The sequence below is a fragment of the Oncorhynchus kisutch genome, linkage group LG5, assembly GCF_002021735.2.
Source record: "Oncorhynchus kisutch isolate 150728-3 linkage group LG5, Okis_V2, whole genome shotgun sequence".
Lineage (NCBI taxonomy): Eukaryota > Metazoa > Chordata > Actinopteri > Salmoniformes > Salmonidae > Oncorhynchus > Oncorhynchus kisutch.
This window is the reverse complement of record NC_034178.2, coordinates 52,941,436-53,053,913: the sequence shown is the minus strand read 5'-3', so window position 1 is coordinate 53,053,913 and position 112,478 is coordinate 52,941,436. Positions and strand designations below refer to the sequence as shown.

General features: G+C 43.3%; 3 protein-coding genes across 5 annotated transcripts; 2 read left to right on the top strand and 1 right to left on the bottom strand.

Moving 5' to 3' along the window:
• Window positions 1-2,105: 2,105 nt before the first annotated feature.
• Window positions 2,106-29,621, bottom strand: LOC109891594 (trichohyalin). The gene is made up of 11 exons (XM_031823904.1): window positions 29,417-29,621; window positions 25,123-25,155; window positions 22,150-24,375; window positions 20,827-21,903; window positions 7,566-7,681; window positions 5,183-5,417; window positions 4,929-5,085; window positions 4,506-4,639; window positions 3,715-3,908; window positions 3,388-3,477; window positions 2,106-2,944 (listed from the first exon to the last, which is right to left on the bottom strand). The coding sequence occupies exons 2-10, from the start codon at window positions 25,153-25,155 to the stop codon at window positions 3,402-3,404; spliced, it is 4,248 nt and encodes a 1,415-aa protein (XP_031679764.1). The 5' UTR covers window positions 29,417-29,621; the 3' UTR covers window positions 2,106-2,944; window positions 3,388-3,401.
• An 834-nt stretch (window positions 29,622-30,455) lies between these two features.
• On the top strand, window positions 30,456-34,068 carry LOC109890252 (protein unc-119 homolog B-like). 2 transcript variants are annotated; one of them, XM_020482237.2, is made up of 5 exons: window positions 30,456-30,814; window positions 31,990-32,103; window positions 32,283-32,382; window positions 32,468-32,640; window positions 33,234-34,068. In XM_020482237.2, the coding sequence occupies exons 1-5, from the start codon at window positions 30,580-30,582 to the stop codon at window positions 33,347-33,349; spliced, it is 738 nt and encodes a 245-aa protein (XP_020337826.1). In that variant the 5' UTR covers window positions 30,456-30,579; the 3' UTR covers window positions 33,350-34,068. The 2 variants fall into 2 exon arrangements, with proteins under 2 accessions (XP_020337826.1, XP_020337828.1); XM_020482239.2 differs by lacking the exon at window positions 31,990-32,103.
• Window positions 34,069-44,715: 10,647 nt separating this feature from the next.
• LOC109891240 (RNA-binding protein Musashi homolog 1) lies at window positions 44,716-87,346 on the top strand. 2 transcript variants are annotated; one of them, XM_020483626.2, is made up of 14 exons: window positions 44,717-44,842; window positions 45,319-45,359; window positions 46,190-46,271; window positions 46,407-46,491; window positions 63,148-63,189; window positions 63,638-63,730; window positions 70,611-70,659; window positions 82,150-82,232; window positions 82,376-82,493; window positions 82,937-83,017; window positions 83,616-83,672; window positions 84,002-84,058; window positions 84,233-84,387; window positions 84,797-87,346. In XM_020483626.2, the coding sequence occupies exons 1-14, from the start codon at window positions 44,781-44,783 to the stop codon at window positions 84,833-84,835; spliced, it is 1,044 nt and encodes a 347-aa protein (XP_020339215.1). In that variant the 5' UTR covers window positions 44,717-44,780; the 3' UTR covers window positions 84,836-87,346. The 2 variants fall into 2 exon arrangements, with proteins under 2 accessions (XP_031681240.1, XP_020339215.1); XM_031825380.1 differs by lacking the exon at window positions 83,616-83,672 and having other exon boundaries at window positions 44,716-44,842.
• The last annotated feature ends 25,132 nt before the right edge of the window (window positions 87,347-112,478 follow it).

Below are 112,478 nucleotides of genomic sequence, written 5' to 3'. Positions count from 1 at the left end.
ACTCTCTAGCCTCTGTCTTGTTAAGCATGTTCAGGTGTGTTGGCTGCACCTGATCCCACCTGTGTTGGCCACACCTGATCTTAATGAGTGCTTGTTTCCATTGAAATGGGTTGTGTTTTGAATAGACTAAAATGAACAGCTTTGTTTCAGTTTTTTTTAAACACACCCCATTTCAATGGAACCAAGCACTCATTAAGATCAATAACCTTTACATTCCATTCAAAACATTTACAACATTTAGAGAACATTCTCAAAACGTAATTGAATTACCTTCAAATAACCTATCATTTCTGTTCTCAGAACGTTCATAAAACCTCCCAGGAAAACTTTCAGGAAACCATAGTAAAATGTTCTCAGAACCTCCCTGCACCCTAAAAATGTACGTTCCCAGAACAGAAAACCTTTTTACTTCCGTTTTCAGAATGTTTAAAAACTTTTAGTTTTACCAGTCAAGAAACGGTTGGTTTCATTCCCAGAACCAATGGGAAACCAAAAACGTACATTCCCTCAACTTCCATGGAACCAAATGTGCTAGCTGGGTCTTTGAGGTTGGTGAGAGCATGGTTGTCCTATGGTTATTTTGCATACAACCTTCCCACAACTTTCTGGGAATGATGCAGGATAGTTGCTTAGATGTGAAAAAATTCAGCACATTTAAGGAACTTGACAAAAAAAAATTATTATAAAATTACTATTTTATGACTTTAAGAGAATGTATCCTATAGATTTTATTTGTTTAAGGAACGTTCTCCAACTGGTTTGACATTTGGGAATGTTGTCAAATATTTAAGAAACAATGTTCTTCTGTGGGAATTTCAGTACTTCAGCATAACATTTCCTACAGGTTTCTATTTAAAGCCATGTTTTCAAATTGTTCCTAGAATGTTAAGAAAACTTTCCATAAAAATCACAAGGAAACTTTCATAGAATTGTTTTAAGAATGTTATTTAAAAACATACATTCTGTTCTCAGCTTTAACAAAGCTCTCTTTATCCTCTATATTTTTAGGTGTGTTCAGGTATGTTGGCCACGCCCACTAATTGGCCACACCTGATCTTAATGAGTGCTTGTTTCCTTTGAAATGGGGTCTGTTTGAATAGACTAAAATGAACAGCTTTGTATGTGTAAAAAACAGGTCATGCTAGCTCCATCCTGGTGGCGCAGTGGACTAACAGAAGATTATAGGTTTGAATCTCATTGATGGCTTGTTACAATAAAAAATTAAAAATGTTTTTGCTTGATTAATGCCTAATAAAATACATTTTCATGAGTCCCATCTCTGCTTGGAGTAAATAAAAGTAAGCTGAACTGTTATTTTCAAAGCATGGGAATATTATTAATAATGTTATTTTACATTCTGGCCATTTTTTTTAGCAGTCCCACAGAAAAATGCAATAAAGTGCCTATACAAAGCCCTCCCTCTGTCACTCAGAAACTTCTTCCAGTGTCTGCCTGCCAGCGTGTTTTGCTACCTCCCACTGAAGCATGTAGCCTACTAAAAGACAATTTATTCTTGATCCAAAAATGTGGTCGGAGGCTCCGTGTGACGCAATGCAGAGCTTCCGGAGACATGCAGAGGCCAAATCGAGCTCTGTACCACATCACTGTGCACCTCCCAAATGGTATAACAATGCGGAGGGCTCTGCATTAACATGATTGGTTGACGGTAGGTGGGGGCGTGAGGTCCTATATAAACACAAACTCACTGCTTTCTTCACAACAGCTCTGCACTGTTCTGCGAAGCGCAAGAGGTATGAATGCCCTGACTTCTGCAGAGGCCGTATTTAAGAGAACTACCTGAAGTTCAAAGATATTCAAAGTTCCTCCATAGAAGCCGCTACTCCGTAGGTATAATTCTGTGGGCTTAATCCAGATAATGTATGTCATAACAAGATGCCCAGCGGTTCAAGACAAGCCTCCTCCACCCTCTTGTTATCTCCCCACCTGCAACATTTCAGTCGCATCTCTCTGCCCTACACTCTTTCCATCACACATGTAAACAACTATAGCTTGCCTGCTCCATAGCAAGCTGCTCTGTATGCACAGATTGGTGAAGTCATTTAATGTCGAGCTAAATGTAAAAAAAAAAAGACAATTTCATACAGTAGGTTTAAAAAAGAACTTTTGGGGGTTTGAACCGGTTCAGAACTTTATTTTGCTGGTCAGAACAGTGGAACGGAACCAAAACAATTATGGTTCTATTAAGAACGAAACTATTGGAAAATAATATTCTTAAGTCTTGAGACATTCAGTAAAGGTTTTAAGGAAGTTATTCAAAAACCTCCAGACAGAGATGCTCCTTTTCCTGTTTGGATAGAGTAGAGATCATTTCAATTTATCTAGCAGATGCTTTTATCAAGAGCAGCTCATCCGAGCAGCGAGTGAGTGCATAACATAAGAGCAGAGAAACAGATGGGTTAGTTCAAAACAAGAGATTAATCGAGAAAGAAAGAGAGTTCATGGCTAGGTGGCAAAACATGTACAATTCAAGTAGTTTGTGAACATCGTGGTATTGTGGATATTTGTGTGCATGACCTAAACACACATGGTAATTATGTCAAGTGAATCTGGAATGCAAGTATGGATGGATGGAGAGATACAGTCTAGAAAATACAGTGGCCTGGGATAAGAGGCAAATGTTGCAAATTAACAGAAAAGGGCATTTTGAGTCCACTCCTCGAATCATCTGTGTGTGTTTGTGTGTGTGTGTGTGTGTGTTGCAAATAAAGTATCTACATGCTCATAGTTCCTTTGTCAAATAGGAAAGTGGAAAAAGATGGTCACAACGCAGGGAAGTATCCAATGCTTCTCCATTGTCTTGCATAGTTAATTCATTAAAAAAGTGTGTTTTTGAAAAGGTACATGATTAGAGTCCAGCCCACAGCTGTGTTTGTCAGCAACAACTGCAGCAGCAGTTGAATGATCTCCTTGTCAATGGTATCTCCTAGAGGTAAACAGAAATACAATATTGTTTACATGACACAGATAGGGGGCATATTTTAATGTGATATTTCAAAGTGTGTCTGACATTGTCAATCTGCAAACTTAAAGATGTAGTCTGCGATCTTAAGCACAACAAATGTGTAACATATTTTACGAATTGGATTCTTAACATATCATACATATTGCAAAGGCTTTTTTAGCAGGACAACATATCATACAACATAGATGATGTAGTACACAACTGGGTGACATGGTACACCAAAGTGAGCAGCACTTTCAAAACTACTGACTGAAATTACACAAAAGTTCTGGAGCATCACTTTAACAAATGTTAAGCTTTCTTTAGAGTTAACTATCACTTTAAGGTGTGGATAGAAGGGGAATGTGATCAGATATGGACTTTGATTTCTAATATTTGGTGTAAAATTGGATCCATCCCCTCACCCTGCTCTGCTCAGTTAGGCCTCACTGTTGTATTGACTCGAGCGCTTCTTAGACTTGAGTTCCCGCAGCCATGAAGGAGACTTGTCCCCCCTGAGGGTCACACAAACAAAGATCAAACGGTTTGCCTTGCAGATAACTATTGTAGCTAATTGCGAACTAATGTCGCCAGCTAGCTATGTCATCTACATTGCTTGTTGTTATATCATATTGTTCTTTTTTTCTTATTCACATTTTATTGCTTAATGTTGAATAACATTTTAAAACTACAAAATCACTTGGTGGTTTTATGCTAGTAAGATAAGAGCAGCACGTTGGGAGTAAACTTACCCTGCACCTTTGTTCCCTACAGGGGGAAGCACTCGTGACATCCCGGGGAGGAAGGAGGAACGTCTTGGAGAGCGGGAGAGCTGAGAGGGGGAAGGGGAAAGTCTGTCTGTCTGATGGTCTGTGTCTACTCCTTCACCTCCACCGGCTCCACCACCTCCTCCTCCACCACCACCTCCTCGCTTCTTCAGTTGGGCCTAGGAGAGACAGTGATACATTTAAGATATGAACAAGTCATATACAGGCATTTGTGATAGTACAGGAAAACACTTACTAAGGAAAATCACATTGGTTCTGCACTGTGAAAAATCTTTCTAAATTAATTCTGTCCTGATTCCTGCTGTAAGAAATAACTTGTAAAAATCCCACTCATTTTGTTTATCACCCAAAATGCACTTTTTATGGAAATGTGTCGTTTTTCCACATGCAGTGCAGATGTCCAGCAGTGCAGGTATGATTGAATTTCAGTCTTAGGTTACGTCCCAAATTGCACCCTATTCCCTATATCCCTCAAATTCTAATCTTTACCTCGAAGCCAGTTCCATTGTTTTTTTAATTCTTCCCTTCTAATCAGGGACTGATTTAGACATGGGACACCAGGTGGGTGCAATTCATTATAAGGTAGAACAGAAAACCAGCAGTATTTCAGACCTCCAGTGTAGGATTTGAATATCCCTTCCCTATATAGTGCACTACTTTTTATACCAAAGCCCTGTGGGCCCTACACAGGGAAAAGGGTGGCATTTGGGAAGCACACAGTGTTTCAGGTTGTAAGGGGTGCTGAGAGCATGTACCTTGAGGGCAGACGGGTCCATTCCAGAGAAGAGGGCTATTCTCTGGGGCTGGGAAGGTTGTGAACAAACCTCCCTCCCTCTGGGCTGCTCCTCACCAGACGCACAATCCCCCCGTATCAGAGAGTCTAGCTTATCTGCAAAAGGGGTTGGCCTTGTGTGAATGACCTTACATGAGGGATGGTTGTAATAATCCTTAACCCCTACCTTCTAGCCACTTGTGTGTATCTGAAAAGATGAGATTGGTGTAAGAAATATATATTGGGACTTCCACCTAGGCTATTAGAGAGCCTATTAGAGAGCAATTATTACAAAAAAAAATGTATTACCATTATTACCATTTTTCCTAGAACTATACGATCCCTTCAGGTCTACAGTGCATGGGGAAGGTCAGTTATACTGGTTGATTTGGAATTGTCTACTAACCTGAGGAGTCATAGAACCTCCAGTCGTGGACCGGGTCTTCCTCAAGCATTATTGTGGTAGAGCTCTGACGGAAAGCTCGAGTGGGGCGGGTTCGTCGACTCTTCCTCAGCTCTGCCCTCGCACGCAGAACACTGGTGTCCAATAGAGGGGCGGAGATCTGTATGCACACACAAAGGAACAAGCAAAATCAAGTATTGTATTGCCTGTAAATGCTTGCAAGCATAATGGAAAGTACCAGATAAGCCTTGACTTACATCAGGAAAGGGTAATGGGTCCTCTGTTTCTTCTAGTGGAGACGTACTGTCAGGCTCATCTGGTGTGATGACAGGCGAGATCTGGTCCTCTGTCTCTTCTAGTGGATATGTACTGTCAGGCTCATCTGGTGTGATGACAGGCGAGATCTGGTCCTCTGTTTCCTCTAGTGGAGACGTACTGTTAGGCTCAACTGGCGTGATGACAGGTGAGATCTGGTCCTCTGTTGTCTGCCGACTGAGGATGTGGGAAATTCAAAAGAGATCACAACATCATTCAACTCCAAAAACTCAACGGACACAGGTTGGTGGGCAAAATATCTGAACATACAAATACAAATAAAAAGGTGACATACATAGACAAGTAAAAGTGATTTCAAAGTATTTGGGTACTTGGGAACGGGTACTGCATTCATTAATGTGGGTATACCAAACCATGTGGAGATGTGCCTGTTTATATACTTGTCATGACATGGCCCTCTTTGGGTACAGCGAGCACCATCCCTCTCTCTCTCTCTCTCTCTCTCTCTCTCTCTCTCTCTCTCTCTCAGCACCTCTCTCTTCCCCCTACACCCAGGCTCTGTTATCGCAGGTCATAAATTCCTAGAGGAGTCTCTCTCCTCATGGTCATGCAGTATAGAGAGAGTGAGTTTCACAGGAGAACAAAGGAACCTCTTCCACATCACAGAACTTGAGAACTAAACAATGTCCATGTTTTGGAAAATGTGTACATGGTCGGGGGAGAATCCAGCTACGACCTGTCCATTTAATTTAATGTTTAATGTTTGTGAATCTCATGAATCTCATTACCATAACTCTGTTTATACAAGAGTCTCAGTTGTGAGGCTTGCATCTAACAATTTAAAATTATGAAATTATGTAATGTGATTTTAAACTGTTTAATGAAGGATACTCCAATTACCTTTGGAGCTTAACTAAGGCCCGCCCCATGAGCACAGACATTGATCTGGAGTCATGGGACAGCAACTCTCCTACGGTTCTGGATATAACCCCCACCTTGGGAATTTCCCAGCAGACCAGTACCTCGATCACAGAGGGAGCTAAGGCTTGAGTAGAATGAGTGAGCGTTCATGTGCAAAGGATTAGCATTTCAATTAATATAATTATCAAGTGTGTAGTGACTCATTTGCGTAATTCCCACGTTTCTCAGTCTACACCTACTTCCCTTTTGTCCACCAAGCCGTAATATCGGTTTAGCCCACTAGGGCACATCCCCTATCATTTCCTTGTAAACATATCTACTTTGTTGTTTGTTAATGCATTTCTGTGATTATTTAGTTAGTTAATAAATACATGATTGAGACAATTGATGTATGGATGATTCATAGTGAAGACTGGGTTCGTGCAGATTACCAACAATTTATGACGTTTGGAATGAGACTAATGTGAGGTAAAGAATAATTAATTAATTAGAAGACTAATTGATCAGATATTAAAATACCTGAAAAGTCCTATTAGGAAAATGATAACTTTGTAATCTGAATATTTTCCTTGGTGCCCCGACTTCCTAGTTATTACTTCCTAGAATTGATTTGATAAAATAACAGTCTTCATTTTAATGATGCCAAAGACACGACATATTGAACAAAAATATAAACGCAACATGTAAAGTGTCGGTCCCAGGCTTTATGAGTTGAAATAAAAGATCCCATATTTTGTGCACACATTTGTTTACATCCCTGTTAGTGAGCATTTCTCCTTTGCCAAAATAATCCATCCACTTGACAGGTGTGGGATATCAAGAAGTTGATTAAACAGCATGATAATTTCACAGATGCACCTTGTGCTGGGGACAATAAAGGGCCACTCTAAAATGTGCAGTTTTGTCACATAACACAATGCCACAGACATCTCAAGATTTGAAGGAGCGTCTGAGACCAGCCTCCCAGACAGCTGATGAAACAGAGGAGTATTTCTGTCTGTAATAAAGCCCTTTTGTGGAGAAAAACTCAGTCTGATTGGCTGCGCTTCTGCCCAGTCATGTGAAATCCATAGATTAGGGCCTAATTAAACTCAGTAAAACCGAGTTTTGTTGGAACCTCTTCCATGTTGTTATATATTTTTGTTCGGTATATACTACCCTGTGATGTGTTTAATCAACCAGCAGAGGTCAGTAGAAGCCAAACTACTTTCCCCTGTCCTATCCTGTCTCTTCACATCACAGCAGACAAAGAACAGGAGGCTAGGTAAGGAAACTACTTAAGATGATTAAGATACACCCGTATCCTATCTTTTCACATCAGAGCAGGTAAAGGAGAGATGAGACCAGGAGAGGGAGCTACTTAAGACTATTGAGCTGCACCCTACTATACTTATCAGTAGTATAGGACTCATGTATGGTTCCCCTGTTTTGCAGTGCACCCACCAGTCATCCTCAGACAGTCTCGTGTCACAGCCCCCGTACTGCTTGTCTGGCTCTCCACCAATCAGAGACTCTGTGTCACGTCCCTCTCCTGCCCCCACATAACACGTCAACTGAACCTGATGGGGGGGAGAGAGAGAGAGAGAAAACAGAGAGGGACCATTATCAAAAACGTAGGTAAGTTTCATGGAGAGGGAAACTTTGCATGGAGTAGAACAAATACCTATACTCAGCTGACACTTTTGCCCAGAGGGCAGATATAATGCGAATGTAAGGAGCATTCAATGAATGCTGACCTATGTATGATACCTGTATGATGTACACTGAGTGTACAAAACTCTTTCAATGACATAGACTGACAGACAATTGAGACATGGATTGTGTATGTGTGCCATTCCGAGGGTGAATGGGCAAGACAAAATATTTAAGTGCCTTTGAACAGGGTATGGTAGTAGGTGCAATGCGCACCGGTTTGAGTGTGTCAAGAACTGCAACACTGCTGGGTTTTTCATTCTCAACAGTTTCCCGTGTGTATCAAGAATGGTCCACCACCCAAAGGACATCCAGCCAACTTGACACAACTGTGGGAAGCATTGGAGTCAACATGGGCCAGAATCCCTGTGGAACGCTTTCAACACCTTGTGGAGTCCATGCCCCAACGAATTGAGGCTTTTCTGAGAGTAAAGGGGGGTGCAACTCAATATTAGGAAGGTATTCGGAATGTTTTGTGCACTCAGTGTATGTATGATGTTATCTGATTGATGATCTTAGCTACGGTATCTGTATGATGTCAACTCTCATCAACTATCTCACAGTACAGACATAGCAATTTATTGCCCTGGCCACATCTACAGTGCGGCACATGCCTCCTTGCAGCATGCCTAAGGCACGTTCACTCAGATGAGCAAGGACCCTGGGCATCTTTCTTTTGGTGTTTCTCAGAGTCAGTAGAAAGGCCTCTTTAGTGTCCTAAGTTTTCATAACTGTGACCTTAATTGCCTACCGTCTGTAAGCTGTTAGTGTCTTAACGACCATTCCACAGGTGCATGTTCATTAAATGTTTATGGTTCATTGAACAAGTATGGGAAACAGTGTTTAAACCCTTTACAATAAAGATCTGTGAAGTTATTTGGATTTTTACGAATTATCTTTGAAAGACAGGGTCCTGAAAAAGGGATGTTTTATTTAATTATCAAAAGCAAAAGTATAAGTATAAATAATTTCAAATTTCTTATATTAAGAAAACGAGATGGCACCATTTTCTTGTTTTAAAAATGTGCATAAAGCCAGGGGCACACTCCAACACTTTTTACTCCAAACTCCAATGTAATGGAGTAAAAAGTATAATATTTTCTTCAGGAAAGTTGTGAAGTAGAAGTAAAATTTTCTAAAATATAAATAGTTAAGTAATGTACAGATACCCCCCAAAAATACTTTTACTTAAGTACTTTACACCACTGACGGTGATAGGGAGAACACAATAAGCCAAGAGCGGTAACTACAACAACAAAAGGAAGAGGTTGAACAACGAGCCAAGCATGCATCTTTTAATGAGCTGGTCACAAGAGGGTACACTGTCCTCCACAAACACCACGCGCACAGACACACACAGACACACACACACACACACACATACACACACACACTGAAACAGTCAAACACAAACACCACACGAGCACGCACACGCACACACACACACACTGACACAGTCATACACAAACACCACACGAGCATGCATGCACACACACACACACACACTCAGTCAAACACAAACACCACATTAGCACGCACGCACACACTACACCCACATACACACAGTCAAACACCACACGAGCAAGCACATACACACACACACACACACACACACACACACACACACACTGGCACAGTCAAACTCAAGCGCACACACACACACACTGACACAGTCAAACACAAACACCACATGAGCACACACACACACACACTGACACAGTCATACACAAACACCACACGAGCACGCATGCACACACACACACACACAGTCAAACACAAGCGCACACACACACACACACACACACACACACACACACACACACACACACACACACACACACACACACACACTGACACAGTCAAACACAAACACCACATGAGCACACACACACACACTGACACAGTCATACACAAACACCACACGAGCACGCATGCACAAACACACACACACACACACACACACACAGGCAAACACCACACGAGCACGGACACACACACACATACACACACAAACACAGTCAAACACCTCACAAGCATGCACGCACACGCACGCACACACACACACACACACACACACACACACACTGACACAGTCAAACACAAACACCATATGAGCACACACACACACACATACACACACACACACTGACACAGTTAAACACAAACACACGCACACACACACACACTGACAGTCAAACACAAACACCACATGAGCACGCACTCATGCACCCCACACACACACACACACACACACACACACACACACACAAACCCATTCTTTGAACCTCACCTCATACTAGTGTTTGTCAAGGCACACATGCCAACCTACCGTCATTTTTTATGTTACCCGGCAACAAAAACAACCTCTGTGTAAATACAGTGGGAGAAGAACGGCTTTTGATTTACTGAACATCTTCCTTCATAACTACTTTACTGCTTTTTGCTGATTGATTGGGTGGGGTGAGTCAGGCTACACACACAGAGAGAGAAAGAGTGAGTGAGATATTATCTCTGTGTGACTTCATTTGCACAATGCTTCATATCGTGCTGCATCACTCAGGTCTGGCTGGCCTTGTCACTGTGTGGCTGAATGAGCCTCTCTCAGGGGATTTGCCTACAGTACAGTAGGCTATGGCCTCATAGAGGAAGTACAGTGATAGACAGGAGGACTGGGTGTGTTTCGGCTCCATCTCAAATGGCAACCTATTAACTATATAGTGCACTACTTTTGACTAAGGTCCATTGGGACAGAGCCGTATGGCCTTCACAACCCTGTTTGATACACTACATGTCCAAAAGTAGGTGGACACCTGCTTGTCGAACATCTCGTTCCAAAATCATGGGCTTTAATATCGGGCACTGATGTTGGGCGATTAGGCCTGGCTCGCATTCGGCGTTCCAATTCATCCCAAAGGTGTTCGATGGAGTTGAGGTCAGGGCTCTGTGCAGGCCAGTCAAGTTCTTCCACACTGATATCAACAAACCATTTCTGTATGGACCTTGCTTTGTGCATGGGGGCCTTGTCATGCTGAAACAAGAAAGGTCCTTCCCCAAACTGTTGCCACAAAGTTGGAAGCATAAAATCCTCTAGAATGTCATTGTATGCTGTAACATTAAGATGTACCTTTGCTGGAACTAAGGGGCCTAGCCCTAACCATGAAAAACAGCCCCAGACCATTAATTCCTCCTCCACCATACTTTACATTTGACACTATGTATTCGGGCAGGTAGCGTTCTCCTGGCATCCGTCAAACCTAGATTTGTCCGTCGGACTGCAAGATGGTAAAGCATAATTCGTCACTCCAGAAGATTTCCAGAGGCAGTTTGGACCTCGCTTGTGAGTGTTGCAACCGAGGACAGACTATTATAACATGCTACGTGTTTCAGCACTCGGCGGTCCCATTCTGTGAGTTTGTGTGGCCTACCACTTCGCGGCTGAGCCGTTGTTGCTCTTAGATGTTTCCACAATAACAGCACTTACAGTTGACCGGGGCAGCTCTAGCAGGGCAGACATTTTACAAACTGAAAGGTGGCATCTTATGACATCTTATGACACTGAGCTCTTCACTGAGCTCTTCAGTACGGGCCATTCTACTGACAATGTTTGTCTATAGAGATTGCATAACTGTGTGCTCAATTTGATATACCTGTCACCAAATGGTGTGTCTGAAATAGCCGAATCCACTCACTTGAAGGGGTGTCCACATACTTTTGGTCATGTAGTGTATGTATAGCAGCAGGGTTAAATTGCCAGAGTTACATTGGCAGCTGTATATCAGTCCAAAGGGCAGATAGCCATTGTTTACATAAAAAGCTTACAATGTCAAATAAGGTAGGCGGTAATAAGTAAGAGCAACTTTCTAATATTGAGTTGTACCTCCCCCTTTTGCCCTCAGAACAGCCTCAATTCATTGGGACATGGACACTACAAGGTGTCAAAAGCGTTCCACAGGGATGCTGGCCCATGTTGACTCCAATGCGTCCCACAGTTGTGGCACGTAAATGTTTTGTCTTGCTCATTCACCCTCTGAATGAAACACACAATCCATGTCTCAATTGTCTCAAGGCTTTAAAAACCTTCTTTAACCTGTCTCCTCCCCTTCATCTACACTGATTGAAGTGGATTTAACAAGTGACATCAGCAAGGGATCCTAAGGGGGAGGGTTACAAGTCAAGACAGAGCAGGTAGTACTCTGCAGTCACACCTCATTTTAACATCTGTGCTTCACAGTAAAGTTATAGGGGGGCTCAAAGCCATCCAGACTGAAAAAGGACCCAATGCTAGCTTGCACGTCCTCTAAACAATGCAGCGATAAATGACACATACACATAGACACACACTCACCCACACCAAAATATCCATGCGCGTGTTCAGACATTACATGTGCAGGCCTCAGGCCTGATAGAAATATACACAAGGAGACATACTCGCTTCCGAGACAGAACAGGGTTTTAAAAAACATACTCACATCATTTCGAGGAACTCACACACACTAGTGGTTATGGACGGCATATTGTTGCACCCTGAAGCAGTCTACCTTTCTGCAGGTCTACAGCATAAACCACACCATCAGCTCTATTACAGAGATGTAAGCAATGCAATACAGCTGTGTGGTTCTGCTAAATGTGTTCTGCAGTGAGAGGAATAGAAAGACTATACATGGACACAAAAACATGGGCCTTGAGAGGTGTGTGAGGTTAGCATGAGCAGAAATTCATAGCAAGGAGCATACACACACACATGCATGCCCACAGACACACACACACACACACACACACAAACACACACACACACACAAACACACATACACGCACGCTACAGTGTTTCCATGGATCTTATCTCTTTCCCTCAGGCCTCCTGTCACTTTCCCCAGACTCTCATTCACACCACTGACAGAGGGAAATGCACACTGATAAGCACGGCACACACGCACACCATAGGCCTACACAAGCCTCTGAGGGTCGAGAAGAAGGATAGGAATAAGCAGAAAGAGGTAGAAACGTGTTGAGAGATGGAAGGGGAGAAAGAAGTGGTAGTGGCCCTACAGACTATTTAGGGAATTAAGCTGTTTGGCTAAGTAGAACTTTTAGGTCTATGTTCATTCTAAAAACAGTCTGGTTCAAGAGCAGATAATGACGTTGTTCAGATGAGTTCTCTTACAGCGCTGGTGTCTGCTGCCCGTCTACTTAGCTTGATCCGCTGGCGACTCCGGACCGAGAACAACCTCAGGGATCGCCGGCTCTGGGAGGCAAAGCTACGCATTGGAGACACGGCCCTGTGGAACCTCCCGTCCCCACCTTCTCCCTCCTCCTCCTCTACCTTCTCCTTCTCTTGATCTTCTTTCACCACCTCATCCTCTTCATCATTATTTTTCCAGACTAAGTTCAGTGCCTCCTGTAGGGAACGACGCACGCTGTCCACCCAGCTAGAGACCTGGACCTGGGCGGAGGACAGTTTACCGCCCAGGTTCTGCATGTCTATTGGCTACCACCGTGATAATGCTGAGTGGTCACAGGGGTGACCGGGTTAATATGGAAACCAGCGGAATGTGCTAACCAAGGGTCAAGACTTTTTTGGGTTGGATTCAGGTTTGGGGTGTGGGGGTTGAGAAGTCCTCCTTCCCTGGCTGTGTTTTATTTACTTTCTGGTTTCAGAGGACAAAGATCAAAGATGGCAGTGATAGAACATGTCCTCCTCACGGAAGGTCCACAGTAACCAGTCCAGTTTGAGTTAATCAAAGTCCAATTTAGGTTCAAGGTGTACTTCTGTATACACAGTAACCAGTCCAGTTTGAGTTAATCAAAGTCCAATTTAGGTTCAAAGCATGCTTCTGTGTACACCTCACTCCCACTTACTGAAACAACTCTTCCTGTTTAGCCCTGCCAATCATGTGAACCGGCCGACCATGTGCTCTGAATACAACAAAACGTTCCTCTGACACCGCAGGGCTCACCACAATGGATGGGACTAGGCAAACCTGAGCAGTGACAACTAGACAACTATACTCTGTCAAACACTAAGAAACCGTCTGAAAGTGAAAACACACTGTAAGATATCAATCTATGACTCCTGTTGCAGCTGATAGACTATTTTCCTTATTGTATTGTTCACGTTCAATGTCAAACCCAGCCAGCCAGATGGACTACCTAGCCTATATCTACTCTTCATCTATGTACAACCACTTAAGCTCTTGCATGTTCTTTATATATTAAGTCTCTTTCTCTCTCTCTTTCTCTCTTGCTCTGACACATTCCCTCGTTCACAAACCAAACCTGTCTGTCTCTCCCGCAGTTAAAGACCCCGGAACTCCCAGGTTCTCTCAGACCCTTCCTCCCCTTTCTTTAAAAAAAATGGGAAAACCAGATGGGAATCTTGACTTCTCCTTGCATCCATTCATGCACAACCAGGTGAGTTGAGCTTAATTCTCTGCTTTTATCTCCACAGAGTTGGGTGAACGTTCTCAGAGAACAACAATCAAAGCTGGGCTCTGTGTTAGGAAGGAAGGAAGGTGGAAAATCCCACGGGAAGGTGAGGCTGGACCAAGGTGCTGCTCTGCTGTTGCCTCCGTCTCTCCCTTTCTCTGTGCTGTAGGTAAGGGCAGGTGCCAGAGTCAAAATCTACATTTTTCAGGCTTGGAGAGAGAGAGAGAGAGAGAGAGAGAGAGAGAGAGAGAGAGAGAGAGAGAGAGAGAGAACGAGTGAGACAGAGAGAGAGAGAGAGACTGAGTGAGTGACAGAGGAACAGGGAGAGAGACAGACTGAGAGAGAGAAACAGGGAGAGAGAGATAGAGGTATGTGGAGAGAGTGTGTGAGGTTGAAGGAGCGAGAGAGAGAAAGGAAAGAGAGACCGTGTTTGTGTGTGTGAGAAAGAAAACGGGGGAAGAGGAAAATAGAAGAGGAACTTTCCTGGCAGTCGATGAGCCCTACCTCTAGCCGTAGTGCTTTCACTGTGTGTCTGTGTGTCCATGTGTGTGTGTGTGTGTGTGAGAGAGAGAGAGAGAGAGAGAGAGAGAGAGAGAGAGAGAGAGAGCAAGATCTAGCTTGTCGTACCATGTATGGTATTTATGAATTGCTATCATGAGAGAAGTGGGGTTGTTGAACAGTGTTGATGGATGGAGGGTGAGGGCAGGATTCTAATATCTTATTAAGTTATGCATGCAACTTTCCACTACTACATACTGTCCGTCAATCTGTCAGTCAATCTGTCTGTCAGTCAGTCAATCAGTCAGTCAGTCAGTCTGAACAGCCCTCATGGTTGGCTGATCAGCTTGTGTTTGGAGAGCAAACACACTGACACTGCTCTCTCAGACCAGAAATAGCCTTTCTCCCTCTAGCTCTTACTGGAGAAACCTGATTCACCTTAAAAAAATCATAAAGATAATATGAAATGGGAAAGACTGTTTTAGCTTAACAGATGTGTTGTTTAGTTTTATATTGATGAATTACATCATATACATATTGAGCATTGATTGGGGGATTATCTAATCAAATAAAATGTATTGGTCATATACACATGGTTAGCAGATGTTATTGTAATATAGCGAAATGCTTGTAACTAGTAACACAATTTCTGTCCTCCTTTGACAATGCTCATTATTAACTTTTCAAATCTGCATGAAACCAGTGAAATGAGTGAGGGATTGCCACGATGGGAAGTAAATATAATTGGACTCACTGAAAGGTAACTTCAGGTTTTGTACAAGTAAATATAGTTTGGTTATTTAGCACCATCTACTGGACTAAATGGTAACTCACTCATTCAAATGAAAGTGAATTGAGGAAGTAAGCTAAATATAAGGAAAACATAAACTTGGATAGATGGAACCTATATCAGCATGGGCAGGGCCATCGAGGACTTTCACCATGTTGAAGTAGTCACCTGGGTGGGACTTCTGATGGGTTCATGAAAAGATGACATAATCCCATCCAAGTCAGCAGGATGGATCAGACAACGAATTATACTCCTGAGAAAAAAATCCATAATTGCACGTGGGAGTAAATCAACAAGCTTGGCTTTATACCTATTCAGACAGCAGCTGGATCTGGTCTACTTAGTTCATTTGCCACACACCAACCAGAAAAAAAGGAGCCTATGAAATGTCTTGCTTTCTCTATCTTCTCTGAGTGTACCTTCATGTAAACATGATATAGTACTATAGAATGAGTAAGTAAGGCAGAAAAAAAAGCCACACACCAACAGGAAATGTGAATTCCCGTTGAAGGGAGATTACTTAGAATTTGACTTATTGGAAAGTCCTGTCAGCCTACAGAAATGTAACATTGAAACTGAACAGCATGTTTGCTACACATAAATGCTGTTGTTGTGTCAAACCAAAGAAACAGGAGCTGTCTCCATATAATGCATGTTAAAACTCAACCGCCAACATATAACTGCAAATGGTTTGGGAGCTGTATGAGAGGGAAGAAATAATACATTCACTTAGATTATAAATACCTACATTTATTCAAAGATGGAGCCCAGTAATGAGACTATTAATGGCATGAAATAAAGCCCCTCCCCACATTTTGTTTTGTATTTGTACTTTTCTGTGTGTGGGTTTGGGTGTCTTTTCCTATTGCTCTATTTCTTTATAATAATGATTATCTCTGTCTGGAACTGTTTTATGATTTCTGTTATGTTAATATACCACCTAATATACTTTCACTTATGTTGCCATGTACCATGAACTGTACCCATCTGCATGTAGTAGTATAAGTAGTATGTGTCTATATTCATCTGCTTTTATGAAATTGAAAATAAAAAATGAGTAAAAAAACGAAATAATTGCGTAGGTCTAAATTGTCTTCATCTGCATCTGTCACTAAACCCCTAATTCAAATACAGATGTTGCAGTGTTTGCATGGTCAAAATACTACAGCGTGTTGTTGGCTGCTACCTCTTAGTCCTGCCAATGTGCGTGGAATAGCTTGGCTTTTTTAGTGGTGATTTCATGCTCTTCTCAGCGAGTAGAACCAGATTGATATTCTACAGTAAAGCTACACTATTTGTGGTGTACACAGTGTGGCTCTAAAGAGATATCTTCCTATTTAGCCACGCTAACTGCCCTGACTTCTCTAGTTCTCTTTCACAATGAACACAAGTGTGACAGCTTTTAATTTACAATATAGCTATTAGTTCTTCTATGAGCAGAAGAGATCACTAACCCATAGAAGCCTCAGGCATTTCTATTTTAACACTTCTTCATCAATTTTCAACAAGAGCACCTCCTCCCAGCTGCCCACTGCACTGAGGCTAGGTAACACGGTCACCACTGATAAATCCATGATTATCGAAAACTTCAATAAGCATTTCTCAACGGCTGGCCATGCCTTCCGCCTGGCTACTTCAACCTCGGCCAACAGCTCCGCCCCCCCCGCAGCTCCTCGCCCAAGCCTCTCCAGGTTCTCCTTTACCCAAATCCAGATAGCAGATGTTCTGAAAGAGCTGCAAAACCTGGACCCGTACAAATCAGCTGGGCTTGACAATCTGGACCCTCTATTTCTGAAACTATCTGCCACCATTGTCGCAACCCCTATTACCAGCCTGTTCAACCTCTCTTTCATATCGTCTGAGATCCCCAAGGATTGGAAAGCTGCCGCAGTCATCCCCCTCTTCAAAGGGGGAGACACCCTGGACCCAAACTGTTACAGACCTATATCCATCCTGCCCTGCCTATCTACGGTCTTCGAAAGCCAAGTCAACAAACAGGTCACTGACCATCTCAAATCCCACCGTACCTTCTCCGCTGTGCAATCTGGTTTCCGAGCCGGTCATGGGTGCACCTCAGCCACACTCAAGGTACTCAACGATATCATAACCGCCATCGATAAAAGACAGTACTGTGCAGCCGTCTTCATCGACCTTGCCAAGGCTTTCGACTCTGTCAATCACCATATTCTTATCGGCAGACTCAGGAGTCTCGGTTTTTCGGATGACTGCCTTGCCTGGTTCACCAATTACTTTGCAGACAGAGTTCAGTGTGTCAAATCGGAGGGCATGCTGTCCGGTCCTCTGGCAGTCTCTATGGGGGTGCCACAGGGTTCAATTCTCGGGCCGACTCTTTTCTCTGTGTATATCAATGATGTTGCTCTTGCTGCGGGCGATTCCCTGATCCACCTCTACGCAGACGACACCATTCTATATACTTTCGGCCCGTCTTTGGACACTGTGCTATCTAACCTCCAAACAAGCTTCAATGCCATACAACACTCCTTCCGTGGCCTCCAACTGCTCTTAAACGCTAGTAAAACCAAATGCATGCTTTTCAACCGGTCGCTGCCTGCACCCGCATGCCCGACTAGCATCACCACCCTGGATGGTTCCGACCTAGAATATGTGAACGTCTATAAGTACCTAGGTGTCTGGCTAGACTGCAAACTCTCCTTCCAGACTCATATCAAACATCTCCAATCGAAAATCAAATCAAGAGTCGGCTTTCTATTCCGCAACAAAGCCTCCTTCACTCACGCCGCCAAGCTTACCCTAGTAAAACTGACTATCCTACCGATCCTCGACTTCGGCGTTGTCATCTACAAAATGGCTTCCAACACTCTACTCAGCAAACTGGATGCAGTCTATCACAGTGCCATCCGTTTTGTCACTAAAGCACCTTATACCACCCACCACTGCGACTTGTATGCTCTAGTCGGCTGGCCCTTGCTACATATTCGTCGCCAGACCCACTGGCTCCAGGTCATCTACAAGTCCATGCTAGGTAAAGCTCCGCCTTATCTCAGCTCACTGGTCACGATGGCAGCACCCATCCGTAGCACGCGCTCCAGCAGGTGTATCTCACTGATCATCCCTAAAGCCAACACCTCATTTGGCCGCCTTTCGTTCCAGTACTCTGCTGCCTGTGACTGGAACGAATTGCAAAAATCGCTGAAGTTGGAGACTTTTATCTCCCTCACCAACTTCAAACATCAGCTATCTGAGCAGCTAACCGATCGCTGCAGCTGTACATAGTCTATTGGTAAATAGCCCACCCTTTTTCACCTACCTCATCCCCATACTGTTTTTATTTATTTACTTTTCTGCTCTTTTGCACACCAATATCTCTACCTGTACATGACCATCTGATCATTCATCACTCCAGTGTTAATCTGCAAAATTGTAATTATTTGCCTACCTCCTCATGCCTTTTGCACACATTGTATATAGACTCCCACTTAGTTTTCTACTGTGTTATTGACTTGTTAATTGTTTACTCCATGTGTAACTCTTTGTTGTCTGCTCACACTGCTATGCTTTATCTTGGCCAGGTCGCAGTTGCAAATGAGAACTTGTTCTCAACTAGCCTACCTGGTTAAATAAAGGTGTTCTCAACTAGCCTACCTGGTTAAATAAAGGTGTTCTCAACTAGCCTACCTGGTTAAATAAAGGTGAAATAAAATAAAATAAAAAATAAAATAAAAAATGTATCGGTACATAATATCTTCTCTCTCTGTCTTCCTCCTTTATACATCACCCTTAGTCTTGCCTATCCTTCCTGTATCTCCCAATGTCCTTTTTCATATCTATGTCAAACAGCTAAAAGAGGAGATATGGCTATTCTAATTCCCTCCCTGTTTACAACCCTGTTATTTTTATATATACATTTTATTTATTGTTTTTAGATCACAACAAAAGACCTGAAACTAAAATACTCATTAATTTAAACAGACCAACAATCCAAATGTCATAAGACAATATAATTGGTACTATGGGCCAATCATTGTGTATACAACCCCTTTCTAGTAGAGAAATACATTGAGTGAAGGTAAAATGAAAGGAAGACAAAGACTGCAATAGTGATGGAAGGGAAGTAAATGTCTCGATCTCGGTTACTTTCTATTTCTCGCTCACACAAGCAAGCAGGCACGCCCACACACAAAGTATATGTGGGGATATTTGGGACTACTTAGCTATATTGCCGAAGGGAATTTCCTCGTTAAAGAAACACTTTTGTATTTACTTATACTCAAGTTCTAAATTCTGTCAAATATCCCAAAGTGTTTTGTAATACTGTCGCTGTACTGAATGGGGGCAGCAGAGAGCCACAATAAGTTATTGCTCAATGACAACTTCTCATTCAGTAGAAAACCACAAGAAGTGAATGAAATATCACCAAGACCAAGTAGGCATTGTCATTATCTGTTAGTGTATGTACCCGGATGTATTTGTATCGTATGTGTATTTTTGTGTGCTTGTGCAAGTCCATGTGTGTGTGTGTGTGTGTGTGTGTGTGTGTGTGTGTGTGTGTGTGTGTGTGTGTGTGTGTGTGTGTGTGTGTGTGTGTGTGTGTGTGTGTGTGTGTGTGTGTGTGTGTGTGTGTGTGTGTGTGTGTGAGGGTGTGTGTGTGTGTGTGTGTGTGTGTGTGTGTGTAAGAGAGATAGAGAGTCTGTGTATAACTACACACCCCTTGAACCAACACCTATTTGTAGCTATGGTTATCTAGGTAGCAGGCAGGGTAGGTAGTGAATAGGTTCTGGTTTCAGGGCATGTCAGTATCATTACACAATGACACACCTTGATCCAACTATTTACAGTTACACACACACACACACACACACACACATACACACACACACACACACGCACACACACATACACACACACACACACACACACACACACACACACACACACACACACACACACACACACACACACACACACACACACACACACACACACACACACACACACACTACCTTCTTTAGCAGTGACTTCATACTTGTTCCTTTAGCAGGTAGTACAACATTAAAGGGATACCTTGATATTTAGCCAATAGCCGTGTAACCTGCTTTGAGATTTTATATAAAAATGATAAGTATCTGTATGGCTACCCCCATAAATGCATTTATGTGGATTCTTATGGAAACACAATTTCCCCAGTATACCACCAGGGTTTAAGCCAATGGAAAGTCAGTCCACACCAGTGTTGGAGAGGAAAATGACCTAGGCCATTAAATACCCTTTTTGTGTTATAATTTTCATATTTACTCCCCAGTTGATATTCCCCTTGCTTACCTCCTCCATATCCATGCTGGTGCCCTCCTCATTATACTTCTCTTCCTCCTTCTTTTTCTTCTCCTTCTTATTCTCTGTTCCATCCTTTGGGGTGGGGACTCCCCCCTCTAGATCCCTCTCAGCTGGGTGAGGTTCGACTGGACTCTCTTGGGCTGGCTCCTGGGTGTCAACAACGGTTCTCTGAAGGTCGGATTCCGAGGAGCCCAGTGACTCAGGCTCCTCTGTTCCAGGGGAGGGTGACTTGACCTGGGCACGGTCAGCAAGGAACCTGGCCTGAGACCCCCACCGCCGGGGCTTGACGGAGAAATCATCATAGACCATCTTGATAAGAGGCTTCTCCTCTTTGACAGAGAAGTCGTCGTAGACCACCTCGATGTGAGGCTGCTTCTCTTCTTTTGGTATTGGTTCTATGATGGGGACGGTAGTTGAGGGAGGAGGCTCTGGCTTGGGAGGTTGGTCAGGTTTAAGAGTGATGAATTGGATTGGGGACACTGCTTCTTCTTTCTCCCGATCTTCTTCTCTCTTTATCTCATCTTCCTGCATCCTTTCCTCCGCTCTCTGTATTTCCATTTCTTGCTCTTTTTCTTTGAGTTTCTCCCTTTCCTTCTCTCTCAATCTCTCCTCTTTCATCCTAAGCTTCCCCCTCTCTCCTTCCTCTACCTGTCTCTCCTTTTCCCTTTCCACTTCTCGCTGTCTTTCTCCCTTCTCTTCTTTCCTCTTTCTCTCTTCCTCCTCTCTCAGTCTCTCCCTTTCCTTCTCAAGTTCTATCTGTCTTTCTCTCTCCTTCTCTTCTTTCCTCTTTCTCTCTCTCTCGTCCTCCTCTCGCTGTCTCTCCCTTTCCTTCTCAAGTTCTATCTGTCTTTTTCTCTCCTTCTCTTCTTTCCTCGTTCTCTCTCTCTCATCCTCCTCTCTCTGTCTCTCCCTTTCCTTCTCAAATTCTATCAGTCTTTCTCTCTCCTTCTCTTCTTTCCTCTTTCTCTCTCTCTCATCCTCCTCTCTCTGTCTCTCCCTTTCCTTCTCAAATTCTATCAGTCTTTCTCTCTCCTTCTCTTCTTTCCTCTTTCTCTCTCTCTCATCCTCCTCTCTCTGTCTCTCTCTTTCCTTCTCAAATTCTATCAGTCTTTCTCTCTCCTCTTCTTTCCTCTTTCTCTCTCTCTCTTCTTCATCTCTCTGTCTCTCCCTTTCCTTCTCAAATTCTATCAGTCTTTCTCTCTCCTCTTCTTTCCTCTTTCTCTCTCTCTCATCCTCCTCTCTCTGTCTCTCCCTATCCCTCTCCTCCTCTCTCTGTCTCTCCCTTTCCTTCTCAAATTCTATCAGTCTTTCTCTCTCCTCTTCTTTCCTCTTTCTCTCTCTCTCTTCTTCATCTCTCTGTCTCTCCCTTTCCTTCTCAAATTCTATCAGTCTTTCTCTCTCCTCTTCTTTCCTCTTTCTCTCTCTCTCATCCTCCTCTCTCTGTCTCTCCCTTTCCTTCTCAAATTCTATCAGTCTTTCTCTCTCCTCTTCTTTCCTCTTTCTCTCTCTCTCTTCCTCCTCTCTCTGTCTCTCCCTTTCCTTCTCAAATTCTATCAGTCTTTCTCTCTCCTCTTCTTTCCTCTTTCTCTCTCTCTCTTCTTCATCTCTCTGTCTCTCCCTTTCCTTCTCAAATTCTATCAGTCTTTCTCTCTCCTCTTCTTTCCTCTTTCTCTCTCTCTCATCCTCCTCTCTCTGTCTCTCCCTTTCCTTCTCAAATTCTATCAGTCTTTCTCTCTCCTCTTCTTTCCTCTTTCTCTCTCTCTCTTCCTCCTCTCTCAGTCTCTCCCTTTCCTTCTCAAGTTCTATCTGTCTTTCTCTCTCCTTTTCTTCTTTCCTCTTTCTCTCTCTCTCTTCTTTATCTCTCTGTCTCTCCCTATCCCTCTCCTCCTCTCTCTGTCTCTGTCTCTTCATTTCCCTCTCCATTTCTCTTTGTCTTTTTCTCTCCTCTTCTTCTTCCCTCTTTCTCTCTTCCTCCTCTCTCTGTCTCTCCCTTTCCCTCTCCACTACCTTTTGTCTTTCTCTCTCCCTCTCATCTTCTGCCTGTCTCTCTTCTAGTTCCAGCTGTTTTAATTGATCCACTTCTGCAGGTTTTTCCTCCTCTTTAACCTTAGCCTCCATCTCTTTCCATATTTGATCAACCACTAGGTCCTGTTTTTTCCCTCCATCTTCCTGTCCAAGATGTATCCCTACTGTTTTGTAGAGTGGTACCACATCCTCCTCCTTCTCTCCCTCCTCCTCTTCCTCCTCCTCGTCTTCATCCTCCTCCTCCTCATCTTCTATCCCAGAATGTCCAGCGTGAAGTAGGGTGGAAGCCTTGTCCTCTCGAGGAGCTAGCTGAACGCTTTTGCTCGTCGCCAACGACCCCCCAGTGACACTCAACACAGGGTGAACTCTGACAGGGAATGGTTGAGGGGCAACATCCACCCTCTGATTGGATGCCTGAACAGGAGGTGTGTCTGCTGCCCATTCTTTGATCCGCTGTTTCACACCACCAGAACTAACTGCTTGTTTCAATGGACGAGGTACTTCCTCCCTATTGGTCAGAGCCTCTGGTCTCGAAGAGGAGTCCAGCAGCAGACTGATCCTCCGTTGTATGCTGTTCCCTTTCTTTTCTCCTTCCTCCTTTACCCCTTCTCCATCCCTCTCTTCCTTCAGTGGCGTTGAGTGCTTGAGTCTGCACTCTGGTTCAGACGGTGACCCTGGTGAATCAGTGACCTTCTCTTCCTCTTTTGCCCCGAGGACTGACACTTTGGGGACTGCAGTCTCTCTCATGGTCACCTGTTCCCGTTCCTGGTTAGCTGGTGGCTGTGAGGGGAGTGAGAGGCCAGCAGACTCAAACCTGGAGGTGAGCTCCATGGACAGCCGCTTCCTGCCTCCTCCCAAGTGGGCTGCCTGATCCTTCCCAGCGTGGCGCCTGACGACCGCAGGGGTGGGCTCACTCACAGTGTTTTCAGACTGCGGTTGAAGAGGAGTTGAGGTGACTGATGGTGATGGTACAGGCTCAGTTCCAGTGGCGGAGTGGCCTGTATCAGAGGGGCCATGTTCGTCCAGTTCAGAAAGACTGACTTGATTTACATCTGAGGTTCCAGTTGGGTCAGATGTGGTACTAGCTGGTGGCTCAGATTCTGGGGTAGTAAGGGATGTGGAAAGAGCCGTTTGGTTTTGTTCAGTAGTGTGGGTCGATTCAGTTTGGGGTGTTATGGCTGAAGGAACTTCGAGAGCATTGGTCAGTTCAGGTATCGTGGTGCTCTCTGCATCGAGTTTCACAATGCTGCTTGAGTCAGACACAGGGGCACTAATAGGCTGACAAGGCTCTGGTTTGCTGGAGGTAGTGGACGTGGCCTGAGATGGCTGTGGAGTCATTGTGAGTGTCTTTGGGGCTATGATGGAGCGGAATGTGGTGTTCCTCTGCAGTGAAAAGGGTTTGGGAATCAGGCAGGGTTTGGGGCCTAGCTCAGGCTTGATACCTGCATCTCCTGCTTGGCCCACCTCACCAGAGGCCACGTCCACACGAGCTGCCATGCCCTCACTTCTTTCCTGAGAACAGAAAATAGTATGGAAAAGGGGACGAGAGGATAGGGGAGTGGAGCAAAGGAGAGTGGTGGAGAAAAGGGGAGAGTTTGGCAGGAGAGGTGAAGGGACAGAAGTGGAGGGAGAGGGGAGGAAGAGGAGGAAGTGAGAAGAGAGGGGAGAAGAAGAAAGGCTATGTGAGGCTAATTGTGCTACATGAAGCCAGGTACAAAACAAATCATTGGCTTTACTTCACATTAAGCTGTCACTCTGCTCTCTGTGAAAATAACTTTCACCATAACATATCACTTTCACATACTCTGATGATACTCAGGGTTGAAAGCCAGTCGGTTTGGTTTTCTCAGGCCAAGCTAAAAGAGGCTGGTTGGGCTAGATTTTTACAGAGGAAAAATACCTCTGAAAAAGTTCAATTGAAGTCGGAGGTTTACATACACTTAGGTTGGAGTCATTAAAACTTGTTTTCCCACCACTCCACAAAATTCTTGTTAACAAACTATAGTTTTGGCAAGTCGGTTAGGACATCTACTTTGTGCATGACACAAGCCATTTTTCCAACAATTGTTTACAGTCAGATTATTTCACTGTATCACAATTCCAGTGGGTCAGAAGTTTACATACACTAAGTTGACTGTGCCTTTAAACAGCTTGGAAAATTCCAGAAAATGATGTCATGGCTTTAGAAGCTTCTGATCGGCTAATTGACATCATTTGAGTTAATTGGAGGTGTACCTGTGGATGTATTTCAAGGCCTACCTTCAAACTCAGTGCCTCTTCGATTGACATCATCTGAAAATCAAAAGAAATCAGCCAAGACTTCAGAAAATAAATTGTAGACGTCCACAAGTCTGGTTCATCCTTGGGAGCAATTTCCAAATGCCTGAAGGTACCATGTTCATCTGTACAAACAATAGTACACATGTATAAACACCATGGGACCACGCAGCCGTCATACTGCTCAGGAAGGAGATGCGTTCTGTCTCCTAGAGATGAACGTACTTTGGAGCAAAAAGTGCAAATCAATCCCAGAACAACAGCAAAGGACCCTGTGAAGATGCTGGAGGAAACGGGTACAAAAGTATCTATATGCACAATAAAACGAGTCCGATATCGACATAACCTGAAAGGCCGCTCAGCAAGGAAGAAACCACTGCTCCAAAACCACCATAAAAAAGCCAGACTACGGTTTGCAACTGCACATGGGGACAAAGATTGTACTTTTTGGAGAAATGTCCTCTGGTCTAATGAAACAAAAATAGAAAGTTTTGGCCATAATGACTATCGTAATGTTTGGAGGAAAAAGGGGGATGCTTGCAACCTGAAGAACACCATCCCAACCGTGAAGCACGGGGGTGGCAACATCATGTTGTGGGGGTGCTTTGTTGCAGGATGGACTGGTGCACTTCACAAAATAGATGGCATCATGAGGAAGGAAAATTATGTGAATATATTGAAGCAACATCTCAAGACATCAGTCAGGTCAAGTTCAAGTTTGGTCACAAATGGGTCTTCCAAATGAACAATGACCCAAAGCATACTTCCAAAGTTGTGGCAAAATGGCTTAAGGACAACAAAGTCAAGGTATTGGAGTGGCCATCACAACGCCCTGACCTCAATCCCATAGAAAATTTGTTAGCAGAACTGAAAAAGCGTGTGTGAGCAAGGAGGCCTACAAACCTGACTCAGTTACACCAGCTCTGTCAGGAGGATTGGGCCAAAATTCACCCAACTTATTGTGGGAAGGTTGTGGAAGGTTTCCCGAAAAGTTTGACCCAAGTTAAACAATTTAAAGGCAATGCTACCAAATACTATTTGAGTGTATGTAAACTTCTGACCCACTGGGAATGTGATGACAGAAATAAAAGCTGAAATAAATAATTCTCTCTACTATTATTCTGACATTTCACATTCTTAAAATAAAGTGGTGATCCTAACTGACCTAAGACAGGGGATTTTTACTAGGATTAAATGTCAGAAATTGTGAAAAACTGAGTTTGAATGTATTTGGCTAAGGTGTATGTAAACTTCCGACTTCAACTGTACATCTTATACCATAAGCTACCTCTTACACCATAAACTACCTCTTACACCATAAGCTACCTCTTACACTATAACTGTACAGTATTATTGTTATATCAGTGAAATAAATGTCATTGGACTGACAGTTGTTATGCTAAATTCTACATTATGCATAACAATTCACTTATTTTAGCGAGGGATTTGCAACTAAATACAAATCGTTAGCACTATATTCACTTAACCCTGAGACCCTCAGTTGCAAAAATGCAATGCTTCCTCAATTGCATCCTGTACAGGTCCTAAACTAAATAATTATTTAAAGCACAGTGCATCTCCTTAGGCCCAGATGTATCTCTTAATCGTATTTGTGTGTGTCAGTGATTATTGTGGCATCATTAGCCTCTGAAACATTTGAAACCACAAGGCGCTTCAGAGGGTGAAATGTGCAGCCGAACACACCATTGGGTGCACACTGCCTGCTCTACAGGACACCTACAACACCAGGTGTCACAGGATGGCCAAGAAGATCATCAGGAACCCCAGCCACCCAAGCCATGCGCTGTTCTCCCTTCAGACGTGGGCAGTACAGGAGCATCATGGCAAAAAACTTGAAGACTGGCCAATAGTTTCTACCCTCAGACCATCAGGCTGCTGAATAGTCACCACTCGACAGATTTTCACTGAACCTTGCAATCACACCTGCAACCTTGTACATGTGACTATTAAACACTCTGAATCTGACACCTGTTCACTTGTCTGAGACCACACTGGTCCTCTACACAAACATATGTAGTAAGCCATCCATGCAACTACGTGACTTGAAATATTTTTTCCTGTCTTCTTTAAGAGGTAGTGATTATGAATATATTTTTTTATAATCGTGAAACACGCACTCTGAGCCAGTTGTAGAGGTAGTTTTGTAAGTGTTACAAAAAGGCAACATTGGGTTTATTAAAGAGATGGCAAACGCAGGCATAGGACCACATTTATAGATTGATAGACAAGTTAAAGAGATTGTATACCTTCCGAATTCTGCAAATATGGATAACCAAATACTTCAACATTAACTTTGATGTTCCTTCTAGACATTAAAATAACAAAAATGAAGATATATATTATATTATGTATTTCAAAATAGTTGAGGCTTTTAAAAATATATGTTTTTGATAGCAACATACTAAAATATGGATTGGTCAAGATGATAAATGTAGCTATTTCAGACAAAATAAGACAGAATTTTAGGTTTATATACCATGACACAATATTTTCTATCACCTGTCAATGATTTTGATCCATCAGAGGTCTATTAAAAGTATTAGAAGTATTTCTAGAGGGTAATGTTTTTTTCCCTCATTTGAATCTATGTTTGGGTCTCACAGAGTTAAAGATGATTCATCTTATACTTATGATCGCCTTTACAGGGACGATCTACAAAAAGTGCTGTTGTTTACCATCAAATACACAGTGACAGTTTGCCATGATATTCATGATTCAATCTCAAATCTAAACATATGTTATCTCTGATTGATACTAGTATAGCTGATAGTGTCAAATCTCTATGCTATTATGACTTTTTTATTGAGATGTTTAAGGAAGCTGTTCAAATTCTAACCATTCTTGGAATGACATTAAAGAGTCAAGCCAGGTTGTTTGGTTGATTTGTGAGTGAAGTCATCTGATTTGAATGGAACAAAACACAAATGTGTCCCAGTTGCATGTTGCACATCCTGTCTGGTTTTTCCTGTCAGCTCTCAATGTAGTATAAACCAGTCCAACCACACTCCACTGCTCCACATATGAAGCACTTTAAAACCATCTGAGGAGCCTCAAGGTCTGACTGGGAGGCATAGGTGTATGTTCCAAATCCCACTGGGCAAAAACTGGTTGAATAAACATTGTTTCCATGTCATTTAAATAAATACAAAATGTGGTGATTTTAAATCAATGTGGAAAACTGTTTGGTTTTGCAAAAAGTCATCAATGTAAGGGATTTTCGTAATTTATTCACCCAACTTGCCACCTAAATCCAATGACATGGTGAAATGTTTTGTTGATTTCAAACTGAATTCACGTAATTGCAAATCAAAACTAGATGTTGAACTGATGTCTTTGCCCAGTGGGATCGTACTCCAATTCCCTATAAAGTGCACTAGGCTACTTCTGACCAGAAAAGCACATTGTCCCCCTCTCTAGTCCCGTCATTATAGTACTGGCACTTAGGGCTCTCATCAAACTGGGTTTCCACTTTTAAGTACAGAACAGGTTTCGATTGAATAAGGCTCTGTCATATAGTTAAATACGATCTAATGGGAAATGTTTGCAACATAGTCACTTCTTGTTGTAAACAAATGGTGACGGTCACCACTTTCAATCAAAAACTATTAAGCCAATTCTGTTATTTGTATTATCAATGATCTATTCCACCCCATATAATATGCCACACAAAATACTGTGTTTGATACTTTTTGTATTTGCAATTCCAGAACACCTGTAACTGAGCTCCCACCAGTCTCAAATCGTTGTGTCTATGTTCGCAGTCAGTCCACCAAAGAAAATACGAAAATACACTCTACTTGCCAAGTCTATCCTTTGCAGACTGATATTTAAGACAGGTCTTTTTGTCTACAGAACACATCAAGTATTTCGCTGTTTGGTTGTAAGAAAAACAAGCGATAAACAAAACGTATTTGACTGTAACCTTTACTTGGTATTAATAAGTGACCAATAAATAAATGGAGCACACAATGAACTCTCTGTCATTGAACTCATGTAATCTTATATCTCCTTCGCCGCAGTAAAAAAGTTAAAATAACTAAAGTCCTGGAATGACCTCCTGCGCTATTATGATTCCTGGTAGTGAAATAGTTCAGTATACCTTTTCCTTGTTGCATATCCCTAGCCTATACCGACAAATTAAAAGCGTTTTATGATCATATAGCCTACTAACGATAACGTAGCTGTTACAGGAGTGGACATATTGCTTTAATCAACTGACAACTGGTGTTTTATAGGAATAGGCTTGAGACTTTACCTGGTATCTTTAGGATCTCCAGATTACAATATGTGTTGAACAGAGGCTGTTTCGTGAATTTGTCTCCGTCTCTCCCAAAGTCATTCAACACAGATCCCACACAAGAATACTATTGTTTCACAGCGAACGATAGTCCGCGACAGTCCCTAGAGCGGGTGTCCGGACAGATCTGTCCCTCCCACAGGTGCTGCGGCATGACTGACTGGACAAACAGGTTTGATATGGATTGAAGAGGCTAGAGAAATGGGTTATTTTTACAGTTCAAGAAGCTCAAAATTTCCCTGATTGTTGATGGTGATTTTGGTTTTGCCTAGTTTCTTGCGCCTCTGACCACAATTTGCTAGTAGGCTAGATAGCAGTAGTTAATAGTTAGCTAGTTAGTAGTTGCAGTTTTGAAAGTCGAATTAGTAGGTTCTATGCCTATAAAACATAGGCTTGTGTTGACTAATAGGCTACAGCCTTAGATTTCCAGCTGATATAAAACAGTAGGGGAGAGTGGGTCAATTGAGCAATGTTTTACATTCAGCATCACTTCATCATGGGAAATATTGTATTATTTCTAACACAGATATCTACATATATTTGTGGATGTTGTGTATCCATGGAAATAATCAGAATTCATGGCCATTTCCTAGAAACCAGGGTGGCTCAGTTTAGCCATTTAGCTCAACCTACCCCATACTCCCCTGCAGCATCCTAAAACTCATAAAGCCGGCTCTTCCAGAATGAATGCCTATGAAAAGCAAGACATCTTAGATTGTGTTTAAAATATTGAGGGACTGTTAATCAAGTGGGGTGTTAAAAAAAACATGTGGTTCGAATGCCTTTGCCCACCACATGCGTAAATCGAATTGTCAATTCCACATGTCCTTAGCCCAAAAGTCCGAGTGTGCGTTTAAAAGCAAGCAGGTGTAGCCTGTGCCATGTCTGGTCTGTGGTGCACATCCTGCCCCTAGCGGTATTTCTCTGAAAGTCCGTTTCACCTCGACTTTATCTCTGACCTGTTGCCATGGCAACTGTAAAGCGTGTGATTACAAAAACAAGTGCTTGACCCATCGTCAGCGAGAAGCGGAGGTTCTTCATTCGACATCTACGGCGCCATCTTATTGCTTTGAGCGAGGTAGACCGAGACAAATAGACAAGGTTCATCATCATTGGTAATTATGAGCGGAGCTAAAGCTCGCATCGACCCGCCTGTTGCTGCTGAGAATGTCTCGATCACCGGGCACAGTTCCGCGGCTGCTGCGCGGGAGCGCAAGCCAGGTGGAGGGGTTCTGAAGAGACTCAAGTCTCGGCAAAGCCAGGTGGATAGTAGGCCCGTCACAGAAGATGATCTTCGAACACAAGTTGGCCACATCACCCCTGAAGAGGTCCTACGATTGCCGGTTGCTACTCGGGGTAGGCTATATCTATTTTCTACATGATATTGGCAGTGGTTGGCTGTTTATACAAATGGGTAGCTAGCTACAGGTTCATTTACATACAGTGGAATTTACATAGCTACACTGGCGTTGAGTAAAACTGGCAATCTATGCCTGTCTATTTACCTGAATAGCCTAGTTGCTATGACAAATCAGAGATCCCTTGCTATATGGGGCTCCTGAGTGGCGCAAGTCACTACATCTCACTGCTAGAGGCATCACTACAGACTCTGATTCAATTCCAGGCTGAATCACAACTGGCCATGATTGGGTGGCACACAATTGTCCCAGCATTGTCTGGGTTCAGTGGGGTAGGCCATCATTGTAAATAAGCATTTGTGACTTGCCCAAGGTAAATATAAATCACATGTACAAAAGTATAAACACAACATGTTGGTTTCATGAGCAGAAATTTACCATGAGCACAAAAAGCTTATTTCTCTCAAATTCTGTGCAGAAATGTGTTTACATCCCTGTTAGTGAGCATTTATCCTTTGCCAAGATAATCAATTTTTTTCACACAGCACAATGCCACAGATGTTTCAAGTTTTGAGGGAGCATGCAATTGGCATGCTGACTGAAGGAATGTCCACCAGAGCTGTTGCCAGATATCGGAATGTTCATTTCTCTACCATAAGCCGCCTCCAATGTTGTTTTAGAGAATTTTACAGTACGTCCAACTGGCCTCACAACTGCAAACCACGTATAACCACACCAGCCCAGTACCTCCACATCCGGCATTTTCACCTGCGGGATCGTCTGAGGGGAGGGAGGGGGTGCTGAGGAGTATTTCTCTCTGTAATAAAGCCCTTTTGTTGGGAGAAAAACACATTCTGATTGACTTGGCCTGGCTCCCAAGTGGGTGGGCCTGGCTCCCAAGTGGGTGGGCCTGGCTCCCAAGTGGGTGGGCCTGGCTCCCAAGTGGGTGGGCCTGGCTCCCAAGTGGGTGGATATGGCTGCACTCCTGCCCAGTCATGTGAAATCCATAGATTAGGGCCTAATGATTTTATTTCAACTGTAACTCAGTAAAATTGTTGCATGTTGCTTTTATAGTTTTGTTCAGGAAAGAAAGAAAGATAGATTTTACTGCCCTTTAAAACAGTATATATTTTAAGACAGCCACTGACCACCTCTACTGTTTGTCCATGTCAGGGTACCTGTGTAAACCAGAGGACAACATCTTCGACATAGATTTTATCCGCTTTAAAATCAGAGACTTGGAGACAGGGACTGTGTTGTTTGAAATTGCCAAACCACCTCATACGGGTACAGTTCATATTCCCTCTCAGTGTGAGTGTGTGTCTCTCTGTGTGTGTGTGTGTGTGTGTGTGTGTGTCGGTGTATTACTATTGTAGTATGTCTGAGAAATACTCTGTATTTGTGATTGATCACCGTGCCATTGGTTAAAAAATATATCCTGTTTGTTGTTGTGTCTTTGACCTCAGAGGAAGATGAGGAGAATGGAGAGGGAGACATGAGTGCCGGGCGTTTTGTATGCTACCAGTTCACCACTGCATTCCTACGACTGAGGACTGTGGGAGCCACGTGCGTATACTCTCTCTCTCTCACACACACACACATACACACACACAGTACTTATTGTATGTTGACACCTTTCTCTGTGTGTCAGAGTGGAGTTTACGGTTGGTGCCCGCCCTCTGAACAGCTTCAGGATGATTGAAAGGCACTACTTCAGGGATCACCTCCTGAAGAGCTTTGACTTTGACTTCGGCTTCTGTATCCCCAACAGCCGCAACACCTGCGAACACATCTACGAGTTCCCTCAGCTGTCTGAGAGCTTGGGTGAGTGTCACATTCCATCCATCAATCAATGACCCCGTTTGAAGCACTTTGGTACTGATGTTTTAGTGAAAGGTGCTATATAAATACATTGTTTTGAGTAAATAAATCAAATGTGTACATTACATTTATGTGGAAATGCAATCATTTACTGCACATCACCTTTTGAATACATTTTCCAGACATATTGTATTTGGACCTTTATTTAACTAGGCAAGTCAGTTAAGAACAACAAAGCCATCCCACACACTAACCTGGCTAGATTAGCGTCTGTTGTCATGTGCTTACCTGGAAGTAATGCACCAGTCAAGAGATTGTTCTCCCAAATGAATGATTTTATTTATTTATTTAACTAGGTGTTTAGTCAATTAAGAACAAATTCTTATTTTCAATGAGGGCCTAGGAACAGTGGGTTAACTGCCTTGTTCAGGGGCAGAACGACAGATTTTTACCTTGTCAGCTCAGGGATTTGATCTGGCAACCTTTCGGTTACTAGTCCAATGCTCTAATCATTAGGCTACCTGCCACCCCTATGGATGGAAATAACATCAAAAACAGAACAATATGTTCCATGTTATGATTATGTTCCCTTCCAGTTCATCAGATGGTGGAGCATCCCTACGAGACGAAGTCGGACAGCTTCTACTTCGTAGACAACAGACTGGTCATGCACAACAAGGCAGACTACTCTTATAGCGGGGGCAGGCGTTGAGTGTGTTATGTGCGTGTGTGTATGTTTGTGTGTGTGCTGTGCCAAAGCGTTTACTCACACAAACAGACTCTCACCCAAGTGTTGAGTACTGTAAGTTAAACAAACTCTATTGTCATGGCATAGCTGTATGGAAAAGCATGGAAAAGTTTAAGAACAGCAGGACAGATCCACATTAGGGCCATATAAACTACTGGCAGTGGTATGGCAACATTCTGCCATATAGACTACTGGCAGTAGTATGGCAACATTCTGCCATATAGACTACTGGCAGTTGTATGGCAACATTCTGCCATATAGACTACTGGCAGTTGTATGGCAACATTCTGCCATATAGACTACTGGCAGTTGAATGGCAACATTCTGCCATATAGACTACTGGCAGTTGTATGGCAACATTCTGCCATATAGACTACTGGCAGTAGTATGGCAACATTCTGCCATATAGTGCTTTGTCTTTCTCCCACCAAAAATGAAATGTGTCTCAGCTAACCAAGTGATTTATGTTAGTGTGTAAAAGGACAGTTAATGTACTGTCATACTCATGAAGGACCAGACAATGCCCACATACATACAGACAGGCAGACTGACAGGCAGATAGGCAGACAGACGTAGAAACAATCTCCCTCGCTCTCTCCTTCCCTATCCCTCTCTCTCTATTTCTCTCTCTGTCGTTACCTGCTGTGCCCACCCGCCACTCTATTTCTCTCTCTGTCTTTACCTGCTGTGCCCACCCGCCACTCTATTTCTCTCTCTGTCGTTACCTGCTGTGCTCACCCGCCACTCTATTTCTCTCTCTGTCGTTACCTGCTGTGCCCACCCGCCACTCTATTTCTCTCTGTCGTTACCTGCTGTGCCCACCCGCCACTCTATTTCTCTCTCTGTCGTTACCTGCTGTGCCCACCCGCCACTCTATTTCTCTCTCTGTCGTTACCTGCTGTGCCCACCCGCCACTCTATTTCTCTCTCTGTCGTTACCTGCTGTGCCCACCCGCCACTCTATTTCTCTCTCTGTCGTTACCTGCTGTGCCCACCCGCCACTCTATTTCTCTCTCTGTCGTTACCTGCTGTGCCCACCCGCCACTCTATTTCTCTCTCTGTCGTTACCTGCTGTGCCCACCCGCCACTCTATTTCTCTCTCTGTCGTTACCTGCTGTGCCCACCCGCCACTCTATTTCTCTATCTGTCGTTACCTGCTGTGCCCACCCGCCACTCTATTTCTCTCTCTGTCGTTACCTGCTGTGCCCACCCGCCACTCTATTTCTCTCTCTGTCGTTACCTGCTGTGCCCACCCGCCACTCTATTTCTCTCTCTGTCGTTACCTGCTGTGCCCACCCGCCACTCTATTTCTCTCTCTGTCGTTACCTGCTGTGCCCACCCGCCACTCTATTTCTCTCTCTGTCGTTACCTGCTGTGCCCACCCGCCACTCTATTTCTCTCTCTGTCGTTACCTGCTGTGCCCACCCGCCACTCTATTTCTCTCTCTGTCGTTACCTGCTGTGCCCACCCGCCACTCTATTTCTCTCTCTGTCGTTACCTGCTGTGCCCACCCGCCACTCTATTTCTCTCTCTGTCGTTACCTGCTGTGCCCACCCGCCACTCTATTTCTCTCTCTGTCGTTACCTGCTGTGCCCACCCGCCACTCTATTTCTCTCTCTGTCGTTACCTGCTGTGCCCACCCGCCACTCTATTTCTCTCTCTGTCGTTACCTGCTGTGCCCACCCGCCACTCTATTTCTCTATCTGTCGTTACCTGCTGTGCCCACCCGCCACTCTATTTCTCTCTCTGTCGTTACCTGCTGTGCCCACCCGCCACTCTATTTCTCTCTCTGTCGTTACCTGCTGTGCCCACCCGCCACTCTATTTCTCTCTCTGTCGTTACCTGCTGTGCCCACCCGCCACTCTATTTCTCTCTCTGTCGTTACCTGCTGTGCCCACCCGCCACTCTATTTCTCTCTCTGTCGTTACCTGCTGTGCCCACCCGCCACTCTATTTCTCTCTCTGTCGTTACCTGCTGTGCCCACCCGCCACTCTATTTCTCTCTCTGTCGTTACCTGCTGTGCCCACCCGCCACTCTATTTCTCTCTCTGTCGTTACCTGCTGTGCCCACCCGCCACTCTATTTCTCTCTCTGTCGTTACCTGCTGTGCCCACCCGCCACTCTATTTCTCTCTCTGTCGTTACCTGCTGTGCCCACCCGCCACTCTATTTCTCTCTCTGTCGTTACCTGCTGTGCCCACCCGCCACTCTATTTCTCTCTCTGTCGTTACCTGCTGTGCCCACCCGCCACTCTATTTCTCTCTCTGTCGTTACCTGCTGTGCCCACCCGCCACTCTATTTCTCTCTCTGTCGTTACCTGCTGTGCCCACCCGCCACTCTATTTCTCTCTCTGTCGTTACCTGCTGTGCCCACCCGCCACTCTATTTCTCTCTCTGTCGTTACCTGCTGTGCCCACCCGCCACTCTATTTCTCTCTCTGTCGTTACCTGCTGTGCCCACCCGCCACTCTATTTCTCTCTCTGTCGTTACCTGCTGTGCCCACCCGCCACTCTATTTCTCTCTCTGTCGTTACCTGCTGTGCCCACCCGCCACTCTATTTCTCTCTCTGTCGTTACCTGCTGTGCCCACCCGCCACTCTATTTCTCTCTCTGTCGTTACCTGCTGTGCCCACCCGCCACTCTAGATGTATTAATAAGAGAGGAAGGGGGAAGACACACACAAACCCACTCACACACACACTCACTGTCAAACACACAAACCCACTCACACACACACTCACTGTCAAACACACATGCCAGCTCACTCACATACAGTGCCTAGTGAAAGTCTACACACCACTTGCTTGTCCCCGGCAGGGACTGGTGAGTTTGTCAGGATCAAAATAAATATGAAACAAGCAAATTCAAGGTAAAAAGTTAGAGGAAAACCTGCCTCAGTCTTCTGAATACCCTGGTGTCATGACTGTCTGATAGAGTTTATTTTACAGCGAGACAATTACACCAATGTTAATGCCAAAGACACACCAGAATGGCTTTCAAAGTGGTGTTGAGTGTTTCTGAATGGGCCAGTCTCAGTCCTGACTTAAATCTGATTGAAAATCAGAGACAATGTTTGAATATTGCTGTCCATCAATGATTCCCAACCAAATGTACTGAGCTTGAGCAATTTGGACAAAAACAATGGATATATGTTGCCCTAAGAGTTGTGCATAGTTGGTAGAATCTTATTCAAAATGATTTACAGCTGTAATTGCTGCCAAAGTTGCTTCCACCAAATATGAACTATGGGGTCTGAAGACATCTTCATTTTTAATTCAAAAAGTTCTATACTTTTTCTTTCACTTTGAAAATGTGGAGCTTGTTGTGTATATCAGTAGGAAATAAAAACTAGATGTAATCTCTTTTTGAAATATTTAATTTGAAGGCAGAAAATGTGACAACTGTGCAAGGGGTGTATAGATTTTCACTATTTTCACTAGGCAAGGACTTTCACTACACCCCCTCCCAGAGAGACCTACTGTAGCATGTCACCTGAATGTACTTGCATTCAAATTCAACTTTATTTATAGTGCATCTAAACATGCAGGTCCAATAACATACTTCACAAACAAGTTGATCAGAGGAAGGACTCTTACGTTTACAGTCAAATCGGATTCAGAACGAAATAATCTAAAGCAGTAACAGACAGGTATTGCAACTAAAACATTTCTGTACATAATTGATCCTTTATTTTTTGGTGTCCTTCAGTGATTTGACAGGCACTTATAAATAGAACGTAGTATTATATTTTTATTTATACAAACTGAAAAGACAGCCCTGGTCAGAAAATTGTCAACAATTATATATGCGGTCATATAGGATACAGTTCTTTACACAACTCTTGATTGTATTAATATGGCAGGTTCACACTTTTATTACCATGTTTTATCATGTTATAAAGTAAAAAGTTGTAGTGTTTTTGATTGTTTCCTCAAGAAACACCAAAACTGCATGAGGCATCAAAATGTGTGAAATATATGTGGATTTTAGGGAAATTGGTGATAGATCTTTGTTAGAGATAGCTAGAAATCAAATAGTGTATCCTTTTGTGTTTTGTAAACTACTGGTGTCCAGGGTTAAGTGAATACTGGTATAAAAAAAATGTATCCAAAATAAACATGTGAATTTTCAAATGCCTTTGATGAGGTGCAAAAGTATGTTTCAGCAATGTCATTCATTCATTCAACCTGTTGAGAAGTTACTTTAAAGGAGAGTGAGCGCCGCCCTTCCGGGTTTCCTAAGAAGGAAACAGTGTCAGGTGTTGGCCACGAGGGGGAGTTATGTGACAAAGAATCAAGTGAGAATAACCTGTCCTGTTTTGGTGAAGAAACTATTACAACAACAATAACTAAATCACAGATGATCAATCTGTTGAATGATTAATGATTCAAAACCACTGATTCTTGAAGAATATCATTTGAAATGTCTAATGAGCTTACTAATGAGTCTTATCCTCCATGGTGTAAAGTAACTAAGTAAAAATCATTTGAAGTACTTCTTAAAGGAAAATGCCACCCTTTTGGTATTTGTTTCATTAGTACCTTGTTTGATATCGTCCCAAATGTTTTGCATGTCAGCAAGCAAGTTTTCAAGATATATCACTTTCAAAGAGTTTTCCTTGTAGTTTTTTTTAGGGGTATCTGTACTTTATTATTTCTATTTTTGACAAATGTTACATTTACTCCACTACATTACTAAAGAAAATATGTGCTTTTTACTCCCATACAATTTCCTTGACCCAAAAGTACTCGTTACATTTCGAATGCTCAGGCAGTACAGCAATTATGGCCCAATTCACACACCTATCAATATAATGCATTGTCATTGCTACTGCCTCACTAAACACAAATACTGTTTTTGTAAATGATGTCTGAGTTTTGGAGTGTGTCCCTGGCTATTTGTAAATAAATAAAAAACAAGAAAATTGTGTCAACTGGTTTGCTTAATATAAGGAATTTGATGTATAGCATTTACTTCAACTTTTAACTTTTACTCAAGTATGACTGTTGAATACTTTCCCCACCACTGTACTTAAGTACATTTTAAACCAGATACTTTTAGATATTTACTCAAGTAGTATTTTACTGGGTGACACTTTTACTTGAGTCATTTCTATTAAGGAATTTTGACAAATGACAATTTAGTACTTTTTCCACCACTGCTTACCCTATCACAACCCTATGATAACCCTATGATAACCCAAAATGTAAGGTTGTAGAAATTGGATTTAGACGTAGTGTATTATTAGATCTGATAGACAGAAAGTTTTGTAGAATGACACTTTTTTTTAATACAAAATGGTGTAGTCTATTCAGTGATTTACAGTGAACACTTACTTACCCCCAGCTGTGTTAATCCTGTGAGAAAAACCTACCTCTTTCTCCCTCTCTATTTTCTTATCTATATATACAGCTCTACATCTCCCCCTTTCTCAGTTTCTCTCTCTTTCCACCTCTCTTCAACTCACCTCTCTTCAACTCATGTCCAAATCTCATTGTCTTTTTCTTCCCTCATTGCCTATTCCTCTCTCCACACTTCTCCGCCCCGCCTCCCTCCTCCTCTCTCTTGCTTGGGCTCTGTTTTTCCATTCTTGCTTCCTCTCTCACCTGGTAACCAGACCTCCGGGGAGAAGTGTTGAGTTTCCACTTTCCCAGAGAAGAAGACAATCTGAGCCTCACAAAAGCCCCACAATGGAGCCTCAGCAACACTGTACCTCCCTTTCTCCCTACCCTGCCTCTCTCTCATTTTCGTTCTCTCTCCTGTCACTCTGTTAAATGGTTTTAAGTTAACTATATTATGTGAAGTGTCAAACATTTGTTATGTCTGTTTGACGTTTACCTTCATGTTGCACTTCCGGTTTGGTCCACGAGAAGGCCCCTCCAGCCGACCTGCTCCTTTCAATACTGAAATGCGATACAGATATTACATTGAATTTTGCTGAATGACTGGCCAAAATCTAAACTGCTGAAGAGTTTCTGCAAATCTTCAGCGAGTTTCTGCTCCTGCTGATTTTGTCATCTTGATATTTCCTTACTGGTGAGGTCACACAAAAGGCTTTGCCTGGGCGCCACTTGGCCACATTACCATGGTGAAAGGTAAGAGGGTTAGATGTAAATATACAAGCTCATGCTACATGTTGGAATACACACCAATTACAGCATGAGTTACCTCTCTCCCATCTCTCTCCCACTCACACAGACACACAGACACATACATACAGTACATACACACAGAAAATCAATCAATCAAACAGCAAATCAGGACACTATCAAACTATAGGCTTCTGAATCAGATAGTTCAATCTGCCTCTTCCCAATGAATCAAGAACCATATAGGGGTCGTTGACTGGCTTCTGCCATTTCTTTCACCCCTCTCCCTTCTGGTTGGGATCAGTGCAGATGAAGGAGAGGAGAGGAGGTCACTGTTGATTATTGAAATGCACCCCCATGTCTGTGCTTTGGCAGGGGGGACCGGATGAGGGGACAGTCGTATCCTATAAATAGCAGGGAGGTATGGCGTTGATAGGCCCTGTGGATGGAAGTAGGGGGAGTGGAGAGGGGAAGGATTAAAAGACTACAGGGCCATATTCTGACTTCACTTGTGCATGTGTGTGTGTGTCTTTGGTAGAGGTGCTTTGTAAATGAGAGCTGTAGATTTTGCCGCTGGGCAAAGTCCTTCCCCCAAAGGTCCCTATGGGGGAGTTTCTGATCTGACGGACTATTAACGTTATTTGGTGGTTGATCTGTCACATTGGTCATGACCACAATATTTGAATTTAGATCTCACATTGACCATCTTCAATGGCCAAAGACATTATGGTAATGTTAAATATGTAATGATGGGCGTCTACACGGTTACTATGGTGTCTAGAAAACTGTCATTTTCTGCACTTATGCAATGGTTATGTCACCTTCTGACCTTAGTTCTTTTGTTATGTCTTTGTTTTGGTATGGTCAGGGCGTGAGTTGGGTGGGTTGTCTATGTTCGTTTTTCTATGATTTTGTGTTTCTGTGTTTGGCCTGGTGTGGTTCTCAATCGGAGGCAGCTGTCAGTCGTTGTCCCTGATTGAGAACCATACTTAGGCAGCCTGTTTTCACCCTTGAGTTGTGGGCGATTGTTTTCTGTTGAGTGTTGGTATCTGCACCAGACAGAACTGTTTCGTTCGTTCACTTTATTGTTTTTGTTCAGTGTTCATTTACTTTAATAAAAAGATGGACACTTACCACGCTGCGCATTGGTCCTCCGATCCTTCCTACTACTTCTCGTCAGAGGAGGAAGAAGACCGTTACAGGTTATCCAGCGTTAATTGCGCTGATGTATAATGTTTGTACAACCATGGTACTACTGCTTTAAAAGTGAATGCATGCCCAAGCCTGAAAGTTACCATGAACCACACAACCCTCAAAGCTAGAGATTTTCAACAAGAAAACACCATCTATCAATGTAACCTTCCTTTCCAAAGATACCAATTGTAACATTATAGCGCATGTGTAAAATACTCAAAGGGCAGCTAATAGTGCAAAAGGAGTTTGGTCAATGTCTAGAAATGACATGATCAGTGAATTGTGAGTTAGTTGGGAGAGACTATAATGCAATAAGACAACGATGGATAAAACGTTTCCCTAATGGTGCCGTGTTTCCCGTAGCCATTGTCTTTGTGGTAACTTTGTATTGACAAGCTGTCCGTAAGTGTTAGGCCTGTGCTAAATCGTAGCCTCTGTTGTGACTGTGTTGTGTGTATTTGTCACTCCCAGTTTCTTATTTTGAAACACCTAAAATAGTCACCCAGTTGTCTGAGTAAAATAATGTGTAAATAAACCCTTTTTTCCCTCACCCCTTTCCTTTCTCCCCCTTTGCTTTTCCTTGCTTCCATATACTATCAGTCATTTGATAGTATACGTATTGTGTTTATGAGATTAAAGATGTATCAAAATGAATTAAAACCAGCTAAACGTCTACCATTGTGTTGAAGATGTCTGAAGCATTCCTCTACATTTCACTCTTTCTCTCTTTCTCTCCTCCCTTTGTCTAATTCCCTCGCTAAACCCTTCCCTGGGGATGGAAGGATTGTCATACCAGGAGAACAGAGGTGGAGCTCTGTCCTAGCAGCACAGGTGTGTTTTTTTTTCTTCCACTCCTTCTCCTAAAGCCTTCCCTTCCTCCTCTTGCCACCTGCCAGTTGAACAAATACCTCAATTAAAGTGAATTACTTCTTTCCTCTTGGTGTCCTTTTGGTCTATTGGCTTCCTCCCCGACACCCAAGGCAAAGGCTTCCTGGCGTGCCATGAACCTACAACGCAGTGGCATTGGGCAAGTGATTTGTGAGGGAAATCTCTCACTCAGCAGTAATTTCCATTTCCCTTCCACTGTTCATTTACATGGCAGAGGTGCAAGATTCTACGAAGGCTTGCCCTGAATTTGCTACAATATGACAAAATGATCTCGGAGTCTGTGTTGGCCTGCACAGCATTTATGTATTGAGAACGTACACAAAGCCACAGAACTTATGAAACCTACAGCCTAGCCACTAACACTCCCAGTGATTTTTGGGATTGCAGCAGCAACCCCAAATTCCCTTCAGGGTCTCTCTGAGCAGGTCCTAGGACCTAAAGGGTCAAAGGTCATGATTGAACAATATGCTTCCCACGCTGGGTCTGTTGTGATCAAGGAAACAAATATACAGGAGAGTCAGAATAGACAAGCTATCACTGTGTTTGGAGTTGGTGGAGAGAGAGGGAGAGAGAGAGAGAGAGAGAGGGAGAGAGAGAGAGGGAGAGAGAGAGAGAGGGAGAGAGAGAGAGAGAGAGAGAGAGAGAGAGGGAGAGAGAGAGAGAGGGAGAGAGAGAGAGAGAGAGAGAGAGAGAAGCTGAAGCCATTTTGGTTTGGTGAGGTTAATTAACAAACCAGAGTATGAAGAAACCATAACCATATCTTTGTCCAAATTACTGAATCAAACATAACTAATCTGTTACAGGTCTCTAGAGGACAAAAATGCATGTCGTGTAGAGGTTGAAAAGTTGAATGACTGAAGCTGACATTAATAAATATAATATTGCTCAAATAACTGAGAAAAACTACAGTAATTTCGGAAAATGGGTTAATCAAGTGTCATAACACACAGGTGTGCATGCGTGCATCCCATCCCATTCTTGTTCATTCAAGTGTTGCTGAAGAGCTTCAAAGCAAGTGGACATAGGTTATGGATATGGCATACCTTACATACTTTAAGTCTTAATCTTTCTCTCTACTATTCTTATAAGCGTCTTCTGTTTCCCTTCTCTCTTTTTTAGCCCATTTTTACTCATTCCCATTTACTCATTCATATACAGTATACTAATATACTTTCCAAGTGTCTTCCTCTCCCCATCATATCATATCTAGCACCTAGTCCCATCACTTTCTTTTGCAAAAATGTTCCCTACCTTTCTCCTTTTGCTTGTTTTTCTATCACTTTCACAACTCATTCCTTCCCCTCCCCCTCTCACCCTCTCTCTCGCTCCCTCTATCTCTCTTTATTCAGCCCCATTGATCATGCATGCAGAAATGTATCACGCCCACTGCTCCAGTCAGTCAGTCAGTCAGGGCGCTAGCTAGGCTCTGTCCTACATACTGTTCTCTCGCCATGGTCCACCTCTCCCCCCGCCAGCCCCCACCGCGCCAGCCCCCAACACCAGCCCTCACAACCATTTGACACACATACGCCTGACAGCACGTCTCGTGAGGTTGCACATAAACAGCCACCACTCATTATTGTGTGTGTGTGTGTATTAAGTGCAGTTTGATGCATTGGAGGTATTGTAAACACACGTTTATGTGTGGAAAATGAGAGTCTGGTCTAGAGTTTTTAGTTGTTGGAGCCACCATTCTCTCTCTCTCTGTCCTTTCTCTTTCTTTCTCTCTTTCTCTCGTTCTCTCTCTCTGTCACTCATTCAGTGTTTCGACGCATTAGATGTTGCCCATTTCTCTGTAATGCACATATTCTGTAGGCTATAGCTCAACGTGCACCTTTCAAATCTGCACAGTAAATAGCAGTAAACAAACTGCAGTTTTGACAAGTACACTTTGACAGTTCAGCTAATATACACATAGCTTGTAGGGTAGTACATGCACCCCACTGTACCATAGGACAGGAGCAGTCCCACCAATGCATTTAAAGCCCTCAGGTGACTTTCTTGGCCCAGTGAAGAGGGTAGCCTACTTAGGGGAAAAGCTGTTAATCTGCCACTTAGTTGGTTAAGGCAGTCACATGGGTGGTCACATGGGCATGCAGTGTGGGGGCATAAGGACTTTTGTCCCAAATGTCACCCTATTCCCTACACAGTGCACAACTTTTTAACATAGCCATATGGGATCTGGTCAAATCTAGTACACTATGGAATAGAGGACCATTTGAGACATATCCAGGGTGACTTAAAACCTCAGCCATTTGTAAAGGGACAGAGAGCCATAGCAACCTGCTGCGACTAAGAACAGGCATGTACAGTACAGTTAAAACTGTTCAAAATGAGCAGAGGCGGGGTACTGTGTAGCTTACATACCAGGCCTCTGGCACCCCGTGAGCAGAGCAGTTCCTAGAGAGAATGCCTACTATAGGCTTTAGCTCAGCAGGTTAACAAAGTTTTGTGGTGTGCAAGAGACACAGGTTGATGGTTTGAACCCAGTCAGTCAGATTGGTGGCACAACCTGGATGGGTCTCTGCAAGGAGGAGGTCTAAGGGGGTGTACTGAGCTGGGCCAATAAAAGCTGTACAACGCTGTCCTGGTTATGCATCCATAAATTGCTGGAACGGTGAAATAAAATATCTGTGCCAGCAGTGTAAAAATAGTAAATCAACAGTATGGTTAGGGTTAACGTGATAGTGTAAAAATCATGTATCTGTGTCTGCAAGGCGTAGTGTAGTTGTCATGAATCCCTGGGGTGTACCCAATATTAAATCCAGAAAAGTGTCTTGACGCCACTCCATCCTCTCTGATGAATTAGAAGACGCCTTCCACATTTCACTACATCCCCCTACACTCAGATTTAGTCACAGAGTGTACTTTATACTTACTTAAAAGCTGGAGGCCTTATTTTACTAGGCATATACTGTGTACTAATAATTTATTCGCATAGAATAGACTTCCTCAAAACTTCCACTTTGCACATCATTATCCTTCCGCGGGGAAACGTTTCAAGAGAGCGCCAAACCAACAAGGCGGTGTGGTGAGGGGAGGGAATCGTGAGCACGGAAAAGCGAGAGAGAGGCGGAGCCTGCTTGTGTGTGTGTGTCAGCGTGCGTGTGCGGGCGCCACGCTCGCTCGTCCCTCCTCCTCTAGACAAACCACCCCCACACCCCTCCGCCACCCTGAGTCTGCTACTCACTGCCTTTCCTCACCTCATAGTCGAGAACAGAGGAACGGAATGGATACGGAAGGGAGCCAAAGCAGCCTGTCCTCGGTGGACAACTCCCCCCACGACCCTTGGTAAATCTCCGGCGCCGTCTCTCCAGCGTCTTGGCCTTGCTTGCTTCCCTATGTATGAGAGATAATAGTGGAGTTTGGTTTGTGTGGAGCCGACCGGAGCGCGGAGACAAAAGACAGGCAGGCATGCTTGTTCTGATGTGCTGTGCTCTCCAATGTGGTCCGCTCAACCGTGTATCAGTGCCGCTCAACCGGGCAGGACCCAATACCTATTCTCCTTTTTCTTTTGAGTGAGGAGATAACTATTGTAACAACTTTTTATTTCCATTTGGAGAGCACTTGATTACAGTATTTTCTCGTAAGCATTTTACTGGCCCGACTTGACCACTCGTGCCTTCACAACATGGCCGATTTTCCCCCTTTACTTTATTTTAGTTATTGTGTATATAAATCTATAAATTGCAGTATGGTTTTAGTGTCTGCGGTCTATTTTACGGTAATATGTTGTTCTTACTCTCGCCTTTATCTCTCCCATTCAGCAAAATGTTCATCGGGGGTCTCAGTTGGCAGACAACACAAGGTGAGCTGTCCCGCGAGCGACTTTTAAAGTCCCTGGATGCAAATAGAATGCTTTGATAGATTTAGGCTAGTGTTATTACCCGTTGTATATACTATGTGTAGAACAATTCTTAACGTTGTTGAGTGGGCTATGTGAAGCTCTCGGAAGTTTGTTAAACAAAACAGTTCATAGTTTATAGCCTATCCTGCCGAAATCAAAGCTTTCATTCAACGAGGATCAGTAGGCAGCGCAGGATTTGGACTGCAGACTGAAACAGCCGAGACGATATGGGATTAACATTGTACATTTGGACTAGTATTTTAATGTTTAAAAGTATTTTATGTTATTTGGGCCGTTGGTTACCATATGGAACACGGTTTTTTCTTTTGATATCTGATTGAAGCAGATACCTTTTGCAGCTTTGAGGGTGTTTTTGTTTGTGATATTGCGTTGTTTCGCTTATTACAGCATCATTGAGGCCATTCATTCAATAGAATACAGTGTTCTTCAAAAGCTCATTGTTTGTAAACTGTGTTGCCTATTGGTTGATTATAAAAGTATAGTCAAATCGGCTTATTTATATACCCTACGTTATATCAATTGTGAAGTAACTATGGTTGTATCAACATATTATAACATGGGCTATCAACCCAGACAGCCATGAGTTGAATAGTCTACCCTTATCCTACTTTCAATGAATGACGTTTCGACAGACAAACAACAACGTGGTCTTGCTCAGATGCGTAGTCTGTCGTCTTAAATACCCTATTATTGCCTACATTTAAATAATATTTCGTCTTTGGAACGCTGTTCGACCATCCTTTCATATATATATATTTTTTTTTTTACAGAGGGTTTGAATGAATACTTCTGTAAATTCGGCGAGGTGAAGGAGTGTATGGTGATGCGAGATCCAGTTACGAAGAGATCAAGGTAAGGAGGCGTGTGCACCTCACCGTCCTATCATAGGCGCGCGCTCATTGGTTTATTTTCTTTATCGCCTGGGTGATAGGTTGTGTTTTGTTGTGTCAGCCAGTTATAATTCAAAGGCATTGTTTTTTTCTTCAGGGGATTCGGGTTTGTCACATACATAGACCAAGCTGGTGTGGATAAAGTTTTGGCGCAAAACAGACATGAGCTGGATTCTAAAACAGTAAGTTTATGCTGGCATCCTTCTATTTATTTAATCTGATTTTAGAACAGTACATTTATTATTAGGCCTACATGCATCTATGTATTTTATATGGATGACATAATATATACCATACTGTTGTATACCATGTAATGAAAAGGTAGGCCCTGGTAGAAAAGTTTGGGAGATACTATGGGAGCCTCCTTCCTCCCCTTACAACCAAATGCTGGTTTAGGGCAGCCAACAAGAAAGGTTCTTTCTTGCTGTTCATCACCATGGTTACCTGGGGACTGAGACAGGGAGGAGGAGGCTTGAGCTCTCTCACACCAAAAAGAAAGTAGTGTTTTAGACAAAAAAAAATGTTAGGGCTGTGAAACATAAGTTGGGTTGTGACTCACGGTGAGTTCGTAAAACTCTTCAATTACGTTTAACCAAAATCAGAGAACTGTTTAGATTAAGTTAAGCCTACAAAAACTTGAAGCGGTCTATTGTTGTCAACTAGGTCTTGAGTTCAGTCCTTTTTATTCTTTTTTATTTCGTTAACTAGGCAAGTCAGTTAAGAACAAATTCTTATTTACAATGAAGGCCTACCCCGGCCAAACCCTAACCTGTACTACACTGGGCCAATATGTCAGCATTTCCCAAACTAGGGCCTGCTACCCCATGTGGGGTTACCTGATTTGAATATGGGGTTGCAGGAGAAACGCAGACCCCTAGTTCATAGAACCACATTTACTTCAGTAACCTCTGGTAACTGCTAGATTCCCATGTAATAAACAGCGGTTTCTGTTTCCTTCCAACAAATGTGTCTCTGTTTTTAATGGTTTAAGCTACAAAATATTATGACCCCATCACTGAAAGATAAGACTCTCAGAAACACGTACATGTCTTCTGTTTCACTCTACAATGTCCACAAGCCACCGCAGGACTCATTAGAGCAGAGTGGACAAGACCAGGAAATACATCAGACTGGGGGGAAATAACATCAATAATTATTATGTTCTTTTCATAGCCCCAATTAAGAAATGTAACATTGGCCGTTGATTACATCACCTTTTTACATGGTGGGGTCGCAATTTATTTTAAATATCAAAATGGGGTCGTTGGCCAAAACAGTTTGGGATCCCCTGGGCTATGTTGACTTCAGTGTTGTAGTACTCGAGACCGGTCTTGTCTTAGTCTTGTCTCGGTGTCCAATACATTTGTGCTCGGCCTTGACTCGGTTTCGGACAGTGAGGACTTGCAATTTCTTCCCGAGACCAGCGGAGTACAAAGCTCATCATTATCAGCTTTCATTCAGTCAGCGCATACTACTTTGCCAGGCCAAATATATACACTCCTTTCTTGAAACATTAATACTGTCAGTATTTGTATCTAGTATAGACATGTTTGCTCAGTGGCGGACCTATTGGACATTCAGTGTGTGGCAGGTTCATGATGCTGAAAGGACAGCAACGGTAATACCAGCGCACTCATATAGGAGAGTGTACTTTTTGTAAAACACAAAGGGCCAGTGGCATAGTGGAGGGTATACGCTGGTATACACCATATACCCACTTAAAAAAATGGACATTGCATAGACTCACTTCTTATTCCCCACTGATGCTTATCAAAGTAGTAGTGTAGGTATACTACTTTGATAAGTATAGTGTAGGTATATCAATGATGTAGTACAATAGATAAATCATGCACAAAGTAGCCTACACAATCACAAAGCACGTGAAATCTATTCACCTGCGTGCCGCACACAGCCTAGTTTTAGCAGAATATCATCTGCAGGCAACAAGAGCGTGTAGTGCTCAACTGGTTTTGGAATGGAGCAGCTCACAGAAGAATGACATCGGTAGGGTAGGAAAGACGTTTCAACTAGAGGTTGGCCGATTAATTAGGGCCGATTTCAAATTTTCATAACAATCGGAAATCGGTATTTTTGGTCGCCGATTTCCGACGATTAAATTTTTTTAAAATAACTTTTGTTATACCTCTTATTTAACTAGGCAAGTCAGTTAAGAACACATTCTGATTTTCAATGACGGCCTAGGAACTGTGGGTTAACGGCAGATTTTCACTTTGTCAGCTTAGGGGTTCCAATCTTGCAACCGCACAGTTAACTAGTCCAACGCTCTAAACATTGCACTCCACGAGTAGCCTGCCTGTTACGCGAATGCAGTAGAAGCCAAGGTAAGTTGCTAGCTAGCATTAAACTTATCTTATAAAAAAACAATCAATCATAATCACTAGTTATAACTACTAATCCAGTTTAGCAGGCAATATTAACCAGGTGAAATTGTGTCATTTCTCTTGCATTCATTGCACGCAGAGTCAGGGTATATGCAACAGTTTGGGCTGCCTGGCTCATTGCGAACTAATTTGCCAGGATTTTACGTAATTATGACATACATTGAAGGTTGTGCAATGTAACAAGAATATTTAGACTTAGGGATGCCACCCGTTAGATAAAATACCGAACGGTTCCGTATTTCACTGAAATAATAAACGTTTTGTTTTCGAAATGATAGTTTCCGGATTCAATCATATTAATGACCAAAGGCTCGTATTTCTGTGTGTTATTATGTTATAATTAAGTCTGATTTGATAGAACAGTCTGACTGAGCAGCAGCAGGCCCGTAATCATTCATTCAAACAGCACTTTCGTGCGTTTTGCCAGCAGCTCTTCGCAAGCACAGCGCTGTTTATGACTTCAAGCCTATCAGCCTAATGGCTGGTATAACCGATGTGAAATGGCTAGCTAGTTAGCTGGGTGTGCGCTAATACTGTTTCAAACGTCACTCGCTTTTAGATTTGGAGTAGTTATTCACCTTGCGCTGCAAGGGCCGCGGCTTTTGTGGATCGATGGGTAACGATGCTTCGAGTGTGGCTGTTGTCGATGTGTTCCTGGTCAGAGCCCAGGTAGGGGCGAGGAGGGGGACGGAAGCTATACTGTTACACTGGCAATAATATAGTGCCTATAAGAACATCCAATAGTCAAAGGTATATGAAATACAAATGATATAGAGAGAAATAGTCCTATAAATACTATATTAACTAAAACTTCTTACCTTGGAATATTGAAGTCTCATGTTAAAAGGAACCACCAACTTTCATATGTTCTCATGTTCTGAGCAAGGAACTTACACGTTAGCTTTTTTACATGGCACATATTACTTTCTTCTCCAACACTTTGTTTTTGCATTATTTAAACCAAATTGAACATGTTTCATAATTTATTTGTGGCAAATTGATTTTATTGATGTTTTATATTAAATTAAAATAAGTGTTAATTCAGTATTGTTGTAATTGTCATTATTACAACAAAAAAAAATAGTCAGATTAATCGGTATCGGCTTTTTTGGTCCTCCAATAATCGGTATCGGCGTTGAAAAATCATAGTCGGTCGACCTCTAGTTTCAACGTATGATATCTACCAGTAAATGCTCACTTAGGCAACAAAGGGTATGCAAACCAGGTATTGAAAAAGGTTGGTCCCGAAGTCTTGGTTAGTAGGCTATTTGTGATGCGCAATTCAGTCATCATGCCCTGTTTACACCAGGGGCGTAGGCATGGGTGGACACAGGCCCACCCACTGGGGAGCCTGTCCCACCCAATAAGATTGAGCAACAACAGAAAAAGAACACATTATTATTACAAAAATACTCCTCAATACCCCCCCACCCCCCAAAAAATATATATCTGTATGTTTCCCAGACGTCGAAAAGGGTCTCCCGATGTGGTTTAAGCAAGTAAAAATGTGATTTGTTGATTCCACTGTCACTTCAAAATGTTGCCCTAATACAGTTGAATGGCAGATGCCTTCTATCTAGCTTCTGATGGCCTAGCCAATGGCTGACTTAGCTAGCTAGATTTATCTCCCCAGACACTCCGGTCTTGGTCTTCAATCGCTCTGGCTTTAGGTGGTCTCGAACACAACACTGGTTTACTTGAATGGAAATGTCAGGTCTATTCATTCTAATTCTATGGAAATCACTGTAGTGTTTGAAGCCGACTGGTGATGCCACGCACAGTAACATAACCATTGACGAAGCTTGTGTCTAAACACTTTGTTGTTGATGGCCAACACAAAGATTGATTGCTGCTAATATCAACATTTGAATGACTTTACAAGGTGTGAGTATGTGTCTGTGTGACTTTGTGTTGCATACAGCTTTGTCAGCAATGGATGTGTGGGTGTTTCTCCATCCTCCACCCCTCGATACATACTCTCACATGTGCACACACTACTATTACCACAAACACACACTGCCTGGCCCTGGAGGGTGAAAGAGAGAGGGAGGATAGAAGGCAAGTGTGGTTACATGAAGCAGGTCTGTTGCCCTAGGTGAAATCATTCACATCCACAGGGGACATTATGGTGACTCGACAGCCTAGGGGGACTTTTGTCTTCATGATCAATGCAGCATGTACTGCTGCCACCCAAAGGAGAATAGCCACTATGTCATAAGGACGTACAGTTGACTTCGGAAGTTTACATACACCTTAGCCAAATACATTTCAACATAGTTTTTCACAATTCCTGACATTTAATCCTAGTAAAATTCCCTGTCTTGGGTCAGTCAGGATCACCTCTTTATTTTAAGTGTGTGAAATGTCAAATGTCAAAATAATAGAGAGAATGATTTATTTCAGCTTTTATTTTTTTCATCACATTCCCAGTGCGTCAGAAGTTTACATACACTCGATTAGTATTTGGTAGCATTGCCTTTAAATTGTTTAACTTGGGTCAAACGTTTCAGGTAGCCTTCCACAACCTTCCCACAATAAGTTGGGTGAATGTTGACCCATTCCACCTGACAGAGCTGATGTAACTGAGTCAGGTTTGTAGGCCTCCTTGCTCGCTAACGCTTTCACACATTTTCTATAGGATGAGGTCGAGGCTTTGTGATGGCCACACCAATACCTTGACTATGTTGTCCTTAAGCCATTTTCCACAACTTTGGAAGTATGCTTTGGGTCATTGTTCATTTGGAAGACCCATTTGCGACCAAGCTTTAACTTCCTGACTGATGCCTTGAGATGTTGCTTCAACATCGGCTTGCAAGCATCCCATTTTTTCCTCCAGATGGTCATTATGGCCAAACAGTTATATTTTTGTTTCATCAGACCAGAGGACATTTCTCCAAAAAGTACGATATTTGTCCCCATGTGCAGTTGTAAACCGTAGTCTGGCTTTTTTATGGCGGTTTTGGAGTAGTGGCTCCTTCCTTGCTGAGCAGCCTTTCAGGTTATGTTGATATAGGACTCGTTTTACTGTGGATATAGATACGTTTGTGCCTGTTTCCTCCAGCATCTTCACAGGGCCCTTTGCTGTTGTTCTGGGATTGATTTGCACTTTTCCCACCAAAGTACGTTCATCTCTAGGAGACAGAACGCGTCTCCTTCCTGAGCAGTATGACGGCTGTGTGGTCCCATGGTGTTTATACTTGCATACTATTGTTTGTACAGATGAACGTGGTACCTTCAGGGCGTTTGGAAATTGCTCCCAAGGATGAACCAGACTTGTGGAGGTCTACATTTTTTTCTGAGGTCTTGGCTGATTTCTTTTGATTTTCCCATGATGTCAAGCAAAGAGGCACTGAGTTTGAAGGTAGGCCTTGAAATACATCCACAGGTACACCTCCAATTGAGTCAAATGATGTCAATTAGCCTGTCAGAAGCTTCTAACGCCATGACATAATTTCCCAAGCTGTTTAACGGCACAGTCAACTTAGTGTATGTAAACTTCTGACCCACTGGAATTGTGATACAGTGAATTAATTATAAGTTAAATAATCTGTCCGGAAACAATTGTTGGAAAAATTACTTGTTTCATGCACAAAGTAGATGTCCTAACCGACTTACCAAAACTATAGTTTGTTAACAAGAAATTTGTGGAGTGGTTGAAAAATTAGCTTTAATGACTCCAACATAAGTGTTAACAATGAATCTATATATATAAACTTACTACAAGCACTTTCTAAATATACCATTAACCAGTGATGTAAACTTCAAATTTGTTTACATGTTTGTCATTTAGCAGATGTTCTTATCCAGAGCAACATACAGTAGTAGTGAGTACATGCTTTGTCATACTGCCCCCCACATGGAAATTGAACCCACAACGCTGTCGTTGCAAGCACCATGCTCTACCAACTGAGCCACACAGCAATAGGAAGTAGTTTTACAGGTCCTTAGTTACATAGCTTTGACTAAACTAAAACGTGTTTTTCAGTTACAATTCACCTCTTCAATATAGCTAACAGTTTATGATGTGATAATATGCCTATTATAATTTTTTTGCAAAGCAAATGCACTGGCTACAGGCTATAGATTCTACAGTAATTACAGTAAAATTAGTGGGTTTTGTGTATACAGTAAGCACATTGTCATAACATGGTAGATATACAGTATGTTTGTGAAGATGTTGAGTTGTATTCATATGACCACCACTCCAAATGAATCACCTGTTCAAGACAGATAAAAATACTATTAAGTTACTTATCCTATAAATAGATCACACCATTTATATCTTGTTGTTTACTTGATCGAGGTGGTAATGTTTTTTGTGTAACCCTGTTGGTATTTTATAGCCTGGTTGCCATCTCTGTTCAGCTATTACATTCCACTCCTTGTACATTTCTTTGGCATATGACACAAAGAGTCGACTGTTACAGAGACAGGTACCCAGACTAGGTATTTTACACTTCAGAAATGGTTTGGAATCAGGAGCAGATGTGTGGGTTGGGTGTCATGGCGATATCTTTGTGGATCCTAGTGACAGTAGGCCTTGTATTGTCAGAATTGTGTGTGTGTGTGTGCGTGCGTGTTTTTCTCAATCTGATCTTTGAATATCTGATGAGCTTGCTGACATTTGACGACCCCGGGCTCTACTGTGTTGATGTGTGTGTGTAAAAGTGTGATGGTCAATCATTGAGTTACCGTGTCTGGATGACGCAGCGAATAATGTTTGAGAATGAGAGGGGCGTCTGTGATGCTAATGCTTGGCCATAGGTAGGAGGAGGCCAAGCCTCTGAAATCACAGCAGGGTTTGGTTTGCAGCTCACCGTGTTATGTTTCGGTGTGCTGAAAATGTCTGGTGTGCTGATTTCACATACAGTACGTCAATGGATAAATTATGTCTCTGTGTAATTGGAAAAAAAGGTACTCAATTTTGGTCTTCCCGTCTTCCTAATTCTGTCTCTCTTTCAATTATATTAAATTACATTTGCTTTATTGTCATGACGTAACAATGTACATATTGCCAAAGCTTGCTTTGGATATTAACAATATGAGAATTGTAAATATAAGAATAAATAATAGGAATCAAAATTGTCAACGGGACAACAGTAACAACAATAACCAAGGGTCAAAATAACCATACATTCAACAATAACAATAAGCATACAGTAGAGGACATGTGCAGGTTGATTGGTCTGTCAGACACTGTCCCTCATCTTATGGCAGGCAGCAATGTAGTGCGCTGCCAACCCACAGCTCTCTGCGTCCTTCCCCAACAGGACGGGTAGCCTTCTCTCATCAGAGAGGTCTTTGAAACCTTGAATAAGGGTTTCAAATTTGGGGAAATGACACTAATTGTTTTATATTTTTGACATATTGTCAGGAAATGCAGCTATGTCTCAGGTTCTGCTGTTGTGCAGTGGTTGCACAGCCTTTCCTCTACAGGGAGCCAGGTTTTCCTGTGTCTACCCTTTTCAATGACAAGGCTGTGCTCACTGAACCTGTACTTTGTCAAGGTTTTTCTAAGGTTTTGATCAGTAGCCATGGTCAAATAGTTAGCCACTGTTACGGCTTTCTAGTTGTGATGAAGGAGAGTCGGACCAAACTGCAGCGTGTCGATTGCGATCCATATTTATTTAAACAACACGTAAACACGACTAAACACGAACACTACAAAACAATAAACGAAAACCGAAAACAGCCTATACTTGTGCAAACTAACGGAGAGTACACATAGGACAGATAGGACAATCACCCACGACAAACTCAAAGAATATGGCTGCCTAAATATGGTTCCCAATCAGAGACAACAATAAACACCTGCCTCTAATTGAGAACCACTCCAGACAGCCATAGACTTTGCTAGATAACCCACTACGCTACAATCCCAATACTAACACCAAAACCCCAAGACAAAACACACCCCAATACAAAAACCCCATGCCACACCCTGGCCTGACCAAATACATAAAGATAAACACAAAATACTTTGACCAGGGCGTGACAGCCACGGTGTACTGCTGATTTTGGTCCAGATAGCACTGCATTAGGCTTTGTGCTTGTGTTTCCCAGTAAGCAATGTAGTTTTGTTTTGACTGTGTTGTAATTTGGTTTATTCTGATTGATTGGATGTTCTGGTCCTGAGGCTTCAGTGTGTTAGTAGGTGTGTTAGTAGCCCCAGGACCAGCTGAATGAGGGGACTCTTTTCTTTGCTCAGCTCTTGGCATTGCAGAGCTTGGTAATGATATTAGAGGGGGTCACTGTATTTGAGATGTTTCCAAAACTGAATTGCTCTTTTTTGAGTTTGTATTATTAGTGGATATTGGCCTAATTCTGCCCTGCATGCATTGTTTGTAGTTTTCCTCTGGACAAGTAGGAGAATCTTACAGAACTCTGCATGCAGGGTTTCAATGGGGTGTTTGTCCCTTTTGATGAAATCTTGTTTTGCAAGTGGACACTACACCTCGCTGCCATAAAGTGCAATTGGTTCAATGACACATTCAATTAGTTTTAGCCAAATTTTAATAGGTATTTCAATTTGAATGTGTTTTTTAATGGCGTAGAATGCTCTGCGTGCTTTCTCTCTCAGTTCATTCACTGCCTCATTAGGGTGTCCAGTGAAGCTTATTTTTAAACCTAAGTAATTGTAGTGTGAGCAGTACTCTATATTTTGTACCAATTGAGAACTTTGGTCTAATTCCCTGAGATCTGGATCTTCTCTGGAAAATCATTATTTTGTCTTTTTGGGGTCTACTGCCAGGGCCCAAGTCTGGCAGTACTGCTCTAGCAGGTCCAGGCTCTGCTGTAGACCATGTGCTGTGGGTGACAGCAGGCCTAGGTCATCTGTGAAGAGTAGGGATTTAACCTCTGATTTGTGGAGACTAACACCAGGGGCTGAGGATTTTTCTAGAATAGGGGCCAATTTGTTGATGTAAATATTGAAGAGTGCAGGGCTCAGATTGCAACCCTGGCGAAGGCCCCGTCCCTGGTTAAAGAATTCTGTTCTTTTCTTGCCAATTTTAATGCTGCACGTATTGCCAGTAAACATTGATTTAATTATGTCATATGTTTTACCCCCTACACCACTTTCAATAACTTTGCAGAACAGTCCTGTATGCCAAATAGAATCAAACGCTTTTTGGAAGTAGATAAAGCAAGCGTATATTTTGGTATTATTTTCGTGAACATGTTTATCTATCAGGATGTGTAGGGTGTAAATATGATCAGTCGTGCGATGTTTTGGTATAAATCCAATTTGGCTTTTACTCAAGACATTGTGCTTATTAAGGAAGTTTAGAACTCTTATATTTATAATACTACAGAAAACCTTCCACAGGTTACTGTTCACACAAATGCCTCTGTAATTGTTAGGGCCAAATTGTCTCCGTTCTTAAAGATTGGGGTTATGAGTCCTTGATTCCAGATGTCAGGGAAATAACCTACACTCAGGATCAAATTAAACCGTTTTAATATAGCCAATTGACATTTTGCACTAGTGAGTTTGAGCATCTCATTTAGGATGCCATCAGGTCCACATGCTTTTTTATATTTGAGTGCCTGAAGTTTCTTATAGAGCTCCTGGTCAGTAATTGGGGAGTCCAATGGATTTTGATTGTCCTTTTTCTAAACCATTCAACTTCTCGTGAATTTGGCGTTGTTCTGCGTTTGTGTCAATTTGAACAGTGTTGTATAGTGTTTTAATATGGGTTGTCCATATGTCACCATTTTGTATCGCAATTTTTTTTTTTTTATCCAATTTTGCCAGAAGTTGTTTGTGTTTATGGACTCTTCAATTGGTGTCAGCTGCTTGCTGTTGTACTGTGCTTTTTTGGTTCTGGGTGTACGTTTATAGAGTTTTAAAATCTCACAGTAACAAAGGCATAATTCACCATTATTTGGGTCTCAGTGCTTTTGGTTGGTAGTGTTCTATGTTTTTTCCTCATAATTTTACAATCTACATCAAACATTTCTCTCTCTCGTGCTTTCTCTCTCTATGTATCTCTTCTACTTTCCTTGTGCACTTTTACCTCTCGAAAGCTCCCTCCCTCTCTCCCTCCAAACCGTTTTCCCTCTCTCCCTTGTGGATGGCTATTGTTTGACCAGCATGAGATGAGATGAGAAGGAGAGTGAAATTCCTTTCTGGAATTAGAAAGAATGTTCCACACTCTGAGTGTTTTTTTCCTATGCTAACCCCATGGAGGGTGAGAAAGAAACAGAGAGAGAAAGACCAAGGTGAATGAGAGGGGTTTGGCAGTAGGAATGGTGGGGGGGCAAGTTTAAGCACTTTGAAAAGCAGTGACAATACGCTTGACACTGTAAAATCAAAGAGCTGGGGACAAATAGAAGAGATGTGATGTATTTTTGCCAACTACGTGATTAGGAAAGTCTGTGTTGCTAATTGTACATTTCAGATAGAAAACATAGCACAGTCTAACCATATAATGGAAAGGGAAAGGTGGATACCTACACCTCACACACATGGTTATGGGCTTACAAAAAAGAAGCCACCTGTACCATGTCAGGTATAGAGTTGAAATGTATTCAATTTTGGGTTTGCATTCCACCCATGAGGCCAAAGAGGTCGCTTTTGGTCACTGACTGGAGGAAAGGGCTACATCATGCAGGGATGTCAAGGGTAGTTTTGCATGAACATTTGAGTTATTCACCCATATCTCAAGTTAGGCCTCGGCCCTCAGAAGCCAACATCTAGACGACTTTCGTGTTATTATTGACAATGACACTATTGACCAATTGAATAAGTTTTCTATGAGCGATGCATATGGTTGATGTTTTGACATAAAGACAGAGTTCTACTTGTTTGGCTGCTTCAGAGGACTTGGACACAGGGCAGTAGTGTGATGTAGTGCATAGGAAAGGTGACCCGTGTTGTTTCCTGTAGGACTATCCAGGGTCGTTTTTTATTAGTGCACCTAATGGGAAAATGTTTTGTACCGGAAAATGGAAATTCATCTTTCTTATTGGACTAGTCTGGGTAGTCCTGTCTAAGTCATATTTATTCCATTTGATGCCTAATGAACTAGACCCTGGTCCCATTTTGACTATGCAAAAAAAAAAAGTATATTACTAATAGACTTTAGCACATCAAATCGTCGTCACTAGTACAACGTAAGTTTGGATTGCATGGATTTCCAAAGCACATAGTCAAATTCCAAGCCCACACAATTTTTTGTTGATGTTCTAGCACAACACAGCTAAGTAAACCAATCAGTTTATTAGGTATGTTAATCCTACTGCGTTAAATATACCTCATGAAGAGTGTGAGAAAGAGAAATAACTTTGGTTACACTTTAATAACATATTTGAAGGTCTGGTTAAGGGTTTGTAAGTAAGCATTTCACAGTAAGGTCTATCTACACTTGTTGTATTCGGTGCATGTGACAAATAAAGTTTGATTTGATTTGGTCATAAACTGCCCATAAACGTTAGTATTACATGTAGTTAACCATTGCATTAGATTAATACACAATTATGTTGATTATAATTTAGGCAGATTACTGACCCGATTACTAACAGTGCTTTATGCATACATGTATTTACTGATTCTAATACATACATGAATGGACAGTCTACTGATGTTAGTAATTCTAGAGCAATTTAGTGATGACCGCTGCTCCCGAGTGACGCTGCAGTCTAAGGCACTGCATCGCAGTGCTAGAGGTGTCACTACAGACACCCTGGTTCGATTCCAGGCTGTTTCACAACCGGCCATGATTGCGAGTCCCATAAGGTGGCGCACAATTGGCCCAGTGTTGTCCGGGTTTGGCCGGTGTAGGCCGTCCTTGTAAATAAGAATTTGTTCTTAACTGACTTGCCAAGTTCAATTAAAAAAAAATAAAGTTAGCTATCAATGCTGAGCTGCCTCACCAAGAAAAGGCTATTAAATGTTTTTGTCACAAGGGTATAACTCATTACTGGACTCAGAGCAAGCAAAGAGATTTAGCATGATGACAAAATCTGCTACGCTTGCAAATCTGATCATTGGATTTGGCTGTGTGTCTGTTTACTGGTGGGTGATTTGTCTCCATATGGGGTGAGACCTAAAAATTCTAAATATGGGGTGAGAACTAGGTTAGCATTAACATTAGCTGTTTGCAATGTCGCAGGTCATGGCTCTGTGGAGATTAGCGCTCTGGTGGTGGCGGGCAGAGGAGACGAGAAGGGGATGGAGGAGAAGATGGAAAGGAAGAGAGAGACAGAGAGGCCCTGGTCTGTAATTAGTATGGATCTGAAAGGAACCTAATCGGATTGAAGGAAATAAAGTGTTTCTTCTGAAGTATAGCATCATCCCTGAATGTGTATCTTCCCTCCTGAAGGAATTGATCAAGTCACAGACACGCATGAAAACACACACATACACACACACACACTCACAAACACACATGAAAACACTCACACACACATTCACTCGCACATTAAAAAACACACACACACACACACACACACACACACACACACACACACACACACACACACACACACACACACACACACACACACACACACACACACACACACACACACACACACACACACACACACACACAGGTTGTCCTAGCTGGGTCTTAGGGGTAGGGGGACTTCATTAACTAATTACTCTGCCATTGTTCAGCTGTGCAGATTGACCCCGATAGCCCAGACCCAAATCCAATCGCTGTCCACAGTGGTACAATAGCCTAGCCACCTTCCAAACGTCTTGTTATGGCTGTTTCTAAACAGATTTTGTCTTGAAGTATGAGATGATAGGATAGCACATTTTTGTTAACTATTTGTGTGTGTTTTCCTCGCAAACATTTTGTGAATGAGAGTGTTAGAAAAAACGTGATTTGGTGGAGCATATTGTGTGGGTGTGCGTGTTTTAGGTGTTTAACCGCACAATGAGTGTGTGTGTGGGGGGGGGGTTCCCTGTTCCTCTGTGGGCCTGTGCCTCTGTGGGCCCATCTGTTTTTTCCTCCTTTTGTCCTGTTAATTAATCAAATCAGAAGGGCTGCCTTCTGGGCCAGGACTCCCTGCACACAAACGGTGGAGTTTTTGTTTTAAAATGAATGGCCACGCTTTCTCTTTCTCTCACATCTTTTCCTCTCTTCCTCGATCTAGGCCTATCTCCCTTTTCATCCTTTTCACCCTCCCCTTCACTCCATTTACATTTTTAGTTTAGCAGACACTCTTATCCAGAGCGACTTACAAGAGCAATTATAGTTAAGTGCCTTGCTCCAAGGGCACAGATTTTTCACCTAGTCGGCTCGGGGATTTGAACCTGCGACGTTTCGGTTTCTTGCCCAAAGCTCTTAAAGGGATACTTAAAGCAATACTTATGTTTATCTACATCCACAGAGTCTGATGAACTCGTGGATAACTTTTATGTCTCCGCGTGTAGTTTGAAGGAAGTTGCTAACTAGTGCTAACGCAATTCCTAACTAGCGTTAGCGCAATAACTGGAAGTCATACCCATAGACTTCCAATCATTGCGCCAATGCTAGTTAGCATTGGCGCGCCGAACTACGTCTAACTTCCTTCAAGACATAAAAATTGTATCCACGAGTTCATCTGTAGATAACAGGCCTCATTGCCAACATCCCAAAGTATCCCTTAACCACTAGGCTACCAATAGACTACCTGCCACCCTAGTTCTTACTGTTTATTCAGTTCATTCTTGCTTTCATTCTATCTCTTCCCCCATCCCGATCCGAAAAAGAAAAAAATACACGAGATAAAAATGTGAAAATAACAGCAGTGCTGTGAGAGTATAATGCGAATGTTGTAACACTGCAACTTTTTATGTTGTTCTCTGCCTTTGCGACATATGTTGGCAACTGGGTGCTAATGATGATTTGTAATGCCTTCACTTTGTTTGTTTGTTTCAGTTTTAAACATATAGGACAGGATAGGTTTGGCAGTTTGAGGTGACTATCGGATGTAGTCTAGTCCTAAAGGGATACCTCGGGAAGTTGGAAATTAATCTACTTCCCCAGAGTCAGATGAACTTGTGGATAACATTTTTATTTCTCTGCGTGCAGTTTGAAAGAAGTTGCCAACTAGCGCTAGTGCAATTGCTAACTAGCGTTAACCAATGACTGGAAGTCTGCTAGCGTTAGGTATCCCCTATTATGCTAGCAGATAACAATAGACTTCCAGTCATTCCTTCATACTGGACACAGAGACAATGAAATGGTATCCATAAGTTAATCTAACTCTGTGGAAGTAGATAAAGGGCCTCTTTGCCAAAGTCTCAGAGTATTAATTATTTGTTACTTTATTTCTTAATTTTTGGGGTATGTTTCCTAAAACTGCGTTGTTGGTTAAGGGCGTGTGAGTAAGCATTTCACTGTAAGGTGAAATTGTATTCGGCGCATGAGACAAATAAAATTTGATTTGATTTGTATTCCTTTAACATAAAGCACTCAACCAATACGCTCTGGCTTGATGGGATCCTTCTCTGCTCTCTAGTATCCACCCGGGATGTATGTCACAAAGCAAGAAGTTGGCCGGCTAACATTTATAAACTCAGTTATAACTTTGTTACTATTATTCTCTGCTTTATAACGTAGAATATGTTATTAAGTCAGTTATACCATTGCCATTTTAAGTTGTTATTCGCAATCAAGGACATGTTTCTGAATATTTATGGATGTTAGTTGGGAAATTGCTCCTGGTTTGTGGAATAGACTGATTTGGGCTAAACTAAAATAGTTTCCTATAGCGGCCATGTATTCCGAACATTCACTGTACTATCGATACCTATATATACCTGCTTTCTGCTTCATTCAAGGTGCTGTAGATCTGTACCCTGTCATGTCTTTATAATGTAATGATACTAAACAGCATGGCAAGATGTAGCCTATGTAGCTTATAGCACAACTCTAGTAGTCGATACTTTAGGTCCAATACTTAGTTAGGGGTGTCGGTCCTTTCCTCTTTTATGTGTTTTTCTATCTTTATGACAAACATGCTTTGTTTGACTGATTCATGAGCACTAGAGGGAACATGAACATGCTTGATAGGAATGTTTTGAAATAAAATGGCACTAAACTATTGGGATGATCAGCCTCTTGTTTGACCCCAAAAAGTATTGTTTGTATCATGGTGTGATCACTCTGCCACAAGGGCCAATTCAGTCAAGTGTCATTAGGCATATGTATCGAGCGACAAGTGTGAGATCATCAGTAGAATTCATGGTTTCTTCCAGGCATACAGGGTAAATGAGAAGCAGAATTTGAAAAGTTCCAGGTGCTCAACACTCGACAAGAGCTGTTGTGCCACACCTGCCAACGTAGCCATGCTATGTAGTCCCCTTCCGTCGTCAACAGTACCCTCTGACACTGATCGCAGCCGGAGATGACAGTCCTCCCCTCCTCTCCATCCTACACCATGGGGTGAGGAGGAGCCCTCTGTCATTAATGTGTCATTTAGCAGATGCTTTTATCCAGAGTGACTAAAAGTAGAGTGAGTACATACACTGAGTGTACAAAACATTAAGAACACCTTCCTAATATTGAGTTGCACCCCCTTTTGGACTCAGAACAGTCTCAATTCATCGGGCATGGACGCTACACAGTGTTGAAAGCGTTCCACAGCGATGCGGGCCCATGTTGACTCCCAATGCTTCCCACACTTGTGTAAAGTTGGCTGGATGTCCTTTGGATGGACGACCATTAATGATACACACAGGTAACTGTTGAGCGTGAGAAACCCAGCAGAGTTGCCGTTCTTGACACGCTCAAACCGTTGCACCTACTACCATACCCTGTTCAAAATCACTTTCCTAATGTTTTGTACAGTCATTGTAGATTTTAGTAGTATGTAACCCCAGCATGAATGGAACCCATAACCCTGCCATTCCTAGACCAATGCTCATACCAACAGAGCCTCACACGACCGCAGCCCCTGATTTGACTTGAAAACCTGAGCCTTTATGCAAATTCTCCACAGCATACAATGCTCTGATTTGCACAGAGGCTTTTTTCTCAGTTCAGACAGTGTTTTCCACAAGTACTCACTGTCAACATGAGTCTATTCATTGATATACTGTGTGAACTTAAAGTTTTTTTTGTTGCTATTGTAGAGTATTATACTGTGGTATGCTAACCCGGTCCCAGATCTGTTCTTGCTGTCTTGCCAACTAATATGGCGTGACCATAGGAGTTTGCCAGACAGAACAAGCAGATCTGGGACCAGGCTGGTGGTATGCAGTCTGCCACTACATTGGATAAAGTCATATAATTCCAGTGTATCACAGGTTGGGGATTGTCAAAGAAATGGAATGTAATACTTTTCAAATACCAGAAAAGCTTTGTATCATAAAGTTTGTATCATTCAAGTTTGTGATTCTTTGAGTCACAATTACCAGTATGGTCTCTAAATGTTTTTCTCCATCTGTTTCTAACACATCGTCTCTCCCTTGCTCTCTCTATCTCCCCCTCTTTCCAGATTGATCCCAAGGTAGCGTTTCCTCGTAGAGCCCAGCCCAAGGTGAGTTCTCATCCTTGACAGGGTTAACTCCTAGACGCCTAGGTGACGTCACAGCCGCCATGTACCATCAGGAGAGGCCTGCCTGGCGCACCAGATTATGTTCCTATATTCCGTTCACGTGATGAAGGGGCAGTAATCCTCCATCCTCCCTTACCCCCAACCTCATCCGACCTGTATATGACCCCAATACATAAGAAACGGGGTGGCTCTACCAGCCTAAAGACTCATGCACACATACACACACATACACACTCATACACACTCATACACACTGGGTCAAATGAATTGTGTTATTACTGTACTATGCTGTTCCGAGTGCCTGGCAACCACCGCCCTAGATCTTTTTTTTTACTGCTTAACAGATCTTAGAGCTTTATTATCTGAAACATCTACCTTTTCAATTTGCTGCGTGTTAATGATTGTGTATCCTCTTCCCCTGTGTTGTCAGCTGGTGACCAGGACAAAGAAGATATTTGTGGGAGGTCTCTCTGTGAACACAACCATCGAAGACGTCAAGCAGTACTTTGACCAGTTTGGAAAGGTAAATGTGACACACTGTCTTAAGATACGTTTGTTGACATGATCAGGGATCGGGAACTGGCGGGCCGCATGCAGACAGGCCACCATTTGAAAGCCCTCGGATTAAATGTCGATTTTTTGGGGGAACTCAACTTACTGTTGTGAGGCAGAATAGTAGAACAAGGTGCAATTTCGAAATGTGTTTGTCCATCAATGGGTTTTCTCTTGTTATGTCAGTCCCTGATAGTGACTCGTTTTTTTAGATTAGTCAGCTATCTAAACTTGTAGTAATCAGGGTCGAATTAGAGCCCGGCAGGCCCTCATTGATTTTGTTAGTCAGTGTCACTCAAATATCATATTAAAAATTGCAAACACTTCTTTCCACCCAATGGCAAAATGTTTAGAATGGCAGGAAATTAGCTGTACAACATTTTTTTGTTCCCCCACCCCATCAAAGTTGCCCATCCCTGTACTACATGTATATATTGAATCAGTAGTAGTTCTCCAGTTCCCCCCATCACTCTATATCTCGTGTTTTCTCAGTCTATTTGTCTCCCTGTTTCTCTCTTTTCTCTCTCTTTTTCTCTTATTCCACATTTGGGTTAGAGACAGGGTAAGCGTGGCTAATTTCAGAGAACAGTTGAAAGGGATCCCAAAAGAGGGAACACAACAACATTATGTTTGATATTTACTGTCAAAAGGCATTCTGATGGATATTAGCTCTTCTGTCTTCCATTTTTCTCCCGTTGTTGTTGTTTGAGTTGCTTCGGCTGTTAAATTTTTCTTCAAGCCAGTTAAGCCTATTTGAATGAGATGCAGTGAAAGGCAAACTCATGCTGGGATGACAGAGGAGTGGATAGAGAGAGAGAAAGAGGGAAGGGGGAGAAAGAGGGGCACCACCTGGAGAGAGGTTGGGGTACTCAGAAGGGAAGTGTTTTCAAGCTGCAGGAGAGAAGAGGAACACAGACATGTATGAGAAGAACCAACTCTCACTCAAATGTAAGAGAGGTTCCAAATAGGCTGAAAAACAAGTGTCATAAAGGGATGACAAGTGGAACAGATGGAAAGAAAGTTGACAAACAGTCTTGAATCAGTGGGAAGGAAGAGGTGGAGAGGTGTTAGGGAGAGAACGAGTGAAGAGTTGGAGAGGTGTTAGGGAGAGAACGAGTGAAGAGGTGGAGTGGTGTTAGGGAAAGAACGAGTGAAGAGGTGTTAGGGAGAGAACGAGTGAAGAGGTGGGAAGTGTTAGGGAGAGAACGAGTGAAGAGGTGGGAAGTGTTAGGGAGAGAACAAGTGAAGAGGTGGAGAGGTGTTAGGGAGAGAACAAGTGAAGAGGTGGGAAGTGTTAGGGAGAGAACGGGTGAAGAGGTGGGAAGTGTTAGGGAGAGAACAAGTGAAGAGGTGGAGAGGTGTTAGGGAGAGAACGAGTGAAGAGGTGGGAAGTGTTAGGGAGAGAACGAGTGAAGAGTTGGAGAGGTGTTGGGGAGAGAACAAGTGAAGAGGTGGAGAGGTATTAGGGAGAGAACGAGTGAAGAGGTGGGAAGTGTTAGGGAGAGAACGAGTGAAGAGGTGTTAGGGAGAGAACGAGTGGAGAGGTGTTGGGGAGAGAACAAGTGAATAGGTGGAGAGGTATTAGGGAGAGAACGAGTGAAGAGTTGGAGAGGTGTTAGGGAGAGAACGAGTGAAGAGTTGGAGAGGTGTTAGGGAGAGAACAGGTGGAGAGGTGTTAGGGAGAGAACGAGTGAAGAGGTGGGAAGTGTTAGGGAGAGAACGAGTGAAGAGGTGGGAAGTGTTAGGGAGAGAACAAGTGAAGAGGTGGAGAGGTGTTAGGGAGAGAACGAGTGAAGAGGTGGGAAGTGTTAGGGAGAGAACGAGTGAAGAGTTGGAGAGGTGTTAGGGAGAGAACGAGTGAAGAGTTGGAGAGGTGTTAGGGAGAGAACAAGTGAAGAGGTGGAGAGGTGTTAGGGAGAGAACGAGTGGAGAGGTGGAGAGGTGTTAGGGAGAGAACGAGTGGAGAGGTGTTGGGGAGAGAACAAGTGAAGAGGTGGAGAGGTATTAGGGAGAAAATGAGTGAAGAGGTGGGAAGTGTTAGGGAGAGAACGAGTGTAGAGTTGGAGAGGTGTTAGGGAGAGAACGAGTGAAGAGGTGGAGAGGTGTTAGGGAGAGAACGAGTGGAGAGGTGTTGGGGAGAGAACAAGTGAAGAGGTGGAGAGGTATTAGGGAGAGAACGAGTGAAGAGGTGGGAAGTGTTAGGGAGAGAACGAGTGAAGAGGTGGGAGGTGTTAGGGAGAGAACGAGTGAAGAGGTGGGAGGTGTTAGGGGGAGAACGAGTGAAGAGGTGTTAGGGGGAGAACGAGTGAAGAGGTTTGAGTGAGTGAGAGGTGTAGTTAGTGAGGGAGGACAGTGGGGAGGAGGAGGAGAAGGGTCTCTAATTCTGAACTAATCTAATGCAACAGCTGCTCTTGCCACGAGACCCCCCCCCACACATAAAAAAACACACACACACTATCATAAACACACTCTTACACACTCTTACCCCTTGCACCTGTCTCAGTCTGTTGTCTTGGTGACCTGCTTTAGCCAATGTCCCTTGGTAATTTAGCAGTATGTCTGTGTGTGAGGCTTATGTCTCACACTCACCGACTTAAAAGAGTGTGTCCTGACTGTATTGAGCAGCAGTGGACAGAAAACCTTCTAGAAAGACAGAATCACCATCCCCTCAGAAGGGGCTTAATGATGTCACTTTGAGGCGGGAGAGAGAGGAATAAACTAAAGGATGGAAGAGACTGAGAGAAAGGGGGTAGAGGAAAAGGAGTTCTGGTGGAGGATCCTGTCAAGTATCTCTACATAGCGGATGCTTGGGCCAAATAAAATCTTTGCAGATTTCCACATTGCGTTTCCAGCATTTGATTTGTACAGCAGCGTGTTTTGGAGGGAGTTTGTCACTTGATTTAAGAATGGACAGTCTCGTCAAATCATCTGGCACACTCAACAGAACTGTTAATTTCTTACCATTGTGGTCTGTGCACTTTCAAATTAGGTCAATGTCAGTCTAGTGCAAAACATAAGCCCTTTTTTCTTTGATGTGATTGACCAACCGGATGTAACTGTACGCGGGTTGCTCAACCGAGCCGATCCCAGCGCTCACGGGCGACCATGTTTATCTGGGAAGCAGGTCAGAATCCCACAGAGACGCGTCTCATTTTACGCCCCTGCCTTGCCTGGCCAGAAGTCCGCTGTGTTCCCCGGCACTCTGTCCTGGTGTTCCCACTATCCCATTCCCAGACCTGTCCTCGCAAACAGTACTGGGAAACCATTGGATAGCACTCTACCTCAAAGTACAGTGCAATAATTCCACAGCACCAGCTTCACTTTGAAGAGTCAGCAAACTATAGGCCTAATTTCGTCCTTCAAAATGGACGAGAGATATGGGGGAGGGGAGGTGTGGAGATAGAGGGAGGGGAGAGATAGAGGGAGGGGAGAGATAGAGGGGAGGTGTGGAGATAGAGGGAGGGGAGAGATAGAGGGGAGGTGGGGAGAGATAGAGGGAGGGGAGAGATAGAGGGGAGGTGGGGAGAGATAGAGGGAGGGGAGAGATAGAGGGAGGGGAGAGATAGAGGGAGGGGAGAGATAGAGGTAGGGGAGAGATAGAGGGAGGGGAGAGATAGAGGGGGGGACAGGACAGACGGATAAGTTGGGCTCCAGTCAGCCATGTGAGTTTGCAATTAGAGGGCTTCACTGGACACTTTGTCTGCTGGCTTGTTTGGAGAAGTGGGTGGAGAGAGGGATGGAGAGAGAGGGAAGGAAAGAGAGCTAGGGAAGAGTGAAACAGAAAGGAATGAGTAAGGTGGTTGAGGTGAGAATGTGACCGAAAATGTCCTCAGAACGTTCCTGAAAAGTTCCTTGTCAATGTAACCCAATGAGAATGTTATGTGCCATGCTGTAAGGGCATGCTCTCTCTACTGGGCAGTGAGTGTGAACTGTGCTGAGGTAAATACTAGACACTATAGTTCAGCCAGATAGTATTAAACTGCTCTGGACACAGTGGACAACAGGTTGTTTACCTTTGACTTCGGCCTGGAGGCTAACTTTCCTCTCAGACACAAAGATAGCTTGTTGCATATCCTAGTGACTCTGTAACAGTTGGCCTAACACTTTTGTTATTGATACTGACGGCAATAAAGCTTACCCACAGCTATACGCTTCAAGATGTTAGCTAGCTAGTAAATTTGTATAATTCACCATTAGCCATCCTCACAGCTCGATAATAGGGCTGAAGGTGACTGATTTGTGTTCACACCCACACGCGTTAGCCTAATGCTAACGGGCCTGAAAGAACATGTAACACACCGCTTATGATAACATGTCTCTGGTGCTGCAGCTGTCCACTTGCTGTCCCTGTCCCAACTTTGCTCTGTCATTGGGTTTAAAGGACCGTAAGGGTGAAGGGAGAGGAGGGAGATAAAACTGAATGAAGGACAGAGGGCAGACTGGGGTGTGTGTGTGTGTGTGTGTGTGTGTGTGTGTGTGTGTGTGTGTGTGTGTGTGTGTGTGTGTGTGTGTGTGTGTGTGTGTGTGTGTGTGTGTGTGGAAGAGAGAGAGAGACTCACTTGGACTAACGGGTCTCCAACCCTGACCTTTTCCATATTTCATGGTCACACGCAGGGACACACACCCAGATACATACACTCACACACAAAATCGTTCTCCCACGTCCTCTCTCACAGTCAGAGAGACAGATGCACACACGCACAGCTTGTATGAGCTTTCTTGTCAGATTGAAATAAACTAAATATATTTTTTATATGCACTGCTTTCATTAAGACACTATCAGATGATCTCAAAGGTTAGAAATCAAAGTCTAGAGCTTTCCTCCACTCACATTTCACCCTGTGTTAAGTTTCATTACACTTCACTGATAGGTAATGAAAATAGCAATGCAGTCATGCTGTGTGTGCGTGTGTTAGCATTGGTACAACTGACGATGTCTCTCACTGGCAAAACATGGAGTAGTTTCACAGTTTCTCTATTAGAGGAGAGTTTGTGCTAACTTTCTTAGGAGAGCGAAGAGGGCAGGGAGGGAGGAGGTCAGCATGAATAGGGCTGCAGGGAGTGGGATAGAAAAAAAGAAAAGCGGAGGGAGAGGAAGAATTAAATGGGTGCGTGTTGACAAAGCCCCACTTCTCTTTGTTCTCTCTCTCTCACTTTTTCTCTCCCTGTCTCTCCCTCAGTCTGTCTTTCTGTCCATCCAACCCTCTCTCTCTCCCCCAACTCTCTTCTCCTTTTCACTCTCGACCCACTCTTTCATATGCACCAACCCTCCTCCCATCTTTATTCTGTCCTGAACTATCTCTCGCTTCCTCTCTTCTCTTCAAGTCCACGAAAATTTCATTTTCTCTCCTTCTAGTAAGCCCTTTTTCAACTGTGTCCCCCTCTCTACATTCCCCCACCCCTCTCTCTCCCTCTCTGTAGTTCTATTCATAGTGAGAGTAGTGAGAGGAGGGTGAGTTCTCCTAATTTAAATTCTTTACAGGGTCTCCATGGGAATAGTAAACTTTGTGGAGAGGAGAAGAAAGAGAGAGAGTGAAACAAAGAGAGAACAGGACACAGAGTTTGTGAAAAGCTTATCCCCCTTACCAAACAGAGAGAGAGAGAGAATGGGGGAGAGAATAGTCCCTCCTCCACTCTTCGAAAAAAGGGTTCCAAAAGGGTTCTTCGGTCTCTCTTCTGGGTAAAGGGTTCTTTATGAAACCCAAAAGTGTTCTACCTCGAACCAAAGGGGTTCTACCTTGAACCAAAGGGGGTGTACACTGAACCAAAATGGGTTCTTCAAAGGGTTCTGTGGACAGCCGAATAACCATTTTATGGTTCTAGATAGCACTTTTTTTTCTAAGAGTGTGGAACTTTGGGAGTGAGTTAAACAGCAACTCTTTAACTTCACAGAGATGGGACCTCCTTTTCCTATCTCTTCTCATTCTCCACTTTTCTCTTTACCCCCCCCCCCCCCCCTTCTTTCCCCTGTCCCCCCTTCTTTCTGTCCTCCTTTGTCACCTGTCACCCCCCTGCTCGCTTCCTCTTTCTCCATCTGTTGGCCCCCTCTCCTCTCTTGCTCCAAAGGACAGGCCCTGAAGGAGGGACAATGAAGCCCCATGCTGTGTAATGGCCTGTGCGTGTGTGTGCGTGTGTGTGCGTGGTGTCCAAGCTTATCTCTCTCAATTAAGTTAAATTCAAACGGTTTTAATGGCATGGGGGGAAATGTGTTTACATTGCCAAAGCAAGTGGAATAGACAATCAACAAAAAGGGAAATAAACCACCAGAAATTAACTGTAAACATTTCACTCACAAACATTTTAAAAGAATATAGACATTGTTATATTATTGGCTATGTTGCAACAGTGTGGGAAATATTGCTGCTGTGGTGGCACTCTGTGGTATTTAACCTAATAGAAATGGGAGTTTATCAATATTGGATTTATATAAAATTCTTTGTGGGTCTATGTAATCTGAGGGAAATATGTATCTCTATACATTTGTCAGGAGGTTAGGAAGTGCAGCTCTGTTTCCAACTCATTTAGGCTGTGTGCCCATTGCCTACTATCTCCTCTTCAGAGCCAGGTCTGCCTATGGCAGCCTCTCTCAATAGCAAGGCTATGCTCACTGAGTCTGTACATAGTCAAAGCTTTCCTTCATTTTGGGTCAGTCACAGTGGTCAGGTATTCTGCCACTGTGTACTCTCTGTTTGGGCCAAATAACATTCCAGTTTGCTATGTTTTTGTTGTTGATTCATTCCAATGTTTAAAGGAGTTATCTTTTTGTTTTCTCATAATTTGTGTTGCTGTCCTGCAGCTCTGTGGAGTCTGTTTGTGTTTGTGAACTGTTTGTGTCTCTCTGTCTCTCATAGGTTGATGATGCCATGCTCATGTTCGACAAAACCACCAACAGACACAGAGGTATTGCCACGAAACACCAGCACACACACACACACATACACACACACATACACACACACACACACACACACACACACACACACACACACACACACACACACACACACACACACACACACACACACACACACACAATTAACATTTTACTGCAGTGGGCTAAATCAGGGTCACACAGAATCCCACAGAGATTCTTAGTGAGTCTTAAACGAATCTACTGTGAAACAAAAGTATACACCATATATATATATATATATATATATATATATATATATATATATATATATATATATATATATATATATACAGTGCCTTGCGAAAGTATTTTTTTGTGAAGAAACGACAACAAGTGGGACACAATCATGAAGTGGAACGACATTTATTGGATATTTCAAACTTTTTTAACAAATCAAAAACTGAAAAATTGGGCGTGCAAAATTATTCAGCCCCTTTACTTTCAGTGCAGCAAACTCTCTCCAGAAGTTCAGTGAGGATCTCTGAATGATCCAATGTTGACCTAAATGACTAATGATGATAAATACAATCCACCTGTGTGTAATCAAGTCTCCGTATAAATGCACCTGCACTGTGATAGTCTCAGAGGTCCGTTAAAAGCGCAGAGAGCATCATGAAGAACAAGGAACACACCAGGCAGGTCCGAGATACTGTTGTGAAGAAGTTTAAAGCCGGATTTGGATACAAAAAGATTTCCCAAGCTTTAAACATCCCAAGGAGCACTGTGCAAGCGATAATATTGAAATGGAAGGAGTATCAGACCACTGCAAATCTACCAAGACCTGGCCGTCCCTCTAAACTTTCAGCTCATACAAGGAGAAGACTGATTAGAGATGCAGCCAAGAGGCCCATGATCACTCTGGATGAACTGCAGAGATCTACAGCTGAGGTGGGAGACTGTCCATAGGACAACAATCAGTCGTATATTGCACAAATCTGGCCTTTATGGAAGAGTGGCAAGAAGAAAGCCATTTCTTAAAGATATCCATAAAAAGTGTTGTTTAAAGTTTCCCACAAGCCACCTGGGAGACACACCAAACATGTGGAAGAAGGTGCTCTGGTCAGATGAAACCAAAATTGAACCTTTTGGCAACAATGCAAAACGTTATGTTTGGCGTAAAAGCAACACAGCTCATCACCCTGAACACAACATCCCCACTGTCAAACATGGTGGTGGCAGCATCATGGTTTGGGCTTGCTTTTCTTCAGCAGGGACAGGGAAGATGGTTAAAATTGATGGGAAGTTGGATGGAGCCAAATACAGGACCATTCTGGAAGAAAACCTGATGGAGTCTGCAAAAGACCTGAGACTGGGACGGAAATTTGTCTTCCAACAAGACAATGATCCAAAGCATAAAGCAAAATCTACAATGGAATGGTTCAAAAATAAACATATCCAGGTGTTAGAATGGCTAGAAAGTGTGGTTAGAATGGTTAGAAAGTCCAGACCCTGAATCCAATCGAGAATCTGTGGAAAGAACTGAAAACTGCTGTTCACAAATGCTCTCCATGCAACCTCACTGAGCTCGAGCTGTTTTGCAAGGAGGAATGGGAAAAAAATTCAGTCTCTCGATGTGCAAAACTGATAGAGACATACCCCAAGCGAATTACAGCTGTAATCGCAGCAAAAGGTGGCGCTACAAAGTATTAACTTAAGGGGGCTGAATAATTTTGCACGCCCAATTTTTCCGTTTTTGATTTGTTAAAAAGGTTTGAAATATCCAATAAATGTCGTTCCACTTCACGATTGTGTCCCACTTGTTGTTGATTCTTCACAAAAAAATATATCTTTATGTTTGAAGCCTGAAATGTGGCAAAAGGTCGCAAAGTTCAAGGGGGCCGAATACTTTCGCAAGGCACTGTATGTCAGTAAACTCAGCAAAAAAAGAAACGTCCCCTTTTCAGGACCCTGTCTTTCAAAGATAATTTGTAAAAATCCAAAATCACTTCACAGATCTTCATTGTAAAGGGTTTAAGGCCAAGGCGCAGCGGATGTTGAGTTCCACATTTTTATTGAAAAGTGAAACATAAAGCAAAAACAAATAAATGAATAAACGAACAACTAAACGTGACTACGTGGTGCACAGGCACACACACAAACCAATATCCCACAAACACAGGTGGGAGAAATATCTACTTAAATATGATCCCCAATTAGAGACAATGATTACCAGCTGCCTCTAATTGGGAATCATACCAACATAGAAAATATAAATTAGAACACAACATAGAAATTATAAACTAGAATACCCCCTAGTCACGCCCTGACCTACTACACCATAGTAGGCCCCCTCCCTTCAAAGGTGCGGACTCCGGTCGAAAAACCTGAAACCAAATTTGGTGGTTAGGGGGGGTGACTAGTGTCGGTGGCGGCTCCGGGGCGGGTCGTAGCCCCCTCCCAGACCCCGGATCCGACCATGGAGTCAGGCTGAACGCAGAGGAGGACTCCGGCCCGGGAGCTGGGTTGGACGCCGTACCTGGACTGGGCATCGGCACAGAGGAAGGCTCCTGCCCTGGAGCGGAACTGGACACCGTACCTGGACTCTCTGGACCGTTGATCCTCGCTGGAGGTTCCGGACCATGGACCGTCGCTGGAGGTTCCGGACCGTGGAACATCGCTGGAGGTTCCTCACCGTGGACCTTCGCTGGAGGTTCCACATCGCGGACCGTCGCATGAGGTTCCGGACCGTGGACCGTCGCCAGAGGTTCCGGACCGTGGACCGTCGCAGGAGGTTCCGGACAATTTCCAAATGCCTGAAGGTACCACGTTCATCTGTACAAACAATTGTACCCATGTATAAACACCATGGGGCCACACAGCCGTCACACCACTCAGGAAGAAGACACGTTCTGTGTCCTAGATCAATCCAAGATGGCGTAGCAGTCAGACGTATTCGTCTTGTCGTGTCCCATGTATATATATTTTTCTTCGCATATCTTTTTATATTTTTCTAAACCCTTACTTCAAAATACTCTCCTGCAACCCGCCTCACCCAATGTGGTGTGGACCTGCTTTTTCTTTAAAGTATTTTTCTCTGCCTCTATTACTGGAATCTCTCCAACATAAACTAGCCAGCTAACTAGCCAGCTAACGGTCATCGGCTAACCCCTAGCTCGGAAAGCTCTCGCCAGTTTGTACACCGCGATTCAACCAGAGCATACCGGACCTATTTTTCTCTCCATATCCCCGGATTCCTATCGCAAGCTCTGAACCCTCTCACCTTCCGACCTTCGCAGCTAACGTCCCCTGAATGCTAGCTGTCTAGAGCACAATGGACTGTTGGCTTACAAGGCCCATCGAATTCATTCCGAAGCCACTAGCTAGCAGTCAAGTCAGAGCTAGTCGGACTTATTCTTCCCCATATCTCCGGATTCCTACCACAAGCTCTGAAGCAATTGTTTTCAAAACATTTTCATTATGATAAAAAAAATCCCCACCTGGAATTATAGCAGCTAACGACCCCTGAACGCACAGCGACTAATCTGCAGCCTGCTAGCTATCTAAAGCACATTGGACTGCTGGCTTAAGAGGCCCTTCGGACATATTTCTTCGGCCACTGTACATATTTTGCCAATTGGCCTGGTTTACCAAACGGAGCCCTGCTGATCCGTCCGCTGATGTAACTGCACGAGGGGGCCACAACAGACTGTCCTCCGTCGCATCATCCCTCTAAGGCCTTTCTGTTAGCCTGCTAGCCCGTGCCGCTAGCTGCTTGAAGCCACGCACTGGACTTGTATGATCATCCGGCTACGCATGCCTTTCCCTAACGTCACCATGCCGTGTCGATTGCTGTTCTGGTTTGTAACTATTGTTTTATTTCACTTTATTTCAATTCAGTTCCACCTCCCACACACGCAGTGACATCACTTGGTTTAAATGCTATTTCTAGAGATAATGTCTCTTTCATTATCACTATATGCACAGGTTTACCCCCACTGTATTCACATCCTACTATACCTTTGTCTGTACATTATGCCTTGAATATATTCTACCGTGCCCAGAAATCTGCTCCTTTTACTCTCTGTTCTGAACGTACTAGGTGTCCAGTTCTGTTAGTCTTTAGCCGTACCCTTATCCTACTCCTCCTCTGTTCCTCTGGTGATGGGGACCCCTCGATGTCCAGAGGGGGCGGAGGGACCTCCGGCACCTCACTTTCCTGCATGGGACCAGCTACCATCGGCCTGAGGAGAGACACATGAAACGAGGGGTTAATACGATAATACAAAGGGATTAACAATCGATAACACACCTCGTTTATTCTCCTCAGGACTTTAAATGGCCCTACACACTGCGGACCCAGCTTCCGGCAGGGCAGGCAGAGGGGCAGGTTTCGGGTCGAGAGCCAGACCCTGTCCCCCGGTGCAAACACGGGGGTCTCACTGCGGTGACGGTCAGCGCTCTTCTTCTGCCATCCACTCGCCTGACACAATGACTCCTGGACGGCTCTCCAGGTCTCCTTAGAGCGCTGCACCCACTCCTCCACCGCAGGAGCCTCGGTCTGGCTCTGATGCCATGGTGCCAGAACCGGCTGGTACCCCAACACGCACTCAAACGGTGACATGTTGGTAGAGGAGTGGCTTAGTGAGTTCTGGGCCACTTCTGCCCAGGGGATGTATCTCGCCCACTCCCCTGGCCGGTCCTGGCAATACGACCGCAGAAACCTACCCACCTCCTGGTTCACTCTCTCTATACCTGCCCATTACTCTCCGGGTGATAACCCGAGGTCAGGTTGACCGAGACCCCAGCCTCTCCATAAATGCCTGCCATACTCTGGACGTAAACTGGGAACCCCGATCAGAAACGATATCCTCGGGCACCCCGTAGTACCTCCGCAGTCTGCAGGACCGTAGGGAGCCCGGGCAACGGGATAAGACGTCAGGACTTAGAGAACCGATCCACAACGACCAGGATCGCCGTGTTCCCCTGAGACAGGGGAAGATCCGTAAGAAAATCCACCGATACATGGGACCACGGCCGTTGTGGAACGGGGAGGGGTTGTAATTTCCCTCGTGGCAAATGTCTAGGAGCCTTACTCTGATCGCATACCGAACAGGAGGAGACATAGAATCGCACGTCTCTCACCAGGGTAGGCCACCAGTACTTCCCTCTAAGACTTCGCACCATCCTCGAAATACCCGGGTGACCTGATGAGGGTAGACTATGTGCCCATCAAATCAATTGATCACGAACAGCGAGTGGCACGTACCTACGACCCTCCGGGCACTGTGGAGGCACAGGTTCCTCCCTTAGTGCCCGCTCGATGTCCGTGTCCACCTCCCATACTACCGATGCTACCAGCTTGGCAGCCGGAATGATGGGAGTAGGATCGATGGAACGGTCATCAGTGTCGTATAGGCGGGACAGAGCGTCGGCCTTAGTATTGAGGGAACCTGGTTGATCGTAAAACGAAATTGGGTGAAAAACATGGCCCACCTTGCCTGACGAAGATTCAGTCTCCTAGCTGATCGGATATACTCCAGGTTACGATGCTCAGTCCAGATGAGAAAAGGGTGCTTAGCCCCCTCAAGCCAGTGTCTCCACACCTTCAGAGCCTTAACCATGGCCAACAACTCCCTATCCCCCACATCATAATTTCTCTCCGCTGGCCCGAGCTTCCTTGAAAAAAAAGCACAGGGGCGGAGCTTCGGTGGCGTACCCGAGCGCTGGGAGAGCACAGCTCTAACCCCAGCCTCGGATGCGTCCACCTCAACTATAAATGCCAAAGAAGGGTCCGGATGCACCAACACTAGCGCTTCGGTGAACAGCGCCTTCAAACGGCGGAACGCTCCGTCCGCCTCTGCTGACCACTGCAAACGCACCGGGCCCCCCTTCAGCAGTGAGGTAATAGGGGCCGCCACCTGGCCAAAGCCCCGGATAAACCTCTGGTAGTAATTGGCAAACCCTAACAACCGCTGCACCTCCTTTACCGTGGTGGGAGTCGGCCAATTACGCACGACCTTGACTCGATCACCCTCCATTACCACCCCCGAGGTGGAAATGCGATAACCCAGGAAGGAAACGGCTCGTTTGGAAAATTCACATTTCTCTGCCTTCACATACAGGTCATGCTCCAGCAGTCGCCCAAGAACCTTGCGCACCAGAGACACATGCTCGGCTTGTGTAGCGGAGTAGATCAAGATGACGTCAATATACACCACTACACCCTGTCCGTGCAGGTCTCTGAGAATCTCATCAACGAAGGATTGAAAGATGGCTGGAGCATTCTTTAACCCGTACGGCATGACGGGGTACTCATAATGGCCAGATGTGGTACTAAATGCGGTTTTCCACTCATCTCCCTCCCGAAATAGGCACCAGATTATACGCGCTCCTGAGATCCAGTTTCGTGACAAATCGTGCCCCGTGAAATGATTCCACCGCCGTAGTGATGAGAGGTAGTGGGTAACTAAAACCCACAGTGATGGAATTTAGACCTCGATAATCTATACACGGACGCAAACCACCCTCCTTTTTCTTCATGAAAAAGAAACTCGAGGAGACGGGTGACATGGAGGGCCGAATGTACCCCTGTCCCAGAGCCTCCGTGACATATGTCTCCATAGCCAACGTCTCCTCCTGGGACAACGGATACAGTGACTCCTGGGGAGTGCAGCGTTTACCTGGAGGTTTATCACGCAATCCCCCTGTCGATGGGGTGGTAATAGGGTCGCCTTCTTCTTACTGAAAGTGATAGCCAAATCGGCATACTCAGCAGGAATGCGCACGGTGGACACCTGGTCTGAACTCTCCACCGTTGTCGCACCGATGGAAACTCCTAAACACCTGCCTGAACACTCATCAGACCACCCCTGGAGTTTAGGATTGTGAATAGCCAGCCAGGGAATCCGCAGCACCACCGGAAACGATAAGGAACAGACTAATCCGCTCCTTATGATCCCCCCCACGTAATCAACTCCAGAGGAATCGTGGCCTCCCTGACCAGCCCTGACCCTAACGGTCGACTATCTAAGGAGTGCACGGGGAAGGGGGGGTCTACCTTAACTAACGGAATCCTCAACCTCTGAGCGAGTCCGCGATCTATAAAATTCCTCGCTGTGCCTGAATCGACTAGCGCCTTATGCTGCAGAGAGGGGAAAAACTTAAGGAAACAGATTAACAAAAACATGTGTCCAACAGGAAGCTCTGGGAGAGTGTGGTGCTGACTCACCTGGGGTGACCGAGGAGTGTTCCGCCTGCCCTCTCGACTCCCAAATGGACTCCTCCAGCACCGACCGGAAGTGTGCTCTCTCCGGCCACAATGGGTACAGGAGGAGCCTCCTCCTCCGGTCTACCCAGACGCAGCCCCTCCTAGCTCCATCGGGATTGGAGCGGGGGGGGGGGGGGGGGCAGGTGGTGGAACTGACAGGACCCAGAACGTCAGCGAGCAGCCAGCAGATGGTCTAGCCGGATAGACATGTCGATCAGCTCATCCAAGCTGAGCGTAGTGTCCCGACAAGCCAGCTCCCTGCGGACGTCCTCTCTTAGGCTACACCTATAATGGTCTATCAGGGCCCTGTCGTTCCACCCAGCTCCAGCGGCCAAAGTCCGGAAATCCAATGCAAAGTCCTGCGCGCTCCTCGTCCCCTGCCGGAGATGGAACAACCTCTCACCCGCCGCTTGGCCCTCCGGAGGATGATCGAACACAGCCCGGAAACGGCGGGTGAACTCCAGGTAGTGGCCCCTCGCTGAGTCGGGCCCGTTCCAAACGGCGTTGGCCCACTCCAGGGCCCTACCCATCAGGCAGGAGACATGGACACTCACGCTCTCCTCGTCCGAGGGAGCAGGCCGAACGGTGGCCAGGTAGAACTCTAGTTGTAGCAGAAATCCTTGGCACCCCGCCGCGCTCCATCGTACTCCCTCGGAGGCGTGATGCGCAGAGCGCATATTTAATATATATGTATATATGTGTATATATATATATATATGTATGTATATAGTATATACACTGCTCAAAAAAATAAAGGAAACACTAAAATAACACATCCTAGATCTGAATGAATGAAATATTCTTATTAAATACTTTTTTCTTTACATAGTTGAATGTGTGACAACAAAATCACACAAAAATTATCAATGGAAATCAAATTTATCAACCCATGGAGGTCTGGATTTGGAGTCACACTCAAAATTAAAGTGGAAAACCACACTACAGGCTGATCCAACTTTGATGTAATGTCCTTAAAACAAGTAAAATGAGGCTCAGTAGTGTGTGTGGCCTCCACGTGCCTGTATGACCTCCCTACAACGCCTGGGCATGCTCCTGATGAGGTGGCGGATGGTCTCCTGAGGGAACTCCTCCCAGACCTGAACTAAAGCATCCGCCAACTCCTGGACAGTCTGTGATGCAACGTTGGTGGATGGAGCGAGACATGATGTCCCAGATGTGCTCAATTGGATTCAGGTCTGGGGAACGGGCAGGCCAGTCCATAGCATCAATGCCTTCCTCTTGCAGGAACTGCTGACACACTCCAGCCACATGAGGTCTTGCATTAGGAGGAACCCAGGGCCAACCGCACCAGCATATGGTCTCGCAAGGGGTCTGAGGATCTCATTTCGGTACCTAATGGCAGTCAGGCTACCTCTGGCGAGCACATGGAGGTCTGTGCGGCCCCCCAAAGAAATGCCAACCCACACCATGACTGACCCACCGCCAAACCGGTCATGCTGGAGGATGTTGCAGGCAGCAGAACGTTCTCCACGGCGTCTCCAGACTGTCACGTCTGTCACATGTGCTCAGTGTGAACCTGCTTTCATCTGTGAAGAGCACAGGGCGCCAGTGGCGAATTTGCCAATCTTGGTGTTCTCTGGCAAATGCCAAACGTCCTGCACGGTGTTGGGCTGTAAGCACAACCCCCACCTGTGGACGTCAGGCCCTCATACCACCCTCATGGAGTCTGTTTCTGACCGTTTGAGCAGACACATGCACATTTGTGGCCTGTTGGAGGTCATTTTGCAGGGCTCTGGCAGTGCTCCTCCTGCTCCTCCTTGCACAAAGGCGGAGGTAGCGGTCCTGCTGCTGGGTTGCTGCCCTCCTACGGCCTCCTCCACGTCTCCTGGTGTACTGGCCTGTCTCCTGGTAGCGCCTCTATGCTCTGGATACTACGCTGACAGACACAGCAAACCTTCTTGCCACAGGTCGCATTGATGTGCCATCCTGGATGAGCTGCACTACCTGAGCCACTTGTGTGGGTTGTAGACTCCATCTCATGCTACCACTAGAGTGAAAGCACCGCCAGCATTCAAAAGTGACCAAAACATCAGCCAGGAAGCATAGGAACTGAGAAGTGGTCTGTGCTTATCACCTGCAGAACCACTCCTTTATTGGGGGGGTCTTGCTAATTGCCTATAATTTCCACTTGTTGTCTATTCCATTTGCACAACAGCATGTGAAATTGATTGTCAATCAGTGTTGCTTCCCAAGTGGACAGTTTGATTTCACAGAAGTGTGATTGACTTGGAGTTACATTGTGTTGTTTAAGTGTTCCCTTTATTTTTTTGGAGCAGTGTAGTATATATTTATAAAAATATTAATATTATACAGTGGACACCTAAGCCTATAGGCATTTGCATGCAATGCCCTGATACATTTAGTGCTCAAATCTCTGACAGCTGAACCATGAGGTCGACAATTATTGTTTTAGAAAAGTAGCCTAAACAAAACCTGTTAAGTTTTAGGCTGGAAAGTTGTACATATTCTACACATCGAAACACATGGAATTATGTTTTTGTAATTTGTTATAGGCTGTTTTTAAGGACAAGTAAATGTGGCTCATTTGGCCAACATCCCTAGTTTATTGATGGCGCTGGCTGCAGCAGTTTGTATCTGAATGCATATGGATGTCCATTGCATTTCTCAAATGTCCAGTAAATTAAAATTTTCCCAGTCATGTTGTCCAGCGCCAAATGTTCCTAAAGGAAACTGAAATGGCATATTGTTTTTTGGAAGATTTAGAATATTCACATGAAAAGTTGTCGTCAGTTGGATGGAAACCTAGCTAAAGACTCTGGCAAGGGTGCTAGTCCAGTGTCACTTTGATTATGCCTGCACATGGTTCACCTGCAGCCCCAAACATCTAAAGAATAAGCTACCAGCCAAACAAGCTTGTAAGAACTGTACTTAAACTCCTCCCTAATTTTTTCGTCTCGGTCTCTGTAATTTGTCTGTTTCTCTGTAATGTGTATGTATCTCTGTAATGTGTCTGTATCTCTGTACTGTGTCGGTATCTATGTAATGTGTATGTATCTCTGTACTGTGTCGGTATCTCTGTAATGTGTCTGTATCTCTGTACTGTGTCGGTATCTATGTAATGTGTATGTATCTCTGCACTGTGTCGGTATCTCTGTAATGTGTCTGTATCTCTGTAATGTGTCTGTATCTCTGTACTGTGTCGGTATCTCTGTACTGTGTCGGTATCTATGTAATGTGTATGTATCTCTGTACTGTGTCGGTATCTCTGTAATGTGTCTGTATCTCTGTAACTGTATATGTATTTATGTCAAAAATAGGGACCACAATGGAAGTAAGCCCCCAACTTTATTGTGTAATCCTGGTCACTTTGTGTAAAAAACTTTTTTTTAACTGACAAATAAAATCAATCAAGCAAATCAAGCCAAACTGTGCATAATTGATAAATGGAAAGAGACTTCTGACATTCGGAGATTGTCAAGCCTTCGATACTGAGTAAGCCTACACGGTAGGGAGGGATGTGTATTTTCTGTTTGTTGAGATCTATTTATTGTTGAAAACGCAAACCATGATATTGAATAGCTCAAAGTCGGTATGCTTTGTTTTTTGGTTGTGTGGTGCATTGGCACAGAAACCTGTTGGTGGAAAATCCCCAGTACAAAGGTAGGGTCATGTGAAAAATGTTGGAACTTTGGGGAGGGAGGCGCATTTTTTTTAATGCCACTTTGAGTTGGACCAGCCCCCCCTTAATTCCGATCTGTCCGTAATGGGGTAGGGAGAGAGAGGGAGAAGGGGTAGAGACCAGGTGAGTCTCAATACTTTGATGTCGTCTCCGCTACCTATTTGTTCTTTCATCTGAAAGGGATTGAATAGTTGAAAGCAAATAAAGCATGCTCTGAGGGAGAAAGGAAGGGTATATATAGATTTACCAAGGCAAGTCAGTTAAGAACTAATTATTATTTACAATGATGGCTTATGAACAGTGGGTTAACTGCCATTTTCAGGGGGCAGAACGACAGATTTTTACCTTGTCAGCTCAGGGATTTGATCTAACAACTTTTCGGTTACTAGCCCGAAAAGTGAGGGAAAAGTGAGCATTAAAGGGGCTGTGTCCCAATCATTAACTTTCTTTCCTTGCCTCTTCCCCTCATCTCCTTGTCTTCATTGGTGATCCCTAACCTGAAAGAACTGGACATGTGAAGTCATGATTGCAGTCAGTCTGATAGAAATGTAAAATAAATGGCCATAGTGGAAAGCTAAAGCAGTCTGTCTGTGTTCCTGTGTCCCCCAGGTTTCGGCTTTGTGACCTTTGAGAATGAAGACATGGTGGAAAAAGTGTGTGAGATCCACTTCCACGAAATCAACAACAAAATGGTATGTATGTGGACAACATGTACAGTGTGTATGTGGACAACATGTACAGAATGTGTATGTGCGAGTGTGTGTGTGTCAGTGTTGATGGCGAGGAGTGTGTGTCTTTGTGCAGAATATCTAAAAGTATTAGCTTTCATCTCCAGGTGGAGTGCAAGAAAGCCCAGCCCAAGGAAGTGATGTCACCGACGGGTACGGCTCGAGGTCGTGCCAGGATTATGCCCTACGGCGTGGACGCTTTCATGCTGGGGATCGGCATGCTGAGTAAGAACAGAACATCAATAACACAGTCATGTTGCCACCACTAAACACTGGAACCATATTCACAAAGCGTCTCTGAGTAGGGGTGCTGATCTAGGATCAGTTTTGTGTTTTGAATTCACAATGAATACGATTTACATGATATAACCGGGGAGACCTGATCCTAGATCAACACTCCTACTTAAAGAAGCTTTATGAGTTCAGGACCAGTACTGGAGAGCAGGGCTAAAGAGATGGGAGGAGAGGTAGAGGGAGAAGGTGTTTCAGTGGAACTCAAGTAAGCCATGGCCCACAGTGAAATCATTGTCTCTTGCTCCACCTAGTTATGGCAACAGCATGGTACAGAGTTGTAGTGCTAGTTGCTACATGCTACATGAGGTCTAATATCTCCTTCAGCCTTGTTCAGCCATATCCTGATGGGTATTTATTTGTCTCTCTCTTCGCAGGCTACCCAGGCTTCCAAGCAGCTACGTACGCTAGCCGCAGCTACCCTGGCATCGCTCCTGGATACACCTACCAGTTCCCTGGTATGAACATCACTCTCTGTCACATTGATTCATGGAGAGATTGAGTTACAGATGTACAGACGACTTGAGCCTGTTATTCATCCAAAGATCTGCCTAGGAAACAATGCATTGGCCTAGTGATCCAAACAGATACATATTGATGTTATTTTTATGTTAGTTGATAAACATATACACACACCTACACTTTATACTCCATATATAAGCACATATAGCAGAGTATCTGGCTGCTTGTAGATTTCAGAGAGTTGTATTTAGGATTTCTCATCCTCCGCTTCCCGGTCCTCTTCTCCATTTCCCCTCCCCTCTCATGGTAAAAGTAATCTTGCAATCTGTTAAAATGTGCTGTACTTCTATCTCCCTCCCCATCGCCTAATTTTCTTCTTCTTTCGTGTCTACTCTCCCCTCGCGGCTCTTCCTTCCTCTCCTTTTTCCCTACCACCCTTCTCCCCTGTAGTCTCTTCACTGTAAATTGCTTTCTTGTGTGTGTTATGTGTGTGTGTGTGTGTGTGTGCGTGTGCGTGCGCGTGCGCGCGTGCGTCGGTAGGCACATGGATGGTGTTTGTATTAAAAAAGCGCTCTCTTGACATTTCTGTTCTAGAATTCCATTTAGAGAGGACCCCCCTTCTGACATCACCCCACCCCTCTGAGCTCACAGGTCAGTGACTCCTCTAAGATCTACAAGCAGCTCTCTTTCTCTTTATTTGCAAGGCAACAGCGCAAGCCTGTTGCGGAATGGTGTAATGGCCCTCCTTTTCCAATCGGGAAGAGTTCAAGCGTAATAACTTTGATATAAACGCAACTTTTTGAAACAACAAAAAATATTGGTGATCACGGAATTGACCGCAGCAATGTAAAGCTTGGATATTTTTTGCATGGTTTCACCATCTTTAAAACTGTCAACTACCTGACGATGAATGGTTTGGTGAACTAAATTCGCACACTGCCAAACACTGTGAAATTGTCCCTCTCTCCTCTGTCCCTCAGCCATTCCACTGTCAGCCTACGGACCAATGGCAGCGGCAGCAGCAGCTGCTATGAGAGGTAAAGATAATTCTCCTTCATCATTCTGTTTGTGTCTGTCTGTCTGTCGTCCATGTGTATGTGACTGACTGACTGTCTCTCTCTCCCCTCTCCCTGTCTCTCTCTCTCTCTCTCTCTCTCTCTCTCTCTCTCTCTCTCTCTCTCTCTCTCTCTCACTCACTCTCACACTCTCAGGTTCCACCCAGTCACGTAACTCAGGCTACCTGGGCACCAGCAGCCCTGGGCCAATGGCTGACCTGTATGCAGCAGCAAGTCAGGACTCAGCAGTCAGCAGCTATCTCAGCACAGCCAGTCCTGGCCCCAACTCAGGATTTGGCCACGGTCTCGGGGTACGTCACTATCACTGAGACAGAACAGGGTCGTTGTGTTCATTAGGGCAAACCATAGCAAAATGATTTGCAATGGAAAATGAGCATTTCTTATTTGACAAGTCCAGGTAGTCCTTCCTTGCTTCAGTCTGTTTTGTTCCTTTTGGTTCCTAATGAATACAACATAGGGTTGGAATATCGCAAAGAGGGATCTATAAGAATCAGCTAAAGGAGCCCGCTTGGTGGCATTATGGCATGTATCTGATGCTAGGGGAAACCAGGGGTTTGCTTACCAGTTTAATATGGAAGTGTATGACAAATGACAAATCACTGCACTATTTGCAATTTTGTTTAATCATCTCCTTTCTGAATTTCAAAATATCTACCAGCTGCACTCTCTAATAGTCTGTGTGTCTCTCTTCTTTCTCAGGGTCCTCTGATCGCAGCCTTTACCAACGGGTACCACTAAGTAGATTCAGCCACCGGACACGGAAGGAGGTTTCTTCTGCTGACGAGCCAATCAAACTGCTGTGTGCCTACCCATGGCACAATCCAATTGGCAGCCACAGGTCAAACCCCACCCCTGGCTCCTTCTGAATCCACCCACCGACTGAAGAAGATATTTTATATTTTAGACTCCTGGATCTTGTATTACTGTACTAATATCACTTCCTCTTCTCCGTCCCTTGTTTCTTCTATTCTTTACCTTCACGTAGGTTTATTTAATTCGATTCCAATGCTGTTTCTTTAAAAAAAATATTGTTCTGACAGAAAAATACATGTGAAAAGAACGACTGTGGGTTGCGCTCATGGCAAACACAGATTCTGTCAGATGTATTTTTACTTTATATCTGAGGAATTTCTATTTAATCACAATGTTTTGATTTATTGTCTGCTCCTTTGACCTCCCTTTAATGTGTTACTGAGGTGAGATGGAGAGAACGAGGAGAATAGAGGGGTAGAGAGAAGTGAAATGGCGTGTGGGATTGGGTCTCCTTGTCAAAAGGAGTACGTAACCCATTTTAAACAGCGGAAGAACAAAGAAATGATGTCCCAGGAAACATGAAAAGAAAACTCAAATGTATATTTTGATAGTTTTTAAAACAAAACATTTGTAATATTGTTATTAATATTGAACGTAATGATGATAATCGGTAAGGTATTTTATTCCGTAATTGGTTTTGAAAGGAATATTTTATTTCCTTCCTGTAAAATATTGTATATAGAGTTTGAGGGGGGGGGGGGTTGTACTTTGATTGGCAGGTAAGGTTACTATTAATCGTTCGGGCGCCATTTAAACTGGAAGTCTTTTTAACTTCTACTTGAAAGTGGCTATCCTCTAAGCATTTCTTTAGTGTTTAGGCCAACAACATGCATGAGCAGGGTTGAAGACTAGATGATATTTGTAAATAAGTCGGAATGATAAGATCCTATTCATTAGAAATTGGTTTCAGAGATTATCCAAAAGTAACAACAAGAGAACACGCTTGAATTTACATGCAGTTGAGTTTCATTCCGTGTCTTACTGTAAACATTTATTAACTGTAGTGGGTGAATTCCAAATCTGCATTTTGTCATACAACGCTACAACAGAGTTATTTTGGATTTGTGACAGTAACCGGTTTCTATTGAATCGAGCCCCTTAAAGGCAGAGTCTTATCACGTCAAATGAACATAAAAATAGAATTACTTGAATGGAGATTCCCATTCTAGTAATTCTAGTTATATGGACATGGCATCCACGTATCCCTCAGAAGAACTTGAATTGGAACAGATGATTGGATAAGGAAAAACTTAAATGAGGTCCTGTTTTTTATATATATTGGCTATGGTGAGGGTGCATGGGTGGGGTTAAGGGGGGTTGGGTGGGGTTAAGGGGGATTGGGTGGGCTTTAATACAGCTTTTTGGTGGGATATATTTTGTGCTATTTTAGGTATATTTTGTGCTATTTTAGGTATATTTTGCGCTATTTTCCTTCATTATGTTTTTTCTTTCTTTCTTGGTGTTCAATGTACGGGTCATATGGACCATAGAAACAAATGAAGGACATACTTAACAAAGCAATTGACTCTTAAAATACTATTACATCATGGTTGTATTTGTCCTTTGATGACTTTTGAAAGTGCGTGCGTCATTATGTGTGAAAGTGTGTTTGTGTGTGTGAGTGTTTGTGTACACACACAATAGTGAGGTGAAGTATGGAACTAGCAACATTCGACAGTTGAGATGCATTTATTTTTATTTTGGTACAGCCATTTTGGTACTGATATGTTTGCCTGGTTCCATTTAGTCTAACACCCCGCACATAGGGACTAGGGCTAGATAAATCCAAATAGAATAGGGCCTCTGTCCCAGTCAGTACAGAAAATAGGTATACACAGACCAGTAGCTGAAAGGGAGGAGGAGACAGAGTGTCACAAAGCTATTTCAATGAAAATCACATGCATTTTGTATATTTTCCTCAATGTCTTCCAATAAACATGAAAAAGAATCTCCCATTTTGAACTGGCTAGTACTGCCCTTTTCCGACTGGCTGGGTCACTACACAAAACTACTGCTGGACACGAACACTGTAACTTTTTAACTTACAAAAAGCAATAAGTTATTTTTTACCTTAGAAATAATAATGATATTAATAGCAATATGAGTATTGATAATTCCATGGCATTAAGACTTATTTTCAGAAGAAAAAAAAACTATATTTTTCTTTTGTACGATTTCGTTCCACATGTACAATAATGATTCAGTGATTTTTAAGACGCTGGTGTTTTTAGTTTTTGTTTGTGTTGATGCTTTCTTCAGGGTCGGGAAAGGGGCAAGGCCTTGGTTGTTAAAGCTCCAAGGTCTTTACCAACACTGTAACTAACATTTATTTGGACTGTTCCCCGCCCGCTTTGTCATATGTATTTCTTATTTTGTTCTACTCTGGAAATTTCAATTTTACAATTCCTAATAAATTATTTTAAAGCATTCCACTGAGATTGTGGTTCTGTTTGTTTTTCTGAGAGTTCGAGACTAAGTTGTATGAAAGCAGATGAATACCAAAACAAATATTTTGATTTAAATTTGTATTTGTTTTGGCATGAATCTGCTTCCATAAATGTAGGTGTAACATAAATAAATATTGATGAATATTGTATGTATTTTGACGGTTGTCCTATTGCAAGTTATACAATGCGTTATTGGGTCACAGTGTTGCAATTTTATTTTAGAATGTCTTGAAATGCTGAGGTGAATGCTGAGGTGTAGTCAATGAATAGCATTCTCACATAGGTGTTCCTTTTGTCCAGGTGGGAAAGGGCAGTGTGGAGTGCAATATAGATTGCATCATCTGTGGATCTTTTGGGGCGGTATGCAAATTGGAGTGGGTCTTGGGTTTCTGGGATAATGGTGTTGATGTGAGCCATGACCAGCCTTTCAAAGCACTTCATGGCTACAGACATGAGTGCTACAGGTTGGTAGTCATTTAGGCAGGTTACCTTGGTGTTCTTGGGCACAGGGACTATGGTAGTCTGCTTGAAACATGTTGGTATTACAGACTCCATCAGGAACAGGTTGAAAATGTCAGTGAAGACACTTGCCAGTTGGTCAGCGCTTGCTCGGAGTACACGTCCGGGTAATCCGTCTTGTGAATGTTGACCTGTTTAAAGTTCTTACTCACATCGGCTATGGAGAGTGTGATCACACAGTCTTCTGGAACAGCTGATGCTCTCATGCATGCTTCAGTGTTGCTTGCCTCGAAGTGAGCATAGAAGTGATTTAGCTCGTCTGGTAGGCTCGTGTCTCTCGTGTCGATGTGCTCCCCTTTGTAGTCTGTAATAATTTGCAAGCCCTGCCACATCCGACCAGCGTCAGATCCGGCGTAGTACGATTCAATCTTAGTCCTGTATTGACGATTTCCCTGTTTGATGGTTAGTCTGAGGGCACAGATCTACCCTTTAGCTCAGTGAGGATTTTGCCTGTAACGCATGGCTTCTGGTTGGGGTATGTACATATGGTCACTGTGTGACTTCATCGATGCACTTATTGATGAAGCCAGTGACTGATGTGGTGTACTCCTCAATGCCATCGAAATAATCCCGGAACATATTCCAGTCTGTGCTAGCAAAACAGTCCTGTAGTTTAGCATCTGCGTCATCTGACCACTTCAACATCGTAGCCCTGGTCTCAGTACTGGTGAGTAGGGGACATCCCAAGCATATGGGAAACAGTTTACTCACTGACTAATTTATGTGTTAAAGCTGATATAAGTTTATAGAATACTGAATGAGAAATATATAGAAACATTTCAATTCTTGAGCGAGGTATATGCAGTGTGTAACGTCCTGAAAAGTAGGCCAACATCAGGTACATTTCCATGAAAGGAAAAGCCAGTGTAGAGTGTGATATATTGCATGATGAATACATTGTAAACATATGGGCTATTGTATTTCACAATATTTACAATTATACAAATAATCCTATTTTCATGTTCTGTTGCTGTAGTAATTTTTTTATTTTTAAGTTTTAAGTTCAATTTATTGGAAACGTCCATAATAATCTGTCTAGATTTTTGGGAAAATGTAGCAATGCTTGTAAAAATATAGTCTCTGTTAGCAGTTATTCAAAAGCATGGGGAAAGTGGAGGAGAGCGCACAGAGCAGAGGCTGCTCTGCTCTAGTCATTTCCCTATGCTTTTGAATGCAATATTAATCTGGTTAACAATCCGCTTCCATGTTGTTTCTCTGTGATCCCAGCAACACGCAGTAAACATTGAGATCTGGTGTACCAGCTAAAATGCTTGGCAGGACAAAGTGCTACTCTGCAATTCTCACATGGTCTTAAGCTAACGTTACATGTCAGTACATAAGATACAGAGTTGAGAGCTGGCTGATCACACTAGGATCTGTAGCCCAACTTCCCCACGATGTGTGCGTGTGTGTGTCATACAGTGCCTTCAGAAAGCATTCCCACTCCTTAACTTTTCCCACTTTTTGTTGTGTTACATCCATAATTTAAAATGAATAAATGTAGATTGTGTGTCACTGGCCAACATACCATACGCCATAATGTGAAAGTGGAATTCTGTTTTTAGATTTTTACAAATGAAAAGCTGAATTGTCCTGATAATTTTATGACGAGCCTAAATAAATTCAGGAGTAAAAGCTCGCTTAACAAGTCACATAATAAGTTGCATGGACTCATCACTCTGTGTGCAATAATAGTGTTTAACATGATTTTTGAATGACTATCTCATCTCTGTACGCCACACATACAATTATCTGTAAGGTCCCTCAGTCGAGCAGTGAATTTCAAACACAGATTCAACCACAAAGGCCAATGTCTCGCACCTATTGGTAGATGGGTAAAAAATAAAAAAGCAGACATTAAATATCCCTTTGAGCATGGTGAAGTTATTCATTACTTTCTGAAGTCATTGTATGTCTGTGTGTGACCAAGAAAGAGCAATGGTGTTAGTAACATGGGAAATAGTCTACAAGTAATGTGGTGTGTATTTGAGAATCTGCTTGTGGCCTTTTGTGTATACATGGTGTGTGTGTGTGTCTATCTGTGTGTGTTTGAGGAAAAGAGCCACACATGTCTGATGAGAGGAACAGGTGTGTGTGACAGGGCATGGTTTAATCTAATTGCCCTCTGACATACACGTCACTGACACACTTTCCTATCCAAGAGTTTGGACTCCCTTACTTTCTCTCCCACTCCTCTCTTCTCCCTCTCACTCAGACACACAATCACACAATGTTATGCAGACCTGTGTTCATTTAGTCTTTTTTAGAGGCACTTGATTGAGCTTGCCTGGTGCAATTTAATCAATGCCGCCCTGCTGCCCATTGGGGCGGCAGGGTAGCCTAGTGGTTAGAGCGGTGGACTAGCAACCGAAAGGTTGCAAGTTCAAATCCCCGAGCTGACTAGTACCAGGTTGGACCCCTCTTGCCTCCAAAACAGCCTGAATTTTTCAGGGCATGGATTCTACAAGTCAGAAACTTTCAACAGGGAAGTTGGTCCATGCTGACACGATGACATCACACAGTTGCTGCAGATTGGACGGGGGTATAGAACCGCCACCAGCTTGTACCGTTGACACTAAATCCTGACTCTGTCATTAGCATGACACAACAGAAACTGGGATTCTTGGGACCAGGCAATGTTTTTCCACTCCTCAATTGTCCTGTGTTGGTAAAATAAAAACTGCTTGGCCATTGTTTTTCAGCTGATAGGAGTAGAAGCCGGTGTTGTCATCTTCTGCAATAGCCCATCCGTGTCAAAAATAGACAAGATGCCATTCTGCAAACCACTGTTGTACTGCGCTGTTATTTTCTCTTTGTGACACGCCTGTTAGCGTGCACGATTCTTGCTATTCTCCTTCGACCTCTCTTGTCAACAATCTGTTTTCTCCCACAGGTCAGCCACTGACTGGATGTTTTTTGTTTGTCGTTTTTGTTTGTTGCTCCATTCTTGGTAAACCCTAGTCAGTTGTGAGGGAAAAGCCCAGGAGACTGGCTGTTTCTGAGGTACTAGATCTGGTGCGCCTGGCACCGACGACCATACCACGCTCAAAGTTGCTTAGGTCACTCACTTTGCCCATTCTAACATTCAATCGACCAGTAACTGAATGCCTTAATGCCTGTCTGCATGCTTCATATAGCAAGCCACTGCCACGTGATGATTCACTTTCTGTAGGAACGATCCATTTTCATGAACAGGGTGGTGTACCTAATAAACTGTCCATAACCAATGGCAATGTAACCAATGGCAAACCCCACCCATCGGGCACTTCAGGCAGCCTCAATCAAAAGCTCCAAGTATCTAAAAGAAAACAAAAACTGTTTGAACGGTCTAACAGACATAAAGTACTGTGTGTCTGTATTTTTCTCTATTCTAAGTATAACTTTTAGCAGAATTATGCTGGAGAAAGCTAAACTAAGATCAAAGACCCAGACACCTCTCTGAGTGGAATAGAACGAAGGTCCTACAGCGCCAGATTTGGCAGTAATCTTCACCCACAAAAAATGGGAGTCCACCCCATCACATGCTCTCCACACCCTGCTATACCTTCCATCTGGGAGAAGAACTTAAGAAGCAAGAAAATCCTTTGAATGACTCTGTATGGAACACTGGCCTCTGTATCCTATGATACCTACAGCACAAACCTCACACAACACCATGTGCACACGCACGCACACATACACACACACACACACACACACACACACACACACACACACACACACACACACACACACACACACACACACACACACACACACATACACACACACACGCACGCACGCACACACGCACACACACATACACACACACACACACACACACACACACACACACACACACACACACACACACACACACACACACACACATTTATGTCTAGTGTTTACTGTCGTAGATGTTTTTGGTTTTTCTACTTAATATTACATCTTCCAAATATGTATGTGGAGGAGTGTTTGACAATAATGACAATATATGCACATTACCAACAGAATGTCATGTTTTTGAATAGCAAAATAATAAAGATTTATTTGAAACAAATGTATTAAAGAAACACCTAAGCACCTAGGGTGCAAGGGTTTATGAGTTGTTCTGAGAGGATTTTAGTTTTAGTCATAGATAGCTCTGGTTGAACACAGATAATCCTAATGACTGACCACAACCTGCTCCGGCCTTTGTTCGCCCCTCTCCCCTAGTCCCCTTAGAGCCAACTGCAATCGGCAGAGTCAGAAGGATCCTATAGTTTGATATGTAACAGTATCACCCATCACTGGCTAAATATAGGGACAGATTTCCCTGTGTGCTGGTGTTGGGCTGCATGACATGCTAGCATGCTGTGTTCTGTCTAACACAAGTCACATGGACAACAAGAGCTGACTCAGTTACTGCCTGTTAAGAAAACCAAAACGTAATCTGTGGGAATGCTTAACAAAACTTTTGCCACTTCAGTTACTGTCAGGTCCAAAATTATTGGCCCCCTTGATAAAGATAATCAAAAAGACTGTATAAAATAAATAATTAAAATACAAAAAAAAGAGGGAAATTAAATTATTTTATACTAATACAATTGATCAGAGAAAGTTTTGTTTAACAAGTAACAATAACAACAACAACAACAAAAAAGATAATGTCAAAATGATTGTCAACCCCTAAAAATTCTTATAAATAAAACAAAATGAAATCTGCATTAACATTCTACGTTAACATTCTAAATTCATGTCATCTTAATTCTTAGGGATCAAATCCCGTTAACGGGATCGATTTGACAACATCCGGTGAAATGGCAGAGCGCCAAATTCAAATGAAATGATTATAAATATTTAAATTTCATACAATCACAAGTGCAATACACCAAATTAAAGCTTTACTTCTTGTTAATCCAGCCACTGTGTCAGATTTCAAAAAGGCTTTACGGCGAAAGCAAACCATGCTATTATCTGAGGACAGCACCTAATCAAACAAACACAGACAATCATATTTCTACAAAATATCTAATAAATTACCTGTAATCTCTGTCCAAACATTTCAAACAACTTTCCTAATACAACTTTAGGTATTTTTTAAAGTAAATAATCGTTCAAATTTAAGACGGGATAAACTGCGTTCAATAGCGGATAAAAGCAAAGTGGAGCGAGCTTTCAGGTCATGCGCCCCTAACAAACAGTACACTAGACTCAACCCTCATTCTGAACAGCCCTACTTCTTCATTTCTCAAAGGAAAAACATCAACCAACTTCTAAATACTGTTGACATCTAGTGGAAGCAATAGGAACTGCAAGCAAGTGCCTTAGAAATCTAGATCCACATAGAAAACCCATTGAAAAGAGAGTGACCTAAAAAAGAAAATCCTGGATGATTTGTCCTCGGGGTTTCGCCTGCCAAATAAGTTCTGTTATACTCAAAGACATTATTCAAACAGTTTTATAAACTACAGAGTGTCTTCTATCCAAATCTACTAATTATATGCATATCCTAGCTTCTGGGCCTGAGTAGCAGGCAGTTTACTTTGGGCACACTTTTCATTTGGACGTGAAAATACCGCCCCCTAGCCTAGAGAGGTTAAGGAACTGTATTGTGGCCTTCCATGGATTCCTGTTTCACTGATGTATAAACTGAGGTTACACGCATGTACAGTAAAATCATTTTGTCATCTATCACCATGGGAAAAGGCACAGAGCTCACAAATGAAAAGAGACAAATGGTTGTTGACCTTCATAAATCAGGCAATGGGTACAAAACAAATAGCAAAAACATGAAATATAACACAATATTACCACTATTAAGTGGTAACAATTAAAAAGTTTAAAACCTCTAGAACAGTGATAAACTTGCCCGGTATTGGATGCAAGTGTATCTTGTCCCAATGCACAAGGAAGATGGTTCAGGGAGCCAAAGAAAAATACAAGGGCCAAAGTTGGAGAATTACAGAATTTGGTTGTATCTTGATTTCACCATCTCTACAATTAGGCGCCATCTCCATTTCAATAGGCTCTTTAAAAGGTTTGTCAAAAACAAAGCCTTCATTGATAACAACCAACCAATTTAAACGCCTGGAGTTTGCTAAATGGCATTGGCACTTGGATTGGAACTTGTGCTATGGTCAGATGACACGAAAATAGAGTTCTTTGGCCTCGCACATCAGTGGTGTGTTTGACGTCAAAAGAAGGATGCATATGCGGAAAATAAAATAACCTCATACCTTCTGTAAAATATGGTTCTGGATCTTTGATGTTATGGGGTTGTTTTTCTTTCACTGGTCCTGGGGCCGTTGTTACGGTCAACTGCATCATGAACTCTACCAAGTACCAGGACATTTTAGCCAAAAGAAACCTGTGGCTTGAATCGAAGAGGACAGTCCATTAGTGCAGGCCGATGGATTCAAGGATCTGGAAAGATTATGTATGGAGTAATGGTCTTACGATCCTCAGTGCCGTTATCCTCGCAAGAATAGGGAAAGGGAAAGGGGGATACCTAGTCAGTTCTACAACTGAATGCATTCAACTGAAATGTGACTTCTGCATCTAAGAATCAGAGAGGTGCGAGGGGTTGCCTTAATCGACAATCACGTCATCGGCACCTGGGGAATAGGGTGCCGGATTATTGAAAACAGGGGTGCCAATAACTTTGACACATTTAAAAAAAAAATGTTTTATTACTTGTTAAACTAAATATATTTCTCTGAGTAATAATAAAATAATAATTTGTATTATTTATTTTTTACAATATCTGTTGCTCATCTTTATCAAGGGTGCCAATCATTTTTGACCTGACTGCAAATAAGGTGCTTTAATTTCTGTCAAAGGTAAAACAGATATGTATGAAAATACAGTTAAATAATAGGTGACATGCTGTACTGTCGCCTCATATGAAACATTTGATCTCAAATCCAAAATGCAGGAGTAGAGCCAAATGTAAACACTTTAGCTTTTGTAGGAAGCTGTGGTGGGACCACCTTTTGCAAGCTACCCAGAACAGATGACATACTGGTATGATTTATGGTAGTGTGGTTTCAAATAAGAGCTTTGTGGGGAAAAAAATTATATGTTTTGCTTTATGAAAAGAAAACATTATGTTTTTACAAAACTAAGGTGTATCTCTCCGTTCAACATTTCTTGTCTATTTTATCAAATTAATTGGTATCCAAGAAGTGTTTTGCTACAGGTTGTAGATGCTTTTGGACAGACAACGTAATTGTACCAACAAAGGGTTAAAACAAAATGTTTGTTTTTACATTGGGAGGGAGAAATGACTGCTAGAAAAAAACAATACCACACTGGTAAACAGTTCCCGCCCCACATCCGAGTATCGTCCATCAGCTAAACCCTCAGGATAGAGAAACTATATCCATGATCTCTGCGCTTTAAAGGAACTTAAACTAACTTTCTGGTTAAAACACCACATCACAAAGAGACACACCTCAGACACTCCAAATGAAAACAGCTTTTAGACAAGTCTGTGTGATTGATGTTTCTTTGGAACTCCTGGATTTGTGATGTGGAACTGGCAGAAAGAAACCTGAAACGGGCTCTGCTGCTGCTCCATACACATACACGCTTCCTGTGCCAGAGGCTGCTAGGTTAGTGCTACTTTGGAGCTCCTCTCCTTTTTCAGAAATGTAACATACAGTATACACTCCATTATAGCTTAATGCTAAATGACTACAACTGGTTGTGACCTGTTCCTCATACATCTCATACATTTCAGCTGTAGTAGCCAGTGTGGATATGAAGAGGAAACAGGTGTTGCTGATCCATCACTGGGGCTCCCAGTGGCGCAGCAGTCTAAGTCACTGCATCTCAGTGCTAGAGGCGTCACTACAGACCCTGGGTTGATTCCAGGCTGTATCACAACTGGACGTTTTTGGGAGTCCCATAGGGCGGCGCACAATTAGCCCCGTGTCGTCCAGGTTAGGGTTTGGCCGGGGTAGGCAGTCATTGTAAATTAGAATAAGTTCTTAACTGACTTGCATAGGTAAATAAAATTTTAAAAAATCAAGGCTGTTGGTTTCAGATAGAGTAGTGTTGTGTGGATGTCCTGTTTCACAGTATATAAACTCAGCAAAAAAAGAAACGTCCCCTCTCTGTCAACTGCATTCATTTTCAGCAAACTTAACATGTGTAAATATTTGTATGAACATAACAAGATTCAACAACTAAGACATAAACTGAACAAGTTCCACAGACATGTGACTAACAGAAATGGAATAATGTGTCCCTGAACAAATGGGGGGGTCAAAATCAAAAGTAACAGTCAATATCTGGTGTTGCCACCAGCTGCATTAAGTACTGCAGTGCATCTCCCCCTCATGGACTGCACCAGATTTTCCAGTTCTTGCCGTGAGATGTTACCCCACTCTTCCACCAAGGCACCTGCAAGTTTCCGGACATTTCTGGGGGGAATGGCCCTAGCCCTCAGCCTCCTATCCAACAGGTCCCAGACGTGCTCAATGTGATTAAGATCCGGGCTCTTCGCTGGACATGGCAGAACACTGACATTTCTGTCTTGCAGGAAATCACGCACAGAACAAGCAGCATGGCTGGTGGCATTGTCATGCTAGAAGGTCATGTCAGGATGAGCCTGCAGGAAGGATACCACATGAGGGAGGAGGATGTCTTCCCTGTAACGCACAGCGTTGAGATTGCCTGCAATGACAACAAGGTCAGTCCGATGATGCTGTGACACACCGCCCCAGACCATGATGGACCCACCACCTCCAAATCGATCATTCCTTCGACGATAAACGCAAATCCGACCATCACCCCTGGTGAGACAAAACTGCGACTCGTCAGTGAAAAGCACTTTTTCCCAGTCCTGTCTGGTCCAACGATGGTAGGTTTGAGCCCGTAGGCGACCCTGTTGGCGGTGATGTCTGGTGAGGACCTGCCTTACAACAGGCCTACAAGCCCTCAGTCAGGCATCAGGGACTGCTCCGTTAGGTTACCATGGGCATCAGCGCCTGCTACGTTAGGTTACCATGGGCATCAGGGCCTGCTACGTTAGGTTACCATGGGCATCAGGACCTGCTACATTAGGTTACCATGGGCATCAGGGCCTGCTACGTTAGGTTACCATGGGCATCAGGACCTGCTACATTAGGTTACCATGGGCATCAGGGCCGCCTGCTACGTTAGGTTACTACGTTAGGCTTACTGCAGGGTGTCGGGGGTGGGGCCTCTGACTGGAACACACACAAAGCAGGGGATTAATGAGCATCAATGTAATGGAAGAGAACATACTGTACATAGACTGTCCTGGCCTTACACAGGCATATATTGTATGTGTAGTGTTACCTGTGTTTTTACAAGACATTATACAAGCCATAATGATATTTATGCGCACGAGGATTCCTTTCCTGACTGGAGGTAGGCATTAGAACTGTGCTCAGCCTCTGCCGTGTTCTGCTTGCCCACAAGCACATGATCATTCAGGTTCACACTGGATGGAGGAATAAGGAAAAGCTATAGACCTAATCATTTCTCACATTGGTCAAACACAATGCTTGTTTTTCTTAACTGATATTTGTTATGAAAGTTTTGTGCTGGTCAATATCAACAGTGTGTTTGTGTTGACTTTCTCAATGCAGTGGGCAGCAGTCATAACCCAGTTGGTAGCGATGAGGAATCCACTACGGGTATGTCCGTACTCACCATTCCTCTCATACTTCAGAGAGATCTACAGAGACAGACAAGGAAAATTATCTGTAGACTCCAGCACAGTCGACTCAGGATCACATAAATGGGCTATTAGGGCCCAAAATAGAGATATGGTCTCTTGGCCAGTAGGGGGCCTCAGACGCAAGTGAATAAACATCTTTAAACACACAAAACACACCAGAGGGTACAAATCATTAGAGGTTTCATCAAATTACAGAAGTGTCAGATTCAGATGGCCTCCTCATCATGCCAGAAGTTGTGTATCAACATACTTTCCTTGTGGCATCAATGAACTCCAAATAGGCCAAATAAAATGTGTATTTTATAAGGTCACAGACTACGAGTGAAGCATAGTCCTATGCCACAATTTGCCACAATTTAAAACATATGCATATTTTGTAAGGTTGGAAATGTGTGAGTTGAAGAGAGAGGGGTAACAAGCGAAGTATAGTCTAACCCTAGAATAGGAGACAACAGCATATGAAGTGAGAGGGCCTTACTTGTGAGCTGGTAGAAATAATACAGTATTTACATCATAACCGTCTGACTGTGGTATGATTGACATCAATCACCAGTATACACTCCGCATGGGCCCTCAGATCTTCAGAAAGTTCTACAGCTGCACAATTGAGAGCATTTTGACTGGCTGCATCATTGCTTGGTATGAGGGTAGTACATAGTAGAATACTAGGGCTGAGCTCCCTGCCATTCAAACCTGGTCTCAGAGCATTTCATATTATTCTGTACGTATATCCGGGACAGTCCATTACAATGACATGTTACATGTTGTATGGTTTGTATTCATTTGTGGATGACATGTTACGAATAACAATTCGTATTATATGTTACGAATTTGCAAAATGTACAATATGTTAGGAATTTGCTAAACATATGATGTTAAGATTATAGCTAGGTGGCTAGGTGGCTAACATTAGCTAGCAGGCTAATGGTGAATAGTTAACCAAATAGCTAACTCTTTTAACTTATCACCCATGCTGCTGCTACTGTTTATTGTCTACCCTGTTGCCTATCATTTTATCCCTACCTATATGAGAAGTACGAGTCAAAAGTTTGGACACACCTACTCATTCAATGGTTTTCCTTTATTTTTACTATTTTATACATTGTCGAATAATAGTGAAGTCATCAAAACTATGAAATAACACATATGGAATCATGTAAAAAACAAAAAACTGTTAAACAAATCAAAATATAGTTTATATTTGAGATTCTTCAAAGTAGCCACCCTTTGCCTTGATGACATCTGTGCGCACTCTTGGCATTCTCTCAACCAGCTTCACCTGGAATGCTTTTCCAACATATATGCTGAGCACTTTCCGTTCTCTCTGAGGTCCAATCTCCCAAACCATCTCAATTGGGTTAAGGTCGAGTGATTGTGAAGGCCAGGTCATCTGATGCAGCACTCCATCACTCTCCTTCTTGGTCAAATAGCCCTTACACAGCCTGGAGGTGTGTTTTGGTTAATTCGATTGCCTACGAATTCTCAGAAGGCAGTCAGCCTTCTTCTCTGGCGTCATCTTAATTAGATGGTTGTTGAGGGATCTTTGTATTAGATGATTGTTGATGTATTAGGTGATTGTTGAGGGATTTTTGTAATAGCTGGTTGTGTTTTAGGAGACCTGCCATAAGAAGGGTCTGGACTCTGATGATGTTGTTTATGAGCTGACAAACACACACTCACACACAAGGTTGCACTGTAAACTATGTTACGCCAGCAGCAGATAGCACTTACAGAATGACATTTGTGTAAAAATAAAAGTCCTAATGCAAACGCACCTTAAGGATTTGGAATATGCTTTTTTGTAAAAATTTTGGTTGAGACATTTTCTCCAATAACGATGTATTCCTATTAGAACAAAAGATTTCCATAAAAAAAAAATATTTGAACGTTTTGTTTATATTTCCATATTCAATAAAACAACATTTATTTTGTAGATTAATCCACAGGTTCATTTAAATTTGCTGGCGTAACAGTTAACAAATCACGCGATTTAGTAGGCTACAAGCATTTCGCTGCGCGAGGCGCTGGGGGGCAAGAGCAGCAGACTGGATGGAGCCAGACAGTCCGTGTGCTAGAAGCAGTTGACAATATTCGGACGCTTATCCAGAGAAGAATTAGGCTACAAATCTACATTTGTGTTCAAGAGGTATTGTGCTATTTGTGTTATTGTATGTTTGGCCTCACTGTTATGTTTATATATGTGATAGTATTGTGCCTATTCCAGAGGCTGTGTAGTAGGTGAGAGATAATGTCTGCACACATGCGCATCAATAAAGCCTTTGCTTTTTCGCTTTAAAGGTACAGTCTGCAATATTTACAGCTGTTCAATGGTCATTTCAATTAGTGATAAACCCATTGATGATTCTTCAAGAAAAGAAATTAATCATCATTACTTGTCCTACCCCATCATAACCCAGAATATAGATACAAAATAAAGATGGTTTAATGTTTATAAACAATGTTTATAAACAATGCTGACTTGCCTAGTTAAATAAAGGTTAAATAAATACGAATAAATATAGTTTCAACATAATAAAGTATCATTTTGAGCTCATGGACTGTCAGTCTGTGCATCCATAGCTTCATCTGAACGTGAAAATCGTTATGTTTCTCCAGCCCCATCCCTCCACTTTAAATAACCAAGTGGCTGTCTGGTTTTAGGCTGGGAGGGAAATTGTGGCTTTAATCCTACTTACTCACTTAGCAGAATATTCACTCATTTGGTGGCAATTCACCATTAAGCAAAACATCACTCAAAGTCAAATGCATGCTTGACTGGACTAGCTTTCCACTTTTCTGTCCTATGAACTGCTTGGTTGGATTTATAGTGTGTTTTGAGTCAATCCAACCAAGGAATTCATAGGACAGAAAAGTGGAAAGCTAGTCCAGTCAAGCATGCATTTGACTTGCTGAAGAGGAGACTTCAGTCAGAAACCCCTACATGCAACAACTGAACTGAACAAAGCTCTGCAAAGTAAAGCGTAAAAACTGCATATCATCACATACCTAAAAATGAAGATTTCAAGTTTGGTGATGGCAATGGGTTACAGCCTTGCAGTCTCAATGTACTTATTTAAGCCTGCTGTGTAAACACAGCCTTGAGATGGCAGTATGATGTAGAGACGAGAGAGACCCAAGATGACAGTGACTCAGGCCTTTGGAATTATCTCAGATGGATGCCCAGGCCAGTCCTGCAAGGGTGATAGGCTTGGGAAGACTCCTGCTGTAATGCAGCAGCAGCAACAGCAGCAGAAACACCCCCTCTGCTGATCCAGATGGTTCGTTCTGCTGCCTCTGGACAACTGGCATGCTTCTGTCTGCCCTCTTGGCCAATAAGACATTCAGAGAGAAGGGGTGGTTTGTTGTTGTTTTGAAAGTGGTGCTTACTTTGGTGTACTATGTCATCTATTTCGTATGATACAGTATGTTTTGTTCTGCCAAAAAAAGTAATCATATTTTTGCAATTTGTTCTATATGTTACAAATCTGTTGCGCTTAAAATCCCGGACTGCTTCTTTAAGTGAAGGAAGTCATTTTTTTGACAGGGGCTCTAATGGTTGTCAAACCACAAGGATATGAGTGAGTAGTTTTTGTGCCTATCTCTGTGCTTATTCTTGGTTTCTGCTCATGTGTTCGATTCGAAGTCTCCAAGGGTGAATGAATCCTAATTGTATTTCCTTGAATCCTTGTCTCCTCTCTCCATTCCTCCTTCTCAAAATGCATCGGAGGAGAACATCTGAGCGGAGGAACCTCGTATGTTCTCCTCCAATGTGTTTTGTGGATGCGAAGACAGAGGAGAGAGGAATCAAATAAATTCCACTGAGATCAACCCAAGTCTCTAAGCTACTATGATTGATTAAGTGGATGTCCTTGTATCCATCAAAACCATTGAGTGACAGTTTGTTTGGGGTTCATATTGGGCATGAGGATAAGCTGGTCTTGTAATAATCAGATGTATTTTTCTACAGACATGATACTATGTGTCATCGTAGAGAATGTCAGCTGTTCAATGCGCTTTCTTAATAAAAAATACAATGAGCTGACTATTGTATTTCCATCGATTTCAATGACATTGATCAATGATGCAGTCAAAGTAAGAGGTCCAGAATCACTGTTAATTACCTCTGCATAGAATGGAAATAAACGTTATAGACCAGTTGCCCTTTTCTATCGAAGGAAGTTATGCAATGTCAGTGCAGATGATTATTTATTGCCCGCTCTACAGGCGGCTATACCTGTCTGCTAATACAGGACTAGTAAAGGCCCAGTGCACTTCACACCCAGTGAAAATGAAAACATTTATTTGTACAGTACCAGTCAAATGCCAAGTTGTGCAAAGCTGTCATCAAGGCAAAGGGTGGCTACTTTGAAGAATCACCCTCAGCACCCCTACCTCCCGTGGCTATGCCATTAAGGACACATGCTTTGTGTTGCTCAACATTTTGACAATGCATACTGCTATCATATTATACAGTGTATTTGGAAAGTGACTTTTTACACATTTTGTTATGTTACAGCCTTATTCTAAAATAGATTAAAACATTTTTTGCCTTTATCAATCTACACACAATACCCCATAATGGATAATGACAAAGCAAAAACAGGTTTTTAGATTTTTTTTTGCAAATGTGTGAAAAATAACAAAATGAAATATTACGTTTACATAAGTATTCAGACCCTTTACTCAGTACTTTGTTGAAGCACATTTGGCAGCGATTACAGCCTCGTGTCTTTTTGGGTATGCCGCTACATGCTTGGCACACTTGTATTTGGGGAGTTTCTCCCATTCTTCCCTGCAGATCCTTTCAAGCGCTGTCAGGTTGGATGAGGAACGTTGCTGCACAGCTATTTTCAGTCTTTCCAGAGATGTCTGATTGGGTCCAGGCTATGGCCACGCAAGGACATTCAGAGACTGGTCCCGAAGCCACTCCTGCATTGTCTTGGCTGTGTGCTTAGGGCCGTTCTCCTGTTGGAAGGTGAACCTTCGCCTCAGTCTGAGGTCCTGAGCGCTCTGGAACAGATTTTCATCAAGGATCTCTCTGTATTCTGCTCCATTCATCTTTCCCGCTCCTGACTAGTCTCCCAGTCCCTGCCACTCCCTGCCGCTGAAAAACATCCCCATAACATGATGCTGCCTCCACCATTCTTCACCGTAGGGATGGTGCCAGGTTTCCTCCAGACGTGACTTTTGGCAAACTTCAAGCGGGCTGTCACGAGCCTTTTACTGAGGAGTGGCTTCCATCTGGCCAATCTACCATAAAGGCCTGATTGGTGGAGTGCTCCAGAGGTGGTTGCCCTTCTGGAAGCTTCTCCCATCTCCACAGAGGAACTCTGGAGCTCTGTCAGAGTGTTCATTGGGTTATTGGTCACCTCCCTGACCATGGCCATTCTCCCCCGATTGATCAGTTTGGCCGGGTGGCCAGTTCTAGGAAGAGTCTAGCTGGTTCCAAACTTCTTCCATTTAAGAATGATGGAGGCCACTGTGTTTATGGGGACCTGTTTTGTTTTGGCACCCTTCCCCAGATCTGTGTCTTGACACAATTCTGTCTCTGAACTCTACGGACAATTCCTTCGACCTCATTGCTTGGTTTTTTCTCTGACATGCACTTTCAACTGTGGGACCTTATACAGACAGGTGTGTGCCTTTCCAAATCATGTCCAATTAATTGAGTTTACCACAGGTGGACTCCAGTCAAGTTGTAGAAATCTCAAGGGTGATCAATGGAAACAGGATGCACCTGAGCTCAATTTTGAGTCTCATAGCAAAGGGTCTGAATACTTAGTTAAATAAGGTTTTTTTTTATTTATTTTTTTATACATTTTCAAAAATGTCTATACCTGTTTTCGCTTTGTCATTATGAAGTAGTGTGTGTAGATTGACGAGGATTTGTATTTATTTCATCCATTTTAGAAAAAGGCTGTAACGTAACAAAATGTGGAAAAAGTCAAATGGTCTGAATACTTTCCTAATGCACTGTATACATCCAAACCCAGCTATGTTTCCTCTCTCTGACCTACAATCCACAGTTCTGAGGCAATGTGTTCTCCATGCTACCCCCGGGATTTACAAGACATTTGTTATTTGTCCTTTTGAAGCTCAACTTTTAGCAATAACAAAATGGAAGTCAAGCTTAGTACGAGGGTTTCATAACAAATAGAACAGCTGCCTTGTGTCCCCTCTGTTAACATTAGTGTTACTCTTACACAATTTAAGTGGGAATACATCATTCACAAATGTTCTAATAAAAAGTCATGCATAAGTATTAAATAAGTAATAATTGGGTCTCCCGAGTGGTGCTGCGGTCTAAGGCACTGCACCGTAGTGTTGCGTCGTCTCCACAGCCTGGGGTTCGATCCCAGGCTCTGTCACAACCGGCCGTGACTGGGAATCCCATAGGGCGGCGCACAATTGACCCAGTGTCATCCGGGTTAGGGGAGGGCTTGGTCGGGGGGGGGGCTTCACTTGGCTCATTGCACTCTAGCGACTCCTTGTGGCGGGCCGGGTGCTTGCAGGCTGACTTGTTCGTCAGTTGAACAGTGTTTCCCCAGACACGTTGGTGCTTCTGGGTTAAGCGAGCAGGTGTTAAGAAGCTCGGTTTGGCGGGTCATGTTTCAGAGGACGCATGACTCGACCTTCGCCTCTCCCGAGCCTGTTGGGGAGTTGTGGCGATGAGATTGGATCGCAATTGGATATCACGAAATTGGGGAGAAAAATGGGTGAAATATATATATATATTTTAATTGTAATAAGTAATGCATTGCCCTCTACTAGAAGAACCAAAAACGTAACATATTCCTAGTCCTGGGAACCCACAGGATGTGCAGGAATTTATTCCAGCCCAAGATTAAAACAAGACACTCATCAAATCGACTAATCATCAAGCCCTTGAATATTAAAGTCAGGTGTGTTAATACTTGGCTGGAACAAAAGCTTGCACGTCCTTTGAGTCTCCAGCACCAGGATTGAAGAACACGGTTCTGCCCTCTCTCTGCTGGGAGATGCTTGCTATTACTCACCAGCTCTTGGTATCACCAGCTCTTGTGTACCACTTCTTTGGAAAGGAGTCTTTCCTTCCTGCCCATGCGCTGGCAGACGATGTGCCTATCTGCTGTGCACGTGCTTCCCACGTTCAGACTGACAAACACAGCTGACTCTGATCTCAAGGCTTCCTGCCCAGGTTTTCTGAGGTGTCTATTTATGTGTATATTTATCTCCCAGGAAATTATGTTGCCCTCATCTGTCATATGAATCACTAGAATCTCATCCTTTATAGGCCAGGTTTGTGCATGTGTGCATGCAACAGACTGTCTTTTTCCCATAGCGGGACTGGCTTTTTCCCTTCCCCTTAGCGGTGAACCCCAAAATAATATGCTATTTGGCCATCTTCCATGCCAAGAGCCAAGCTGAAAGTCATTGTGTGGTGTGACAGGAGCCTTTGTAAAAATACAGCTCATTGTGCCATGTAGACCCCCACCTCCCCCTTCCATAGACCTCTGTGTAATTATGAACACTCTGTTCTCCTCTCCACGGTTCATATCGCTTCTGACATCTTCTAGCATTGATTGCCCCTCCCTGGCCTTCTCTCCCGTTGGAAGAGGATTTGGAGAGGCCTAAAATTCTGTCTCGCCTTCTTCATCACTCTCTGCAGTGGTGTGATTGGGTAGAGAGAGTGGAAGAGTTGAGAGAGAATTCTAGACACATCTATATCCATAACCGCATCCACAGCCTATAAGCCAAAATGAACCCTCTACCAACCGGAATGACCCCCCCCCCAATGTGATTACTGCAGCTGCTCTCTTCTGTTACTGACAAACAAACAAACACACACACACACAAAATAAAATTGTATTTGTCATATGCTCCGAATACAACTGGTGTAGACTTCACTGTGAAATGCTTGCTTACGAGCCCTTCCCAACAATGCAGAGTTTAAAAATATAACTGATATAGTAACAGGGGAATAAAATAAAATACAAAATAATGGAGCTATATATATATCTGACATGCTGTGCCAACCCTACCCCTTAACCTAACCTTCAATTCTGAAATTCAACATTGGCTTGTGTTGGCTTCTAACCCCCTTCTCCAGACAATTTGTTTAGATGAACCTTTGTGAAATTCCTCCCTCCCCTCCTAACCTTTCTCATTTGTTTTCCATTGCAGGGGTGGGGTAACCGCTGAGGCAAACTGGCAGAGACCAGTCCAGATCACGTCTAGCCTGCGCTACCATCACTGTGGACCATCATCATGGAGAGTCAGCGGCATCTGTTTGACCTTTGGGGTCACGATCGCCGGGCCCTGATTGGCCCTGAGACAAAGCAGGGACAGTGTTGAAGACTCACTCCAGAGAAAATAGAAAGAGAGCGAGAGATTTGAAAACTATAGCACAGTCAATCTCTCCAATACAGTGCTGGAACACATTTTATTTTTGTTTAAGTAAATTGAGGGTTGAATTTTAATTTCCCCACAAAATGAAAGCACATACTCCTACCTGGGACTGATAGTACCATAATGCATGGATGACATCTGTCCAGCATAAGTATCACAACATCGAGAGCTCTGAGCCCTCACATTTTAAATCATCCTAGTTGGTGCCAGTCTACCCACCCATAGATATCAGAATACATTCACACCATATACTCTTTTATTCTGAGACTATTTCACATTGCACAGGTGGACTATGGAGCAAGTCTGATCACTATAAACAGTCAAACAGAGAGCCACTCTAGTGTTGCATGACTCGGGTCCTGTTTGGTTTGTGTCATGGAGTCTGAGGAGAGCCTGGGACTGTCGACAGCAGCTGTGGTGGCCATCACCTGCAATGCCTTGGTGGCCATCCTCCTCCTCGTCCTCTTCCTCATTCTCTACAAGGCCTGCAAGGTGCCCTCCAGCCAGGAGAGGGTACCTGTGCTGGCGGTTCCTACTGGGCAGACGCAACAGAGCAGCGAACACAAGTACTTGCTGACCTCATGACTGGCAGCCAGAGAGAGAGAGTGAGCACCACAGTGTATACATAGGTCTCAGGGAGGTACTGTATAGTAGAGGAGTAGACCGATCCCAGGTGTGTTTATTAGGGCCGGGACGATACCAGTATCGCGATGCTAGTTAGTATTGTGGCAAGGAAACAAAGCAGAAAGCGGATGTCACTTCTGTTGGAAAAACGCCCTAATATTGGAAACAAACATCATTATGTTGTCATCCAGAGTCATATTTATTATCCAAGCTGTAGCACAACATATTTTACGTATAGCAGGTTTTTAAAGGACCACAGAGTTTGGTCTGCTTCGTGTTTTCATTTTTGCCATTACAAAAATATTGCGATACCGATATCATCCCGGCCCTACTTTTTATACTGCCTTGCCAGGCTAGTAGGAAGAGCCAGAAGACAAGGATCCCTCTTTGAAGACAAGGACCCCTCATAACAAGGATCAAAGTATCACTGTTCCTCTGACAACCAGCAGCTGAATGAATGGAACAACCTGTAACAGTTTATTATGGGACAAGTTGCCGTTATAAACTCTACTTTTATATTGTGTCCTATGACCTTCCTGGTCCATGTTGGAACGGATATACATGAAGGAATGCAGGCATGAATGTGTTGCACACACACACACAAACAACCCCGTGAGGTGAAAGACACATGGTCTACCAATAGGTTTGGTTAATTCATGGAGTCAGAGAGGCTAGAACGTTGAGTGTCTGAGGACTGGACTGATCCGTTCTCTGAGGCTTCTAAATTTAGCTTCTCATCTCAGACACATTTTCTCTGGAAGAAAAGCAAGCCTGTGTGTATTGGCAGTAACCACGGCAGTGGCCTGTATTTGAAGCATAGTGAGTGTTATGTATGGAGCTGAGAGGCTTCGCTCGCTTTGTCCTCTTAAATATGGTCCTCATTACTAGCCTGCTTTGGCACATTGTCAAAGACAGCCCACACATTTTAGTGGGAGAGCACTCCTACAATTCCCAGCCTAGCCAAGGCATTATACATATTGTGATGGATATGAAAAGACACTATCAGAAAATCCCCGAAAGTGAACTTGAATAATGTGAAGTAAATGAATCACAGTAAGGGGGCGAGGGCCATGTACACATGCACTGACATCAAAGGGCTTGAGGTCCAGGCTACTGGTTGAAGTAGCAGAGCTGTGGGTGCTTGCTTTTGATTTGATTTGAGCCATAGTCAGTCAGTATAGTGGCGGCCACTTCAGTGAAGGGCAAGATCGTTAAGAGAGAGTGATGGGCAACTTTAGAAAACATAGGCAAAATAATGAGTGGAGTGGCTCACATTCAAGTTCTTCCCATAGGTGTGTGCAAATAATGGCCATTTCAAAAGTTTAATTCAATATTCAATGGTTGCTAAGTGTTCAACCAAAGCATCATAACTGTAATAAATGTTTGTTTTGTTTATTGCTGAGCCCTAAGAGCAGACAATGGATATTATTTGACTTGTTCTGGTGAGGACAATAGCATCTCTTTCTCTTCACAACAGAGAGAACATGGAATGATGAATACTTTAATAAATATTTCCAAACAAACTGAACAACAATTTTTTCCTAAAAATAATTTCACATAAAAGCTGTGGATCTGCTGCATTAGGTAAAGGAGACTTTGCTGGTTGCATACTGACTATTTTACAGTTTATATGTTTAGTATAGTGCACAGTGCAAGTATGAGAAAGACAGTAGGCTAGATAGTAGATAACACATAGATTCAATAGACTGTACAGTACCGGTACTTAAACTTGGGAACAGTAGCTTTATAGTATGTAGCTTTAGAAGACAGTTGTAATAAGGCATGAGTGGTGGTGGGTTTATAGCTGGAGTGCAGTAGTAAAAACAGTGGGAGACTGCAGTCCTGCATGGTGTGGTCATAGTCTCTAAGCGTTGCTGGTCTCTGGCTCCCGCAGTAAGCTCAGCAGCTTCTCCATATTAGCAATCCCCACCTTAGATCCCTTGGGCAGCTCCTGACTCTTCTTCTCCTGGTGAGAGAGACAGCAGCACACCCATGTCAAATACTGGAGGGGAAACAACTTGACCTTTATGAAGAAAAACATTGTGAAAACACATGAGCTGGGAAGGAAGAGATTGCAAATAAATACATGATTTAAAAAAAACATTAAAAGCCTTTATTTTTCCGAAGATTAACAAATGAGAAAAAGGTAGACTTGCAGAGTGCCACTGCCAAAATGAATGTGTTATTGCCACCTGGCATTTCTCCCCGGCTATAATGGAGGTTCATCATTTCTCCCAGGGAGGATATTGAGCTCCCGTGTATCTCCTTATCTCAGGTCATCGCTATGGTTACGAACCTGGCTGACAGAACACTTAGTATCCCGGGGTGGGACTTCAGCTGAATTAGCTTCCTTTGGATTATTTGCTTGAGAGCGCTGGTTCCTTTCAACTGTTCTTGCCCAACCTTGTTATCTAGTAATGACTAAGGAAGGGTACATGTCATGCATAGAGTGTTAAACACTAATGCTGTTTCCAGAGGTTGCAAGGTAAAAGTGCAAGGCAGGGCCAGGTGATGCCAAATAAAATCACAATTGTGTGGTAATTGAATGGGTTGTGCCTGCAGTCATGCACGGCCAATTATGATATACTACACAACTTTTGGGAACCCCTTTTGGCTCATGAGCGCTAGGATAGGAAATAAAATCAATAGAAATCTTCTGCATTCGAATACTTCAATTTCTGTTGAAATATGCCCTCACTCTCTGTCTTAGGCATTTCATCATATCTGATAGGTACGGGAGAGAGAGATTCCCTAGTGTTTCCCATTTCCAGTCCTTCAGTGCCCCCAACAGCAAACATTTTTGTTGAAGCCCCGGGACAAACTCCCCTGATTCAACTCATTGAGGGCTTGATGATTAGTTGAATCAGGTGTGCTTGACTTGTGCTACAACAAAAATGTGTATTGTTGGGGGTACTCAAGGACCGAAATTGGGAAACAATGCCCTAGAATTTGGAGAGAGAGAGAGAGAGAGAGCTGCATTGGCAGAGGTATTGAGGTAGTGAGATGAAATCCAGCAATCTTTCCCCATCCAGCCCATTGCTGTTCCTGCTCCACCCCTCACTGGAAGGGGTTGTACAACTGAATGCCTTCAATTGAAATGTGTCTTCTGCATTTAACCCAGCCCCTCTGAATCATAAATTGCCTACATTACTACAAATATTAATAGCTAATTATGGAAATAAAGAAATAGGATTTTTTTTAAATATATACAGTATATACACTGCTCAAAAAAATAAAGGGAACACTAAAACAACACAATGTAACTCCAAGTCAATCACACTTCTGTGAAATCAAACTGTCCACTTAGGAAGCAACACTGATTGACAATAAATTTCACATGCTGTTGTGCAAATGGAATAGACAGCAGGTGGAAATTATAGGCAATTAGCAAGACACCCCCAATAAAGGAGTGGTTCTGAAGGTTGTGGCTACAGACCACTTCTCATTTCCTATGCTTCCTGGCTGATGTTTTGGTCACTTTTGAATGCTGGCGGTGCTTTCACTCTAGTGGTAGCATGATACGGAGTCTACAACCCACACAAGTGGCTCAGGTAGTGCAGCTCATCCAGGATGGCACATCAATGCGAGCTGTGGCAAGAAGGTTTGCTGTGTCTGTCAGCGTAGTGTCCAGAGCATGGAGGCGCTACCAGTAGACAGGCCAGTACATCAGGAGACGTGGAGGAGGCCATAGGAGGGCAGCAACCCAGCAGCAGGACCGCTACCTCCGCCTTTGTGCAAGGAGGAGCACTGCCAGAGCCCTGCAAAATGACCTCCAGCAGGCCACAAATGTGCATGTGTCTGCTCAAACGGTCAGAAACAGACTCCATGAGGGTGGTATGAGGGCCCGACGTCCACAGGTGGGGGTTGGCTTACAGCCCAACACCGTGCAGGACATTTGCATTTGCCAGAGAACACCAAGATTGGCAAATTCGCCACTGGCGCCCTGTGCTCTTCACAGATGAAAGCAGGTTCACACTGAGCACATGTGACAGACGTGACAGTCTGGAGACGCCGTGGAGAACGTTCTGCTGCCTGCAACATCCTCCAGCATGACCGGTTTGGCGGTGGGTCAGTCATGGTGTGGGTTGGCATTTCTTTGGGGGGCCGCACAGACCTCCATGTGCTCGCCAGAGGTAGCCTGACTGCCATTAGGTACCGAGATGAGATCCTCAGACCCCTTGTGAGACCATATGCTGGTGCGGTTGGCCCTGGGTTCCTCCTAATGCAAGACAATGCTATACCTCATGTGGCTGGAGTGTGTCAGCTGTTCCTGCAAGAGGAAGGCATTGATGCTATGGACTGGTCCGCCCGCTCCCCAGACCTGAATCCAATTGAGCACATCTGGGACATCATGTCTCGCTCCATCCACAGACTGTCCAGGAGTTGGCGGATGCTTTAGTCCAGGTCTGGGAGGAGATCCCTCAGGAGACCATCCGCCACCTCATCAGGAGCATGCCCAGGCGTTGTAGGGAGGTCATACAGGCACGTGGAGGCCACACACACTACTGAGCCTCATTTTGACTTGTTTTAAGGACATTACATCAAAGTTGGATAAGCCTGTAGGGTGGTTTTCCACTTTAATTTTGAGTGTGACTCCAAATCCAGACCTCCATGGATTGATACATTTGATATCCATTGATCATTTTTGTGTGATTTTGTTGTCAGCACATTCAACTATGTAAAGAAAAAAGTATTTAATAAGAATATTTCATTCATTCAGATCTAGGATGTGTTATGTTAGTGTTCCCTTTATTTTTTTGAGCAGTGTATTTTGATTGCTATATATAATACAAATCGAGGTGAGGGCGATGGAACTGCATTTGCTTCTGATCTGTAAATGGCACTGTGTGCTCTTTTCGAAGGATGGATCCCAGTCTTTTCAGGGCTATGGGATACGGGGTGTTGGGGGTGGTCTGCCGGGCATTGGGATGACAACCCAACTCGGGGTGAGGAGGGCTTTTAGCGGGTGGAATAGTGGGGACCAATTGAGCTTTACTTAGTAGCAATGCAAATATCATGGTACACCTATATAGCCACTCAATCATCATGTTACTTTTTAATGGTACGTTTACAAACATTTATTTTAATAAATATAATTGAAAGTTGTGACTCATTATGGTAAGTGGTGAAATAAGTATAGCCAGTTACAACTGTAATGGCTAAGCATATAATAAGAAAAGACGATCAGTATTTACCTGGATAAAAGAGAAAGAATAGCAGATCCCCTTATTGTATGGGACACATTGTTTTTTACAGGAAACTCATTCAACAATTTTAGATGAAGTTTTGTGGAAAAAGGACTGGGGTGGGGGGGTGGGCAAAATATATTTCTCCCATGGGCAAAGAAATTCAAAAGAGGTGATGGTTTTAATTAACAGTCATTTTGATCCAAATGTATTAATTGTCCAAACAGATCATCAAGGTAGATGGATGATTTTAAATATGTTATTGGACCATAAACAGATATGGCTCATTAACCTTTACGGACCACATAATGATGATCCATGCTTCTTTGAAAATATATATAAGAATTTATCAACTCTACAAGCAATAGACTATATTATTATGGTGGGAGATTATAATAGAGTCTTAAATACCTCTATAGACCGGAAAGGAAATCACACTACAAACTATCACCCTCAGACACTTAAGGAAATCATGCATGTCATGGATATATTGGAATTAGTGGATATATGGAGACTTAAATACCCTGACCTAGGGAGATATACATGGCAGAGGCTAAATCAAGCTAGTCGTCTTGACTACTTTCTTATACCATTCTCTCTGGCACCAAAAGTTTAAAAAGTGTTGATAGAGGACAGAATGCGGTCGGATCATCACATAATTAGCATATATATTACTCTTACAGAATTTCTATGTGGGCGAGGATATTGGATATTTAATCAAAGCCTACTAG

Coding starts and splice junctions, on each gene's coding strand:
- LOC109891594 (XM_031823904.1), bottom strand. CDS start 25,155: ATGATGTCAATCGAAGAGGCACTGAGTTTGAAG. Junction 21,904..22,149: donor AGAGGAAAGAAGAGGAGAGA/GAAAGACTGATA, acceptor CAGAGAGAGGAG/GATGAGAGAGAGAGAAAGAG. Junction 3,909..4,505: donor TGGACCCGTCTGCCCTCAAG/GTACATGCTCTC, acceptor TGTCTCTCCTAG/GCCCAACTGAAGAAGCGAGG.
- LOC109890252 (XM_020482237.2), top strand. CDS start 30,580: ATGAGCGGAGCTAAAGCTCGCATCGACCCGCCTGTTGCTGCTGAGAAT. Junction 32,104..32,282: donor TGCCAAACCACCTCATACGG/GTACAGTTCATA, acceptor CTTTGACCTCAG/AGGAAGATGAGGAGAATGGA. Junction 32,641..33,233: donor TCAGCTGTCTGAGAGCTTGG/GTGAGTGTCACA, acceptor GTTCCCTTCCAG/TTCATCAGATGGTGGAGCAT.
- LOC109891240 (XM_020483626.2), top strand. CDS start 44,781: ATGGATACGGAAGGGAGCCAAAGCAGCCTGTCCTCGGTGGACAACTCC. Junction 46,272..46,406: donor CCAGTTACGAAGAGATCAAG/GTAAGGAGGCGT, acceptor TTTTTTCTTCAG/GGGATTCGGGTTTGTCACAT. Junction 63,190..63,637: donor CTCGTAGAGCCCAGCCCAAG/GTGAGTTCTCAT, acceptor CTGTGTTGTCAG/CTGGTGACCAGGACAAAGAA.